The sequence below is a fragment of the Scleropages formosus genome, chromosome 24 (assembly GCF_900964775.1).
Source record: "Scleropages formosus chromosome 24, fSclFor1.1, whole genome shotgun sequence".
In the NCBI taxonomy this organism is placed as follows: Eukaryota; Metazoa; Chordata; class Actinopteri; order Osteoglossiformes; family Osteoglossidae; genus Scleropages; species Scleropages formosus.
The window spans coordinates 8,810,290-8,954,468 of NC_041829.1; the positions used below are offsets into that span (position 1 = coordinate 8,810,290).

At 44.2% G+C, this 144,179-nt stretch overlaps 1 long non-coding RNA gene across 1 annotated transcript; it reads right to left on the reverse strand.

Moving 5' to 3' along the window:
• Positions 1–50,519: 50,519 nt before the first annotated feature.
• LOC108936469 (uncharacterized) lies at positions 50,520–108,092 on the reverse strand. The gene is made up of 4 exons (XR_001966268.2): positions 108,016–108,092; positions 100,328–100,484; positions 51,053–51,127; positions 50,520–50,793 (listed from the first exon to the last, which is right to left on the reverse strand). It is a non-coding gene; the product is annotated as an uncharacterized LOC108936469 (long non-coding RNA).
• Between the last annotated feature and the right edge of the window lie 36,087 nt (positions 108,093–144,179).

The following is a 144,179-nucleotide window of genomic DNA, read 5'->3' on the forward strand; positions in this document are numbered from 1 at the left end:
TAAGACTTGGACAAAACCGTATGTAGCTATGACACTGGGCCAGCAGGTGGCATAGTGGTTAGGGTTGCTTCTCCTTCCCGCTGTGATTCAGCTGATCAAAGCATTTATCCTGCTGTATAAATGACACATCATTGCGAAGTTTGTTTCTCTAAAACTGTGAGTTGCTGTCAGCTAAATAAACATTAACCATTTATACATTTCTTAGCAATTGTACAGCCAGAACTCCCTTCCTAGACACCCAGCAGTGAAAAGCCGAACTTTTACCAAGCAGTCATCAACTCACATCTTGAGTACAGCAGTGGGTACAGTGATTTTTTTTTATTATTATTATTATTTTTATCAACGTAATATTTTTAAGGCCCACTGGGCTTGGAAGTGCATCGATTTTATACTTTTATCGCAATTTTGCCAGCTTTTGACACAACGAAATACTATTCTGATCTAAAGCACAATTTATATGTTTGTCGGCTGTGCGGTTCTGAAGTTCTGCAGATGCGCCGTTGGGAGGCTTATTGTTACCACACACCAGACGCTCTTCCTAAATCTGCTTTTGTGTCAGTAAACACAGGACCCTACAGTGATGGAGAAATTGTTCAAAAATTAAGTTAAGAAAGAAATAAATCGTCTGAACTCTTTTTTTTTTTTTTTCATACGAGAATGCAAAAACAGCAACGTTTTAACCGAACTTGGCAGGCTCGATAGCGGCGACACCTGTAACGAAACGTCTTTCTTACAGCTTTGCTTTGCGGGCCTCCGGGCCCGAAATTTATGGTACTTATTGAAAAAAGTGTAAATCCAGTGAAACAGGAGCAAAGCAACAGCAATATCCACTGTCTGTGACGTACAGCGAGCCTGCAGTTTACCCTAAAAACGGTGTCTGGTGTTTGACATAACTGGCTTGGGTAAGTATAACCTTTCCCTCCAAATCGATGACATTCCAAAAACAACGCGATATGCGTGTTTCTCACAAGGCAGCCTCTCCAAAACCGAACACGTGGTTCACGTGAGTATCCGTGGTCCAATTACAAATCGGTTCGACAACTTTTGATTCGACTTCGAAAAATAATGAAGCATTTCTGAAGCAGGCTACGGCGTGTCCATTTAGTCATACATTTGCTGGATAACGGATCTAACCGGCCGGAAACGAAGGCTTTCCCGATTTCCCGAGAGTGACGGCACGCCTTTATTTGGGCTCAGCTCGCTCCCGGAAGCTTGTGGTTCGCTTTGTCGGGTCGCGACCTTTATAAATCTGGAATTGCCTCGATTTGTTCAGAGCTCGATGTGAAGCGCCGCCCGCGTCGAGACGCAGCTTCCGAACGAGATTATAAAAATCTCCTCGCTCTCTCCTCCTCACACTAATGGGATGAAGCCAGGTTCCTCTTGCTCTCAGCAGCCCGCACCGCAGGGGAGGCAGAGCGACCGATATCTCTATCATCGGCGGATGACAAAGCCGGGCTGTGGGCCGTTTCTAAACACGGGACATCAGCTAAAGCAGGGCATCACCGCTTATTAATCGCGTATACCTAAATACGCTGCGCCCGTACTCATTTACTCGTTTAATACCGGTACCGTGCCGTCAGCTTGTAAAATTATGAAAAAAACATGAGGTATGCTGGCAAAGTCAAATTTTGTTGGCTGAAAATTACCGGGAGAAAACAAACACGCATCTCAAGTTGTGTTGTGACTGGGAATTTTTCTTTATATTCCATAAGAAGAGAAAAGATTCACTTTGCTTTTATTATTATTATTATTATTATTATTATTATTATTATTATTAAGCAATATATAATGTTTGTTTTGCATAATGAGCTAATTACAATGATTCCTCGACTTCATGGGTAATCCATCTGTGTAAATCAGGGAATCCAGAAAGAAAGCGAGGATTCAAAAACACTGCTGCGTTAATATGATCATTATTAGGTAAAAAAAAAAAAAAACATCAATAAACTTATTGTCACGCCCACGGCCTCCACACCCGCCACCGATCAGAGAGGACGGGTATAAAGGGGCCTTGTCGGCACACCTGCTCACGGAACCTGGACCAGAGCAACTGTGTCTCCGGTGTGTCTACGGACAAGCGATCTCCCCTCTCCCCTCTCCCTCCTTCCTTTCTCCTCAATCCTGACCCTCGCTATTCTTCTTCAACCAAGTATGAATACAATGGCGGACAAATGGGAAAATAATTTTAAAGTTGACCGCTGTAAGACGCATTTGTCAGTCAAAGGAGACAGTTGAAGAGGTTAACAATAATAACTGATATCATCGTTAATAATAACAGTTAATAAAAGCCTTTCATACGGACTTTTTTATTGAGAGTTGCCGCATTCTCTAGCTAGAGCTCTCCAAAGCTACGCGACCGCCTGCGTCGCCGTCGACGCGTTGGGCCGCCATCGTTCCGAGCAGAGGATTTCGGCACGGCGCACACGCGAAAGAAGCGCCCTCGGGGGGCTCCTGACGGCTGACAGGTTTCCGGATGCCCCCCCACCCGACGCCAGGGGGCTCGCCTCGGCGCCGCGTCGATTCGCAAACGCGTTTCACGTACCCTTTGAAACTTGGCTCAAAGCATTAACAGAAACGGCAGCGCGACGGACCGCGTTCGCTCCGACACGGGGCCCTTTTCATCAGAATAAACGGGCCCTGTCCGCAACGAGGCAGGCAGGCAGGCAGGCAGGCAGGCAGGCAGGCAGGCAGCCCTTCCATGTTTAATGACTTCCCCGCTAAGGGAGCGATCAATTTATTCTGCTCTCGCTGCGTTCGTTGCGCTCGGGGAGCCGGATGAATTTCCCTCCTCCTTCTAAAATAAGGGCATTTAGTTAATTGTGAGGCACAGGAATCAGGGTGGCATTTGTTTGAAAGCGGCGGGGGCATAATCAGGCGAATCCGAGACGGCAGAAGCGCAGACAAGAGCCATTACGACACGCTAATGCGGACCCTTCAGAGGAAATGACACAGGGCGTTTCGAGGGAATAAGGAGCAATCAGGCTCTCGGAGGCAACGCGACGGATACTATCGACAAGCCGGATCCGCTGAGAGGGAATTCCAACTTCTTCTTTAGGCCTTGGACCCGCATGCCGTCATATTGGATGTCGATCGTCGGCTTTTCGTTGAAGACGCTCTGCTGATACTCTGCTTTTTCTCCCGAATTAGACTTTACATGAGTGAGACGGTCGATGAGAGCAAACGTACTCCTGTTTACGGCGGCCTCCAGGGAACAATTTAGTGCAGCTGTACACCGTGTGGAGGCTGTAACTCTTAACCTGATGCGTGCTGTCACGTGTGCCTTTTTTAATTGCGTAACCACTCGCGCTCAAGGAGGGCTGGGTGACCCCCGTACGACCGAACGCGGTACAGCACCGTGGTGCAAACCGAGCAGCGACGCGAGATGAAGGGTGTTGGCGGAAGAGCGCGTTGGGGGCGCATTTGTGAGGTCGGCACCGGGAGCGAGCGGGTGCGTGGAGAGACGGGAGAAGGCCGGCGACTCACGAATAAGGGCCAGCGCTTGCTGCGTCTCATACCTGATGGAGGGTACATCATTTATAGATTTTTACTTTTCATGTGCTCCGTATTTATTTATTTTTGACACGTTAATGGCTGGGTATTTACGGCTCTCCCTGCGGTGGAGGCCTTTTCAAGCAAAACACAGGCTACTTGATTCAACTAAAGGATTCCTTTCTTACTTAGGGAATAAAAACAGTATCATGAGGCACTTACATTGAAGTGATATAGTAAAAATTAGATGCATAAATGGGTGCACCACTGTATGTTGCTCAGTGTAAAAACCTAACGGCATAAATTGCCTTGGAGAAAAGTGTCCGGCGAATCAAGGAAAAAAACTAACTTAATTATTAACCTTATTATTATAAGTCCTATTTATTACATTTATCATAACCTTTTTCAGGCTATTAGAGGCATTTTTTTGTATTATATAAAGATGCAAATCTGGTGCACAAAAGACTTCAACCACAAACATTTCATGCAGTCAACGAAAAAAATACATTTAAAGTAGAAATACACACACACGTATGCGACAACATATTGACGCCTTAAATGCGTTTCTTAACTTAGTTTGTTGACCAATAGCCGAGAGGTCTGGAAGCGCCTAAGAGAGCTCAGACACGGCCGACGTTTGCCGCGTGAACCTTTGCTCCGGCGTTCCTTAACCTATGGGAGCATCCATCAAGTCAAGGTTCATCGGTTATTCCGACCACAAATCGGCAGGCGATTTGTAACACATGACCGCTCAGCCGTGCGGGAGATCGATTTTGAAGTTCTGGTCATGCTCACACGGCGTGTTCAGCAGGCGGCTGCTTTCACTTTCTTCTTTACTAGTGAGAAGTTATTTCTTACTGACCTACTTCAGCTCTGAAAAGTAACGTGCCATATAATATGTAAGATGTGATATCAGAACAATCTTTGAGGTCTGAACTTGTCTTTAAGGCCTTGGAGACATTTACACAGAGGAGAATATGTGGGAAAGTCTCCACAAATGGAGTGGATGTTGTTCTTTGACCTTCCTTTCAGCATTTCGCTGCCAGGACAACTTGGCCTGGTTAGGAGAGCCAGTGGCTCTGGAATCAAGGTAAGCCACTATTGGTCTGACACCAATAAAAAAGAGTCGTCAACATCTCTGTGTGTTTGATGCCACTCGATACCAGTTCTGGGAAACAAAGAAGCAGTGTATCTAATTCATATGAATAAGAAGTGCGATTATAAACAATGAAATAGTTTGCTTCCAGCTGTTATTATGATATCTGCATGTTAAATTGGAGCTTGGCAAAGTTTCTGGCAATGCCCCAATATTATGCTTATTTTAAGTAATATTTTAATATGAACATGTTTTATTATACTTTGCATTAAACATTTTATTAGTTAAAATCAGTTTGCTGTACTATGATTATGAAATTCTGTAATGATGTCTAAAAAAAAAAAAAACCATGTCATCATCTCTGGAATGTCTTTCATCTCTTATGAAAAATAAGTTAATAAAAATCATGTCTCTTGTTTTTTTATCAGTATTTTTATTTACTTTTAAGAACAACAACAAAAACTATGCACAAAATGCCCAGAAATATTCTCATTATTTGCAATGAGGCCTTAGAAAGTAATGTGCAACATTTAATTTCCATTAATCTTGCCTTACTATTCTTTTCTGTTGAGCCCTACAAAAAAAACAATATTCTTCAAGTGTCTTTTGAATTCCCTACTTAGAATACAATAACAAAATTTAATGTATTGCTTTAATATAATTAAAATGAACAATATTAACAGTCATAATAAACGTATAATGTTTTTAGAGTTAGAAGTAATAAAGCACATTAAAGTGCCTTCTTGCAAATATCTCAATGACTAAACTTTTTCACAATGAACAGAGGATGAAGCTTTTAGGTCATCCTTAAACACGTAAATCAAGAGCATTAAAAAAAACTCCAGAAAGTACCCACGTCTGTTTACCAAACTCCATCCCTGTTATCGTTCTACGGCGTCATAATCAGGGCTGCGATTCCCCAAGTGTTCTCAGAACTTCAGAAGGTGACCATCTTCTCACCTATCAGTCCTCCATAATCACTTCACCGGGCTCAAGTACCTCCATCCACTGCAACGTACTTTGAAGAAGTGGTCCTCGTGCGTATTTCTCAGCCGGCTCCGAACCACGAAGAACATTACCTGATTAAATAATTAGCTAACTCCCTCCCTTTGAGAGTTAAGGTAATTATTTAAATAAGACCGTGGTGCTTGGCTGGTGCGAAAAGCCCCAGGCAACGTGGTTATATGGACTGCAGACATCAAGGACGTTAACTTCCTTTCATACAAACTGAAGACGACACACGTGCACCGCTGGACTCGTAACGTGGCCTAGTTCGGGAATAACCGGGCATTAAACTCATCGCGCCGAAGTTCGCGAAGAAGTGGCACTTCCTCGTAAAAGATGCGTGACGCCCAACTTGTAGTGAGGAAAAAAACCTCTCCAGTTTTCGAGCATTAAGCACCCGGAGGGAGCTTTGAACACGGGTATTACCCTAAGCCTCGTCGCATGCGGTTACACACTCGGTGGCAGTTTTCCAAGGCTAGAACCCCCTGACAGCAGCGAAATCGTGAAGAATCTTACGTCTTCGCAACAAAGACCAAAAAGCGAAGCCTTTTTAAAAATTCCTCACTTCTGGCGCCGAGCTCACAGATGGTTGCGCGTACTGCTGGGGTGCTACTTTCTCGTTTCATCGAGCGGCTGCAGTTGTCGTGGTGACAACAAACATTAACATATCCGTTAAGAAAAAAAAAAAAAAAGAGAGATGGATGGAACCATCCCGTCAACCCCCGGCCCAAGAAAAAGACTCGAATGACCTGTTAATAATTCCTAACTCTCATGGCGTATTCACACAGGACGACAAATCCAGCCAAAAACAGCGAAGGCGAGGAAAAAAGGAAAGAGTTTCGGAAATAAATAATTTATCGCTTCGAAAGTTTTTTTTGGTTACTAAAAAATAAATCAATGGGAAAAGTAGGTTCGGAGCAGCCGGTCGGTTACGAGCACTAAGTCGCGATGCCTTGAGGATCGATTCACGCGAGCACAAAATTACATCTGCTCGGGAAAATAAATAAAGGGATTAAAGGGTGTATAATGTGATTAAGAGAGTGTGGACGCTTTTCTTCTGCACACAGTGCATGGCCTGCTGGAGTCTGACTGCACTGACCGCTACCAGAGTAACAAAACCCTCTTTCCATTGCGCAAACAAAGCAGGACGCACAGTCAGAAACTTCCGGGGAAAGCAGCGCTGGTATGTTGCGAATGCTGTGGCATTGTGAAAAATTGCTTCTCGATATCGTCGAACCGGTGACTGTCCCGGACTGTGGACGTCGTCACATTCCCCGGGGATTTTTGTCCCAGCCCAGCGCATGGTGGCCTTTTTCGTTAATTACCTTAATAGCGGTGTTTTAATTAATATTTCATACGAAAAGAAAATGATTTAAAAAATACTTATAAAATATTTAATATTCATTTATTTCCCTTTTTGGGGGGTGCGGTGGTGCAGTGGGTTGGACCAGGTCCTGCTCTCCAGTGGGTCTGGGGTTCCAGTCCCGCTTGGGGTGCCTTGTGATGGACTGGTGTCCCGTCCTGGGTGTGTCCTCTCCCCCTCCGGCCTTACGTCCTGTGTTGCCGGGTAGGCTCCGGTTCCCCGCGACCCCGTATGGGACGAGCGGTTCCGAAAATGTGTGTGTGTGTATTTCCCTTTTTTTGCTCTCACGTTCTATTAAAATGTATTTTATTTAAAATGCAGCGCAATCTTTATTCTTTACGAATGCAAATATTCACCGGAAAGAATTACGGCCTATTGACAACACGCGTTCTGTAAAACATTTAGAATTTCAAACAAATCTACATTGAATTTTACTTTACTGATGCACCCTGCTGTGGCGTTGCTGCTACTAATAGGTTCTGCAGACAGGGAACAGACTTTTTACAGCATCGTGCCCTGTCTGTATGACTATTCTCACTTTTTTTTGAGGTTTATACATGAACATATTACGCTTAGCGCATGCTTTTCTCCAAAGTGACTTACAGTAATAATTAACTGGTTTGTAGCTGACAACCAGGTGTGGTCCTTCAAGGTGACTTACAGTGTTAGATACGCTAGACTGAACTCCATCACCGATCCATCTCGAGCAGATCAGCGAAACACGCGCTCCGCACGCAATTTATTTACCGTCTCCAATTCGGTGTGACGCGCGCGCGCGGGTCGAAGCGCTTCGAATATATCCTTTCGACGATATGGGAGGCGGCAAATGGAGCACAAATCCATGCGATGGTAGCGAAGCAATCAATGAACTCATAAGAGCAAAGAAGAAGACGCTCGCAGCATGTGCACACGTATTGCGCAGCAAAGAGTAAAAACTCGAACGCGAGCGCCTTGCGGGAAGGCACTCGGCGCTCCGGGACTTTCTCAAAGCAGGTTCCCCCGACGGGCCACGTGCGGAGAGCGCTGAGAGCCCCCTGTGCGGTGTTTTCGATGCGCTGGCTGCGTGCAAGACGTTTTGACTCACCGGCAATAAAGGACTCTAATATGAGTTGAGGAAGCCTATCAACATTAACATTTACTCTCTTTTTTTTCTAGATTAATTATTAAAGTGCTTTTTCTATAATTCATGCCTCGTTGTAGTACGAACTGCAACAACAACAACGGAAAATGTATTTTTCATAGCAGGAAAAAAGGACAGTGCCCGGGTTTTGTTTCCTTCCTCAGTTTAGTTCTTTGAATCACAAGGTCTGATCTCCATTTCCGTTGGACACCATCACGGCAAGCGGAAAAAGCAACGGAATGAAATAAAAAAAAAAAAAAAAAAAGAAAATTCTATGGAATTTTAAACTGTGGCTGTGGATCCTTCCAGCAAATTTCAGTTCCACTGACAAAACCTCCCTCCCTTCCCCTGACGAGAGGATCTGAGCGAGAGCGCTCATTTCTTTTTTTTTTTCCCCGCTTGCTCCCAGGTCCTTTCGTTACCTGCAGCTACATGTTTGTTTCACTTCCCAGTCGCGGATCGTGCGCACAGCTGCGAAAGAAGAAAGGAAAAAGGAGAAAAACAAAACCACTTAATAACGGGCATAACTTCATAATCATCAAATATCTGCTAATTTTCTAATTCGCTCCTCCATTCGGCTACTCCTCGATACACAGGTTTGAATGCAAAACCCCCAGAAGTTTCTAAGTAGCAAACAGTGGTTTCCTGGCCAAAACTCCTGGCTAAGCAACATCCCCATAGCTTCTCAGGTGTTTCTGCTGAAACCCTCTGAAAGCTTTTTTGCTCTCGGACAGTGCTTGGACTGCGTTTCAGCTGCTCTTGGACCGCTAGGCCTCCGCTGTGGTCCCTCGGATAGAATTTGTGCCGCGAGTTGTCAGATTTTCCCTCCGAGGATTTGGATCTTAAGACAGGAACAAATGGATCTGGAGTAGTCAGCACTGCAGTGAGAGTGTTTCTCAAGTTTGTGGCGTTAACCATGATGCCTCCTCCCGTTCTTAAAGAGCAGCCGTCCACCCCACCACAAGACGCATCTCACATGCCTGGCAAAGTGCGTTCGGCAAGATTTACCAGATTTACTTACTTAGGATTCTTTTCCTATTTTGGATTTTTTCCCCTCTTTTTTATTTTATCAAGTAAATGGTGAAATAAAAGCCTCGGCGTTTTTTGCCTTCTATTATTTGAGATAAACAAGCTGCAAATGATGTTCCGCTACATACGGTGAATGTCGTTCAGGCCGATAAATGTGTCCCCGACTGTCCGCTTTTCCAATATTTCTCTTTGTACTGTTGCCCTGGGAAGCGCGCTCATCTGAAACTGCAGGGGTTGTTGTGAACATGAATACATCTTTTATATGTTGAAATAGGGGAGCATGGTGGAGTGGAGGGCTTGGCCTCTGCCTGCTCTCTGGTGGGTCGGGGGTTCGAGTCCTGCTTGGGGTGCCTTGCATTGGACTGGCGTCCCATCCTGGGTGTGTCCCCTCCCCCTCCGGCCTCATGCCCTGTGTTGCCAGGTTAGGCTCCGATTTGCCACGCCCCTACTTGGGACAAGCTATTTCGGCCTCTGTGTGTGTATTGAAGTACTCAATAAATGCTTCATTTTCATTGAAGAGTCCTTCGAGACTTTGCAAGTAATTAAGATGCATATATTCCGCTAAAATCCTGAAAGGACAATCTGGTAGCTTGTATTTTTGAGATATTTCAGATAAATTACTAGGTCCACGATGCATCGAAAGTAAATGCCACATCTTCTAGGCTGCTCCATACCTCATGTCATATTTGGATACACATAACTTTCTAGCAATTTCAAATCAAAATTTTATCCCATCTTATTTAAAATCCCTCAGACATATCATTTAAGCAGACAACTGATCTATTTGCTACATTTAAATGGTATTACTAAATATGTCAGTCTTGCTTTTTAATCTTGATTTTGGTCTTCCCAGCTACCCAGATATATTCAAAAGAGCACACTTCATATCTCCTCCTTCCAATTTACATTTACATTACATTTACCTTTATTCATTTGGCTGACGCTTCCCCCCAAAGCGACGTACATCTCATAGAAAATACAGTGTGTGCATTACATGAGGAGAAAGAGAGGCATGGATGCAGACGTGTGATTCTTAAGTGCAGTTAGTTTCTTTCTTTCCACCATATCAATCGATGTACATCATACGAGTAGCTGCATAAAACTTTGTCTGAATAGCAACGATTTCTATATATATAATATTTTTTTTTTTTTAAAGAAAAAAACATCGACATCACGTTACGCGAGTATCTGCAATTTTACCTCCAGTTCATTCTTGAAAAATGCCAAATTGGTCTACCGCATCATTCTTTATTCTTTCAGTTCTATTTTATGTGGTGTTAAGCAAACAGACCAAACAACAATAAATCCCCTTTTTACCTAAGTTGCTGGTTTCTTCATATCTCTACATGTCCCAGAATTTTCTGCATCTTAAAATGAGACATTGAAATATGAAAATATGCACTGAAAAATCACTTCCACTATGCATGCATATATATATATATATATATATATATATATATTTATATAGACATGCACAGACATGCACATAGTACATATATATGTATATAAGATTGTTTCCTAGCGCATTGTAAGCAAACTTTCCTACAAACATAGCCATCTGTTCCGTTTCTCCCTTTTTTCACGTTGCACTAGGTGTCGCGTTAGATAAACGCGGGAATTCCACCTCGCAGCGCGTCGAAATCCTACTCTGTCCGACTCCGAACATCGTGTCACGCTGCTCTGATGCGGACAGGTTTGATCGTACAGGACGTCGCGTTACGGGACGAGCGCTCCTGACCTTGAAAGGCCGCCGCTCTTGCTCAATGCGCCGTACATAAATTGTCAAGCGCGGGGAGGTGTACGTTGACTGTGTCCAACGCAGCTCTTTGCAAGGTCTGTCTCAGCGATCCAATTATTGCCTTTGACCTTGTCACACGTAATATAAAAGATTGATCAATACGTGTGTTTTTGCCGTTGTTACCAGCCACACTTCAGTACCCAGTGTAATGGCTTGGCAGCCCCTCTATACCGCAGGTCTCGGTACTGGAAAAAAGTGCACGAAATCTCTGTTAGAACAGCTGCCGAAACGCACGGTGCGCATGTTTGCGGCGCATCTACGAGGGCCAGTTAGCGACTCGGCAAATAAAGAGGCACTCAGCAGATGCCTAAATCCAAATGTCCCCTCGCACATCTTTGCATCGTCCCCTTTTGCGCCAGGGGTTACTGTACTGAGTCTACTTCCTTAAGCAATAAGCTTCTGGCACCTGCTCATAGACATTGTTCTAAATGGATAATGACCCCCACCGCCACCACCAGCGTCACTCAGTCGACAGGCTTCCGCATGAACACGTTACAGGTGCAGATCCAGGCAGGACGGGCGACCGTCACTGTCGACGGTGCGCTCGCTCCAAAGCTGTGCGTGCGCCTCTGTGTGCTTTTGTATTCCTCTTCTGTATATGCAGCCATGTGCCTTTGCATGACCCTACATGCCACCGAGTGCCTTAGCACGCTTCACACTGCCTTCACGCGCCATTGATGCCGCTTCACTTTGTACAGCACTGCCTGGGCACGTGGGTTCTACGGGACCGAGGAACTCGAGGTAGCTTTATCGGGCCAGGGAAGGGGGTCTGGCATAGTTTAGGGAAACTCGCAGTCTGCTGGCTCCTGGGTCTCGGTCCAACGGGTCACTAAGGAAAACTGAGCATTAATGACATAACGTTGAAGCTGTGGGGCTTTTACTTGCGCCGAAGGGTATGAAGCTGGAATGAAGTGGTATGGCAGCAGGTAGTGCACAAGATAGAGCCATTGGTTTGCATTCGAAGAACCTGGGTTTTAACGCCGGGTCCTGCTGTAATACCCTTGATCACGGTACATGAAGTGCGACGGTAAAAAAACGACTCTTCTGTATAAACGAATCAATATTTGTAAGCAGCTATCTGTAGTAAATTACATTACATTATAGTGCATTATACGTTGTAAACTGGTGTTCGTGAAATGAATAAATTTAAATGCTTTGAGTATGCAAAATTTCAACCGTCAACATTCAATGGTAAAAATAAATAGTAGGTATGATGAATGTTTATTTCATCCGAGTGACAAATATTTCAAAACGGAATAAAACTGAAGAAAAATCTAATTTAAAATTAATAACAGGAGATAAGTAAATTCCTCTGCTGACAAAAAAAAAAGAAAAAAAGAGTTTTCAGGGTGGATTTTAACATTAAACTGTCATTTATATGCAAAGTAACTTAAACGAGGAAAGACCTCTGTGGAGTTTTTGACCAAACCTGGGAGTAACCTGCCTCTTTTGACTTTAATATCAATTAAAATGGCCTTTAACTGAATTTTATTAGCGTTAATTAACATCTAATACTTAACATGCGTGATGGGCAGTTGTAAAACAGTCTTAGTTACCAACACTGCCTTGTTCTCTGCGTACCTGTAGGCAGAACACGTAGATGACATCGTCGATTTTAACGGCACTAATTGGCGAAATGCCATTGCTCGGTTCAGTAGGCAGAGTCGTGACAGCAAAATAACCGGAGGCATAAATTGCTTAAGAGAAAAGTACCGATGCTTGTATTTAATGAAATGTTACGCACTTGACATCCAGCCCTCCTCGCGTTCGCACGTCGCAGAAGGCAGGAGCTCCGGCCGTATCCCGACCTCCCATAGCAATGGCCTATGTGCAGCAGCTCTTTGTGAGGAAACAAACACCAGGTGTGGCCACTAAAATCCATATGAAGGGAAAAATTAAAGACCTACTTTGACTTCGGTGAAGGAGGGCCTTTTGAGCTGATTAACATGTAATGTTTATGAATGTTGGTAAATGGTAAAAAATAGGAAAAAACAAGCGGTTGTAGAGGGAATTAAATTTCAATACTAGAATTTGATGTTAACAGAACTGAGTTATGAGACTGATTTTAGACTGGTCTAATTTTTTCCTGACACCTTGAGTTTGACCATCATTGGGTTTTACTTTTTAGGTATATTATTTCTAGGTAGTTTTTTTTTTTTTTTCTTCAGAGCAAAAAGGCCATTTCAAATCCAAGTCCAACCACTCCTCTCTCATATCTGTTCTCCACTTGGACCAAACAGGCTGCTGCATCTCATATGTACATGTTGAATTTTGGGTAAGTATTTCTGTATTTACCCAGTGTCTTTGCCATTTGTGTTCAGGTTTCAGCACACCCTAGAAAAAATTCTTTAATATTGTTTCCTTCTATATGGAGTAATTGAAATTATGAAAAAGTAATTTTATAAATTTTAAAAATGCAGTGGTTTCAATACAGTACTTTTTTCAAATACTAAAGTCAGGCTCTCGAAGTCAAGGGTTCTTCCTTCGGTGTATAATTTTCTTTTCTCAAATTATTGTCAAGCCCTGGGTTGATTTTGGGTTACACCACAGCCATAGAACATATAACACGATATTTCACTGTGGACTGCTATAATCTGATTCTATTATGACCATGCAAGTGTTAATTTTGAATTAACCTAACACTGTCTGTCACCTTTCACAAAGATGTCAGCTGCATAATAATAATAATAATTCTGAAACCCCTAGTCTGTTGAAATTAAGTCTGGGGTTTAAAATATTAGGGGCAGCACAATAATTTAGGGGTGGCACAGCAAGCAGCCCTTCTGTCTCACAGCACCTAGGTGGTGCGAGTGGACATGGGTTTAATCCCCACTCAGTCTGTGTGGAGTTTGCATGTCCTGCCCATGTCTCCATTGGTTTCTTCTGGGTGCTCTGGTTTCCTCCCACAGTCCAAAGACATGTTCTTTATGTTCACCCATAGTGTGTGAGTGACACAGAGAGAGAGTGTGTGTGTGTGTGTGTGTGTGTGTGTGTTCCACTGATTTATGGATGAGTGACCCAGTGTAAGTGGTGTATCTAGCAGTGTAAGTCACCACAGTGAATAAGTTGATGACACTACACAGAGTTCATTGGAAGTCGCTTTGGAGAAAAGTGTCTGCTAAATAAATAAATGTAAAATAGGTTTCACTGCATTATTAATAAATGACTTTTAAAGAGGGTGAGCAACCTAAATTTTTTTCCTTCATACTGCAAGCAAAGGCACTGCAAAAAACACCTAGAAGGTGTTCATGTTTGAAAAAGTGATTTTGAAAACCCATACAGTGATATTCATCAAAGAACAAGCAAACAGTTTCTCTGGCATCAACTAGCTAATTATATATTAATATGGACACTGCCATCAAGTGGAGAAAAAAGACAAAAATTCATTATTGCTCCTTTTTTGTTCTTCTTTATGGATGAATAATTTAAAATGTATCCAGGTTCACTTGTGCACGAATTGGCCATGAACTGCTGGAAATAAACCGTTGGGAAACACGCTCGTTGCGGAGGAAATGCGTCAGAACAGTGAAGCAAAAGTGTCAAAACAAAACTCTGTAGGCATGAAGCAGCTGCTGCAGAAAACAAAAGCGGAAGATGCGAACATGACTTGCGAACGCAGCGGCAAGAGGAAAAAAAAACACGGCGTCAGAAATACTTGAAAATATGTATCATCAACTTCAATGGAAGCCGCGAAGGAGAGGAAAGCGAAAAATGGGAAGAAGTATTATTTTTTTATTTATTATCTGAAGTGGAAGAGCGAATAGGGAGAGAAAGGTCAGGCTCCGAAAGTGTACCTGAGCAGCACTTCAGAAGACAAAGGAGGTTCGCAGAGGGAGCGTGTTTCCTTGGCAAACACCAGACAGCCGAGCGAAGAAAAATCGTGATAAATTTCCAGCGGGGGGACAAGCCTTATGTAGAATGACACGGGAAAGAGCTTGCTAACATCAGTGTTTAAACATGTACAAGACTTGATTTCATGGCCGGTGAAGATACCGTTCGTGCGCTGACCTTTGCCACCGCAAAATCTGCATGACCGAGAACCTGTTGTCTTGACTGCGTGGTGTTTGCGAAGCGCTTCCCGGACTCGTATGCGCTGCACGGTCCTGTTGGTGTTTGTGTTGATTTTTTAGAAAAACGTTCTTTTTTTCCCCGCCCCAGCGATGATCCCTCGGTACATCTGAGCTCAAGCTGGAGGCATTGTTTTTAGTCACCTCGTAGCCAAAGGCATCATCCAGGTGTTCCCACAGAACCCTGCCGTCTCTCTATCTAACTGTTAGCCCAGCCCCAAGACGACCCGCGGTCAACCCAACGGCTCAGTTACCGTCCACGCTCAGCCGGCAAGTCCCTGCAGTCAGAGAAGGTTAAAGACAAACCCCTGTGGTCAATGACGGTTAAAGACAGGCAGCCACACTGTTCAGGGCTCCAGGCTGGACAGCTGCTGAGAGCTTTAAGGACCAAGAGCGGGATGTGGCAAAGGGGGCGGGGGGGGGCTGGTGCTGATGTGGATCTACTGCTTTCCTACTAACGGCCAAGCTGACAGTCAAAAGAACGGATCCCGAAGGGCGTTTCATCTTCGTCGGCCTCCCACGTGGCTTCAGGCCTCGGCCTCCAGCTCTCCAGCTGTCTGCAAATTAAGTGAGAATCCAGGGGCAACGGGGAAAGAGATTCAAAAATATCCCCGAAAAAGTAAACAGCGCTCAGCGCGCTCAGATGTCGTATTAGTGACGTGCAAACTGTGGAAAAACACTGAAGGTGACGGTCGGGGGGTGCGTGACGTGCGGACGGAGGTGCGTAACAGATGCCACGTGGACCGTGCCACGTGTTCAAAGATGGAGGAGCAAAGTCACGTGACCTGTGTCGAGCGGTCAAGAGGCGCTCGTGACCGAGGCCCCCCGGGGCTTACGGCTCGCCGGGCACCGTTCGGATCGACTTATTTAACACAAGCCTCTTTAGCCGCTTCACCTGACCGCCGACTCGAGGGAACGCGCCGCTCCCTCGAAGGAAACAAAGACGGAAATATGAAAAGGTGGTTTAGAACAGGAATTAGGTAAGTAATGAGGACTTATATTGTTGACTTTCACAGCTTTACCCTTTTAACCTCTCGCACCCCCTTCCCCCGTCCACCGCGCACCATGTGGCTCAACGCACCAAAATAGGCCCGCGTCAACGCTCCTCTTCTCTCCATAAACAGTCGTTCCAAACCTAATCTCCCCACGCCGGCCCATTCTTTTTCTGCGCAAATTCTTCTGCAGAAAACGTCACATTTGATCTGCCTCAACCACCAGGTTTCGGAGCTTCAAAGAGCGCAATTCCTCCGCACAGCAGCTTTCAATAAAACAATCGCGGAGCGATTTCAAAAGGGCTTTCACCGAGAGCGAGACTCTCCTCAAAAGCAATTCCAAAATGGTAATGATGGAAAACACAGACCCGGCAATACCACAATGGTTACTGTACCGTACTGTACTGCACTGTACATATGTCACCTTCAATGATTTTTAAGTGTAAAGCCTTGTAACGCTGAGAAACCTCATTTAATTCATACAGAATGACTAAGAAAAGAATGTCATAATCAACCGCAGTTCTATGTTTCCATGAATTTTGTGGGAAACGCATTTCGCATGACATGACAACGGAGGGAGTTAAATATGGATGTTGCTTTATTAATGCCCTATTAATTATTTATTAGAGAAGCGGAGGAGGGTGTATTCCTGATATCACGTCTGATTTATTCTCTGAGCTGTTCATCTCGGTGTTCGTTGTCACTTTTTCCTAAATCCATCACTTGTCTTCCTGTCGAACCGACCGTAGGCTTCAACCAAGGTCCCACTCACCCTACTTCGGGCCATGCGCTCACCCCCACCCTGTTAACACTCTCTGCTAACCCTCCATTATCGCTTCTCGTTACCCCCTTCTCCACCCATGCTTGGTTGCCTCCTTATTGTTTATAAGTATTCATCTTTCCGGGTCTTTCCAAACCTTCACCTTACTTCCATCATCTCCCTGTGAAATATTCCGCTTGTCTTCTTGTCTTTTAAAGCACATCATTCAACCTTTGAACCACTTGTCTCAGTTTATCAGAAAAATAATGTTCCGGAATATTCTTGGTTCCTCAGTGCTTACTTGCAACACTTCATCTTTTCCCCCTATCCCAGTCCATTAGCTCCACTGAGGAGTTTGAAGCACCCCGCCACTCCCACCGCTGCTCCTCTGTAACCTCTACAAACATTGAGCACTTTCATCAGCGCCTTCGCTTCGACGGAATGAGCCCCCGGAAGCACGCAGGTCCAGACTCGCCAGCGGCCTTCTGAACTTCATATGGTCTGGAAGACACAGAATCCTAAATTCGGTGAGTAATGGATGCCAGCCCCTCTGAAGGCCTGCTATAGGGAGAGCTCATCTGAATGTGCTTCAGTGGAATGCTTGGGAAGACTATTTAGGGTCCGGCAGGTGGCACAGAGTTTAGAAGTGTTGCCTTGTAATCCTAAGGTCCCTGGTTTGAATCCCTGCTCCTACTGTAGACCCCTGCCACACTACGGTCCTTAATGTGATTTGCTCATGTATGCAGCTGGGTAATTTTTACTGTATCAGTTCAGGGTAAGTACCTTGATTAAGGGTATTGCAGCAAGAAGGGGATTCAAACCCAGGTCCTCTGATGGGAATGTACTGCTAGAACCACCGTGCACTACCAGTACTGCAGGCACACAGCTGTGACATTTTTGTATTTTTTGCAACCAATGTCCACTAAAATATTTTTTTTTATGTTAATTTAACATCAAAGAAAAGGACTAGCCTGAGATGCCCCATAGCGATGTGTTATCAGGATCTACATTGTTCAGTTTTTTTCTGTGTGTGTGTGTGTGTGTGTGTGTGTGTGTGTGTGTCAACTAAAGTTTGTGGAAGAATGTCTGGAGGTGAGTGTAGGACGAGTGGATAGGAAGGCCAAAAAGCTTAATTAACTGTATTAGATACCATTAATTTGACGTTTTTCCTGTAATAACTTGGCCGTAGGAAGAAAGTCTCTTTTTCCAGACTGATGAAAAACAGAGCAAAACAAAATATTTAATATTGATGAAATGGCTCCAGTGGATGAAGTGGATGCTGAGGTCGAAGCACTGCTGCTGGGCAAGAAAGCTAAGAGCAAAAACAAATAATTAAAATGAAAACAAGCAAGACGGGCCATTTTCTGGGATAACACTTCCATCAGTGTTCTTCATATATCTCTTCTGCATATTCACATCACTAGAATATTGGAAGGCAAAGAAAGCCTAATGGGAAACTCGTTTATTAAATAGTGTAAATGGGTGCTTTAGGCTCTAAAAGGGCACATCGCACTTATTAATGTGCTTCCGGTCGTTCTACCTGGGTTACTGAAGGCTCTAAATATGAGTCACCAGTCCTTTATGCTGAATATGAGATGTTTTTCTCTGTATGGCACCTATGATAAGGAGCGCTGCTGAGAATCTTGCACATTATTCATTCTTATTTTATTCTACAGGAGTTACTTCATTATTATTGACCGCTATTTGGCTGACATGTTCTTTTCACGGTGACTTACATTGCTAGATGATCAGATTCATACTGATTCACCCATTTATACAGTAGGGTAATTTTTACAGTGTCAATTTACGATATCAAGTACCTTGATCAAGTGTGCCGCAGCAGGATGGGGATTTGATCTGGCAGCCTTTGGATTGCAAGGCAAATGCCCCGTCTACCATTGCACACTGCCCCGGTGTTTCTACGGGTACAGTGTAAATGGATTAATGGTACATCATTAAAACGTTTAGTAGAAAAGCACCAACAGAAGCTGGTTGTTTGTGCATTTAAATGAAGGTTTAGAATTAACATAGCAAAACTGTGGTGCTGGAAGGGACTCTTAAGGACAGCCAGGAAACCAAACACTTGTTGCATGTTGGATCAAATGAACCCGGTACTTGAATGATGACACTGAGGTTATTGTACTTTGGACACATTGTGAGAAGATCGGTATAGTGGGACAAGTTGAAGAGCAGCAACCCGATTAATGGACTCAGTAACGGGGACAGTGGACACTCTCCTTTCAACACTAAGGACACAAGTGGAGGGCAGAACATTCTGGAGGGACACCGAGAGCGAACGCCGACTCTATGCCACTTACCGAAAATATCAACGAGAGTACCAATGACATTGATGTCATTGGTGCTCTTGCTGATACAATGTCATAAATTTTGACACAGTAAGAACTTAGAGGGGAGGTCCCCAGACACGTTTACACCTTAACACATCCCAAATTATACAACACGGGGACATATTGTGGGCTGGAATTACGAAATACATTTGGAGCAATGAAGATCAAGCGATAAAAGTGAATACTCCTTAAATGTTTCGTTTTTAAATGTTTACAACTTAATGTGACTATGGAGGAATAGGCTGTACTTCAAGGCTAACTTTCTCAATTTTTCTCTCGCTGTGTAATATCTCACTCGAATATACACCAAATGGATTATGTGCATTATGATCCTCATTGACTGCTTTAATAGCACGCTCTGTTCTCAAGGTTTCACCGAAATGAGCCCTCGATGTAAAATTTATGAAGGAGGGCATCATGCATCTTGAAAGACAACCGGCTTCCCTTTTCACGGCAACGTGTCCATTTTTCAGAGGGGAGACAGGAACGGTTACTTAAGCCATTGAGTAATGGTGCTCTATTTACACTCTTGCGGGAAAACAAAGCTATTAAGCATTTTGTGCTTGCGCTTGGAACGAGCCTACGTGCTCCTGTCAGAACGTCCACCGGACAGGAAACGGGGTCTCGGTTTTTCACCTTAAGGGGTCTACGGTCTACAGCCCCCCGCCCAGCTACGTCACTTCATAAGGCACGCTACAGGCAGCGAAACAGAATGCCCAGCTCCCATTAAGCACACTCATGTGGTAATACAGTGGTATTATTTATTAATTTGTTTGCTGAGCAAATAGCAGAAATAGAAATGGATGTTTTGGCGTCGTGCCCAATGAATAATTCACCGCTCCAAAACACGCGCCAAGCAAATTAAATGGATTCAAAAGCCGTTGTGCCTGGTCCCCCCCGCATCTTCCTCAAAGAAACCCCACCTGCAAATGCCAGGGATACAAAAGTGGCTTTACTTAGCGAGTGAAAAATGCCTAAATGTGGATGACTCACAGAGACCTCTGCTTCGGTGTTCACTGCAAGGCCGTCATTTCGCACTGTGTTAAACATACCGGGTTTGAAGGAGAAGATGAGTATCAACATTTTTTGATTATTCAACAAGATTGTCATGAAGTGTGATGCCAGATCATTCTTGGTTCTAAACCAAGCGTGACACAGGCTTTCATTGTGTACAGCAATGCAACTCTATCTTTCACTGCTCATGACCCACTCAAAGATATAGTCCTTTGACAGCAGTACTGTTAAACTGGTTAAATCGCTTTCTGCTGTACACTGCAACTCCATATCAGACACCTGGTTCATTATAATTGATGGGTGGATGGATTTTCTGCTGTGCCTAATTTCTTATGTGGTGGAATAAGCCCCTGTGTCCCTCAGGGCTGCTGAATCCCTCCCATATTGCAGAAGGATCTGGAAAGCTCTCTTTCAGAGGCACTTCTCTCTTGATCTCCTCCACAAATGAGTCCAACACCATCTGCGATGATTATCTCTGTATTTGCTATCTGAATGCTACCTCTATAGGAGCTATGGGAGGGATGTGAACCAGCAACACGGTGGTGTCAGACACACAAGCTGTGCTGTGCAATCATAATCCAGGGTCTGTGTCTAAGTCTTTTGTTTACTTTGAACTGTTACTTGCTCCGGAGTATAAGGACCTTAAATGTAAAAGCAATATTTCGATTGGCCTGTGGTAATAGTGAGAACGAACCTCGCCCTGGGTTTGGACAAGTATTGTCTTGACTTCAAAGTGTTTCCCCCCCCCCCCCCCCGGAGGATTTACCCCATCAGTGGCAAAACCTCTAATGTCAACTCAAACCAGAAGCACCTTCGCCAAACTGGATCAGAAGGAGCAAAGTAGGGTCAAAATAATTTCTGGCTCATGTCACAATGAATTGTCCTCCAGTATGCAACGTAAATGACCTGTGCATGCACAAGTGGGGTAAAGCGGGTTTGACTGGCCCTGGGAGGCCAGACTCCAGCAGGTTTCATAATACATTTTAATCAGCACCCGATTTACACCTGGAACACCAGATAAGGTGAATTACTGTCAAAATTACCACTTTGATTAGTCATTTACGAGTCGAGTTTGTGCAAAAATCGGCATAGATCACAGAACGCTTTTTCCCAGCCTGGAATTTAAAGACGAAACCCACGAAACTCTAGCGAAGCTTTTGCCCCTAATTTTTTTTTAATGCGCGAAGATGTTTTCTGAATGACTCGAGTCAAGGCTTAAGTAATCGCACATCATTGTCTTCAGGAAGGCTTTAGTGCTAAGCCTTGTGATCTGTTTTTCCGCTGCGGAGATTTGTTTGTTCAGAGACCCACAGTGTTGTCCTCTACGCTGCGTATTTACTCCGGAAGCTTGCCTTAGTGCTCGGGCGAAGTCCTTAATATCTCCCCTTAATCCCTACTGCTGCTGACAGAAGCCCCGTGAATTGAGGGGGTTAAAAAAGATCTTCCTCTAAGGAGATTTCCCTGGAGCGTGTTGTTCGACAAACGATTCAGATGGAGGTTTTTGTTCGACGTTGCTGGTGTCAGCCTCCAAATCACGTTTTACGAGCCCAAAGGCACTAAGTCTGTTTACTGTCAAGTGTTCGCTGCAGAAATGTTCCCACTTTGGCCACTTCCACCGAGGGTCGCGTGACATTCTGAGGTTATGACAAACTCAACTATGGAAATTAGCTTTTTTTTTCCCCCCGTTACATCTGGTTTGACCAGTCGGAAATAACAGAAATGACCAGATGGACAGAAATGCTCCTTCAAGATCATCTTACATGGAATAACTTTCGGTTTTCCACACCGGCATTAAATTTTCTGTATTTTTATTCTTCATGGGGAAAAAACTATCAAGATATTTTTGACAACTTTCTTGCAGAAATGCAGCGCTGTGTCCTAAATAACCTTACACCGAGCCCAGGAATCATGTTACTAACCGCTAAAGAGTGCAGTAGTTCACATCTCTGAGACGAACACAGCTTGACCCTTTAAAGACACGAAAATGAATCGCCCTGATTTACCTGCCGGACAGCTTCTGAGCAACCAAGCAGCAGAATTCAGAAACGGGCTATGAAACAAAAAAGCAACAGGTTGTGCTTTATTATTTTTCGATTCAGTACAGGGTCAGCAAATAGTGCGATCTGAAGGCCTTGAGTCTGAATCCCTACTCCTGCCATAGTAGCCATGTTCAAGGTACTTACCCTGAAGTGAAGAAGTACACACACACACACACACACACACACACACACACACACATTTTCAGAACCGCTTGTCCCGTACGGGGTCACGGGGAACCGGAGCCTACCCGGCAACACAGGGCGTAAGGCCTGAGGGGGAAGGGGACACACCCAGGACGGGACGCCAGTCCGTCGCAAGGTACCCCAAGCGGGACTCGAACCCCAGACCCACCGGACAGCAGGACTGCAGTCCAACCCACTGCGCCACCGCACCCCCTATACACATCTTCAGAACCGCTTGTCCCATACGGGGTCACGGGGAACCGGAGCCTACCCGGCAACACAGGGCGTAAGGCCGGAGGGGGAGGGGACACACCCAGGACGGGACGCCAGTCCGTCGCAAGGCACCCCAAGTGGGACTCGAACCCCAGACCCACTGGACAGCAGGACTGTGGTCCAACCCACTGCGCCACTGCACCCCCAGTGAAGAAGTAAAAATCAGCAAATAATAACAGTGACAGGGTTGGGGTCGTGGCTGTCTCTCGCTCTCCGCTCCTCTGTCTCTCTCTTGCAATTAGCCCCAGCTGCGGCCGGCTTACCCCGGACTCCGCCCCCCTTCCTGCCCTCCTTGGCGTGTTACAATAACTAAAAAATACACACACACACACACACACACACACACACACACACACACACACACACACACACACACACACACACACACACACACACACACACACTTTCTGAACCGCTGGTCCCATTTGGGGTAATGGGGAGCCAGAGCCTAACTTGGCAACACAGGGCATAAGGCCAAAGGGGGAGGGGACACACCTAGGACGGGACGCCAGTCCGTCGCAAGGCACCCCAAGCGGGACTCGAACCCCAGACCCACCGGAGAGCAGGACCCGGTCCAACCCGCTGCGCCACCGCGCCCCCCACTAAAAAATATTATTTTAAAATAAATAATTGGAAGTAGTTTAACATGCAAACCCAACATTGTCTGTCATCTTCAAGTTGAATAAAAATCAATTAAGCAAAGATCAATATCTTTGATGTCAATGTTCATATCAATTATGTCAATGTTTTTAAATGATGAATTTTAAGATCCATATGCAAGTACGGAAGCAAGTATCCGGGGTGAGAGGGTTATCGAGGTTTTGTTACTTTTCCTTAGGAGTAGGGTTAGGGTTAGGCAGCAAGGGACCCAGGGGTTAACCCTACCTTAACCGCTACACCATCCCTGCTCTATCCATCCCTGTGTGACCTTAAGGAATGTGCATAGTGTCTTCACTAATGGGTGGGTGTGGGTAAGGTTATTCATTTCTAATCATTCCTGTCCCACGTACGCTAATTACTGGGGTCTTCTTGTCTCTTTTTCACTGAGGTCTAGTTTCCAGTCGTCCATCAACGATTCCGATAGCTGCGGTACAATTTATTTTAAAACATGCTCCGCTAGAGTAATTGAATGGCACGGCCGATCTGCACGGGAGTGGCTGTGCAGGAGATTGTTCAAACAATCAGCAATCGAGAGTCATCTGGCACCTTGAAAGGACCTCCTTTAGATGTGACAGCCATTCTTTAAAATGCTTTGACTTCGTGCATGAGGGCAGCATGGAGAGATGGACATTTGGTGTCGCCTGGTTAATAATCCTATTCAAAAATGACGGCGCATCGGGAAACTGCCTGTTCCGTGAGACGGGTTCTCCCCTTAGCTCCGAAATGAAAAACATATCATTTTATGCTCTAATTCAGAGTGTAGAATGTCACCAAAGACAGTTCTTTTCATTCGGAATTAGGGGAAAAAAATATGACATCTTTAAGTCATGATCCATATTTAATAAGTGAGAAATAAAATAACAACCAAGTGCTTCTTCTGAACAGTGAGTGGAAACAAAGCTGGGAGCGCTAAAGAATATTTGTACTGATCATTTGTGAAATATTTAAAGGGACTTTTGAGGATTTCAAATTCGAGACAAAGAAATGTAAATTAAAATATCTCAGCGGAACCGCGAGTGGGGACATACACTTCATCCGGCCGATGGGATTGGGGTAATATTTTATTCACATTAACGGTTTCGGTAAGGCCTTTATCAACCGCCAATTAAATATGACAGTAACAAGTTGCCCTTTATGCTTCAAGTTGACACCAGACGTGCAGGGGCGAACATCTGTTTTTGGTCCAGCCATTCTTAGCTGTTTGGCTAAATTGGCGAATATTGTTTCTGAAGTAGCAGAGGGCAGAATTAATGGCCCTTCCCCTCTTTCAACTAAGCGGTTACTACAAATCTGTCACAGACAATAGCCCTCTGCACTAGAAGTGCACATGGCAGCTAAAGTGCTCATCCCGTCTCCAGCATGACATGAAGATCAACGTCGCAGCAAGAGATCGCTCAGCCAGCAGCTTTTTCCTCCCCGTTTCACTTCCTCCACGTACAGTTATTAATTTGTGCAGTTTTACTCAGCCATATCAGACAAGTTCAACAAAAGGTAACACACACACACTCACACAGGGTTGCAGGGAGCCAGAGCCTAACCAGGCAACACAGGACATAAGGCCGGAGGGGGGACACACCGAGGACAGGACACCAGTCCATCACAAAGCACCCCAAGTGAGACTTAAACCCCAGACCCACTAGAGAGCAGGACCCAGTCCAACCCACTGCATCACCACGCCACCACACCCCCCTAGGTAACATACAGTCAACATAAAAGGTAAATTATAGTTACACAATATGCAGACGGTCTCACCATCCGGTAATGATAACGCTACATGTTTTATGTGCAATAAACAAGCAAATCAAATCATAATCAATCAACATTTGCAACCATGTAAGCTGTAAGTAAGCGGCCAATAAATTAGAGAGGCCCTAAATCATGGCACTCCAGCTAATGTTAATATCCCTTAGGTTATGGCATGGTTAATATTATTATTATTAGCCATTATTTATCTGATATCTTTGTTTAAAGTAACTTGGAAAGTTAGCGCTGTATACTGTGCTACTTACAATGATTTACACAGCCGGCTCACTTTTACTGTATCACACAGGATACGTGCCATGCTTAGGGATAGGGATTTGAACCCAGGTCCGTTGACTGGAAGGCAGTGGCTCTAGTAACTATTATGCCAAATATTATTCCAAGCTTCCCTGCAGGACTAAAATTCCGACCTGAAGCCTATTGCATGACTCCAATGAAGTCAGATGAAGTTGGTGCTGCTGCTGTCCGTGGTGCTTTCAGATTCTAACTGTTATTGCAACCATCATTCATTAAACTCCTTATTCCACCACGCCCCAGCTGGGGTTCATCTAGGTTCAGACCTAACCTGGCTGAACGGTTATGCCTTCTTGACCAATCTTGGCCAACCCGACTGCCTCACAGCTTCTGTTACATGATCTACTGAGGACCTCAAGCTGACCTCAATCAGGATGTCCAGAGGATGAGCAGACCCCTTGTGAAATTCCTCACAAAAGCCAGTACCTTTGGCCACATGTGCAATGTTGCCCAACAGGAATTTAAGCAGCCAGGGGTGTTTTTCTCCTCAGCCTGTCTGAGAAGTATCTGTATCTTTACTCTGCCGTACTTCTGCTTCATTGACGCCTCAAAACTGGTACATGAAAAGGTAGAAGGTCATCCAGATCTTGTTTACCATCTTTTTGCTGGTTCTCCACCCTTTTCAAAAACTCAAGACGGCCCTTACTATTCACGATCGCTATCTATCTGAGCATCAAGGTGACTCTTCCATGCATGATTTGACTTGGTGTGCCAGCCTACTAAATATTTCTTTAAAAAGTTTGCAAAAAATTGGATACTCAAAAGATCATCAGTTAGGAAGCAACTGTACAAAGGAAAAAGAAATGCATGCTGTGAAATGAGGTTTGTGTCTTATGACCTTGCAGAATGCTCTGGACTGTCTCTCTCTTCTGAAGATGAACAGCTAACAGTGATCTTTAAGGGTCCTGAAGAATTAGTTGCAACCCCATCCAGAAGTTACCTTTATGGTCTTGTTCATCTGTAACACAAGGCAGCGTAGTTGGAACGACCTGAAATGTGCCAAACTGTTAAACCAAGAATGTATCAATGTCGTCCATCTCGGTCATATTTCAAATGTCCTAACAAGTGGGTTAAACCAAGCAATCATAACAGTTCAAAAACGCAAGTTTAAAAAAAAAAAGTGAAAATCAGTACTAGTGTGATGATTTTTATTTTCTTTAAGATTCTAGTTTTCATTAAAGTTTTTAGGTTTTTTTTTTTTCGATGCCCTGCTCTAATCAGGCACCACTAGGAAAGAACAAGAAGTTATGAAGTGAAGATTCATAAAGTTCAAGTCTGAGCAGGATAATAAACAGTAGTGAGAGCTGCACTAGAGTGGCTTAAGAGTGAGGAATTGAATGTCCTTGAATAGCACAGTATAAAATGCCTGACTTTAATCCAACTGAGAACGCGTGGAGGCTTGAGAACTGCTGTTCATAACTGATCCCTAAGCAACTCGAGAGGGCTCGACCAAATCTGCCAAGAAAAGTGGGAGAGATGTACAAAGTTTCCAAAGACTTATGTAAAAAGTTTTCTGCTGTCACAATATTAAGTTTTAAAAGTCTCAAGATCCATACAATGGACATTTTTTTTCCTATAATACAGTAAATAATGTGGAAATTCTAGCCTTTAAACATGTTCTGTCATGTCGAGCATGTCCTTTCAGTAAAATAGTACAATAAACACACACACATTTAATTTTGCAATTTTACCAAATGGGGACATTAAAACATTTTTGCAAGAAATTGCTTGGATGTTTCAGGGATGTACTTAATAAAAGTATATATTATTATTATTATTATTATTATTATTATTATTATTATTACACATGTACTCACAAAAATATAAGCACAAAATGTTAAATAATGTGTATTAATTTCTTTCGATGTTAAATAGTTTCTTACAAGTACAACAAAATTTCCCACACCTGCTATATGGCTCCACTGTTGCCTCGACAACCCAATCGCGATACTCTCTTGATAGCTATAATGATCAATTGATAGAGAAATATCATAACAAAAGACATATAAATAAAAATATATTGTTGTTAGAAGTCCCTTGCTGAAAGTGTTGTCCAACTTGTTCTTCATTTTTACATATTTCCTGTTCTTTATTTTTTTATATGGTATGCACTGGAAATATTTTAAAAACATACTCCTATTTTGATCTGTTTTACCGAAATTCCTCGCAACCAGACAATTCTTTCACGTCAGATCTAAAATTACTGCACCTTGAATGTGCAAGGAAAACTTTTACACACATTGACAAACGCAAAAACACCTGGCCGCTGTTCTGTCTTCGGAGGCCTGAAAACACACCTCATTGTTTAACGCCATAGCTATCGGGAAAGTATCTTAATCGGGTTGTCAAGGCGACAGTGGGGGGGCAGCGATTGCCAAGGAGCAAGCTAATGATTTCAAACTATTTTCCATGGAATGCATTCTTCCATTCATCTCCATTCTATTAGCAAGTTTAATAGAAATTTTACAATAACAGGGCACAACGCTGGAAAGTCAATGCTGATATATTTCATGGTAATCAGCCTTCCGATGTTATTGTGCTATCAGCCCCCACTTCGCTCCCCCATCTATTTTCCATTGTGGATTGTAAATTCCTTATTTCAATATGATTTATGTAAGTCAATTTCATATAAACAACGCTTATTCAGGTATCGTGCGCAATGACAAGTGTGTGTCTGTGTCATTTAATTTTGTGTATATACCTGACATTTTATATAAAGATCATCAGCATACACACACACACATGCAAAGACATGATATGATGTTGTTTGTGTACGTGCTGCAGCAGTGCGATGTGAGATTTTCTAAAATATGAGTGGGAAAGCCACGCAGAGTTGAGGTTCGACAATGAGCCAGATACAGCATCCTGCTTCTGCTGTGAGAAATCACGAACATCAAGTCCACGTTTCTGTACAGTTAGTCAAGAGGCCTTTGGACTGCAGATTTATTCGACCGATGGGGTATGAACAGTTACTGAATCCATTATCTTTAACCAAGACTTAGCCAGTCATTTTGTCCACTCTAGAGGCACACCCTGTGCTTTTAAACGAACGCGACATATTTGAGGTGGGTCTTGGACATCTTCTTAGAAATCCTGGAAATAGATCAGATCCTGAAGGTTTTTTTGTCTTCTGGGACTCATGTAATTAAGGAACCTGGACATAAAACCTACTGGAAAATTGTTGCTGTTGTTCACAGTCCTTAATCCTACAGACAGCAGTAAACGAATGAGTAAAAGGTAACCCCACAGCAGGATACTGGGAACATCTGTAGGATGTGCTAATTTGTGTTAGGGAGGTGCTGTTTTACCCTTCTTCATTTTTCGGGTTTTATTTAACCATTCTTCATGGCCGACTAACTCTTACATTAATTCCCATCTGGGTAATAGAGTTTTCAGTGATTAATTTCAGACCAATTTTTCTACACATCCAGCAGTCCAGACACCCACTTATTTAATTTGACTAACGATGCCGAGAAGAAAAATCCAGGAAAATAAATGTTCCACCCATGAGAACATTTTCAACACACCACATTACTCATTACAACAGCAGAGCTTGCAAACAGACCTGGTAAATTAGTGTGAGCGTGAGCGTGAGCGTGAGCGTGTGTGTGTGTGTGTGTGTGTGTGTGTGTGTTAGTCTATGGCTGCGTTCAGTGTATAGAAACGGCGGACAACTTAGCTGTTAAGAACACAACTTTGCAATTTGAAGACCAAGAAAGACACTTCTGTTGAACCTTTCAGAAAGACACTCATGAAAACCCAATATTGAGAGATGTGTCACCAAATATGGATTTACTGATTGATGTAGATGTTTTTTTAAGGAATGGATGGGGTGTATATTTGTGGTCTATATTTACAACAGGAAATGGGCTCGAACCATCATCTTTTGGCTATAAGACAACAGCATTAAGCACTATGCCACCTGATACTGTGTAATAATGTTGCATTTTTATAGGAAAGGTCTTGATGATAGCATGGTATAGTACCATGAATGCAACACAAGAGTCAGTAAAATGTCAGATTACTAAAATCAGATCAAATTTTCCAAACTGTCAAACTTACTAAAGGTTTAACGCTGAGATGTCTGGGAAAAGTTCTCTAAATGAGCCACAAGTTCCTGTCATTTAGCGCCGGGTACAAGAGGCTTCTGGCTCGGGCCCAGAGCAGCTACCCAGATAACTATCACCATAAATTGGCATGTACTCTTATAATGGAGCATAATTAAATGCTAGATGCAGTAATTCCACTCTGATATTTCCCAGCTGTAAGATGGTGCCTCTGCTTTATGAGTATAAAAAATGGATTTCCACCCATTTAATTTGAACAGTTTTTACTTATGGTGTAGCAAAGCAAAATAGAGTGTAAAATGTTCTAATTAGTTTCAGCGTGTTGCCTTACTTCGCTCGGAGACACCCATTAACTCTTCGTGGAATGAGAAGCAAACCCAATTATTTTCGGACAATAAGGGATTACGTGCTGAAAAGCGAACTGTAATCCGAAAACAGAAATAGAATAGCTCTGACCTATTGTGTGACTCCTTTTCAGGACCCTAATTCCACATTTTTGTATTATAGAAATTAAATCCAGCAGGGCCCTCTATTGAGTTCAATATCCGTAAAGAGTGTCAGCATTGGACCGTCTGTGTTGAGGCCAAGGGTGTAATCACTGATGTCCAGTACCTTCCAGAAAAACTCGTTTCCCTGTCTCTATTTATGATCAGTGGAAGGGAAGTCATGTCCTTATGTAAAGTTTGCTTGAGTGTGATGATTCTACGCCCAGCGTGCGTAGTGGCTGGGTGGGCGTTGTTATTCTTGCTTTTCCTCCTTGCAACTGAAGGGCCCAGGTTCAAATCCCGTGCTAGCACTACATATGAAGATATTGCCCTGAAAGGATACAGTAAATATTACACAACTGTTGAAGTTTGAAATCACCATATGGTGCTTAATATACAAACTTAATTTTAAATTACCTTGGAAAAGTCAGATAAGCGCAGTGATTTGTGTATTAATATAAAGTTCCTATTTTTCTGCTGTGGCTAGCCAATGAAAGAGCTCGGGCTTAAATCAGCTCATTCATATGAACAAAATTCACTTTGATGCCATTACTTGGTTCAGTTATGTATTTCAGTTGAACGTTTTTTTATCTTTCGAAAATTTGCACAGGGATATTATGTTGGACAGTTTTTGTGTTTCAAACGGCCTGTTTTGATTAGTGGGTCTTGGTTAGAGTTTTGTAATAGTACAGTAGTATAATATCATTCAATATTTGTGACAGGTAATATACTTGGGGGAGGAATTCACAGTGTTAGATGACATGCTCATTAGAAGAATTCAGATTGTTAATGTACTCTTTGCAATTGAATTCAGCTGAATTCAGATTGTGACTGTTATACTTATTACTGGAATTTAGATGTTAGTTATTATACTTACTGGAGGAGTTCGGACTCATCGTTAATATACTCAGAAGGAGTTGAGATTGTTCATTTGTTAAAGTTATTATAGGAGTTGAGATTTTTACAATAAACACTGAAAGTCAAAACCGTAACAGCTAATTTGTTAGAGTCAATACGCAAAGAACTGATATTGTTTTCCAGTTAATATAAAATGACTGGAACTTATAACAGTTAATTTGTTACAGTTAATACAAGAGTTGATATTGTTACAGTTAATATATTTGTTGCTGGAATTTGTTAAAGATAACACTCCTGAGGGAATCCAGGCTGTTGCTGGTAATTTTCATCATGGAGTTCTCCGCACTAGTTTGGATTCAGCGAAAGGAGCAGCCCTGAGCGATCCTCCACGGGGGGTCCGCAGTAATGGTGTGTGAAGGGATAGACTGCGGGGGTGCTGCCGAGGTGACCGAGGCACCCAGGGGCTGCTGGGATATATTAGCGCCATCAGATTGGCCAGGTGTCTAAGCAGGTGTCATTGAAGATGGGTACATGAGCTTCCCTCGCTGAAGCCAATCTGGGCCCCCTGTTAGTGCGGGACACTGAGACGGCCGCAGTTAAATTACTCGTGAAAAGAGTGAGTTTAAAGGTGTCGGTCAGCGTTACTAATGCTGCAGTGTTAAAAGAGCTTCTCAGGATTCATTCCACTGCACACTTTGATAAACATATGCTATTCCGCCCATACTGTCTTTTAACTTCCTTTAAATTATTCTTAAACGTGTTTTATATGACGTCCTTGATCAGGGTGACTTCCGGTATGAGGTTTGTGCACTATGTTACTTACCATCGTTTGCATATTCATACAGCAGGGTAATTTCTACTATGTTAGTTAAGGGTAAGTACTTCGATCAAATGTTTTACAGCAGTGCTGGACTCAGGATTCAAAACAAAATCATTCTTTTTGAAAGCGCTATCCAGTTTGCTATATGCTGCTATCTTAAACTGATAAATTACCAGAAATAGACATACACATTATCTGAAACCGCTTGTCCCGCACAGGGTCGCGGGGAGCCGGAGCTTAACCTGGCAACACAGGGCAAAAGGAACACACCCAGGACAGGACGCCAGTCTATCACAAGGCACCCCAAGTGGGACTCGAAACCCAGACCCACCAGAGAGCAGGACCCGGTCCAACCCACTGCACCACTGCACCCTCCTACTACCCCAAAATAATTACACTTAAAATTATAACACATTTTTGAGTCACTTCTACTGAAAGCTTGATACATTTCAAGTTTTTAGATTCTTGTTTTAGCTTTTCCTCCCATCTCTGTCTACAAAAGTTTAATTTGCTCATGAATAACATGACATCGCAGTAGCTGGAACCACCACCTTGCAATCAGAAGAGTTTGGGTTCAAATCCCACTCGTGCTGGAGTACCTTTCATTAAGGTACTTACCCTAAATTGATGGGAGTAAGAATGACCCTACTGTATAAATGGGTAAATCAGTAGAAGTACAGTCTAAATGGCCTGGGAGAAAGGTGTCAAATAATTTAACAGACAACAATAACAGCCAAAGAACTAACCTAAAAACCTCTGAAATGTTAAAGATTATAAATGAGTAAGACAGCGTTCAGAAACATTACTAACGGCTCTATTACAAGACACGTACGCGTAAGAACAGGACAAAGCAATAATAGATGAGATTTGGGCTGGAGTGTGTGCTCACTGGTGCTCTTCCGAAGGAGCCCCGGTCTCCATCTGGTCACAGTTGGTCACCGTGGAAAGCAATCTCATGTGCAGCGGGCAGCTCCTCAGCACCGGGGCGCCCCAGGGAGACTTGTCTGGGCTTTTCATTCAACACCCTGTCACCGGCCCCTCGATCGTGGCCCGCTCCGGTTTGTTTTAGCGGGGGAAACAGGAAGGATGGCTCAGCCACCTGCGGTTATTGTTGGGGGCCAGGAGGCAGGCGCTCAATATCAGCGGTGCGGACGTCATGCGGGAGGTCAAAGGAGCGGCAGAGTCTCTCCCCGGTGGCTCTTAACAAAGCGATGTTTTATTTTAATTTTTTTTTTAGACTGAACCGGTGTGCGTCCATCACGCACCAAATCAGAACCAATAAACGAAGTGACTGATGTGGGTTAAAAGCCAGATCTGTAAGCTGATCGTCTGTCTCAAGGTAAAGCCGTGCAGGGAAGTAACCTAATACGTCACTGTCGCACATGAATGAATGAATGCAATCCTATCTGGGCTCTCAACATGTTTGCTGTACATTTTGAGTTATTAACTGACACCTTTGTCGGAGGAAAGATAAAACGTTAGAAAATTTGCTTTATAATTATTTACCTATTGAGACACCTATTGGAGGGTGCACTGGAGGGATTTTTGCTGTACCAATTCAGGGTTAGTACCCAAAGTACTACAGCTGGAGCTTGGATTTGGACCAGAGTCCTTCAAATGCAAGGGAACAGCTATAACCGCTGCACCACCTGCTGTCCCTATGAATAATAACAACCTTAATACAATGACCTGAGTACAATAACATACAAGTTGTTACAACGGATTACAAGTTAACAGCTGAAAGCTGTTTGCTCACATTACACCACATCAAATAACAATAAAAAACACTTTTTTAATATTCCCACTGTCATGGCAGAGGAAATGCCCCTTTTGCACAAGGTGCTCCTTTCCTAATTGTCTGTGCTTGTGCATAGATGTGTCAGATAAGCTCTTTGGAATCTGGCATCCCACAGACTGGGGAGGAGGCTGAGCTCTCCTTCCTGCTGCGGGATACGTGCAGACCTCACGGACAACCGGGGAATACAAAAATCTTTTTTAAGAACGGTGAAAGAAGCGAGAAAGAAGGTCGCCAGGTGACCTGATGGAGAATTCCTCTTCCACGCAGCGCCCGATCTAAATGAAGCCGTTTCCAAAATCCGTCCCGCGACGTTCCCGGTGCGAGGGACGTGTTTTCGGTCAAAAACGGCACAAAAACTTACAACCTGAAGGTTCCAACACCCTGGCATAAATGAGGGTGGGGGGACCCTGAAAAAAAACCAGTGAAATCAATAGCGCCCCTTGCTGGGTGACCACAGTACAGCCCACAGAGTTCACTGGGGGGGGAGGCCGCTTGGATGAGGGCATATTGGTATCCAAAGCCCCGATGGTTCAAAAGCAGTTTAATAATGCATCGGTGGTACCAATTACATCGCAGATAAGTCGTCTTTGCTTGGAAATCCTATATAAAAGAGGGAAGGAAAAAAGAAAACCGGTACTGAAGCAAGATTCCTCCTTGTCTTTCTGGAAGGATCCTGCACTTGTGTATCTGCTAATCAATAGCCCGGGGACCACAGGCTGGGCCTTTTGAAATGCTTATCTCCTGCCAATATTGAAGAGGCAAGAGACGGCGAGGCGCAGCCCCGGCTTTCGAAGAGCACGGATATAACGAACGCTGCTTTGACTGCTGCCGGTCCCCGTCCTCGATGCCGCAGATAACTCGTTCCCCAGTTGACTCTGCATCCCAGGCGTAGACCACATTCGTCATAGTTCGCAAAAGTAGAAATTAAGTAGAGTTACTGCATCGAAACGTGTGTTTTCCCAAAGATTCTTCGCCTGTTACTTCAACTTGGAAATGAAAATGCACCAAAAAATGGAAATGGTTCATACTAGGAACTCGTTAATTATTGTACACTCAGCCATAAATAAATACATACTGATATTTACCATAACTTCCGAAATTCACATTAAGAAAGACCACAGGCAACCTGTGGATTATAACTCCTCTACCCTTCCTGCTGCTCTAATTAGGTGAATTAATCTTTAATTCGCGTTGCTAGAGGCGACTGCAGTCCTTCCTTCACGAATCCTCAAACTGCCTGCCAGTTCATGACAAAACGCAATTATTCTTTATTATTTCTCTTCAAAGAAACTGGTCACATAAGGTTTGTAAACTCAGTTATTTACACTGATTTACTCATGTATAGTTAGGCTACATCTTCATATGTCAAGTCAGAGTAAGTACCTCAATCAGAGGTATTACAGGAGGGAGTTTGAACCCAGGTCATCTAAAAGCAAGATGATGACTCTAACTGCTGTGCCACCTGCTGCCGGTTGAAAAGGGCTCAGCATTTTCCCTCATATTTGCCATTACTTATGACAAGCTGCACTAGAACCACACAATTTCAGCCTGTTAGAGGATTAATGTGTTGGATCTCAATAAATATTGTCCATATTGGTCACCGATATAGAGCTGGGCTATATGACTCACACTTGCACTGGATGGAATCACAAACACATACATTTATAGTGTCTGCGTGATTCATAATTTTATATTTTTACCTGAAGCCCACTGTAAACGAGCTGGGCTCGCTTCATATTCCTGAAACAGTCACCAGGACGGCTCATTCGGAATTAATAACGTCCGATTAAAAGCCACTATTCGAGAAGCACAAAAAACGTATACGCGATAGGCCAAGGAAATTAGCGTCCCGAAAAATGAAGCGAGCGACAAAGAAATCCATTTCTCTGAAATGAAATGAGACACGTGCTGAAAACAAAATGAATGATTTTGATGTCTTAAGCCTGACTTAATCATGACTCAGACCAGTGAAATAGTTTCTATTAACCGAGGTTACAGGGATCGTCTGATCATTGCGGGGCAATAACAGCCTCCAGGGAAGATGTCACCACTTCTCCACAGTGAGAAAAAAAATAATCTAAAAGGCAGAGAGTTTTGCATTTTCAATTTATCGGCAGCGGACGTGGCTGGTTACACCGAGGAGCCGTCGACAAAGACGCGTTTTGAGTCCTTATCTTTCCCGAGTTTGACGTCCCCTCGTCGTAATTGGATAAATTACTTTTGCCTCCTCGTGCTGACAATTTACAAGCAGAGTGCAATCCTTACCACCGCTTATGTCACCTCCGCCTTTGCTAAATTATTCAAAAGCGAGGAAAGCATTTAATCAAGTGCTGCGGAGAAACGACCACACAGAAGGGATCTCAAAAACATTTCTTCATATCGGTGAGAAAGCGGTGCTGCCAAGTGATGCTGGAGTCTGGCGGGGGGGGGGGGGGGGGGGGGGGTGTTCCAGCAGGATCCTGTATCAATGAAGTGTCTCGGAATCTCTGGGACCAGCGATGTGAAAAGTCTTGCAAAGTCTTGCAAATAGAGTGGGATGATTCACCTCGACACAGACCCAGCAGCCCTGTCTCATACACATTTCATCCAAGTTGGGCCTTGTCTGACTCCCAGCACGGCTCCCGTCTATTTCTCTTAGCTTCCGGGACATTCACAGTGTCGGATTCAAGTGTCGGTCGCGGCGAATCCCGGTCCCTTGGAGACGATGACAGGACGAGGACTCGAGAGATATTTATTGGACAGCACTCCTTACCAGACGTACCCCTTCAACTCTGGATCTGCAAGTCCCAAAACCGCCTGAGTGATACCAGTCATTTACACCCTCTTTTTGTCAGGGGCCTCCTCTAACCTAAACGCCCCCCTTTTACAACCTTTTACAATCTACCCTCAAGATCAACACTTTCTGGAATGTCTTAGAGAAATGCAAACTAATGGAGAGTGAGGTCGTGTGGAAAACAGTCAGTTCTCCCACGACACTCGGAAGGAAGCCAGCACAACACGGAGCACCTCTGTTCCTCTCCGCGTGATGCAGGCGCCTGTCAGTTAAAGTCTGAAATCCCAGCACATCCGCAGAGCGAGAAATTTAGCGCTCTATACATATCACAAGGCGTGGGATTACTTTTTGATGATACTGTGGTTACTGCACAGAGAGTACGATCAGTGTTGCCTTCACCCAGTTCTATCGGCTTCTTTTGTTGGGTGTTTGAGGGGACTTAATATTAACGGTGATACAATATAATGTGATTTTTTTTTGTTGTTGTTGTTGTTTTTATGGTGATTTATGGTGAATGTTCTAAATTGCAGCCCTGGAGTGGATATTCCTCCCCCAACCTGTCCAAAACTGGAAGGTTATGTTGGGCACTGGAGGTTAACTGGAGAGAAATGGAGAAATATTCATCCCATATCCATTAGTGACACAGGACTTGGAGGGGTGGGAGTGGGTAAATAGTTCCTCTGACAGGGCAGGGCAGGACAGGTTTTGATTATGACAGGGCCTGGGGGGTGCTGCTCCCTGTTGGTCTAGCTTCATTCAGTTCGTCATATCCTATTCAGGTATTAGATTACCCAGAGCCAATGTGAGCTGTCAGACTCAGAATGACTACTAGAACATCAGGCAACAGGGGTGCCCCTGGATCTCCTGCAGGCATTCTAGCATTTTGAGTCCATCACGAAAACAGGAGATCCCCCCGCCCCCCGGGTTTACAACTGACATCTTGCACATTGTTGCTCATCTGCTCGGCCTATCCTGTTAAGATCCGGGTCTTATCGCTCCTTCAGCCCCCACCCTTCAACCTAACCGTAATGCAACGATGGCATCAAGGATACCTGCCAAGGGTTTGTGCTTTTCAGGTGATCTGGGCTTGACAGGGATGCGTGAAGACAAAACCGCAGCACTCCCCATTTTCGATATCAAGGCCCAGACGAGAATACTCGGAGGGCTCCGGGATTTTCTAACAAGGAACCCGCCAACTGCTGTGATCAAGCTATCACATCCAGCATTATCTTGACAAGCGGACGTTACTGTAATACTGTCTGTCAGTGCCGTCTCACTTATCTTTTATGTACAGTTCCGCAGACACCGGCGGGGGGATTCTCCGTGACGATTCCCATCAAGCCCTATCTCAGCACCTGCAGGGAGAGTGCTGGCAGGAGCGTCCGCAGCGGCGCGGTTAACCAGAGGCAGGTGGTTCAAGGAAGTCCGTGCTCAGGTGGGGACCGACAGGAAGAGTGCGCCTGCCTCCTTGGATGCTATGAAATTTTTTTGCCCCCCGTTTTTGTCAAAAAAAGTTAATTCTGTGCATTTGTGAGTATATCAGCCCTGAGGTGCCATTTACATGAAGCCCAATACTGAGGTTTTTTTTTTTAATAAAGCACTTTATCATTTACATAACAGCAACTGACCCTTTGGTGCAACAAAAGCCTGGGGAGGGAGAGAGAGAGGGATGGACAAATGGATAGATGTTAAGGTGGGTGCTGATTAGAACAGCATCCTTCCAAAACCTCAAGTCACCACATGCTGAGGGTCCACCAGTACTGTGAGGACAGAGCTACAGAACTCAACCAGATTGCAGCCCTCTGCCAATAAATACCCGGCGTTCCTTTTCTCGTTACTAAGTTCCCAACTATTTCTTTGGGCCCACCTGCACCGCCAGCAGCAGTTAATGACGCTGTCGGGTCCTTTTGGCACCTGCTCGTCAGGCCCGAGTGGAGACTTGGCCCCAGGGCCAATTCCCTTCAAATCAGTGTTTCTACCTCCTCCCTGTGTTTGGACTTTGACGAGTGTAGCTCTGCTGCTCAGGTCGAGTTTCCAACCCAACGGTTCAGTCTCTGCAAGCTTTACCACCCCCTCCCCCCCGCTCTTGTAACGTGCTCACTGCAGCTTGTCCTGAGCACAGAGAGCTTCTGAACAACCTTATTGCTTCTTTGAACTTTCCCAATATCTCCAGTCTCTCCCATCGCCATGTCTTTCCTTCTGCTGAGCGCTGCTGTAAGGTGCCATTACATGATTCTTACCCTTTTCATACTAAGACGGGGACAATGAGGCTGCGGCAAAGCTATTTACATTTATCCATTTAGCAGACATTTTTCTCCAAAGTGACATATGTACAAGTCAGAGTAAAGATAAGTGCATCAGCAATGAAGATCTGGGGAGATGTGGGTCCGAAAGAGATTTACATTTACATGTATTCATTTAGCAGAGGTACATCTCACAGAAAAATACATGCAGATGAGTGCATTACATCAACAGAAAGTGAAAATAAAATGGTGGGAAATAAAATTGTGATTAGGAATTGTCGATTATTTGGATAAACCTTTATGGAGCATAAAGGTTTATCCAAATAATCGACAATTCCTAATCATATTTTTATCAGGACAAACATTTACATCATATGAATAGTTGCATGAAAGTATATCCAATATACAAAAGTTATGATCTCAAAGTTATAGTGTGAACATTCACACAGTAATATGTACTGAAGAGATCATGGGAGAAGTGAGCTCAGAAGAGGTGAGTTTTAAGACCTTCCTTAAATATAGACAGAGATTCAGCAGTTCTGAAAAAGAGGGGGAGGTCATTCCATCACATTGGAGCCAGAACCAAAAACCTTCTTGCTTTTGATTTTGGACCTTTTGTGCATGGGACCACCAAGTGGGTAGAGGTAGAAAAGCGTAGTAGTCTGGTTGGGGTGCAGCAGATGATCAGGTTTTGTAGATATCTGGGAGCAGTTCCATGGATGCTTTTGTAGGTCATTACCAGAGTCTTGAATTGGACCCGGGCAGCTACAGGAAGCCAATGAAGAGAGACAAGGAGCGCCAGATATGTGGGAATGCTTTGGCAGCTCAAACACAACTAGTATGCACCATTCTACATTAGCTGTAGAGGTTTGATGGCGGTAGCTTCAAGGTCAGACAGGAGAGAGATCACTATCTCCTTGGCTAAACTCTTAGCCAAGAAGGTAGGTAAAATCGGTGAGTTGTCCAGTTTTATAGAGAGCTCACAACAGGAAGACAGGTCAGCTAGGAGGTGAAGGATTGGAGAGGCTGAGTTGTAGGCGGTGATTAGACATCCAGGCAGAGATGTCCAATAGACAGGCAGCGATGTGCTAGGAAATGTCTGATGCTCCAGGTGGAAATGAGAGAAAGAGCTGGGTATCATCGGCATAGCAGTGGTAGTTGAATCCATGACAGGAAATGACAGGCCCAAGAAGAGGTATAGACTGAGAAGAGTAGGGGGCCCAGTACTGAGCCCTGCGGGACACCAGATGAGAGAGACTGAAGGGATGATCGGAAGCCTCACCAGACTACTTGGTAGGATATGTCTGATAGGTAGAACTCAGTGTTCATTTCAGTGCTGTTCCTTTGATGCCAAGCTGTCCAAGAGAGGAGAGCAGAATCTGGTGATTGACAGTGTAAATTGATGCAGACAGGTTGAGGAGCAAGGAGAGAGAGGCCACTCCAGCTGACAGGAGAGCATCTGACACTGCCAGGAGAGCTATCTCAGTGGAATGTTCAGCTTTGAATCCAGACTGATATCCAATGAGGAGATCATTCTGGGTGAGCAATGCAGATATTTGAACACAGATTGCCCATTCCAGAGTTCATGACAGAAAAGGGAGGCCTGTAGTTCTGAACTGAGTCAGGATCCAGAGAGCGTTTCTTCAACCTAGGTGAAATGAGAGGAGTTTTGAAAACAGATGGGAAGATAACGGAGGAGAGTGAGGAGCTGATGATCTTGGAGATGAAGGTGGAGAGTTGATGGAAGATGGTCTGCAGGAGTGTCAATGGGACTGAATCGAGGGAATAGCTGGTACCTCTATGTGACAGCAAGAGGTTGGAAATTTTAGTTTTTGACAGGGGTTTGAATTCGGAGAGCATGACTTCACAGGGAGGTCCAGCGCGATCAGGGCAGGGAGATGCCAAGAACTTGTCCGTGATTGCGTTGACTTTGTCTCTGAAAATTAAGGGAAAATCATCAGCAGTAAGTGAAAATGGAAGAGGAGGTGGATGAGGGCAGGGTAGGGATGAGAAGGTGGCAAAGAGTCTCTGTGGTTTGTTAATTGCAGACTGTATTTTGTTGTGAAGAAAGGTGGTTTTAGCTGAAGAGACAGCAGAGTAGAAGCTGCTACGAGATCAGGTCCATGCAAGTCTTGGATTTCTTCCATCGTCGCTTTGCAGTCCGGAGTTTGGTCCTGTTGGCACATAGTATATCAGACTGGAAGGAGATGAAGAAATGATCAGAGAGATGCAGCAGAATAACAGTGAGGACATGACAGCCACAGTTATGGCAGAAGATAGGGTTGAGGTGATTGCCAGCTTTGTGAGTAACACTGGGACAAAGAGAGGTCAAAGGACTGCCGGAGAGACAGAAGGCCGCTTGTATGAATGTTCTCAACATACGGATTGAAGTCACCCGGGAGAATCAACAGAGTGTCGTCCCCTGAGAGACAGCTCAACAAGATATCAAGGTCATCCAAGAAGGGGCCCGGAGGCCCAAGACGGTGATAGAAAACTAACACAATGGGTGTAATTGGGGCAGTAATAGAGACACCATGAAGTTCAAAAGAAGACAGATCAGACAGGTGAAGAGGGAGAAGAGAATATTCCCACTGGGGAGAGATGAGCAAGCCTGTGCCTCCACCTCTGCCAGAGAGTCGAGGGTGTGGGAGAATGAGAAGGCTGCGGGTGTGGCTGTAGGGTAGTCCAGGTTTCTGTCAGGGCCAGGAGGTCTAATAAGAGGTGGGAGGCATAGGACGGGATGAAGTCAGCCTTCCTCACAGCAGACTGGCGGTTCCACAGTCCCATGGAGAGGTTGAAACAGGATGGAGGTCTTACTGTCAACTGACTGACTTACAGTAAACCAGGTTACTGTAGCAGCAGGACAGTCTGGGTTTCTGATGACAGTGATGTAACACAGTTCAGTTGCCGTATCGCTGTTGAACATGTTCGACACATGATCTCTCACAGAACGTGATGCTGACAATGTTGATGGCAAAATTCATAGTGGCGGAGACCTTGCTCTCAGCACTTCGAGGCTGCCGCTGAGCGTCACCTGCTGCAATTTGAACCTGGAAAATTCACGTCAGCTGAGAGCCAGAATCTAAACTATTTTGTGATTATAATCTAAACGAACATAACGAAAAGGGTGCCACGATGAATCTAAACAACTGAGTGACACTTAGCCTACAGTACAGGACACGGTTTAGATTTCCATGCATTCTGACTAACCAGAATTAATGAATAAATAAATATAATCGATGACTGCACAAACATAGAAAAGATTACTTTTATTTATGAGCAGAACTACACATTAAGAATGCGGGTCGGGATATAGCAGTAGCAAAACAAACGTACACGAGCCACAGTGTACTGCAGCCGCGATCCTCCAACACAAATATAATGCACACCGAGATGGATCTGAGACCCTTCATGAATAGTGAGAGGGATACAGCAGCTCTGAGGGACAGAGGTAAAAAGGTAATCATTCCACCGCAAGAGAGGTAAAACTGAGAACCATCAAGCTTTTCATTTTGGACCTCTTGCTGGTGGGAGTCTGGCTGGAGCCTAAAGAGAAATCATGTTCTGTGGGTATCAGGGAGCAGAACCATTAATTGTAGGCATTTTAGTGTATTTTAGCGTACTTAACATTCTGTTATAACAAAACCTAATTTAATTTTTTTTTAAATTTTATTTTTATTTTTATTTAATTTGGGGTGTACTCTTTTGTGACTGTAGCGTTGCTATTAGCAACGAGACAACGACACGAAGGAAATGCCGAGCTACTCTTGACAACGCACTAATACCACTAAGCAGCACATGGTGAAGGGCTAAACCAGCCTCATCTGGAGCCCTGAAGCACCTGGCTGAAGACATGAACCATTAGAAGAGCTAGTTGTTACCAGAAATGTTGCGCACAAGGAGAGAAAGCAGAGCCTGGAATGAGGCAGCAGTTTTATTTATCTGGAACCATCTCTCGGCAGGTGTCAGAAGAGGTAGCGTTACCGAGCTGAAGGAAAACAGCATCCTACACGCCGACATTGTGCTTCTTTGTGATGTGAAAAGCCCTGCTGTCAAGATGCTGCGGAAAACTGATCTGACGCAGTCGTCTCATTTTGCTCACTTTCTCTTTTCAGTTTGGAAAGATAGGGGGAGAAAGGAACAGGACACATAAGATGCTTAGTAATGAACTGACTACTGCAAATAGTGACTGTAGTGTCACAAATGACTGGCATGGTCCATTTATATACTGGCTCTTTGTCTTACGAGCTGTCAAATTACACATTTTCAAAAAAAAATAAATACTATATCGCAACTGTGACCTGTCTGCAAAAATAATAATCTGGAGAGATGCGACCGTAACCAGCGGGTGCCCTCTGAGCTGACAGGTGCACCTAAAGAGCACTAAAACAGAACAGCAGCATCGGACCACCTTAATTCAACACGCCTCCACGGTGTTCATTGCTCAAGTCTGGTGTTCCCGAGCATTGGCGACAAAATGAGGAAAACTGAAAATGTCAAGGGTTTTCAAATATATATATATATTTTTAATAAAATGCAGAGTAAATGTAAATAATTAATAGATGGGTGAAGAAATAAACAAAGTATTTTTAGTTACTGTATCGGTACCTGGGACCTTCACAGACTCAAAATAAATCAAGTGACGTACAGTATGTATTATAATATTGTGACTTTGGGGCAACGACAGCCTTGTTATTTGCGGATCAAATCCAGTTACGAACAGACTTCTGAGCCCAACTGCATTCATAAGGTACCGTACTGGAAGACACTGTAATTCCTCTCCCAAGACATAAACCTAAAATTTCTTCATCGCAGGTCAAGTCCTCAATGACAACTGGGTGGTGCCTAATGCTGACCATTGACCCGCTCTGCAGTGCTTAAGCTCATTTAAACACCACATTTAGTATGCCATTGTGAGCCCCGACTTATTGTTGAGGAGTTCAGTTTGCTCATGAATAAGGAATGCATGTCAGCAGAAGATAAGGATTAATGTGTTTCCTCCCCATTAGCTGCTTCAGAGGAGAACAATGCGGCAATGTGTCTTTTGAATGCACAGCCGCATGCAAACATGGCATCATCGTCGAGCATGGCGCCGCATGAATCATTTTAAACTAGTTCATTATATGTATCCACGCAAAGGCTAATTATGGAAGTCAACCGAAGTGAAACTTTCAGCCCTCTGATACTTTGTGAATCACTCGTCCTCGAAAATAGATAAGAACCAGAATGTAAACCTGACTGTAATCTGAACCGATGGTAACTTCTAGAAGCACATTAAAAAGTCCTATTGATCATTACAATTTATGGGCTATTCTATTTAAGGCCATAGCAGGTGTACAAATGGGAAAGTAAATGCAGTTGGGTTCTCTGATTTCCGCCTTCACTGGTTGTCACTGCTGATGGGCCGGTTTTTGTAATCCCCCCCACAGGAGAACCTGCTCCGAAACTGCAAATTTCACTGCTGAAATTGCGCGTTCCACTAAAATGCATGTTTCTAGAGACACCGCAAATAAACAAATCAACAGACACACTAGTTCAAGCACTTTTCATCATAATGTAGCTGGACATTTCTAGATATCTTTCTGAGGTTATTTCTTCTTGGCTGTTTTTCATACAGTTTTGTAAATCACGATTGTGGGTTCAATGTGAATCGGCATCGCTGCGTTGCACTGATTGGCATTTTATTCAGTAAAGTAAATTTTTTAAAAAAGTTCAAAAAGTAAAAAGTTTTTTCTTTTTTATTAATTAAATTCAACGATTCTTTGGAAATACCACTTATGGCTAAAATCAACTGTAATGGATTTGAAAAGCGGAATAAAAAGCTACTGTATGCTCTTGTGTGATCAATCTGAAAGCCACTGAGGAGGGGAAAAGAGACATGATGGACTGCATACAGTTCCCTCAGCATGCGCAACACAAGAATAGGTACAAGGCAAAATACGCACAGCATCTTACGGTACTATAATACGTAGAAAAGGAAAAAAAAAATAATGTAGAGCAGTAAAACAGTGAAGGTTAGTGAACTGCACCAGAACACTGGGTTTTGAAGCAGATCTACAGTTGATCCATCTGATGACACCTTGGACTTGGGCTTATTTGGGGTTTTGAATTTTTTACTTAAATATCTATCTTATTTTTTGGGAGTACCCACCCATTGTCCATTAGTGAGTGGGAACGATGTTCTTGCACGCTGTAGGTAAGCAGAGAGTTTAGAAACTGGTCTTGTTAGGAAGAAAAAAGCTGTACATGAATTTTGGAAAAATATCTGGACTGAAAGAAGTCAGGTTGAGAGGATAAAACAGCAGAGCCTGTTCAGGGACTGAGCTGGCAAACACCAACTTTATATGCACTGGTTTCTTCAAGTTAGGAACACAGCTGGGGCCGTAAGTCTGTTCATAATTTAATTTGTTTGTAACTCCAAAGTCTCTTTTATCACTAGGTCACAATCGACAAGTGCATAATACAGACATCCCTGGATTTATTCCCAGAATAACTTCTACAAAAATCTCAGATACAGCTACAAAAAAATACTATTTATAATTATTCTTTCTATTAACTTCAGAGTACATTAAAATGAAAAATAATCTAAAAAAGACCAAAAATAATAAATGCATTATATCCACAAACTAAAATTCACTGCCAATTGTTGACTCGTTCGTCCCATGTCATGACAATAAAGGTGTAATGTTCTTTATTTCGTTACGGATGACCAACCCCCAAGAACACCAGACACGAGCTGTAAACACTGTAGAAATTAGCTGAATTAAAGTGGTCCTACACTCGTACTCTGTGAGGAATGCAGTGTCCATTAACCAGAACAACTTGTCCAGTTCAACATGCGAAACAAATGCAGCACATATTTCGCCCAATATCTGCAAATGTCCAAGTGCATCGGAAGGTTCAGATTGCAATGTTTGCTTAAAAAAAAATGCTCCAGTGTTCACCCTGAAAAATTGAGTGTTCTGCATGGTTACAGGAGGTGTGATGGTGAGTAAGAAAATAGACAAGGGGCCAAAAAGATGCAGGCAACAGTCTTAGATGGGAAAGCGCATTAACCCCCTGCTGTGAAATCCTGAGCCCAGATTTCCACAGACATTACCCAGCTTTGGAAACTGATGAATGTCTAAAATATTAATCTGTATATTGCAAGCTGCTGTGGACAAAAAAATGTCTAGTAAGCAAAGAAATAGTAGGAAATACGTTCTTAAAGATTTGGATTAGCTTATTAATAACTGCAGAGAAATGACACAAACGTATTAGATTAAAAAAAGTAATACATCTGTGACATTCCTGTGCAGATCTTTTTTTTAAAGGGGGTCATTTCAACCAGACAAACATGAAAACTTACAGGAGCAATATATCCCAACTTACTATAGTAAAAAGAGAAAATACCGGAGCCTAACCTGGCAACTCAGGGCATAAGGAAATAACTAAGTAGCTTAATATTACAAGTTGCTTTGGAGAACAGCTGGCGGATATATGGCTAAATAAATACATGAGAATAAAAACTAGGCTTGCTAAATAAAAATTAAAAGCAAAGCGACGCGATGACGATTTCAGAAGAACAGTGAAAGAATGGAAGAGCATGAAACCTACACACTTTCTGAATAGCTATTGTACATCTGCAAATAAATGAGGTTGTTGACAACACTGAAAAAAAATGGTCCATCAACTAAACCACATTTCCACACGATTAACTAAAACTGTGTCAGAGGAGAATGTCTTATCACTGGGTGTGTGTGTATGTATATATATATATATATATATATATATATATATTTTTTCTAAACAGTGTCACTTATTCCATTTAAACTGAGTCAGTAAAACATCATGTGCTACGGGTAATTTTAATGCACAATTATCAAAGGTAAACTTTTGAAAAAAATCCAACAGCGCCTTCCTAATTAGAATTAAGTCAATTAAAACTACTGTGAAACTTAAATTCATTTGAAACCATATTCAAAAAATCTACAAAATGGAAAATTTTTCATAAGACGTGCGCAACGATTTATATCTAGTGTGTTACAGGTTTAATGTCAGCTACCAGTCACCATCCTGGTTTCCTTATGCAAAAAAAAATGAGAGCTGACAGTGAAAAGTCCCTTACAGTATGATTCTGCTAAATATTTCTATTTAATATTTGTGTGCTTTTGAAGGCTGAATGGCGGGAATGAGGGCTCCCACTGGTCACAGAGAAACGCTGGTTTGTGTGAAACGGTGAAACACAGAAGAGCCCCTCGACGAGACTCGTGGAGCCAACTTACATGTTGCATGTTAAATTCCTGTGCAAAAAAAAAATAATGGAACAAGCACTTGTCCAATGCAAAGGTAAACACTAAACTCAAATTCCAGTCCTTAAACTTCTCTCAGAGGGCAATAGGTGGCGTAGCGGTTAGAGTTACCACTTTGTCCTCGAAGAACCCCACCTCCCGCAGCAGCACCCTTGATGAACATCCTTATAGCAGTAAAAATTACCCAGCTGCATAAATAGGTAAATCAATGTGTCGTTCGGAGAGCGGATCAGGCAAATTTTTAAAACTGTAATCGTTCAAATGCAAGTCTGTCTCAGCCGAAGCAACGGTACATTGTAAGTAAAGGCAAATGCTGCAGAAGGACACTGTTCACGGGTGGGATTTCGTTAGATGTTCCCATCAGTTTCCAATTAGTAACCAATTTACACCCTGGAGGGTAGGTCAAAAGACCTCCGACTTAAATAATGATTTCAATTAAGCTATTTGGGGGTAGGGTTGAATAAACCCAATGACCCCTTCCACCCTCAAGAGCAATAATTACCCACCCTTGGTTAAATTCAAATTATGAAAAATTAGTTTGTGTCTCCAACACAAACTTTTGACACGCTGAGTTAAATACAGCACAGTGTGTATCTTGAAAAGAGTTGGCCGAGCTGTGCGAAACTTCACGCAGAACGTCAACGACAAGGAAGGGCCAGCAGGTGCCGGAGTGGTTAAAGCCATCACCTTCCAATCAGAGGACCCAGGTTCCAGTCTTTGCTCCCACTGTATTACCCTTGATCAAGGTACTTTCTCTGAACTCCTGCATAAATGGGAAAATCAGCATAAGTATCTTAATACTGAAAGTCACTTCGGAGAAACGCGTCAGATAAATCAATATAAATGTTAGGAGCTATAAGGCGCATCATGTAAACATGAGCTGACTTTGCAGTGATTCCTGTCTTCCCGCGATGAGGAGTCACTGCGGTGAACACTGACAAAACGAAGTTTGGAAAACCGTACAAGCCCTCTTACCGATAAACTCACTCACTTCGGAAATCGGTTCTCGAAATATCGGGAGCATCTGCCCAATAATTAAGTTGAGCGGAGTGTTAGTGGGCTCAAGGGCGCATTTGTGAGAAGGCTCCCTGCTTCATACACCTAAACTGATTTGCACCAAACTACAAATCACCATAATCATAAGTCAGCCGGAAATAATCAATGTTTTCCTCTGCGCTAATCTAATTCCGCAAACGCTCAATTTAATTTCAGCTCCCTCGCACTGCTTCTGTCACTGAAGGAAAGCGTGCTCGTTTCATCTGGCTCCTTTGTTTATTTCCTCTGTCCTTGTGCATCGGCCATCCTTGTGCCGGCATTTTATGACACGTTGCGGATGCTCGTGGCACCTGACCTCCAGCCCCCTCCGACTCGATGACCTCATGATAATGCACTTTATAAGATCGGCACCCAAACACGACCCAACACCTGCATTTGTGGAGGCGCAGCAGGACCTTAATACCTGGAACACAGCACACATCTGTTACCATCATGTACTGGGCAGCAGGACTTAAAGTTATAAGTGTCTGCATGTGGGGGGTGCAGTGGGTTGGACCGGGTGCTGCTCTCCGGTGGGTCTGGGGTTCGAGTCCCGCTTGGGGTGCCTTGCGATGGACTCAGTTGACACTCATTACCTTGACTAAATTGCATGCTGCAAAAAGAGGTGGGATTCAAACCTGCAACCTCCCCATCTAGAGGCAGCAGCACTAACTATAGCACCACCCGCTGTCCATTTACACACAGAATACATTCAAGTGCACATGTACTTTATTGTCAGTCTTATTAATTTGTAAGTCTTTTATTATCTGTCCCACTGCCTTACTGGTCTACTGTATTATCAGTTTAAATTGTTTAATTTTCTATTTTTATACATAGGTGTTTGTGCGAGGGGGGCGCAGTGGGTTGGACCGGCTCCTGCTCTCTGGTGGGTCTGGGGTTCGAGTCCTGCTCGGAGTGCCTTGCGACGGACTGGCGTCCTGTCCTGGGTGTGTCCCCTCCCCCTCCGGCCTTATGCCCTGTGTTGCCGGGTTAGGCTCTGGTTCCCCGCGACCCCGTATGGGACGAGCGGTTCTGAAAACGTGTGCATGCGTGTGTGCGCACGCGGTGGCACAGTGGGTTGGACCGGGTCCTGCTCTCCAGTGGGTCTGGGGTTCGAGTCCCGCTTGGGGTGCCTTGCGATGGACTCAGTTGACACTCATTACCTTGACTAAATTGCATGCTGCAAAAAGAGGTGGGATTCAAACCTGCAACCTCCCCATCTAGAGGCAGCAGCACTAACTATAGCACCACCCGCTGTCCGTTTACACACACATAATACATTCAAGTGCACATGTACTTTATTGTCTGTCTTATTAATTTGTAAGTCTTTTATTATCTGTCCCACTGCCTTACTGGTCTACTGTATTATCAGTTTAAATTGTTTAATTTTCTATTTTTATACATAGGTGTTTGTGCGAGGGGGGGCGCAGTGGCGCAGTGGGTTGGACCGGCTCCTGCTCTCTGGTGGGTCTGGGGTTCGAGTCCCGCTTGGGGTGCCTTGCGACGGACTGGTGTCCCATCCTGGGTGTGTCCCCTCCCCCTCCTGTGTTGCCAGGTTAGGCTCCCCGCGACCCTGTCTGGGACAAGCGGTTCAGATGATGTGCTTGCATTTTATATTTTTGTCTGAAGAACTCAGGAAATACCACCCACTATAATTCTGTTCTATTGTGCAGTAGTACAATGACAACAAAGAGTTCAGTTCTGCTGAATTTAGGGTAGCACACATTTAGGGCAAGTGGTGCAACACAATGGTGCAACAGCAGTAGGTGGCGATCAAACCTGGGCCTTTAGGTCCAAAGGCAGAAGTTCTGGCCGTTACACCATCCGCTTCCCACAATGGTGTGACAGTACGGCCACGAAATAAGTTACGACAGTTGTCACAGCTGTAATTCGAGTTATGACTATGTTGACGAGTTATGCTTATGACAGTGCTATGCTGGTGGAGGCCGTGGTGATATCCCACCTGGACCACTGCTACTGATTCCTCTTTGCTCTTCTGGCAAGCAGTTTCCCGCAGCAGTTCAACACAGTGGTTGTGGTCTACAAGACAGTCAAGGGATCTGTACCCTGATACCAACAGCATCTGAACACTCTCTGCACCCCAGAAAAAGTGCTGTGCTCCTTCACGTCTGGTGGTTCCACTCATAAGGGGTCTAAAACAGAAAGTGTGAAGGTATACAGTTCTGGCCTCCATTGTGGTGGAATGAGCTCCCTGTGTCCTTCAGAACTGCTGAATCCTACCATTAAGAAGGGTCTCAAACCATCTCTTTGAGAGCCACTCCTCTCCTGATCTCCTGACAGCTCCATAACTTTGTCCAGCATCATCTCCTATGATTATCTATGTATTTCCTTGAATGTCACTTCTATAGGAGCTACCGGAGGGATGTGAACCAGCAACATGGTGGTGTCAGACACACAAGCTGGGTGTTTATAATCCTTTGTTTGTGTCTAAAGCTTTGTTGTCGAGGCACTTTTGTTTATTCTCAGTGGTATCCTGCCTTTAAAAGAAGTACTGATAAACAAAAGAATAAATAATAACTGTCATGAAGGTATAATATGGGCTCATTTCACTGTGTATATGACAGCAGTCCCACAAACAGTATGTGATACAGAATACATACAGTAAGTATAATTCAGTTGCAGACCATCATTTTCCTTTTTGTTAACTATTACTGTACATCAGGAACAGCATTCAAAATTACTTCCTCTTCAAACATCCACTTCAGTGAAGAGGTGCAGCAGAACACAATCACTGTAACTGCTCAAAATGTATTTTCCTCAGTTGAACATCTGAAAATGCATGACTAATGCCATCTGGCAAAATATTTATTTTATTCAAAACTTGATCCAAAATAACATTTGCCAACATTAAATCTGTTAAAAAAAAATAACAAGAACGCTGGTATAATTCACAACATAGCACAAAATTTGTTCTGCAGACATTTTTAAAGATCGTGAAGCTCTCTTCGTTGTCATCTTTGCGTCTGAATGGATTTTTTCAGAAGCTCCGGAGACAGATTGTCCATATTTCGTGTGCGCAAATTTCGGCAGAATTGACAGGTGGGACAACAATATTGCGAGCATGGCGTTCCACGTCTTGAACTGCGTAATTCATAATTGTCACTTATGCCTCTATAAATAAATCAGCCAAATATTGAACATTACCAGATGTTTGCCAGCTTCTGGCTGTTTGTTCTTCTTCAGCAGATGCCTCACACACACACACACACACACACACACACAAACAACACACCACTTGAATTGTGTTTATACAGCGAGTCATTCCACATTTAGCACTGCAGCAGTAAGGGAGCTGGCAGGCCCTGAAAATGAGGCTGTCTATACAGTCATCATCTGATAAGCTATTGATCGGGGGCTTGAGAGCTCTCACCTGTGGGGGATTCATGCGAGACGTTGTCCGGGTGGGGGGTCAGCAGTGACGGCGGGACAATTCTTCTAAAGTGCCCTGCAAATAGAAAACAAGTGTTAAGTGTGTGTCTGCGTGTGTCGGGGGGGGGAGCGGTATTTGGGAAGTGTTGGGGGATTGGCCTTGTAATGAAACAACCTGTTGCATATTTAAAACGGGAAAAAAACCTGGTATTCATTTAACTACTCAAAGACCTTTAATATGAGCCTTAATTTCTCCCTCTCAGTATCAACATAAGATGCTCTAAAAAATAGGTGGGTTTGATTACCTATTTGTGTGTGTAATAATAATACTAATAATAATAAGCAATTAGGGTGCGGGTCCACATGACCCTGACTTGGACAAGCGGACAATAAGAGTGAACGAGTGACAATCATCACGTCTCCCAGTTCTCTCCCACAGTGACCCAGTTCTGCCCTGTTGTTTAAAAAACAAAAAGGTTATGAATACCCAGTCGATACGACAACCAATAACAGCTGTTGCCATGAAGAGGTCCCGTCTAAGAAATGAGCACGTCACGTCCATGCCCGCATCATCTTCGACGGCAACTGACACATAGAAGCACCGGACGCCAATCAGTAGACGCACCCTTGAAAGACCCTCCTCCGCTCCCGTTCCCTTGCGGAATTTCACCGAGACAACCGTCCCTCCTACGCTATGTCTAGTTCTTCCTCGCCCCTTGCTTCCCGTCTCCATTTCCCGGCTTTCAACCCTTCGCTTCGTCCCCCGACCACGTCTTTGGGTCTTCGCTCTCGCTCTGACCGCCGATCGACCGACTTTTTTGCCCGGCCCAGACAACGAGAACTTGCCCGATCCTTTGGTTCCTGGCGACCGATCCTGCACCCGGGTCCGGCCGCCCCCGCGTCCTCGGTTCCGCGTGACAGAGCAGAGCACATCCTAAGCATTGCGACGCCTTTTCCCACGCACCCGTCACGCACGCTTCTTGCGCATTTCGCAGGGAGCGGACGGGTTCGAATGCCGGCGTCCCAGCTGCCTTTGATTGCGGAAACACTCAGAACAAACAAAGGCGACATCAAAAGGCCCTGCGAGCGCTCCTAAGGAGAGGGCGCTAATGCGGCCCCCATTGTCAGGCAGGCAGGTGACCACCCCGGGAACACGCTCGCCTCCCCGCCCCGCTCCCCCCCGCTCCCCCCGCACCGCACCGCTGAGAAAACATTTACATTTGACTTGTAATTAAAGAGCAAATACGATGGGAAACTGTCCATTTCCGTGTTTTGCCTTAATTAGAAAGCTGGGCGAAAGATCAAAAACAGGCCTGTTATTTTTACAGCTCATTATTGGTGAATCGTGCCAGGAGTTAGCACTTTTTTTCATAATCCCCTGGCTAACAAGCGCAAATGGGTACAACTGGGCCGGGGTGGGGGGCCTGGATTTCGGAGCCGTGAGCTTGTGACAAATCAACAGATCTTGATTAAACCATCGATTACTATGTTGCCTAGACAACCTTTTTATCCAAAGTGAGGATCGGAAGGCTGCCAGGCGGCTGGAAAAGTTTTAGACTCGGAATTTAAAGGCCAATTTATTTACTACAGAGGTTCTAGCACCCCCACCCCCCCCCCAGGTAACTGTTTTACTGTGTGGAATATAAATATCAGCCAATAATGTTTCTCAGGAACAGACCACGTCATGTGACACTGCTGGGAAGGTGGTGGTGTGACACGTGTACCCCACTGGGGTTTCATTTAAAAAAGAACAAATAAAATGAAAAAATGTCAGTGTAAGTGCATACACAGAATATACAGTACTTGAGTACAATGGGGAGCAGGTGGCATAGTGGTTAAAGCCATCACCTTGCAATCAAAGGACCCACACTGATGCTGTACAACCCTGGATCAATGCCTTTACCCTGAATGATTGTGGAAAAATTACCCAGCCATATAACCTTCCAACGGGGTGGCATGGTGACACAGTGGCACAGTGAGTAACGCTGCTTCCTCACTGTACCTGGGTGGTGTGGGAGAATGTGGGTTTAATCCCCACTCAGTCTCTGTGGAGTTTGCATGTTCTCCCTTTGTCTGTGTGGGTTTCCTCCGGGTGCTCTGGTTTCCTCCCACAGTTCAAAGACATGCTGTTCAGGTTTCCCCATAGTGTGTGAGTGAGACAGAGAGAGTGTGTTCCACTGAGGTATGGATGAGTGACCCAGTATAAGTAGTGTATCTAGGAGTGTAAGTCACCTTGGTGAATAAGGTGTGTGGGTGGTAACACTACATAGAGTTCACTGGAAGTTGCTTTGGAGAACAGAATCTGCTAAGCGAATAACTGTAATTTTTGTAAGGAGCTTATTGGGTGGGACTCGATTACTCTGGACAAAGAGACATCAGCTACATAAAATTATATCAGTGTGTTATACTTCAGTTGTCATACTGTTTCAGGGATACTTTTACGTATTACAAAAGCGACCTCCAAGAAGACGGTAACACTGTCCATCAGCAGCCGTTTGCTGGGGTATTAAAGTCGGCGGTGCCTCGGACGACCAGTCTGCACTATGGACACACAGCAAATATTTGACTGTGTGATTTTTGGTGATTGAAGAAGGGCCCTCTGACGACATTTAACATGCAAGCACGCGCACACACGCACACACACACGCACACACACACACACACACACACGCACACACACAACATCCTGAATGCAGAATTGCCTTTTTGACCTCACACACACCCATCGCTATGGAAATTGAAGTGTGAGGGAGAATAAATTTTTCTCACCGGGTTCCTATATTGACGTTGTTAAAGCCATCTGTGCATGATGTACATTCATAAGTGAGAAGCCCTCACTGTTATTGTTAATAATGACCAATTTCTCACATGTGGTTAAATTGAGAAAGGAAATATTAATGCCTTGACCGCCACAGACCCTGTTAAAAGTTTTGGCTAATCAACAGGCTGTTGATCAGTAGATGGTCAATTAACTCTTTTACATAATTACTCTACTATGATAACTCCGTGTTATGAAATATTACATTATTCAACAAATACAAGGCTTTTCCGTAAAGAAAAGAAGTGATAACCAAGAGGTGACACAAATAGTCACCTGTCTAAAAACGCTCGTTTAAAAAACGTTATTCAAGTATGTTGAATAACAGCCGCGTTTTAACGCATCCTTTTCACCACTTAAATTCGAAAATATGAAGTGTGCTCATATTTCTCCGGTAAAAGGTGAATAAACGCCCCAGCTACCACTCCAGTTTGAGTAGATGACCCATAAGGGCCTCAACAATTCAGCGGAGACTGAAGGCGAAGCAATAATTCATCAAATACGAGCTGCACATTAGGTCATTTTGATCAAAAGAAAGTTAATTAAATGCTGGCAATCGCTGGGTTTGGTATGTTCACTGGAAATTATTGTTACTAAACTGAAATGTGATAACAAGAGTCACTGCAGTGAAATCCTAACACGCACAATCAGGGCTCATTCCATGTCCTCCAGGTTCTCGCAGCGAGAGTTACCGCACCAGTTATGATAAAATATATCTAAACCCATATGTCGACACATGCGTGACTCGGAGGGTGTCCAAACCGGGTGTCGGGTGGAAAAAGGTGGGTGTTGGGGTTTTATTATTTCTGCCCATATTAACCAAACCAAACATAAGTCAAATCTCTTCGCGAGGATAAATTAACTGAAAAAAAAATGACCTTTCAGCTCTGAAATGGGGCACCAGGTGAATTTAGATAAAAGTTCTTTTCTATCCAAAAGTTTTGACCGGAACACCCATCTTACGTTCTGAACGTGTGAACGACAGCGGCGGCGGCAGTCGCTTCGTACGGCAGAGCGCAGAGCACCTGTACGGGTTCCCTGCCGGTTGTCCTGTGCGAGTCTCTTCTAATTTAACAGTCCTCTTTTCGGATAAATCATACGTTCGTTGCCGTTCCATCGAATTCTCCCAGATTATACAAAATTAATTCCCCTCTCCCGAGCAATACCCAAAAAACACACGGTGCTCTCAATTTGGGGAAATCAAATTATACTCTCCGCCATACACTTTCATGGACTGAAAGATTTATTGCTTTAACCTCACTCCACTGACAGCCACACTCGGTAATTATATACTGTGTTTTTTAACAAAAATCCTCAAAAGAGTCTTTTTGACCCATAGAGAGCAGAGCCCAACTATTCACTTTGATCATTCCTGCTGCCAAATGCAAATTACCACGATGAAAAAATAAAATCTTCTGTCTTAAATGTACCTCGGAAAACCGGGATGAGACTTATTTATTCTCTGAAAAAAAGGAAACTTTAACAAGTACATTGTTCGTGGAGCTCTTTATTTTGCAGAGACCCGAAACAGCAAGCTGGTGGGAATTCAAAACAAACGTAATGCGGATGGGCCGCGGCGAGATGACCCCATTATTCTTAACCTTTTCATTATGTGCGCTAAGAGCTAAGTGCCGCCGCTCACTCAGCTCCAAGTCCGTAGACAACTCCTGTTTAAAGTGCTTCTTGCTTTTTTGCGCGTTATCCTTTTTCATTAAGTATTCTTTCAAAGCACGGCACAGAATGCGATCAAAAATTAATGCCTTTTCACCCATAACACTCGTTCAGCTATAATGCACATGGTAGCACATGAATATTTATGATTTATATATAGATATGCAGGGGGAAGGTGCCGATGTCCAGAACGCACCTATTTAGCCATCGGGTCCCAACTGTAAGTTGGATTCTTAGCGCGGTGATGTTTTTGACCCGTGTAGTCGATACTGTCATTTCCCCCATATGCGTCACTCTGAACCGTGTTCTTCTTGAGCGTCGGCGTGTTTACGTGTTTCTTCAGCTGCGCATCGTTTCTATCGCGTTATTATAGCAGAAGGGTTACCACTGCATTGCGCTATAGGCTCTCTGTGCTGCAGTCTTACACGTACTAATTATGAATGAGAACATGAGCAACGTTCCCACTCGGGCCATCTGGTCCAGGGTCCAAAGATGACCTCCAGAACCCAGGTGCCGGCCTGAGACGGGATCCAGAGAGGGCCCGGATTCACCGTCATGCAGCCAGTTCACAGGAGGAGAGTCATCATGTGGACCACACTTATAATCAGTCACGAGTTCGGGTTCTCGTCAGCTTAACCTCACATTAGACCATTTCCCAGGAGTTTTACACAATCACCTTATTTTAGGGATCAGGGAATTTTTTTTTTTTTTTTTTAGTTTTTTCGTGCTGGGAAGAGCTTAGCAAAAAATGCTCCATATGAAATAAAATTTGTTTGATTATTTATGAGGGGGGTGTGGTGGTGCAGTGGGTTGGACTGGGTCCTGCTCTCTAGTGGGTCTGAGGTTCGAGTCCCGCTTGGGGTACCTTGCGACGGACTGGCGTCCCATCCTGGGTGTGTCCCCTCCCCCTCCAGCCTTACGCCCTGTGTTGTCGGGTTAGGCTCCGGCTCCCCGCGACCCCGTATGAGACAAGTGGTTCAGATGGTGTGTGTGTGTGTGTGTGTGTGTGTGTGTGTGTGTGTGTGTGTGATTATCTGTGATGATGTTAACTTTGTGTTTCAGGTTACTGAAAATGTAATTTTGGTTATTAATTTAGCTGACACCTTTCTCCAAGGTAGCTGACCGTGTTAGGTCTATGCACCAAGTGAAAGCTGCCCGGCGGTATAAATGGGTAAATCAGTGTAAGTAGCTTAACCTTGAAAGTCACTCCGGAGAAAATAAGTACATGTAGAAATTCAAGTGCCAAGGCAGAGCTGAGCTACAGGTACAATGGTGACAAATAAACTGAACTCCTGAGCAGAAGTCACATCTTTGCAAGCGTTCATCAGCGCAGGAACATTTGTACTATTTATTTCTAGTAAGATATCCAGCTGCATACAAAGTCCACATTATGAAATTCTGAAATTTATAAATACTGCTGTTTAAAGGAAAACGTGTGTTAATCAGCTATGAATAAATAAATAAATAACAGTCACGTGTTCCATATCACATAGCTTCCACCTGTAAAAGATCCTTCAGGATAAAAAGAGTGCCTGCTTTGCTGCATCCGCGCATTATCTTTCGCCTACCTCACACATTGCTGCAGTTTACATTTCCATTCACAATTTACTTTCCATATCTATTTCTGCCGAACGTGTGTGACAGCGCTACTGAATCGAGTAGGAAAATTAAACAAAACTAACCATTAGTCACCGTACCTAAGACGTGAATTGCGTTGGGCATTGTTTCAGGAGCGTTGTCAAATGACAGCAGGTGACCAGCCAAAGAATATAATTACAAATGCCAGAGAAGAGGGGCAAGATTCAGGTAAGTGAAGCAACCTACTTAATACAAGGGAAATATTTTGGTTCCCCGGCCCTCTTCAGCACAGAGGGCTACCGCGGCTCAGCGGGGTCCGGAATTTGAGTCCCAGATGCAGGCCGCACAATTTAATTCCTCCTCATAAGAGTTGATGAAAGTTGAATAATGAGATTTGAAGGGCAAAAAAAAGTGTTCTGCCTGTCTGTCATATCACAGCTGGCTGGCAATCCCGTCATGCGTATTACATAAAGAAAAATAATTGAGTTAAATATGAGGGCTGGAGCTCCGGAAACCCTTTTGGACACTATGAAGGTTAATAGACTTGAAATAAGAAATTCATTTGGCTAATGCAGAATTACGACGTTAAAGACGTAGCTCCTGCCAGCCCGTAAGGAATCCTGCTTAGCCTGCGAAGACCGATATCACCGTTAGATTGATATCCCCTTCGGACTAGTGGAACTCTGCAGGACTCAATAGCGGTGTCACTCAGCTTTGCGCTTCAACCCGCTGTTGTAGTGACACTCGAGCCTCTACCACTTGCAAGATGTGACCTTAGGACTGACATTAAAATGAAAGAAATATGGCACCATTATTAGCTTCTTTCTTTTACAGTGAACAAAGATAAATCCTATCCGAGAAAAAGATTAATCCTTTTATGAGCTCCGAAAAAAGTCAAGCACGTTATTATCAGTGATTCACGTACCGATGAATGGCCTGAACGAAAGGCTTGGAAAATGTTTCCGAAAATTATCAATCTTGGGGAATGTGCTAAATATAAATCCAAAGTTAGGAATATAAGAAAAAGTAGAACACATGGCCTTACAAACAACATTGGCATTTGACTGACAGGCCCGAGACCTTGGAGATGACACTTCTCCATGGCTGAACGAATGGAGTCTCAGTTCTTTATAACAGTCAGCACCACCGAACTACATTACCCTATAGATGAGCTTTGCAAAAAAAAAAAAGACAACTGCGCTTAAAATATTGATTTTGGCAGTTTTCGAGATTCTTTTGAAAGGAAAACACTCTAGAGAATCTTCACTGAGCTGCCTTTAATACCTTAACTGTTTGCTGAGAGTGAAAAGAGGGTCAGGGCACTCGTAAATCTGAAGCACCTACTTTATCACACCTGCTTAATGGCCGATTTTCATATCACACGAAGGCTGCGTTGTAAAAAAAATCCCACTGACACAAATGACGGTCTCCATATACTGAACATTTCCATTTCCGTCTCCAACTTCCCTGGGCTGAACTTGACATTTGCAAGGACTCACCATTTACCCTCCCTGATCCAGTGAATATCCCCTTTTGACCAGACAGCAGGAGTCCCGAAGACCTCCCGAGTGTTACAGAAGGTGCTCGCAGAGTACACTGCACCTTCACCTTCCCAACACAACTGGGATCGAGAATTTGTCAAGTCGCAATTTACAAACATTCAACCACTGCAATCAATAAAAATTTAGCTCCCCAATTTAGTCCTGGACAAATTCTGACTGCAAACCAATTTGTTACATAAGCCACTTGTGGCAAACCAGAGTGCAGCAACACAGGGCACAAGGCTGGAGAGGGAGGGGACACACCCAGGACAGGATACTAGTGACCCACCAAAGAGCCAGATCTGGCCAAGCCTGCTGCACCACTGTGCCCCCTCCCCTGCACACTTCAGTCTGCTTTATTATCAATACAATTACACGCACACTGGCTGAAGCTGCTTGTCCCGAGTGGGGTCACGGCGAGCCGGAGCCTAACCCGGCAGCGCAGGGCGTGGGGCTGGAGGGGGAGGGGACATACCCAGGATGGGACACCAGTCCGTCACATGGCACCTCAAGCGGGAATCGAACCCCAGACCCACCGGAGAGCAGGACCCGGCCAAACCTACACCACCACGCCACCGCACCGCACCCCCCCCCCCCCAATACAATTAAAAAAAGCATAATAAAAGACGTCTTGATTTACAGAGGGCTGAGAAGGAATTAAATTGTATGGCCTGCAACTGGAATTTAAAGTCACCTAGGACAGCAGGTAGCATAATGGTCAGAGCTGCTTTCTTTGGACCCAAAGATCAGTGGTTTGAATTTCACTACCAGCTGTAGTATGATGCTGTCTAAAGGGGTAAATAATTGTAAGTTCTTTTAGAGAAAAGTGTCAGCTACACGGATAAACAAATTCAAGACCCTGTAGAGCCTTGACTTTGTAACAAACAAAATTTTAAAAGCAGGCAAGCTGGAGTTTGTGTGTTCTCCCCGTGTCTACGTGGGTTTCCTTCGGGTGCTCCGGTTTCCTGCCACCGTCCAAAGACATGCTGTTGAGGTTCACCCGTAGTCCGTGAGTGACAGAATGTGTTCCACTGATGTATGGATGAGTGACCCAGTGTAAGTAGTGTATCTAGCAGTGTAAGTCACCACAGTGAATAAGGTGTGTGGGCTGATAACACTACATAGAATTCATTGGAAGTCACTTTGGAGAAAAGCGTCTGCTAAGCGAATAAATGTAAATGTAAGTTAAAAAGATACAATTCAAAATGAACAAACTGAAAAATAATACCTTAGAACAGTTTTTTACAAGGTCCCATTGCACAATACCTTTTCTTTTAAACTGTGCCATGTCGACCAATTGGCTTTGGAACCCCCGAGGTTTTTTATTTCCCTCTACCAGTTTTCATTCCACTCCTTTATTCCCCTGTGATACTTATACACTTTTAACACCACATTATTAGTTATTATTAACTAATTATTGCTTTATTATTGTTATGTTATTATATATTGGAAGTTTCTTTATAATTTCATACGCTGCCTTGTGTGTGGGGTGTGGTGGCACAGTGTGTTTGGCCTGTGCCTGTTCTGTAGTGGGTCTGGGGTTTGAGTCCTGCTTGGGGTACCTTACAGCAGACTGATGTCCTCTCCTGGGTGCGTCTCCTCACGCTCTGCGTTGCCAGGTTCAGCTCCAACTTACCATGATCCCACTCAGGATAAGCGGTTTCAGTCAATGTGTGTGCCTTGTGCTAAACACCCTAAGGTCACTTATCAATATGAGTGATATGGAAAGATTATCTAAAGATGAAAAGTGACAAAGATGTACAGTTGTGAAAGTGACCATTTTACCAGAGACCCATAATCGCCAACCATCACATCTGATTCAGATTTCTGTGAACTACTGTTGTCTGGTCAGCTGTGATACTGCATTATTGTTGTTTTGTTGCTACGTGGTTATTCAAGATGCCAGCAACTATATTCACGGAACAAATTATACTTTTTAAATTTACAAGCAGTCTCAATGTTTGTTCTAGTTTCAAAGAGTATTGCATGAAAAGATTTTTCCAAACCCTGCTTTCAATGCAACCCAGCAATATTCAAAAGAAAAATGGAGAGCAATGCCATTGTAAAAACACAGGGGCTTTAAGGCAGGGGTGAAAGATGTCAAGTCAAATATTTCACTGTTTCAGTGACAATTACAAAACAAACCGGTTACAGAGTTTCGCTGAGCATTTCTGTAAGCCTGTCAGCAAAAGGCTGCTAGGGAATTATCTAGAACTTTTACTGGTGAGTCTTCCTCAAGGACAAGTCTAGTAGGAAGGTCAGCGATAGAGAGGGGATCATTTCTGCCCCTGTGAAGGCATATGACACTGTCAGAGAAGGACTGCAGCAAGCATTATCCATCATCATCTGCCTAGACAAGTGCATTAACATTGTGCAGAAATTTCATTATGGCATAATGGCTCGAATTATTGAATACTGTGAGCGTTTCGAAGCGTTTCATCACGAAGGGTGTCATGCTGCCGCATGTTCCTCGGGACTGCTTGGTCCCATTTCAGTCTTTTTGTATTATGTTGAACGCTGTTCAGAGACCACAGTTTTGGAGGCCTCACATAGTGAATCGTAAGAATATCTGACAAACCAAACGATTAGGTGTGCTTAATAAATGCTGCAGGTGGAGTAGTGGCTAGAGTCATTGTCTCTCAAGCAAAGGTCCTAGGTTTGAATCCCTGTAGTCACCCTTAAGTATCATACCTACCCTGGAGAAAGTGGGATAGAGCAGCTCAGCCAACTCACTGTGGTCTCTAGACTCTCTTTTCAGCAGTCAATATGTCCAGTTGAGCTGCCAGTGCTGCTTTTCATTTGACTGCACAGTTTACACACTCTTGTACCTGCCTGGGTCTGATTTTCACCTGTCCCTATGCAGTTCCAGTGTCTTCTCTCAATGCTGTGTTGTACGTGTGCTACACTTGCCTTGGGCAATATCCTTTGGGATCCATGAAGTCTTTACAATCTAAAAATTACCCAGCTGTATAAATGTTTAATTAATTGTAACTTAGGGTCTCAATTCCCACGTCTCTCAGAACAACTTCTCTCCAGAATTCTTAAGAGACACATATGCCTTCTGCCATGATCATTTTTTGCTTCTACAATTTGAGTCACCACATAGGCAGCTACTTGAATAATGTGACCAGCAAAAACGTGGTATGAGACAAACAAGATGTGCTTTTATAGTCTTATGCTCTTTACCTGCTGTTGACTTTACCTGTTTGTTTAACTTTTACTCGAATGTTGCATTGGAAAAGAGGGTCTGCTGAGTGAATAAAAGTAAATGTAGTGTATAAACCAACGAGTTTAAGTCAATGTGGAGATAAGAATATAGCTATGAAGTCTTACGAGAACAGTTCCGGCAAGGCAAAAGAATTATTCACATGTCAGTAACAATAAAAGAGAGTGACACCACAGATTTGTTCTGCTAAACTCATTGTAAGTCACCTTGGTGAATGAGGTGTGTGGGCTGATAACACTACACAGAGTTCATTGTAAGTTGCTTTGGAGAAAAGCGTCTGCTAAATGAATAAATGTAAAATGTAAACTCAGCATAGATCAAAAGCAAAGTTGAAGACTTTCATTCACCGAAGTCTAAATTCTAGACTGAAAAGTGTGAATAAAAGGTTCAGAGACATGGTATACTGTGTAATTTCAAAGGAAATTTCAAAAAGAAGAGTAAAACTTCTGATAATGACCAGGAATGAAGTTAGTTGAAAGGTGTAACTCCACATGAGGTGATGGGTCGCCCAACTGTAGACGTAAAAATAGAAAGCAGCCCTGAACACACCCCAAGGGTTAAACAGAGATAAAATGCAGGCAGGGGAATACATAATATACGATGGTGAACTCTCTGCAGTGTTGGGATGGTCAGAAATGCATAAACAGAGAACCCCCTGGAAGGTCTTTGATCTATAGTTCAGCTAAGGCCACCAGTTTATACATAGCCCAAAAATGAGCTTGGTCAGACCATCACGAGGTAAAGCCAACCAACCTGAACATCAAAACTAACACCTGGCACCCCAAAACTATAACCACGCTGGGGAGAAGTATTATAGCGTACAGCATGAAAGAGCAATTTGATCCTACTCTTCATGGATGCCACCGATGAGAACACTTCAGCTGAGTCTGCAGCTTCATCCAGTCCGGCCATTCTGGTGAACTGCAACATCCAGAACATTGGAAATACTTCTCAGCAAAAACTGAAAGTGTCAGCAAGGAAGATGAGCAGGTGTGAACACTGATAAAAAATGTATAACTAGAACGGCTCTGCCTGCGGTGTGTACGGCGGAAGGTCCGGGTTTGAAACCTGCTCATGCTACAACCAAGCCCTCCGTGGTGAGGAGGTCCAGGGAGCACAAACTGCCCTCTGTTCTACTGGATCTGAGAAACAAGTGAGGTTCTCTTGCCCTCATGATTTATAGTGATATCTGCAGCCATCCAGGTGCTCTCCACCCAGGGTGTTAAGATTGGCTCACATCAAATATATTGGTAGATATCTAAGTAGCATCTGTGTCTCTCTGAATTCAGTCCTTCTGTACTGGCGGGATGTCATGCTTTGAGAAGGAGACAAAGATGTATAAATAATAAATAATAAATGAGTAATTAAAAATATAACAACTCCTAATTTATTCATAATGAATCCTAAATACATCACAAATCTTCCACCTTATCATGAACATCAGTTGAAGGACTCATATCATTGCCAGTGGAATAAATGGATTTCTAACAACTTCCTGTTGTGTGAATTTATATTGTCAGTTCTCAGAATTTCTTTTTTTACATCTATTTTGCACATATTTATTCATATCTGAGCTTTTCTCCAAAGTGGTGTACATCTCAGAGTAAACAAAAGTGCATCCAGAACAGATGAAGAGCTTTAGACACAGTCATAGGATAATGGATGCACAGCTTGTCTGCGTGAGACCACCCTGTTGTGGGTTCACATCTCTCAAGTAGCTGACTATGTAGCTGCCTTTTTCTATTAATTTTACTGAGATATGAGTAACGGACGGCAAAAATGCATCTCTCAGTTAAGGGTTAATGCTAAGAATTCAGGTGGATGTCATGGAAACAGCGAGGAGAGTCAGAAACAGTCTCTACAAAAGAAGGCGTGCAGACAAAAACACACACACACACACGCACAAATTCGAGCCTAACAAAGACGACGAAAAAAAGGGCTCCAGGGCAAAAAACAGGGGATTGAAACACTCGCATAAACAGGTAAAATGATAGATTCGATGTCAACGATGAAACGTTCTGCGTGAAAGATTGCAGATCATGCAAAGACACCCAGACACCTGCCAAGAGGAAAAGATTAACAAGTAACAAATGACACAAGAGTTGTATAAGATCTATTTTACATACAAAGAAAAAAAGGAAAACAGGTTGGAATCAAATTTCGGAAAGCTTTAAAACAGAAATTGTTGTCCAGAGTGAGTGTGAATGTATCCCGTTGATGTGAAGGCACTACCACTGAAAGTGTGCAACCACAGGGTAAGTGTCTTGTGCAAAGGCTTCTTTTCAAAAGATGGACACTTTTCCCCAGCAGAACGGTAAAAATGCAACCACAAATCTGATATAGCAGTATAGAAATAAGTACCTTCTGGACCACATAATGGGGCTTTGGCTCAGTGTATTGGGAGTTTTGCCCATTAAATACACCATTTTTACCTCCATACCAAATTTAACTCACGGAGCAGCCGAAAGGTACTGTACATTAGCTGTTTGTTTTGAAATGCAAAGTGGATATTGTGCTCTCTGAAACATCATAAACGATATCAGTGGTGCATCAGCGAAGTCTCAGTTACACATTATTAACACTACTGGTACCAAATGCTATTACAAGTATTGTAAAGTATAAAGGAATTTTTCACGTTTCATTTAAATCATAGTATTCATAATTAATATTTGTTTTTACTAATAAATAAGCTGTTACGGATATTTTGGTAATAATAGTAGTAATAATATTAAATATGGGAATGAGTGACATTTTCTAAGCTGTCATATGGATGGTGATCTAGGAAGACTCCTGGAATAAGTCATAAATTTGTTAAAATCATAGAGAGCCTTTGTAATATGCTTTTATGTTCAGATGTTAGTAATTAACTGTGGATTAGAGAAAGCTAGCCTAATTTAACTAAAAGCTTGAAAGTGTTCCTCTAAGTGAGCAATGCCTCTTCAAAATAACCATTCCTTATGCGAAAACTGAACCTGAACATTGAACCCAGCTTAATTTTTATTGTATTGTATTGTATTATACTGTAGTATCTATTTATGTGTTTATTTACTGTATTTTCTGTTTAAACAGTTTAATTTTTCTTTATTATTTATTTTATGGGGGTGCAGTGGCGCAGCAGGTTTGACCAGGTCCTGCTCTCTGGTGAGTCTAGGGTTCGAGTCCCACTTAGGGTGCCTTGCGATGGACTGGCATCCCCTCCAGCCTTGCGCCCTGTGTTGCCGGGTTAGGCTCTGGTTCGCCGCATCCCTCATTGGGACAAGTGGCTTCAGAGTGTGTGTGTGTAAAATAAATTTTATAAAAATAAAATTTATTTTATTTTTATACTTAAGTGTTGTGTTTTATATTGTTGTCTATTGTTGTATAAAGAACTCAGGGAGTATCACACAGCAGTACAATGACAATAAAGTCTTCAGTTCAATTCAATTCAATTCAATCCAATTCAATCCAATTCAATTCAATTATAAACCTTATAAATGTCAAACCCACCCAGGTCATACAAATACACATATCTGGGGTTTCTGTACTTATGTGCCGGTGAGGTTCTCATTACCGCAGGCAATTTGTATGGACACTTTTTTTTTATCGATTTCAGTATTTTATAATGCAGATTACATATCGATTTCAACAACAGAGAGTATATTGCACTTAATAAGCAAAAGATACGACAGTTTTCGTTATTTCTTGGCCTCAAATTCAAATCTCCAGTTGCTGATTTCATTGCTCTGTAACTTTGCCGCCGACATCAAAGAACTCTGCAAAACCACGTCAAAAATGCCTTTTTCTGCTGCCACTATAATACAGCCCTGTGAGATCTTACAAATCTATCTGTCTGCATATTTTTCAGCAGGGCTGTGTTGACCCGGTGCCAGTCCCACAAAATATCAGCCAGTAATGAATATTTTTCAAGATTTCTCAAGGTGACTTCTAAAGGAATGTTTTTAAAAGTTTGAATATGTAAGGAGAACATTATCTTGCATACAAATCCTAGCCTTCTAATAGCCGCGTGTGACCTGAGCGGTGTGTTACTCGCAATCCTGTGTCCTTTCTTCTTTCCCCAACACTGATCCGAATTATGTTGCTAAACACTGGCCTTGAAAGTCAAATAAACATTGAAGGGAAACAAATACATACAGTGTATATTGTAGCAGGTTTTCATGAACACTGGCATTCGGTACAACAGAGCTAATGAAGGGGAGTCTAATTAATTAAGATATAATTTCCCGCTATCAGACACATTAGGCTTCCCTTTGTGTTGGATTCAATGGCATCAGTTTGCCCCATTAGGTGTCTGATCCGCTGTGTAAATGTGAAATGGGCTCATCCGTGTGCTCAGGGTCCCAGGTCACCAAACTCTTTTCCTCGCATAAAAAGCTACCTTATCACTTCCACGGTCATCGGGGCACGACTGAAGCCATAGAGTTCTGTCAATAACTACTTCTGACCGCACGTATGTTTGCCATTCATATAAATTCTTAGCGCGCTCTGAAAAACATGCGTAAAACCGCGTGAGAAATTCTAATATAAAACACCCAGAGGAATTAATAAACGCACCTAGAAAAGACATAAAATTCTGTAAAATGTAAAAAAACTGAAAAACATAGTTTTAAAAGAGTGGGCTAACAATGTATTGTATTTACTTGGATGTTTCATTTACATTTCCAAAGTGACTTGCAATATTTTTTTTTGTGCGCTAAGCTACTTCTCGTGATTTATCCATTATACAGCAGGGTTATTTTTGCTGTATCAATTCAAAACACCTTGATCAAGGGCTGTATAGCAGGTGCGGGATTCAAACCAATGTCCTTCAACCGCAATGCAACAGCGCAAAGAACTACACCACTAACTGCCCCACAAGCATCGTGCTCCCACCCCCTTCCGATTAATCTGGTCGCCAACGTTAACAAGCCAGAAGTTATGGAATATTGAAGTACATGTACATCTGCTCACCAGCTTATATATGAGATTTTTGATTGCCATGGAGAACTATTAGTAGTGTAAATGATTTAGTGTGTACATGTACTGGTTGCCATGCACGGGATTTTATTCTAACGTCCTACTGCACAAGGCCTCCACTTTATGCTTCTTATACCACTGCCTTTTTTCACTAAAGCTCTCTAGATGAAGTACCCAGCTCAACGGTGCAATAGCAGCTGATAAAAAAATTCACGTCATTATTTTCATGCTACCTGCCTCACTTTGTTGAGGGGGGTAATTTAAAGAAATCTTTATTAGACTTAGTGGAACAGTGTGTTTCCAAGATGGCTGCGAGTAGCCAGATCTAAAATGAGAGCCAAAGTCAGAGAGAAACTCTATGGATTATGTGTACATATATAATTGCTTGCTCAGAATCATATCAATCCTTCTTCTACTTGTGCAATGCAGGGTCTCAGTGGTTCGGAGTCTATCCCAGAAGTCTAGAGCATGAGGTAGTGTATACCATCCGCCCATCACAAAACAATCACATACACACTAACGGTAGTTTGGCATCACCAGTCCACCTGAAACATATGTCTTCTGAGTATGGGAAGAAACCAGAGCACCTGGAGGAAGTCTATCCAGACTGAGCTGATTCAGACGCATTCCCAGGTGCTCTAAGAGACAAGAAGTACACACTACGCTACCCTACTCTTAATCATAACAGGATGTACAGCTGATATGTTTTTTAAATACCAAATTCAGAATGGTCATGACCCCTGTGACATCTGTGGCTACTAAATTTGCGCTTGTGATCACATCCCTCATAAGGAGGAGCACTCTGAAGACCTCAGCCCCACTTTCTGAGCTGCCCCAGTCTTTTGGAAGTCATGAGCCAGTTGTGTAAACTTGGTAATGTGTCATGGTTCACGAACTGCGGCTCCATCTGGTAAAGGGGCACCTTAACTCCGCGCTTTCAGTACAAGGGGATCAGCAGACAGCCTTTATTTATTATGCAAGAACACAACAGCCCTTCAGTAGCTATGAGAAGGTAACTGCTAATGGTTTTGACTCCAGGTTTAAACCTAGAAACAGCCAAAGGTTCAGGTGCTGGCCACTCAAAGTGGGCTGTCACCGTACACCTTGCAAAAAACACAGTAAAACACAGGAATAAAAAAAGGAGAGCTGACGTTCAGAAGCACATTTGGCGCTATAATACACCTGACAGCTCCCGTTGCCCGAAACAACAGGAGATAAATGCCACAAATGCCAACATCCTTTGTCATGTCTCTCAGCAGTAATGGGACTTGTTTTCTGTGTCCTCGGCAAACATGCCATAATGCAATTTCCTGCCATTACAGACTAAACGTTCCATACGAAATAAAGCCCAGGATCTAATTTACATGTTAACAGCGCTCATATATTATGTGGGGTATCAATGCGTTGTGGCAGATGTTCAATTAATAGACCTGAAACAGTGGCAGTGGGTGTGTCAGGAAAAGGCTGGATTCACAAACTGTTTTGATAAAACAAAACAAGATTAGCTAACGACTTTTTTTTTTGTTGGTTATTTGTGCTGGCAGACATGAGAAACTTAGCTCAGTCAATGTCACAGTGTGCCCCTGGAGATTTCAAAAAACAATGTGATTTTTCGGAATTCAGCTGTGATAGATAGATAGATAGATAGATCCAACAGACCCTTATTTAATTTATTATTTTGTCCTTTATAAAAAAGGGCATTTTCTTTGGTTTTGGTTTTTACAGAGTAAAAAAACTGTTTTTACATAACCAACAACTAAAGGATTCCTGTTTTCAGACCTTCCATTATTTTGCCCATTGCTGGTCACACACGTCTTGTTAACTATTAGTAAGTCCATTCTTCTTATGGCATGGTTGCATTTCTTTTCTTTATGCTCTACATCACCTTTTCTTTGGCTTCTGTCTCCTTTTTGCACACGGCAGCCTTCCTCCGGTCCCCGCCAGCATGCGCAATGGCGTCTCCTGCCGGCCCTCCTGTATGTCGACCCACTCCTGGATGAGTATCTCCTTCGGGATGTGGAGGGGAACTTCCATCATGGATTAATTCACTTTAAACCTTGTGGGTCATTTCAACTAAATCCTGTATAAATGATCATATTCATAATGCTATAATCATTTAAATAAAGTAATCCTTCAGAACTGATAGTTTTAATCCCGTCATGCAGATTCTGGAGGGCAGTGCAAGCGTCACTTAGCCCCTTAATGGAAATGTATGGCAGCAATCTGCTCAAAGAAAGTTCCAGATCCTCCTAGACCTCCATGTAATACCTGTTCTAATAAATTAAGATGATTTCATCAAGGTGCAAATCCATTCTTAACAATTTGTATGCATATTAACTCGAATTTTCATTTATAATAGTAAAAATGAGGGAAATGATGATCTTGTTACTACACTTACGTAAAAGGTTTTCTTGAATGATCGCATCGTAATGCATCCTTCGTAACTGGTTTTTTGCTTCACCTATAAGTGTTTATACACACACACACACACACACACACACACAGCCTGAAACCGCTTGTCCCAAGTGGGGTTGCAGCAAACCAGAGCCTAACCTGGCAACACAGGGCGGAAGGCTGGAGAGGGAGAGGACACACCCAGGATGGGACGCCAGTCCATTGCAAGGCACCCCAAGTGGGACTTGAACCCCAGACCCACCAGGGAGCATGACCCAGTCAAACCCGCTGCCCCACCGCACCCCCTCATCTTGTAAGTGTATGTAAGTTTAAATAAGTGGTTGTTCAAAACTTCATTATATCTTTGCATAAACTTTTTGTCACTGAAGCACGGCGATGTGGAACTGACTCTTACTTCTGCAAATCGCATCAGTTAGAACCATTAAGCGGTGGAAGTAGGTGGGGCCTTCAAAGGTACAAGGGAGGGTTTAATAAACTGCTGGAATTTGGCAATGGGGGGCTGAAAAGAAAAAAAAAATATGAAACATAACAGCCCATCTGGGTCCAACTTTATGTTCATTACTTACAAACTGATGGCAATGACAAAAATTGTCAAAACAAATTCTCGTCAAACAGATTTCATTAAAGTCCCACTTCCAACATACTTTTCCGCCTAGATTCCTGCCACCACCGCCTCCAGAAATGACCTTTACTCAAACAAGTTCCTTTCAGAATTCCTGCACATTACTAATTTTATTTCTATGAGAATAATTTCAGATTAAATATTTCACACAAGGGGGGGTGCGGTGGCGCAGCGGGTTCGGCCGGGTCCTGCTCTCTGGTGGGTCTTGGGTTCGAGTCCCGCTTGGGGTGCCTTGCAACGGACTGGTGTCCCGTCCTGGGTGCGTCCCCTCCCCCTCCAGCCTTGTGCCCTGTGCTGCCAGGTTAGGCTCCGGCTCACTGCGACCCCACTTGGGACGAGCGGTTTCAGACTCTGTGTGTGTGCGCGTGTGTATTTGACACAACTTCAAGTGACCACTAATAAGTGTTTTAAGGAGCCTTTGTCCAAGTGTCCAAACAGCTATTGTAATTGAAATCGGTTGTTTGGAGACGAGGCCGTCTCGACGGGACGTGGCGCTAAAGGAGGAACGCAGAACGCGGAGCAGGAAACGCTCATTTTAAAAGTTCATTACAGTCAATTCAAGGGTGTATTGGAATTGATTAAAGCCTCCTTTCACTTTCAAATGTTTCGAAGCCCTCCAGACACACGGAAGTAATGACATGAATCAAGTGCGGGGACAAACAGGGAAGAATATGCGCGAGTCAGATTAATTGAAAATGTTCCCAGGAGTGTGTAATTGTTCTTTGATGTCAGAAAGGGCGTTCTTGTTGAAACATGCTAATGTGCACCGGAATGATTTGGGAAATGTACAATTATGAAGATGGGTGAGAATAGGGAGGGGTCGCTGAGGGACCCCGGTGATCCGTGTTGCGAGACCCTCTTGGTTTAACTAAGCCGTCGAGGGTCCGGCGGAGATGCGTAGATACGTAGTCCCTTTCGACTGTCGACTCTTCAAGGGCGTCGGGCACAGCGACAGGGTACAGCTGAACCGGCACTAAGTTTGTGCCGTTCCGGAAACTATTATTACAACTTCTCTAATTAATTAGCCCATATTCCAAAGAGGCTTTAAAACTGGAGCGTTTTAATTCACACACACATAATCAGGTGTGTTATGTGACACTGGTCCCAAATGCAGAAAACCAAACATTTACGTTGAGCTATTTATGTGGCACGTCTCTCAAAGCGGCACATTGTTTTTTTCCCACTTATACAGCTGGGTAATTTTTACTGTACCTTGATTAAGTGTACTACAGCAGGAGGTTTGAACTCAGATCCTTCAAGCGGAAGGCAGTAGCTCCTGCACCACCTGCTGGCCCTATAGTCACCACAGAAGCACCCACATGGGTTTTACACAGCTACACGAATGGTCATCTTTCACTATGTTAGTGAATATGAATCCTGGTAAATGATTAATAACTGGAAATAGGCTTCAAAGTAATGCGACAGAGGGAAAAAAAAATGTGCCTGGTGTCTGACAAGACTCGTAATATTATGATATTGGAGCTCAGCAAACGAAAAGCATAGTGTCGACTGTGGGGCTGGAGAGCATGAACTCGGGAGCCACCAGCAGGACATTAGGTTGCGAAGTGGTCAAAGTTGGTACCTTGCCTCTAGAAGGACATGGGTGCAAATCCGCTCTCCTGCTGTTTTAGCCTGGAACTGATACAGTAAAAATCACCTTTCCAGACAAATGGGAGAATAGTGTCAAGCAATTTAAAGATATTATTGATTTTTATTTACCCATTTTTTTTTTCTGCCCTTCTTTCATTCAATGGGAAACTGCTCTGTGAATAAGTCCATCTATCCATCTATCTATCTAGCTCTACGTACAAACCTAACATAATACTTTGTCATGAACAAAGACATCAAGTTTTCAATTGGTAAGGTTTTAGAGAATGCAATTTATTGGCCAGGTGCCTGATTGACTCCTAAAACCTCAGATGAGGTGACTTGCTATTCCAAGTCCCATCGTGGGTCGATGAACACGTAATGGCACTAGTAATAGTTTTCTTGGTATAATTTCACTTTATTTTTGATGTCACACCAAAAACACAGCCAAGCAGGTGAAGATTAAAAAAAAAAAGATGAAATAAAAAAGAAAAAAAGAACCCCTGACATTAGGTTTTGCACTCAAGCCTCTCACTGACGTTCAGCCCTGACGTGATGTAAATGAACGCTTGGTGACATTTTCACCGGTCCCTCGTGTCCCCCGTGTCGTTCGGACTGTCACCTGATGCCATTTCTCCAGGATGGCATCCAAACATCGCTCCCGTCGAGCATCAGTCTGCCTGCCCCGCGGTGCCCCTCGCACCCGGGAACTGTCAGTCACCTGTCTGTGTGTGAGCTGCAGGTGCTGTGATGTGACTTCGGCTGCCAGTCGGAGCACCCGATTTTACCCAGAGCAACCAAATGGCCCGTGTGTTAAAGTATGGAAGATACGACTGTCTTAAGCTGGGACAACAGCAAAGGGTTTACAGCAACATGCCAAGAGAGCACTATTAACTTAAGAAGAAATGTCCAGCTCATGTAAAATGCTATTGCTATTCTTATTGATTCCTTTTATCCAAAGTTATATACTATGAATTAGCAACTTAAAACAGGGTTTTATAACTGTGTCAGTTTAGGGTAGGTATTGTACCTTATTCAAAGGTGTTACAGGAGAAGTAAGATTTGAACCAGACACCTCCAGCTTGCTAACCGCTATCCCACCTGCTGGCCCAGTTGTGTAACTGTTGTTGGTGTGTTCAGTAAAATGCAGTGGTTGATCAAGAGCATGAATCAGGTTTCTCCTTTGCTTTAAGCCTGTAAACTGGAAACTCCAGAATTTTGTCTGAATTGCTAGAAACATTACAGTTATTGTAAATATTTGGCTGATGCCTTCTTTCTGTGATTTATCCATTAATATTCTTACTGAATTAACTCGTGGCAAATCCCTTGACTGGGGGTTCTACAGGAGGAGAGGGATTTGAATTGGTATGCTTCAAATTACAAGGCAATATCCCTGACCGCTACACCACCCAGTGCCCGGGACCTGGAATTGCAGCACCCTACCCTGACCCCCACTCCCCGCCACCACCGCCATCCTCAGGCTCCACCAAATCTCTCATCTGCAAAGTTTACCACCTTTCCACGACTGACCCTCACAACAAGATAATTCCCTTCTCCTTCTGAGCAAGAGGCACAATGAAGGGAGGCTGCCAGTTGCCATGACAGCAGACGCTCATGTGGGGAAGCTGTACAAACGTATGGGACTGTGGCTCCCTGTAATTATCCATATTTGCTTTCCACTACATCACATTTGCATAATTCATAAAATCTTCATGCAATAAACAGTGTATGAAGTGTGATTTATGGGTAAAACAGCAAGGAAGATGCCTGGTGAAGGATGTTTCAAAAGTCTGTGATACACATTTTCACTGAAGAACCTGCAGAGAAACAGAAGTCAGACGTATGTTACAGTACAGTGCGGTACAATAACTTTTCCGGGTGATCCCTTAACTCTCTTTTTCCAAGTCTTGTCTCCAGAAAAGTTTCATAATATAACATTGTACAGTATGTGAGAATAACTGTGAATTGCAATTTTGAAAGTACAACTGGCAGAATGTTGTTGAAGTGAAGCTGGTAAGTCAGCAGCGAGCTGGGTTTAGCTAAACATACAAAAATTAAATTTAATGTGTGGCATCTTCACATGATGATTTATTGATTTAGTGTAATTTATGTTAGCCAAAATCAAAATATGGAAATACAGAAAGGGAATATTTTTTCTTCTTTTTCAGTAAAGACGTTTAAAGATTCCTAATTTGTCTCCATAAGTAACAATAAAAAACTATTTTCACGCAGGAATCCATGAAACGGTGTACCTCTCATCCACAAAACCACACCCAGAGACCTTGGACCTCCTGCAGTATAAAATTAGGGAAAAGTCGTGACAATGGCTACGCTCGCAAACAATTAAACTTCATTCTCCCGAAACGAAAGGCACCGCAGACACGATACCGCTATACTCTGGTTGCCTAGCAACCAACAAACACTGCGCTTCGTCTCCTCCATCTGCCCGGCCGTCGAAATGAGCCCCATATTGTAATTACTTAGGTTTTCACATCAATTAACAATATCATTAAGCCCTGATGTGATTAATTGCGCGGCAAAGGAACGCGAAAGTAGGTGATCTCCACACTTGCCGCAAAATAAGTGTCACATTCCAGCTGGGCGTCGGAGCACACGGTTTCTTCTGTATACGCATTAAAAGCTCCTCGCGGTGAGCTCTTCTCAGCTACTGAGGAACTGAGAAACATTAGCAATAATCCTCAGAGGAACAGGAGGGTGTGCTGGTGCAGGGGTTTGACTGGGTCCTGCTCTACAGTGGATGCGGGGGTAAAAGTCCTGCTTGGGGTGCCTTGTGACAGACTGGAGTCTTGTCCTGGGAGTGTCCTCTCTCTCTCTCTAGCCTTATGCCCTGTGTTGCTGGGTTAGGCTCTGGCTCCCTGCAACCCTGCATGGGACAAGTGGTTTCAGAAAATGTGTGTGTGTGTGTGTGTGTGTGTGTGTGTGTGTGTGTGTGTGTGTGTGTGTGTGTGTGTGTGTGTGTGTGTGTGTGTGTGTGTGTGTGTGTGTGTGTGTGTGTGTGTGTGAAATCCTCAGAGGAGCTGCACACAGGCACACACCTGGGGTGTGTCTTCAAGCCCCACTCCCAGACACACCTGTTCATTTCTGTGCATTTAACAAACTCGGGCATGGAGGTGTTCCACAGTCAGCAAACACTCCCTCTGCTCTGTCCAAGTCAAGGCCACAGTGGTGCAGAACCTATCCGGGAATTACAGGACACAATATATTGTAAAAAATATTTTGTGATGTTTAATATATATTGGGGGGTGCGGTGGCGCAGTGGGTTGGACCGCAGTCCTACTCTCCGGTGGGTCTGGGGTTCGAGTCCCGCTTGGGGTGCCTTGTGACGGACTGGCGTCCCGTTCTGGGTGTGTCCCCTTCCCTCTCCGGCCTTCCGCCCTGTGTTGCCGGGTAGGCTCCGGTTCCCCGTGACCCCGTAAGGGACAAGCGGTTCTGAAAATGTGTGTGTGTGTGTGTGTAATATATATTGGAAAACATCCCAATATTTGCATGTCACATGTTTCAGATTTCATATTTCAGCATCTGCTTCCACACTGGTGCTACTGTTATTACATTAAAATTTTTTATCCTCTTCTAATTCCTAAAAATGTAATTTTATATATCAAGATATAGGGTTTATTTATTATACTGTTATATTTTTACAAACAATACATAACTTTACATATGTGTGTATATATGTACTATATTACAGTCTAACATATAGTTATCTAATATAGGGTATCATGTGACTTTTCATATTTGATATTTTGCTGCCATTTCCAGTAGCTCTCATTTGAAGTCCAAAGTGGTGAACAAAGACACAAACTGAGTGACCTTGACTCGCCGGAGCTGCGCTATAATATACAGTATATCTTAACACAGGTGACGGCTGGTGGCAGGAGAATTTATTATCATTTCAGTGTGTGACACCTCATTCTAAGATATGTTGACTTGAAGAGCTGGGAGTTTTGAGACTTTATTCAACCTACTTTTAAGAGCGACATCCATTAAAGGACGGCACTATACGTGCAGCACTTTGACATGTGAAAAATGAGTGCCGTTGTACCCAAGCGGAGACTTGTTCACAGCTGTAAAAATAAATATTTAAAACTTGTAATTAGCGTTTACCCCCTCTCCGCTTCGCATCCGGTCGGGCTCGGCCCAGATGTAATCATTGTTTTACGTATTTATGAGAGTGCCGCGCTGCTTTAAAATAAAAGCATGGTAATCAAGGGCTCGTTTTCGTGATTACACCCAACATTTCTGTGGACACACAGACCATATTAAATCTCTTATACAAGACACGATGCGCTATTTCAGCAGTCAGACGGGCCGGTTAAAAAAAACAAAAAAAGTCTTGAACGCACATCTGCAGGATGAGGGGGTCTTGGAAAAGCGCAGCCACCTTTAAAGTTTAAATAATGTCTGGACAACGCTCCACTACCAATAGATCCACACATGCCGTGGGTTTGTACAGGGAGCCGGGAAACCACCTGTCAAATGCTGCCGGATCTTATTCTTACAAAACAATAAAAATAAAAATAAAAATGCACGCAAATGATAACAATGTCTTGGAATGGAAGTGTCGGGGATGCATTCATCATGCGATGATATGCAGGAAGAGGAACAAGTGTTTAGCAGACACAAAGGACGCTGTCAGTTGTAATATAAACAACAAGAATTCGGTGAGCTGAAGCTTTTCTTGAATGTGTTTCCTAATGTCGACTGCAATTAATGGTGCCGGGTGTCAAGAATTAAAAAGGAGGAAGATGAAGCACCTTTTGATGCTGGGGAGAGGATGTTCCGCAAGGCAAACTGCCTCCTCTGTGTCTCTGTCTCTGTGTGTGTGTGTGTGTGTGTGTGTGTGTGTGTGTGAAGTTTCTTCTGGGCTGTCAAAGGGACTCGAAGGGTGATGAACTAGTGAGCTTGAGGCTCTTACAAGTCACGTGTCTCGGTGAATACGCCTGTCCCCTGCCTGTTCTCATCCTTTTTTTAAACATATGGAGAAAAAGTAAGGCGGTTCTCAACTAAGACCTGCTCATCGTTTTGTTTCCTTGTTTTCTGGAAGAACGAATAAACAAATAAGATTCGGTCATATGTTTCTCAGCAGATCTTCTTATCTTATGTAGAGGTGTAGCGGTCCAGAGTCTAACCCAGAAGCATAGGGCATGGAGGACGGGAAGACCCAGGACAGGACACCACCCTGTAACAGTGCAATCGCACATAATCGTTTACACGCACAGACACACTAAGGGCAATTTAGAGTCACCAATCCACCGGGAATACGTTTTTGGACAGTGGGGGGAAACCAATGCAAACCCATACAAACAGCAGAGAGCATGCAATACACTGCCTGATACTGGATCCATTAAGGTTCATTTTCCAACTATCGCACTCCTTTGTTTTTGACATCATTAATCTGTATTTAGTAAATATTTTTAAAAAACATGAACGCTTTTAGGAAAAACACATTTCCGTCACTCCATATTTTCAGCATCTCCCCATCCTAGTCGACGCCCCTGTCGCTTCCACGTTGACCCTTTATATCCCTTCGCCCTCCTTATCTACCTGAGCCACAAAAAAGACCATCCACAGAGGAGCTGGCTATTCCAGAAATTTCCATGGTAGACAAAGAAAAGGTAAGTCAGACAAGTACAAACATAATGGAGTAAAAATCACTGCATCACCTACTGCTCCGTGCAGGGAGCATGTGGCGGAGAATGTGATGAACCCAAGAAAAACAAGAAGTGAACTAAAAAACACTCATTGTGCCATAATTCTATTCTTAGGTACCATCAGCAGTGTAAATTATGGCTGATTGTTTTGGAGACGGTTTGGATTCACTGTCTGCACCTCTGTCACTTTCATGTGAGTCTATTAAGGAAGCTATCTCCTCTGCGCGATATTCCGGAAGGTTCTTGGAGTCATTTAAGCAAACCAATAAATGATGCTGAAACTCAGACAGGAATCACAGCTTTAATAACTATAGTAATGGATATTAGTGTGGTCGCATCCCAGATGCACAGCCACAGTTCAACAGGGAAAACCTGCGTTGATTACCAAAAATCTCATAGACTGGTAACACAATTAAAATGGGATTTTATGCAGCATTTCTACACTTGTGAGAGCAAAAGGTGCTGTTTGGGTCACTCCAGACTTCAAAGGAAGGCAAACCTCTCTCACTCACACATTGGCTGAAACAGCTCGTCCCAAGCAAGGTCGCGGCAAGCTGGAGCCTAACCCGGCAACACAGGGTGCAAGGCTGGAGGGGAGGGGAGGGGACACACCCAGGATGGGATGCCAGTCCATCACAAGGCACCCCAAGCGGGACTTGAACCCTTGACACACCAGAGAGCAGGGCTGGGCCAAGCCCACCGCACCACTGCACCCCCCTTCACCAGTTTTGCTTATTTAGCCAATGTGAGTCTCCAAAGCAGCTTACAGTGATTTGCCCATTTATAAAGCAGAGGTAATTTTTACTGTCACTTTAGGGTAAGTACTTTGTTTAAGGGTACTATGGAAAGGGATGGGATTCAATCCTGGGACCATTGTGTGGAGGGCATCAGCTCTAACCACTGCACCAATTTCTTAAAGGTGTTTGTTGGGTTTGAAATTTACTTAGTTGTCTGGCTGGCAACAGAAGGGGGAAATAAATTTCCATTATAGCACTGTGGCGAACTTATTAAAGATTCACGTCCCCCACAGGGGGCACTGGCAAATCTTTTGCTTAAAGCCTATTTTATTTTTGCTTTTTTGGAATTTTAAAAAAATAACTAAAAGCATCCTTAAATTGATCCCAAAGAGAAAACGATGATCATCTTCAGACATCGTGTTCTTGTGTCAGCACTAAAAAAATGCTAAATAGCCCCTCAGACCTTTTTTTGGTTTTTATTGTTTTCAGAAACTTGCAGCTCAGTACATTTGGATTTTCAGACAAATCATACACCGATCAGCCACAACATTAAAACCACTGGCAGGTGAAGTGAATAACACTGATTATCTCGTTACAATGGCATCTGACAAGAGGTGGGATACATTAGGCAGCAAGTGAACAGTCAGTTCTTGAATTTCACATGTTGGAAGCAGGAAAAATGGGTTAGCGTAAGGATCTGAGCGACTTTGACAAGGGCCGACTTGTGATGGCTAGACAACTGGGTCAGAGCATCTCCAAAACGGAAGCTCTTGTGGGGTGTGCAATGGTTAGTACCTACCAAAAGTGGTCCAAGGAAAGACAACCGGTGAACAGGCGACAGGGTCATGGGCGCCCAAGGCTCATCGATGCACATGGCTAGCGAAGGCTAGCCCGTCTGGTTCGATCCCACAGAAGAGCTACTGTAGCACAAATTGCTGAAGACCTTAATGATGGCCATGATAGAAAGATTTACCTGGGGAAGAGATGGCAGCAGGATGCACTATGGGAAGAAGGCAAGCCAGCAGAGGCAGCATGATGCTCTGGCCAATGTTCTGCTGGGAAACCTTGGGTCCTGACATTCATGTGGATGTTACTTACCTAAATAAGTCACCTACCTAATAGATTGTTGCAGACCACGTACACTCCTTCATAGCAACTGTATTCCCTAATGGCAGTGGCCCTGCCACACTGCAAAAACTGTTCAGGAATGGTTTGAGGAACGTGACAAAGAGTTCAAGGTGTTAACTTGGCCTCCGAATTCCCTAAATCTCAAAGTCCAGTCCCACTTCTCAGGACGGATTTTGAAAGAGCATAAAAAATTTGGGTTGACACCCCAAGTCCACTGTCGAGACGTGGATGCAGAGGTTCCAAGCGTGCAGGTCACAGGGTTGTTGAACATCTTGAGATGTCTGGGAATCATTTCTGTGAAATCGAACCTATCACTGGGATTCCAGTGCAGATTTCTTATTTATAATCTTCACATAATTGTGTCCATTCTCCCCTGTGTGTGCGCATGCACATAAGTGTGTTTTTCACCTACGACTTGAGCGGAGCAGCAGGTCCCAGGATGGTTCACAGACTGACATGCCCATTCATCATGCCTTTGTTTTCTCTCTTAACAAAACATTTTGCTTTGCGAACACACAGATCTTCCTCGGCCTTTTGCCTCCTGATTCCATTTCTCCATCATCTATTCCAGCTCATGCCCACCTATCACTGCGAGTAGCTGCATGGAAAAACTGCTCAGGGTTCATATTATTACTACTATTATTATTATACATTTAAATGTATAAGACAAGGACTAAAAATTGCAATTTTTCAAAACTGTGCTCAAGTACCATTGTCCGAGAAGCCCTCTATCCAAAAAGGTGTCTGGAGTTCACATGAGTTTTCGTACAGATCAAATATTGGTTTTTAAATTTGTTTCTGCAGCAAGAGTTCGTCACTTGTGTCCATATACTGTTTTTTACAGAACCGGTTTTAGCTAACAAGTATCAGTACGTAAGTAAATTATACTTGCTTGATTACTGGCATGAAAAAGCAAACTGATACAGTCAAAAGCATCAGACAAACTTACTTAAATTTTTTAAGGTCACTGCTTTAAAACAAATATTACAAAATTAAACTGGCAAAGGCAAAATATACAAAACTTCTCCACGGCAGTTCCTTCTGTTACTCAGAGTGTGCAAGGTCACATGAGACAACCTTTTAGGCTATACTACATTCATAAGTATACCTTGCCGAGATGAATGCAGAACCCTAGACCCCCCAAAAAAATTAGCTGCTTTTGTAAAGTCTCTTGAATATACTCTGAAATTATTTTAGCCATACTGTCATCCCATTGCCCAGCCCCCCCCCCTTAATGGTATCACGCTCGGCTGAACCCAGTCAAAATATCAATATCGTCTTGGAGCTTTGAGCAACCAAACACAACTGCTACCAATTTCTTTTTAATATATGAAACGAAGCAAAAAGGATCTTCTGCCTTTTCCGTCCGAGATGCAGAGACCAACACAAAACACAAAACACTTTCCACAAAGGCTTTTAACATAATTATTTTCCAGCGAAGGAAAAAAAAAATAATGAGATGCAATTTTTTCTCTCGGTATTCATATTCTCAAAAAGACTTTGATTTTTTTTTTTTTTTTTTGCATAATAATAGCAGCAGAGGATTAAATTAATTGCTCTTAGATCGTTATCTTCGGAGCTCTGTGATGAGTGATAAAGGGAGATGGATTAGATGTTCGATCAGAGAAAATAAATGGTGTTTCTCTTCCCCCTTTACGCATGTCCCCCGGACTGCAATTTGAGTGTGGAGATGCCCATTAAATGTGGGTTAAGAAGCAGCCCCTAAACTTGCTGTCCTTGGGGTGCACGGGGCAACAAACAACACAGCAAAACATATTGACTCCAAACAGACGTACAAATCAGAGCAAACAACAGACAAAGAGCTTTAGACACAAACATTGGACAGTTGACACATAGTTTGTATGACTGACACCACTATGTTGCTAGTTCACAGAATGACAAAGCGCTGAGCAAAGTTATTGTAAAGGGTCCAACAGTGCAGTTATAACAGTAATACGAGATAATAGGGGACTACAGATTGAGACAGATGGCAGCTGAAGAGAGGAAAACAAAATTCAACCTAAGAGAAAGTGAAGAAAAAAAGAAAAGAAAATAAACCGATCCCCCCCCCCCCGGGGCAATATATCGGAAGGAAAGATGTGGAGTGAGCCCATAAAAAGACAGATTGTCAGCAAGTTGGACCGCAGGTATACTTTAGACATCTTAAAAATAAGTGCCACGCGCTGTTGATTTTTAGTCAACTTTATCTTCAGCCTTTCAGACGCCTTGCAGATCTCCTGCAGGATTCAAACACTCTGCACTAAGATGCGCTCAGAAACGCGGTGCTCCCGTCAGGGTGCGAGGATCAGAGCGCCGGCTTGCTGGCGCTGTTTATCATGCGAGGAAGGGAGGCTGTGATTCTTGAGTTCACAGCATGCAACAGCGACCCGTGGGAGCCAAGCGCTCCATTCATTCAGTTTCACTTGTTTAAGCAGGAAACCGTCCCGACGCACCTCGCGGCCTCATTCTGCGCTGCGCTCCTTCCTGCTTTATTTTTTCCTCGTTAATTTGTTTCCCTTTTTCTTCACCCCGGTTACTAAATGCCAAACGCTGTCAGCACATTTCATTTACACTGGAAATACGTCCGTTTGCTTTGTTCGTATTCTGTATTGGGACGCACAGTGGCAGTATACGAGTAGCAGAATGCAAGTTTGATTTCTGAATGTCATATTTGCATGTAAGTGCTCCCTTTTTCACTTCTTCATCCCTTGCTTTACTGTTACTTTATCTTCTTATTATTTAATCTCATTGTTTTTATGTTTGTTTTCATAGCATGTTTTATTTCTGTATTTTAATGACAACTATACATACTGTATATATATATATATATTTATATATATATTTTAAAGTAATGTACATAGAAAAGCTGCTGTTAAAAGGCACTACATGAAATAAAGCTTATTATTAGTCCAGATACCTTCCAGAAAAATCTCATAGTGATATAATGCTTTAAGAGATCTTTTTTCAGAATTTTGTTGAAGGGGTATCAGGTGGTATGGTGGTTAGAGAACTAACTTTCCAGTCCAAAGACCCACCCTGCTGTAGGAACCTTGATCAATGAACTAACCTTGAAACTAACCAGGGACAATAATTTCAGTATCTTAGTATCCATCACACTGTAAATTGGTTAGGGTCTGAAAACTCACCTTTTCCAGACTTACTTGGCCCAAGATCTCTCCAGCTCAGGTATGGTGTAAAGTTCACGCACCGTAACCTTATGATCATCCCCAGATTAGCCTTTATACAGCTGCTACTCCGGCATTGTATGTGATCTTGTGTATCTTATTATAAAAAAAAGATTGGGTAGGAGGTTATCAGGATTCATCTATCCTGCGCTTTATGCACCTACTCAAGGGATGAACATCGGTGCATCAAGTGGAAAGTAATAAACTAGGTTTACTTAAGAGTCACATGTCTGCAGCTATGTCTCATTCTCCTAATGTAAAGCACAAATTGTATTTTGGCTGAGATGTATGTCGCATTGGAGAAAAGCATCTTCTAAATGAATAAATGTAAATGTTAGGAGAAAAGATCCAAAATAGCTCATAATAAAAATGATGTAATTGTCTAACTGTCATCGCCGGTAAACTGATCAACATTACCTTCATGCAGCCATTACTTTAAGCTGCTAACAAACTTTAAAGGAATTCTCTGAAAATTTTCTTTTAAACTATTCCTAAGATGTGGGTAGGTTGCTATAATATTTTGAAGACCTCTGTCTTGGCAATTGCTTAAAAATTCAGCAATAAAAGTTCAAAGGGAAAGGAGGACTTTGAGTTAATGTGCAGGGTTTGAAATTAAACTTTGCATTAATTATATATGGGTTAAAATATTTGTTTACATTGTTTTTATATGAAAAAAAATTCCCCATGTGAAAACTGTCTTACGGTGGTGAACACTACACATTTTACAATATGTTCTTAAAACACTGCAAAATGTAGAACTAAAAACTGGGAAGTGTATAAAATTGTAGCTTGTTGGATGAATTTTTCCATTTTTTTATTAATTAATTAATATTGTTAATAATGTTAATATTAATATAATTGTTAATATTGTTAATGTTTTTCTGTAGTCCACATTCCTTCCTGAGTCATTTCATCACAACATGTCAGAGGCCTGCTGAGAATTTCTTACCATATACACCAAATTATTTGTAACAAAACCCCTGCTGCCTTGGTAAGAAGCACATTGCACAAGTTCATTGTAAGGAAAAAAAATCTCCCTTCGGCAATTTCTGCACATTTCACTGTTATTTACCGTGTGAGGAACAACCCTCTTTTACTTTATCATGTCAGTCAAAAACATGGGTCGAACTCGGTTCATTTAAACATAACCAGTCACGCCTCCATCTTCATTTGACAACGAGAATGGAAATGTTTCCTATCTGTACCCACCATTGCTAAGAATAAGAAAAAGAAGGGGAATAAAAACTATTGTTAAAATGTTTGGACTCTGCTGCTATGGACATTTCAATGTGGTGAAGTACAATAGTAAGGTCAGTACTCTATGGATCTCACCGTTGACTCGGTATGTAGCTCAGCACATGACCCTGACCTGCACCACTGATCCAGATCTGCCCCTTTCTCCAGCCTCGCATCATACATGTCTCCTTGCTGCTGACAAACGGCTCGGGCTCTCTCCTTGGAGCACATGGTCAGCTTTGTAGGAGCATCTCAAGCGGCCACATGTTCTTTCAGATGAGGTGCCTGGTGAAGCCATTCCTTAAAGTTTGGTCCCCTGAGCCTGCTGTCCCTACATGGTGGATGGACTGAGCCCTGAATGCTGATGAGAACTCCAGAACCTTCTACCATAGCCGTACCACTGCTGGCTGAAGAGCCGGCAGCGCGGCGGCTAGAGCCGTCACCTTATAATCGATGGATCTGGTCTGAGTCCCCACTCTGGCTGCAGTACCTTCGATCAAGGTACTTATCCTGATCTGATACAGTTAAAATTACCCTGCTGTAAATCACTGTATATAGTGTAACACTGTCACTTTGTCCATACTACCCCTTAACAGCTGCTCTAATATTCAGATTTTTACTGTCGATCTATAATAAGGGTCACGAACCATGTTGAGACATTGATGTTGATTTTAATGCGATATGCCAATTACACCATCCATGTACAGTCATCTGGCTAGGAGTGTCCATGAGATAAGTAAAAGGGAAAGAGAAGTGTACTTATCCTCATGTTAGGTACAAATTGTAATCCCAGGAGGTGTTTTGGTGTTTGCACCCTTCAGCGAGGAACCAAGCCTACGTCTTCCCAGTCTCTCCGTGCAGGTGCTCCGGAAACCCGAATCTCGACAGGATGTCAGAAGCTTGCTTTCATATCAGAGCGTGCCGCGAGTGCATTGTCGCGCATAAACCCGCAGGAACCGCTTCCTCCAGTAGTTTTACAGCCGAGGTGGTGTAAGATACACAGACAGCAGCACGCTCAACGTCAACCGCTTCCAACTGCTCCCAGCCCTGAGCTGCCCAAACACGGTATTTCAGCCTGCGCTTCCCAAACAGAACGTGCACATGTTGCCATCCTTACAAGCTGCTACGTGTCACGCTGTTGCCACACATCCCACAACGCATCCACTCATCTCCTCCCTGCTGTTGTACCTGGACTTCTATCTACATTGTTACCTGTAACAATGTCTGCAGAGTCAGAACCCCAAGCGGGAGGACAAACAGGGAAAGTGAGGTTATTGTACTTCACGAACGAGCAGCAATCGGACGGACGGACGCAATCACAGCGACACTGGACACACCCCTTTCGACACCGACAACACAAGTGGAGGACAGAACTTTCTGGAAGCAATTTATATTTGTTGTCAACAGCAGGTCACCCTTAAACTAATTTAACCTATTTGACCCAACAGGGCCCCTAACCCTCACAGAACCCACCCCCTCCATTTAGATTTGGCACTCCGAGCTTAGAATAAAAGGAAAGGCCAGGGAAAGGGTGGGGGATACATATTGTTACATTTGTATAAACTTAGATCAATATAAATATCGAAATTGTTTTGTTTTTAATATGGAAATCATAGTGGCACAGTGGATTTGATCGGGTCCTGCTCTCTGGTGAGTCTGGGGTTCAAGTCCTGCTTGGGGTGCCTTGTGATGGACTGGTGTCCCGTCCTGGGTGTGTGCCCTCCCCCTCCAGCCTTGTGCCCTCTGTTGCCAGGTTAGGCTCCTGTTTGCCGTAACCCCGCTTGGGATAAGGTGTGTGTTTTTAATACAATGTAATAGCTGAAGGTCAGTGGTTTGAATCCCAGCTCATGCTGTAATACCCCTGACTGAAGTTGTTACCCTAAACTGATACAGTAACAATCACCCTGCTGTATAAATGGCTGAATCGCTGTGAGTAAATCAGTGTACAAACCGAACGCTGTAAGTTAGCCTGGACCAAGGTGTCAAACAACAAGCGTTCATTGACATCACTGTTAACAAACACACTGACAGCTTCACCGAAAAACAATTTATTTCATGGGGGGGAAAAAAGTCAGAAAAAAGGCAAGCAAAAGCAGTAATGAAGAAAGCAACCGCTGGTCCCACAGTCATTTAGAGAGGAATATTTGAAATCCTTCTGACAAAATATGAGCAGAACAAAGGAGAGAAAATGATGGTTGCGGCCAGGCGTCGCGCAGTTTGTACTCTGCGAATTGGAACAATTTATCATTTGCCCAAACCATTAAGGAGAGAGAAAAATAATCTCCAGCAATCGATACAAAGAGTTTTACGTTTTTCGCCCACGCCTGAACATTACGGATATTACCTTTGCATCTGTGAAGCTGGCACGAGCTAATCTGGGTTTATTTAACTTTGCAGACGATCAAGGAACGGTTCAGAAAATGAAATTACATCACAATTATGTTAGCTGCTTTGGATACACCCGCTCGTAATTTGAATAATAACTAACAGCAGAATGACAGGGCAGCAATAAAAATGACGAAATTGGCCTGTTGTTTATGCTTCAGAAAAATCAAGTCTCGAGTCTGGAGGTGTTTGAAATGAGTGGCAGATTAAATGCGTATTGAATCATTACCGGCTTCTCCTCCATCTGTGGAGAATCATTTTTCAGCCGTACTCAAACTGTCTCTTATCTCTCCCATATTACGGTTAGCGATGCCAATTTTCTTCTTTTCTTTGTATGAAATTAGAGGGAAAGATGCAGCCTTTGCACTGTTTTTACCCAACTTTTTTTTTTTAGACAAAAAAAAACACGTGTCCGTTGTGCAGCGAGATAAAGAGAAGTCTTTCCGATAAAAACCCCTTGAAAGACACTCGAGAGACCCGGACCCCCTTCATTCACTTTGATATTTTAAAAGCCTCTCTCGCTGATTCGGGGACCGCAGCTGCCATGCAGAAGGCCAGGCCAGGTTCAGCCTTTCGCTCGTCCCTCTTGTAAAGAGCTTATGCGGACTCAATTATTCAAAACCGCGCTGAATTATTGAAATGTAGTCACTTTTCTCCCTCCTTCGCTATATCTTGAGATGTGGGCCTTTGGAGGTGGATCTGCGTTCCCGTAAGGCTGGAGACGAGTCGCAAAGGGAAGTCCGCGTTCCCGTCACCACAATTGAATCGCGAAAGCGCACGTTAAGTGATAAACCGCTGATTTTAGGTCATTTTTATGTGTTCTGTGGAGGACTTCAGTGGATGAACAACAAAAGGGAACATTACCAACTGTGGAGGGATAAAAATGACACATTATATACTGAATGCGTCGCACGCTCTGAAATATTTCCCCGCATTTTCGCAAAATGTCACATTGAACTGGGTATTGATTCAAAACACTGCTTCAAAACTGGCTGTAAGTGAATAAAAAAATCTGGAAAAAACAAAACATTTGGGCTGAAATGGAATGGCATGCCTTGCCCTTCCAGGATAGGCTCTGGGTCACTATGACCCTGAACTGGACAAGAACCAAATCACTTTTGTGTGCATCCATATTTCATTTATGTAATCTTATATATTTATTGTTATTGTTTATTGTAATTTATATTCACGAAAGGACAGCTGGTAGTGTGGTGGTAAGAGCTGCTGCCTTTTGTCCCAAAGGTCACCAGTCGTATCCCCACCTCTGGCTGTAGTACCCTTGAGCAAGGTACTTACCCTCAATTGCTCCAGTAAAACCACCCAGCTGTATAAATGGGTAAATAACTGTAATAGCTTGTAATAACTGTAACTTTGACATTGTAAGTCGCTTTGGAGAAAAGTGTCAGCTAAAGGAATCAGCAATGACCCTGCTTTACGATCAGCACGGTAACCCAGATACTCCTGAGGCTCATGATTCAGGCTTCTTCTACCACAAATCTGTTGTAGGCCAATATAGACTTAGAGTTAATTGTTCTTCACTTTCTCCTCTTGCTCACTCTGTTCTCCCTCCGCCATCAGTCCAACACAGTCTAACTCCTCTTGTCCCTCTGATGATCTTGTGCCCACCCCCCCATCTACCCCTGACTGATTATTACCCACACCCCACAGCTGTCATGACTCCTCTGAGGAAGAGCGGGACCTTCGTCGGTTTGAGTCTCAGGTAGCAGGAACACCTGCACCGTCATTAGCCTGTCCGTTGTGGGAATTATAATTTTCCTCCAATCAGGGTTAAGCATGCTGCACAGCACCATGGGACCGGCTGTGCCTCCAAAAAACACCAGCGCACGCGCACGCACGCACACACACACACACACACACACACCTACGTTAATACATTTAGCTGACGCACTTCTCCAAAGCAATTTAAAACATGAGCTGCTTAGTGATTCATCCATTTACTGTATCAGTTCAGGGAAAGTACCTTGATCAAAGACACTACAGCAGGAGATTGGATTCCAACCTGCTGTGAGTACAAGGTGGCAGTTCTAACCACTGCACCACCTGCCGTGTAAAAATTCAAAGCAGTTTACTGGTCCAGTGGCCAGAACAGACAATATACATCGCAACGGCTTTAATAGTGGCACGGTGGCACAGCGAGTAATGCTGCTGTCTCAGCACCTGGGTGGTGTGAGAAAATGCAGGTTTGATCCCTGCTCAGTCTGTGTGGAGTTTGCATGTTCTCCCTGTGTCTGTGTGGGTTTCCTCTGGGTGCTCTGGTTTCCTCCCACACTCCAAAGACTGATAGTGTGTGAGTGACAGAGAGAGTGTGTTCCACTGATGTATGGAGGAGTGACTCAGTGTAAGTAGTGTGTCTAACAGTGTAAGTCACCACGGTGAATAAGGTGTGTGGGCTCATAACACTACATAGAGTTCATTGGAAGTTGCTTTGGACAAAAGTGTCTGCTAAGCAAACAAATGTAAAAGGTCGCTCAAGTTCTTTTAAAAAAAAATGGTTTGCATTGACACCCAAACAAATTTACCGCCTGACTTTTGACCGTCCACTTTTTTATTCTTTAATAACAACATGACCCATGAGAGTGCCAGCAAATCTAATGAAAACACGTTACTTCTTTATTATTTGTTAATTATATGCCTCAACCCTTTCATTAACTTTCTGTCTCTCACTCTAAATAATTTACACTGGATCTTCACAGAGGCTGACGACTGTATATTTCCACCGCCCCCGCCGTCGTCGCCCACCAGACCCCAGTCCATGTCCTCTGTCATGACATCATTTGTCCCAGTTGGAGCGACGAGGTCTTTCTCCTTGTTAAAACACACATATTACTCTGAGGCAGCCCCCGTGTCAGCAGGCGTGGGTCCGACGGTACACCACCATCCACGGCTGTGCCCAGGGAAGAGCCACGCATGTGGCACTGGGACCCTGACGATGCCCACAGACCACCAGACTAGGGATCTATTTAACGCTTTTGGGAGGTTTGGTGCTCCTATCTGTGTAGGTCGTGATTCAAACTTTTTGGCCGGCACTTTGACTTTGGCGAAATCCCCTTAACAGATCCTGGGAGAAGTGACATAGAAGATGAACAGCATCTTTAACTGTGACATTAGTAATACAATTTTTGTTAAATCATGTTACATATGACAAGATAACAGTTTAAAATTACTTCTGAGAACCTTGGACCGGGTGTTATTTTAATATGCAAAACCATATTTGCATGCTGAATTATTCAAAACGCAGCTCAAGTTTAGATGGCGCCAGTACGAAACAATCCTGCCACCAGTATAGAAATCACAGAAATAAGGCACGCAGGCCAGGTCAAGGTGGCGAGTTCAGATATGTCCACAATAATTGGCTTTTTTTAGTGAAAGACACATATTTCATTTCAACGATTTCCATATTTAGTAGGGACTGTTCATATTGATGAATTACGAAAAGAGCATCACCTTACTGGGGAGGTGCGGAGGTGCAGTGGGTTTGAGCGGGTCCTGCTTTGCAGTGGGTCTGGGGTTCGAGTCCCGCTTGAGATGCCCTGTGATGGACTGGCATCCCGTCCTGGGTGTGTCCCCTCCAGCCCCATGCCCTGTGTTGCTGGGTTAGGCTCCGGCTCCCCGCGACCTCATATGGGACAAGCGGTTTCAGACAATGTGTGTATGCATCACCTTACTGAAAAAATTACATTTATTATTTAGAGGATGGTTTACCCCAAATACAAATTGCAGTTACGAATAAGGTAAAGTAAAGGAATTTTTCTCAAAATATTGCCCAGGACGTATCCCATTCAAATTACATGTATGTTTTAATTTTTGAAAAATCCTTATGGCCACGGCAGTCTTGTGCATTGCCAGAATACTTCAGAGAAGTGGGAATTCGATTTTTTTTTGGCCTGTTAGTAAAAATAATTTGCATGGATATAAAGCAGGCCACTGCGTGGGCGAACGCGCGACGCCAAGCAATTCGCGGCAAAGCCCGTCAAATAAAAAATCACGCTCGTCACGTCGTTCTTCTCATTCAAATTCTCCTCTGTCACAAGTTATCATTTCAGCAGTGGACACCGTGGCTTTGCACACGCACCGCAAAGCTGTAAATAATGAGCCTTTGAAGAAAAGACAGGGGCCTCAATTATCGCCACGCTGTCAGGCCTCTGCAGAAAGGATCTGATAGAACCCCACGCGCAATATTGTAACATCAATACACAACGTGAGGCAATGACGGAGGGGAGGGGCGCTCTCGGGTGCGAACTCCGTTCCCTGTGCCGCACGCAGTTACCAGCGGTTACGGATGGAGGATTTAAATGACGCGGAACGTGATTAGAGGTGCCCTGCGATCCCAGGGCGTTGTGAGTGCACGCTGTCGACGCTCCGCAACCCGCGACTGACAAATTGTAAATGTTTCTGAGGTTCGCTTCGGGAAAGAGCTGGTCTGTGCTCCAGGGCCCCGCGCACAGGGGGGGAGGATGAGGGATGCTTTCTGGGTGGGCACGTGTTGCTCATCCACACCTGTTTCATTTGCGGCACTGCGATAAGTGGCTGTTGCCAGAAGTAAGTAATTTAATTAGCTGGAATGCGGAATGATAATTATTCGAGTCTAAACGACAAGGTCGGCCGAGGGATCTGGCTTCAGAGGGCGCTATGGTCGCACGGAGGAGACTGCGGGATGTGGGAAGCTGGTCTTTGCATGCAGCTGGAGCTCCTCTTCTGTCCCTGACACTCTGCCTCCACCAAGTGGTCTGTTGGACAACAGTGAAAGCTTGCAGGAGAGGAGAACCATGCGGGGGCGCTGCTTCAAGGGGCCGGCCTTAGGCTGACTGAACCTATGTAACCTAGGGGGGCCCCCCCATTAGGGTTACCATCTCTCACACACACACACACACACACACACACACACACACACACACACACACACACACACACACTGGTCGAAGCCGCTTGTCCTGAGGGGGGTTGCAGCGAACCGAAGCCTAACCCGGCAACACAGGGCGCAAGGCAGGAGGAGGAGGGGACACACTCCGGACGGGACGCCAGTCCATCACAAGGCACCCCAAGCGGGACTCGAACCCCAGACCCACCACAGAGCAGGACCCCCTGCGCCCGCCCCCCCCCGTTACCATGTCAAGCTTTGAAAATCTCGAATTTCCTAAAGAAGAGGTTGAGGGTGGGGAGGGTGGCAAGGAATGTTGTTTTGTTTAAATAAACATAAACATGAATACAGAGATGGATTTGTTTCGAATGCAGCATAATAACATACATTCCTGAAATCTCATTTTAAATTATCGCATCTCCAGGAAGAGCCCCACCATCGCAGGTGGTTCAGCATTATTACTAACCATCGTTTATCTCTTCTCTCGCTGAGGTGACTTGCCAGGTTGGAAAGCCAGCTTCACCATGATGTGCCCATGTATACTGCAGGGTTTGTTATTCTATCAGTTCAGAATAAGTTGCCCAGTCAAGGGTGCTACACGAGAAGGAGGGATTAGAACCCAGGACCTTTGCTTGCAAGGCAACAGCATCACTGCCACGCCACCTGCTGTTCCAGGAAGAGCGATCTCAATGATTCAGTCACCTTTCACTCGAGAGAAGCGGAGGCGTTCGCAAATCTGAAACGACCCTGAAGCTGCCTTCCACCATAACGCGAGCTAAATTTAATCTCCTCCATCTTTACGTTTCCTTTTTCTTTGTCCTCTCCTTGTTTTTTAATTTCCTTTCTGCAGACAACTTAATTAAGATTTTCAGGACCCACGTGCCCGTTTGGGTCGCACCACTGGGTCATTCTAATTTTATCATGTTGTACTTCTAATTTACCTGCAAAGATTCTGTGCAAAATGTCATATTAATATTTTTAATATTTAATATGTAGTAAAATAAAAATTAAATTATTTTTAATTAAGTCCTATGTCTTGGTGGCAAGCACTAACTGACTGGAGACACAGGTATGCTTTATGAATATTTTAGTAATAAATGTTGCTGGACTAATCTACTTAGACTGCTTGCTGAGATCGTATACAATTTCACAGCATACCTGGTGCCTTCAGTCTGCAACTTAAGGAAAATCCATGCTCCTCACACCGGGGCACGGATCCAATAACAGCATGTACCCGATCCCAAAGAGGGCAAACGCGTCCACGGGGGATGGCAGCCTGTCCGACATCGCCCAGGAAGTACGGTGCAAAAAAATTAAATGAATAAACATGTCACTGAATGTCATATGAACGATCCAGTCATGTAACGGGTGCAGAAGGTGGTGTTTGAATCCCAGCACCATACTACAATTTGGACACTTACCCTGAATTGATAGAGTAAGAATTATAAATTGAACATATTATAAATGCTATAAAAAGAAATGGACAGAGTATATTTCCTCACTTAATTTAATTCCTTTTATGCCCTGTGTTTTACTGTCCTGAAGTAAAGGGCTTTGTGGATTAACACGCTGTGTGACACTTTCGTTCAGATCCACACAGCAGAGAATGTGTCCCACTTGTCGTACTACCGCAGAGCGTGTGAAGAACTCACGCACAAATACGCTTGAAGCGGCACACGACCGCTGGCGACCTCAAGGTTAACACCGCATTACCCTGTTTGTAGGGGAAACGTGGTCGCACGCCTCTTAGTGAGGTTACATTTACGAACAAACTGATTTACCAACAGCCCTGTAGCCCCAAGTGTCCGTGGAAATTGAGGATCCTCTGTATTAACAAAATCAAACTGTTCACAAATTTGAAATAAACGGTACTAAACACGCAGCTGCGAGCTCGGATGGGAAAAAAATTGCACGAATATAGATGGCAAAATGGAAAGACGTCGCGGCCGTGACACGATTGCACGCATACGTGTACGGGGGACCGCGAGAACCACTCTATGTACCTGAACATCAGAGGACCGTCAACTGAAATGTGAGCTGCTGGGAAAGGCGAGCGTGTTACCGCGTCCCTCCTGTGTTCTCATAGGTGCCCCGCAGAAGTATTACTCATTCATCACCTGCTGATGAAATGGCTTGATGGGAGGATGGGGCCCATGAGCCCGGCTGTCGAACAAGACCGCTCACGACTCCTGGATTCATCTCAAAGTTGCATCCTGATGTGGCTGTTCAAAGAAACGGAAGACTCGGCCAAGCACAGGGCAAAGCGATGAGCAGGTCGTCGCCACCCGTTGTCAGCCCTCATCCTGCAGTTTCCCTTTACATTTACATTTATTCATTTAGCAGATGCTTTTGTCCAAAGCGACGCACATCTCAGCAAAAGTACAATTTATGCATTACATTGAGAGAAGGAGACATAGCTGCAGACATGAAAGTCTCAAGCAAACCTAGTTTGTTACCTACCACTTGCTGCACCAAGGTTCATCGTTCAAGTAGGTGCATAAGACACAGACAAATCCCGATACCCACGCCAATTTTTTTTTTTCTTACTAAATTTTATAAGATACACAAATGAGCAGTACAATACCAGAGTAATGGCTGAATAAAGGCTGTATCTGGGGATGCTTATGGAGTTACGATGTGTGAACAGTTACACCATAGATGATCTGAAGAGATCTTGGGCAAAGTTGATCTGGAAAAGGTGGGTTTTCAGAGCCTTCTTGAAAGCAGACAGAGTTTCCGCAGTTCTGAGTCACAGGGGAAGGTCATTCCACCACAACGGACCCAGAACTGAGAACCTCTGAGATTTCAGTGCAAAAGTGAACCCTCTGTCAGTCTCATATTCCCCCTGTAAATGGGAGTGATGTTGCAGTTAGAGTACCACCTGAAGAATCTGGGTTCAAATCCCACTTCCTGCTATAAGATCCTCGATCAGAGTACTTACCCTGGGTAAAGGAAAAATTATGCAGTTGTATAAATGGGCAAATAATTATAAGTACAAACTTGACATTTCGGGTCTCCTGCAGGCAACAGCAAGATAGAAATATCAAGGTAAATATATAGGATATTTAAGCCATTTCTCTCTATCTAGCTCTATGTATACACACACACACTGTCAGAAACTGCTTGTGCCGAGCGGGGTCGTGGCAAGCCGGAGCCTAACCTGGCAACATACGGCGAAGGAGACACAGCCAGGACGGGACTCCAGTCCGCCATAAGGCAACCCAAGCAAGATTCGAACCCCAGACCCTCCAGAGAGCAGGATCCGGCCAAACCTGCTGCACCATCGTGCCCCCCCTACATAAACACACATACAGAACACCTTGAGCAGGTGTTCAAAGACTGGAGTCCATGGGCCCCTTGGGGGTCTGTGAAGAGCAAGTTTGCTTTGAAAATGACAAGTTCAAAATAAAAATATAACCATGCTGTTACTACCTGTGACACAATTTTCTGTAGCTATCAGTTTTCAGTGCAATAAATGAATTGTAATATTATCTAAAAAGGTACAGATGGGTCCTGAGCGTTCCTCATGTGTGGAACATGACACATCCAGGATGATTTTGGGAAGCTCAGGGGACACACACTTTTCTTCGAAGTAACTTCCAATGAACTCTGTGCAGTGTTATCAGCCCACACACCTTATTCACCAAGGTGACTCACACTGCTAGATACACTACTTACAATGGGTCACTCATCCATACATCAGTGGAACACACACACATCTTTGGACTGTAGGAGGAAACCCACACAGACAAAGGCAGAAGAGGGAAACTCCACATAGACTGAGTAAGGATTGAACCCACAGCCTCTCACACCACCAAGGTGCTGTAAGACAGCAGCATTACTCACTGTGCCACCATGAACTCCTCAATTCAACCTTTTCTACAAAGTTTTCTCATCCATTATTTCAATTTTGCTCAAGCAGCTCAGCCAGCGACTTTTGGGCGATTTCACTGGTTAATTCCAATTCCAGTGACTATTTCGGGTCTCATTTTCAAATTGGTATTTTGCCGTTTCAGCATCTTCAGACAATGTGTGTGTGTGTGTTTCAGTTTGCGGTTGCATTAGGATGCAGTGTCACCTCATTGCCACAGGATGGTGCACAAAACTTTTTAAACTGGTATTTTTGTTTATGACTAAATATTTATTTGTATCACAGCTTTCCTAATGTGTTTCTGTCAAATAAATCAGGTTGTGCCCTTGACACGCAATTACCACAGAATTAATAACTTGATCATACTGTATTTCATAAGAAGCATTATTTACCGGTCTTTTGAGCAATTATTTGCATATGTGCTTTGAAATGGAAAAAAATTTGAATTATTTTCTCTTTGTTGCACACATTTTTATATTGTGCAATGTGCTTTCAGTTGCATGTCAAGTGTGACACGTAAAGAGCAGCAGGGGGCGTAGCGGCGAAAGCTGTTGCCTTGCATTTAAAAAAAAAAAAAACCCAGGTTCAAATCCCATCCCCAGCTTTGATAAAGGTACTTGCCCTTAACTAGTACAGTAAAATTACCGAGCTGAATAAGTGGGTAAATCAGTGTCCTCAGCTTAACACTGAGTTGCTTTGGAGAAATCCGTCACATAAACAAATAACTGTAAATGATGATCTGCACCGTGTGCGGGAAAAGCCATCTGAAAACAGACGCCTGCCTGGTCTGGTGTAGTAAGAAGCTAAGAGCGCTGTCCTTCCGCCGCTGCCCCACCCCCACCCTCTAACCCACAGCAGGGACAGATAATGTCGGCCTAATGTCTCGAATTAAAAACTCCCGGTGGTTTTTGTTTAGTCTCCTAAGAGGCCCTGGAGCTCGGAGTCGTGTGGGGTCACGGTGGTTTACAGGCCTACAGGCTTCCGCCGCGGGGCCCCGGCACTCCCCCCACAGACGGAGTCCGGCCCATCTGAAAGGCATTTACAGTGGGTCCCTGTGCCGCGCCCCCCCGTTGCTCCTGGCCCTCCCTCTCTGTATCACTGCAGGGCCAGCTCAGGTCTCGATCCTACAACCCAACTCGCTCCTTCACTGAACAAGCCAGGACGTCTTCTTGTTGCGTTAATTATATTTGGCGGCATCCTCCACTGCCAGTCGTACTCTCTCATCTTTATCATCTCTGTGCACACAGCTCCATTGGAGGGATGGGCTCCAGGCCCACCTAGTCTCCTGTTCCAGAAAGAACCTTTTACTGTATCAATTCAGGGTAAGTGCCTTGACCAAGGGTACTGCAGTAGGAAGTGGGATTCGAACCCCCCTGGGTCTTGTAACAGCAAGGTAACTCCTCCAACAACTGCGCCATGTGGCTGCAAGCGTTGCGTTTTCCCTCTGCAAAGCAAGCGCTGCGCTGTGTTTTATTACCGAGCAAGAGCGAAGAACGTTCTGGAAATACAAGCGCGCTTCGGCCCATCTTTCCGCGGCTCTCACGTGGGTGGCCCTGCTGGATCCCCTCCATAACCTTACATTGCCCCCCAGGGCTCTGTGGGTCATTTCACATTTCATATGGTTGCACGCCACCTTATTCTCCAAAAAAATGATTTAGCAAATGAAGCACCTTTTTTTCAGCATCTCAGGAGTCCAAGAGCGGTCATCAATTTTTTCCCCCCATAATTCCGAGCTAAACCGTATGAGATCAATGTACCCTGTGACGTGTTTGTGGGGGTAGCGGAACCCAGCATGTCTGCTGGTTATCTGTTATCCTGTTTACATGCTGTGATGCGTCTGTGCCAAATCCAGTTGGGGGGGTAATGTGGCCCCCATATGGTGGTTCTGCTTCTTATTGTCTTGTTTGTTTACCGCGGAGACTCACAAAGGGACACTGCAATCATATCGACTGCATGTTTCCATCAACAGTCCTGAGCAAAACTAAACGCGGGTTTAAGGAGTAAAAAAGAGCCACGACTTTCACGTTTTAAATACCACGTTTAACTCTTAAGAGCAGCTTCTAGGGGACTGTAGTGCAGGCTGATACAGACAGATATACACAGATGTGGTAAACATAGATATAACACTGGCAAAGGGTTCCTCACAGTGCTATATTTGAACACCAGCACACGCCCATTAACACACCAGGGTATTTTTGCCACAGTAATTCAGGGCAAGTAGCTTGATCAAGGGTGCTACAGTAGGAGTGGAGATTTGGGACAAGAGCCCTCACTGTTATCCTACCTACTGCACTAGGGAGCCACTTGATCTCAGGTTGTTTTTCGTTTTCTTACTGAATCTGAAAAACAGATCATAAGGAATGCAAATTAAGCGGTCATAGGTGATCTTTAAGCTGGTCTAGGACAGTGCTGACAGTCACCGACGTTGGCAGATGCTGTATTGCACATACAGCGGATCTAGGGGGGTGTCTGACACGGAGGACCAGCGCCATCCAAACAGGGCCCTCGGCCCCACTGACCACCAGGAAAGGTGACCAGGTCACATAACCCCATCCCTAAGCAAGACAGCTAGAGGTCCCGGTTTCGCTTCTTTGACTCTCCACACAGCGTACATCATTTGTTCTGTACAATGAGCAGGACTTTAAAAATAAGCGGAACACCTTCATTTAAAACCTGAATGGCTGCATGTGTGGAAATTATTGCGAACTAGTATCAGATTTACAGCGCAGAAAATGCACACTTATGTATATGTGTGCTGTGAATCATAAAGCCATATAATAGTTTAATATGTCATTTAGAGACTCTATGACTTAATCTGCAGGCAGTGCCACCACAGCTAAAAAAAACATGAACAGAATGATATATTCACAGATATAGTCATAGATACAATATATGGCATGTATTTGACTCATTGTTCCCTATGTCCGAGGTAAAGTAATGCTTGAAAATTAAATGAGATTTTACTGCGATAATGTTGTTCAGGTATATCTCTACATTTCAACACAGCAATTTAATGTCCGCTATTCCTAGAGTCTATTACAGCGTATATGTGGGAATCCCAGTTTCTAGTGGGGATGTACAAGGCTGTTACCATATGTGAAATAAATAAGTGGAATGCTCAAGGAGAAGAAATGAGATTGATGTAATTTGGTTTGAATGTGGTTTTCATTCTGAATCTAGAGAGGCTCTGGCCTCGGCTGAACATAGCAAAGCTTTTAAATAATATTAGAACTGAAAACATATAGAAAAGATCCCAGTAGTGATTTAGTGTCTGGTTAGCTGAGTACACACAGATGAACCTATTATGTGGGAGGATCAGCACTGATGGGACTGATGGAGCTCCAGGTCTTTGGTGGAGAAGGGTCCACTCTGGTAGGAACCCAACATGCAGGCAAACCCCGAAATGTAGGACTCATGCAAATGCATGATGGGATTAGTCCTGATGTGTCGCGCTGCATACGTCCTGCCCAGGACTCCGAGAAAAGCAACAATCGACGCGACTAAACAGACCGTGGTGTGCGATATTTCCGCCGTGCAGGGATGCATTTTTGAGCCGTGACAAGAAAACATCCTGAGTCGTCCTTCCCGTGAATGTGTGTCGCACATGTGGCTCCAGGCCGAACAAAGCCGTACGCCGCGATGGGCGTCTGCGCCAGCGCGGAATGCGCAGGAACAAAAGAGCACTTGTTTTTCTATGCTTTTTTTTTTTGTGCAAGTTGTATGAATGACACCAGATCTTCAAGTTTAGCTGAGCATTAGGTCCCACGGTGACCTCTTCCCTGTTCTCTGAGCTCCACCTTCTCACAAACAGGAAGGAGTAAAAATTTTGTCATCGAGCATGAAAATCGACATTTCTTAAAATTACTCCCATCAGTTACGGGTTCTTTTCCCTGCTCTGGTGTCTGAGAGGAATAAAATGTGGCATCTGGTGATTCGGCCATCCCCATTTGGTGGACAGATGTTTAAAAGATCATCACGTTAAAATAAACTGCAGCCTTGCACTTGAAGTTGCTGTTAGCTAATCGCTAAAGTAGCTATTTAAGAGTTTTGACGTAAAATTCAGACTACATACAGAGTAAGGAGCTTTCTGTACGAGGACACTTAAATGTGAAATAAGGACTTCTCATCCGTGCTTCAGGGAAAAAAATTTATTAAACTAATTTTAAATTAAACTAATATTACAGTTATTTATTTGACAGCTGTTTCTACGTCTAATGCTCTTCATCCGTTGTTGAACTTCACTGTGATTTGTACGTCGCTTTGGGGAAAAGCGCCTGTAAATAACTGTGAAAGTAGTTCACAGGAATATATTTCAGCGCACACAGCCAAATACTTGTAAACAAATACAATAAAACCAGCAGGCAATGTTTGCAGATGCTACTTGTGAATCTTACTCAGAAAAGCTAATTGCTAAACTGGCAATTAACAATTCCTGATACAACAGACTAGATATTTAGATTTATTTACTAAAAATTTGATCATTTACTTCCAGGTTCAAGAAAATACCTTCCAGATCTCATAGCCAAGCTCTTTAAAATAAAAACAGTAAAATCCAGTATGGTTACAATCGCTATACGCCGGCCTGCAGTTCATTTCAAAGATGGGCCTAATAAATGGCGACCCAGCAGCCTAGTTAAAGGCTACCAAAGCCCCCAGAACATCTTAAAATTGCCAGGATGGGTCTTTTTAAAATGCTGGGGACAGGTCCCAAGTGTCCCCATCAAAAATGGTGCCTATTTTTTAACAGTGGAACCACTAACCGCTCCGGGACATACTACTTCATCTTATTTTTAGATGTTGCTACTCCATTAATTTTTCACAATGGTTTACACAGAAACTGTCCCATCAGGGACAAACACAAGCATACAGTCACTGCACTAGGACATGTTAAGTAATAGAAGTCAGCAATTTTCTGTACGGCGTTTTTTCTGCATTGTTTATTGGTGACACGTGTATTATTGCAGGAGAATGTGGCAACTGTGTCTATCCACCAGCCCTGGATGGCATGTCTTTTCCATTTATTGTGATCATCTATGGATGTGCCTCACTCTGCGAGATGTATTTCTGCAAAACCGAATTCGGCTCTTTTTTTCCATGATGCAACTTGTTATTCGATTTTTTGGTGCATGCTGGACTTTGTCAAGGTTTTGTCCTCTGTTTTGTGGGTTTTCACATACCCCTTCCTGACAGACCGAAGAGATTTTTCCCCCCTTTGAAAACCGCTGGGAAAAAGTATACTGGAGGGAAAAAAAGAAAAGAAAATCAGGGCATTTGTGAGAGCTTGTGGACTGAGGGAGTTTGACGGATGGGATTTTGGCTTTGATGCGTTCTGCATAAGAACTTTTTTGTGTGACCAACCTGGGGATGATATTCATAAACAGCCTTCCTCATTGCCATTTCTGAGGGCTGTACTCTGAAAAGTGTGTTTAGAGGGAGACGCAAGGGGAAACAAATATAATTTCCCACTTTAAACACAAATGTGATTGTCAGAATCAAGCTGTTTATCATAGTTTTTACCAGACCTAGGAGGTACATGTTAGAATTCTGGAAATGCTCCCTGACTGCGATGACACTACGCAGCACAGCAATACGCAGTAATGACGGGTTTCGAGCAGCCCTCCCGATTTCCTTGTGTAAGCCTCTGTAATTTGTACATGGTATGAAAAGACTCTCCATGAAATTGCTACGTAGGACTGTTCTTGAAAAAGAAAAAACAAAAAAAAAAGAAAGCGATCAAATAACAGTGACCGGGGAATAAAACTGGCACCTCACCCTGTTCTGCCGTGATTCCCGATGCACATCCATCCATGATGGGCAACAGCACTGGAATGGCTCCATCCCTGTTATTTGTCATTGGGAGTCTCTCTAACCATTGTGGGAAAAACGGCCACATCGCCCTCGGGGATTCCTGTAGTTAGGCCTGTCATCTCTGGCAGACATCAAGGAAAAAAAATATAAAAATAAATTAAATAACATTCAGCAGCAAAACAAGAAAAAAAAATACTTCAGTGGAAACATATTTTGTACAAATGAGGCCAACGTACTAGAGAAAGGGCCGTGATTGAGAAAAGAGTGTACAAGGAAGACAATTAATTAGGTGTAAATAAGTCGGACCTTTGTGTAAGGCTGGGCTGCTTAAATAAATTAACCAAAAATATTTTTTAAGCTTTTCTGTTTTTTTTTTTAAAGAGGATTCCTCTTCACGTGGCGGAAAATCAAATGTTTTGAACTTGCACATTAACAATGTCTCCTCAGTGCACATAACAAGGTTTTGTATTTGTGGATGTTACATTGGAATATGGTTTGGCACTTGAGCATTAGGTGGTTTCCAGGCCGGCCATGCAGTTATACATAGCAGAGAACTGTGAAGAATAGAATTACTACAGAAAGAAAAAGTACAACTTCTGATGGGCTTTTTTAAGGCCTTTATCTACTAAACATCCACTGTTTATCATCCCATAGTTAAACATATTTATTTAGTTGTTAATGGGTGGGTGGTTTGATGGGGCAGGTAGGTAAGTAGGTAGAAACATTATTGTTCTAGTAACACATTTTTTGTGCCATTTTTCGTCGTGTTTTTTGAGTGAAATTTTGTACCGTGTTGTGTTCTTCCGGTTTAATTTCCAAGGAATCCAGTCGGGCTAACCTCTAACCACACCAGCTCTGAGGATTTGCGCATTAAGCCTCTTAATTCCTCCATCCGTCCCTCCTCACTTGCGACCACAGAGGCCGCCTGTCAAGAGTTCGGCTTGGGAAGTCTGAATAACACCGAACAAGGTCTTACGAGGCTACGCGGGTGCTTCATCGCGAGCGCCTTCTTTAATGGCTTCCAAATGGGCCTGGCTCATCTGAGTACCATTTTCGCAGCAGTTTATCACATGTAAACAAGCCATTGAATCGACGAAGCATGAAACTGAGCCGTAAACGTTTCCTGTTCCCTTTGTGTGCAAACGCACGTGAGGCCAGGCCCAGCCCGGCCCGGCGCTCGCCATGTGGGGCTCCGTGGGGACAGTGCCGAGTCGGGAAGAGGTTAAGCGAAGGAAACCTGCTCGCTGCCATGGAAAGTGGCATGTTCTCGTCTAGGATGAGACATCATTTGTCCCGTCCACATTACATGTGTCACATCTGGGAACGGAACGCCTCGGCGTTTCGCGGAGGCCTTTGCAGTGGCACGCCTCGCGCTGTCTAATTTACTGACATGTGGTCACGGGTTCGGTAAATCTGAAACAGGAAAGTCGAGAGCTGTTACTGGGGAGATGCATGCCCACAACTGACTGTAAATTAAAAGTTAAAAGGAAAATTACGTGACCATGAGAAAAAATGAGCAGATGTCTGCTAAAGGATGTTCTCAACTGCTAATGCCAATTTCGTTTCAGGACCCGTTCTTACACAGATTTTCAGTTTGACAACAAAATTATGACCCGAATTAAATTAAACCGAATGCACAGAAGGACTGTCACTCAGAACATATATCAGGTGTGGGAAAAGGGAGAACTCACAAGAGTGGCTTTGGGAACATGGCACTTAACTTCCATTTAGTACCTGTTAAAAGTACTCACTCCACTTAGACTTTTTACATTTTTTACATATTATTTTACTTTGACACTGATCAACAGAAAAATCCTTTTTAATGTCAAAGTGGAAAAAAAATTCTATAAATCAATTCTGACTTCATCACCAATGGAAAACGTAGTGCACAAGTATTCATCCCCTGTACTATGACACACCTAAATGAACTGTGGTGCAACTGAAGTCACTTAAGTTGAATAGAGATCACCTGTGCATAGTTCAGGTAATTTACATAATTTTACAATAAATATGTTGGGGACCGTAGTGAAGAAGCGAAATGTAGTCCTGGAACTTCAGTTGCAGAAGATGACAAATTTATTTAGGTCGCCAACCATTGTTCACATTGTTACGTCAATAACGATATATCGGAGAACAGGCCCCCAAGACCATGAACAGTTAAACACGCAATCAGCTACGCAGCATATCTTTTCTGCTACATACTGTTTTCAACCCTTTCGAAATACATTTACATTTAATCGTTTAGCGGACACTTTTCTCCAAAGCAACTGACAATGTTAAGCTACCAACAACTAGTTTGGAACTTTAGGATAAATAAGACAGCTGGTAGCATAGTGGTTAGAGCTACTACCTTTGGATCCAAAGCTCATGGGTTTGACTGGCTATAGGAAGGAAGGTACTAACCTCAACTTGCTCCAGTAAAAGTCCTCAGCTGTATAAATGGGTAAAAAAATCATAAGCACCTTAACATTGTAAGATGTTCTGGAGAAAAGCATCAGCTGAATGAATAACTGTAAGTACCTTGCTCAAGAGTAGTACTGCAGTAGGTGAGATTGGGAGTTGGGATCTAAAGACAGAAGCTCTGACAATTGTAAATTATTGTAAATAGTTTAACATTGTAAGTCGCTTTGGAGAAAAGTATCAGCTAAATGGGTATAATGTAAATGTGATTACTATTAGCTGCCCTAATCCACTTACATCCCATAGTTGGTTAGTCAATGTCCTATTGGAAAAGTCCCAATCTGGCAAAGGAAGTATCTAAGACCATTTCCAGAGTACTGAATATCCAAGAAACCGATACCGCAAAGCTATGAGCAAGTGTGATGTAAGCATAGTGCTCATTTGCATTTTTTCACCCCAACGTTACATGTCACAGATGAATAAGAAACCTCAAACCTGCTTTTCCAGCTTTTTTTCCTTTCGCCTTTTTTCTTTGTGATTAAATACCCACTTTCACACATCCTCAAGGCAGAGCTCGGAAAAGCTAGTATTTTTTTCCTCTCCAATGGGTTTCTGCTTGAGGACCTTGCTCAAGGGGATAATGCCAGCACCACCCTCCACCTCCCACCGTGGGATGTGAATCTGGAACCATTTCATCACAAACTCATTTCCTTACCCTCCAGGTCGCCTCCTGCCCCTGATTACTTTAAGTACAGTCCTCCGGTGCATATGGAAGGGCTGTGGTCAGTGCCGGACTGGCCGTGCATAGCCCAGTGCCGTTTGATCTCACAAGAAAAAGATTATGTTCTGCTGTGCAATTTTTAGGTATGATAAAAGGGGATGCCACCTGTTTCTGGTGAGAATTTAGGGACGGTCCCTCGCCTACTAATTGAGGGTGGATTCACCTTTACCTTTGTTCCCACTGTTAAAAGAAAACAATGGAAATAAGCAGGTGGGTTGTTACAGTGAGGCCTGAATGATGAGGACAGAGCCCCGTTGAAGAAGGAAGACTGAATTAGTAAGAAAACTTGTCTGGGGAATTATTTAAATTAGTGGTTGCGGAGGGTACAAGTATTCTGACTTTCTCAGCCCAGGAGCTCTGCCTTGTCATAATAAGAGATGTCACATCCATGTGTCCTCACCTTACCTTGAACAAATGATATATGCAAATTTGCAATAAATACTGGAAACTAGACAACAGCTTCTAAGATACTAAATCCGTTCGCAACACTTTTTTTCTTTTTAATGGAGGTGTATTCACAGAAGGGCGTGTGACATCAGCTCTTTTGGATATGTGATGGCACCACTTTGTTCACAAGTTGCACCATACAGGGTTTTCCATCATTCTACTGAAAGTATGTGGAAAGCTGAGAATAAAAATATCAAGTAAATCCTCTGGAAAACAGTACTTGCCGGTAACGATAGTCCATACGCTTCCAGAAAAGCATGACGCACAACTCAAGTGTTCACATTTTTGCTGCCAAACATTTACACACTTAAAATCTGTCTCACACTGCCTGAGTGGTGCGAGAGGACATGGGTTCGACCCCCACTCAGTCTGTGTGGAGTTTTCATGTTCTCCCCGTGTCTGTGTGGGTTTCCTCTGGGTGCTCTGGTTTCCTCCCACAGTCCAAAGACATGCTGTTCAGGTTCCCCTTTGTGTGTGTGTGTTCCACTGATGTATGGATGAGTGACCCAGTGTAAGTAGTGTATCTAGCAGTGTAAGTCACCACGGTAAATAAGATGTGTGGGCTGATAACATAACATACAGTTCATTGGAAGATACTTTGGAGAAAAGCATCTTCTGAGTAAATAAATGCAAATGTAAAATTCTGTATAAAAATTACATATTTTTCAAGGTGAAAAAGACTGTAGCCTCCATCTGCAACCTCAGTTCCCAGGAGGATGAGACAGAATGCTGCACTGCTGTAGTTGTCATGGGAGCATCTCATCTCAGACGGTTCCCTTCTTTCCACATATCCATATTTATCATATCTGCTTAGCCCCAGGTATTGCCTAGATAATGCTACACTCAAAGCAAGTGTTGCATCATTGTTCACGCACTTAAATCTACAACTCTGTAGCCTTTTTCTTAATTCATGTATTTATTATTTAAAATTTTTCTGTTCTCTTATCACTTGAAGAGTTTTGCCCAGGTTTCTGATGACTTCTGGATACAGCAGTAGCATTAATGCTACTGGTGGCTCCCATGTGTCATTCAGCATGTCAGTATTACAGTGTGTACCACAAAAACACTTCTTGTTCCTAGTTATGACCAGATGCTAAAAGCGTAACCTGCGCATCGACACACAAAGCAGCTGTACACTCGGCATCACCACCGCTGCTGCTCTGTGGGCCTCGCGTTGACGGCCAGCCACTTGAAAGGCCATCAAGTGATGACACTCCAGGAGTCTGGGCTGTTTTAGGCCGTCCTCTCATCTCTGCGTCGCCTAAGGAGGAATGCGGCAGCACTTTCGTTTGATTCCCAGCCGACAAGTCACACCAGCAATTTGACTTGTCAGTGCAGCTATGAATCAGCCTGAAAGGGACTCATTACAGTCGCTGAGATTTATTGGTCAAACACTCCCCACCCCCACCTTCAAGCTCGAGTGGCCCTGCGGGAAGACTGAACATGGGGGTGGGTCCAGAGTGTCTCTTTTTACCTGGATGTGCACTCTGCAGGAAAGGTGCTTTGGTAAAAAATGCACAACTTATGCATGCCGCCCAAAGCGGCATGCATAAGTTGTGCATTCTTTACGAAAGCACCTTTAGCCTTTCTTTATCCTACCGAGTTTTGATTGGATGAAATGCAAACCAATCAGGTTCTTGAAAACGAAAACAAAATCCTGATCCTGTGTTATGTGAATGCTTAATTGTCTGCGGTGCAAAAATGTTTATGAACTGCTTTTTTTGCATATTTTTAATATTTTTTCAAACAGTAAAGTTTTTTTGAATATTTATGAGGATCCCCACTTCTGATTTTAAATGTCAGTCTTTCGGTTTTACACCATAGGTTGTTGCTGTAATTATTATTGTGTTAAAATCACTGTTTTCATGACCTTGCCGGATTGGGAAAAACAGGAAGACTAAAAAAAAAATTTCTAGAAAAAAATGTTTTAAAAAAAACCCAACCTGCATGGGTTTGTATTTGAATATTAACTGATGACTACTACTATTATCATCATCATCTTCAAGCTCATTACAAGCTTAATAGGCATCGCATCATGTGTTTCCAACATAAGTTCAATACCAGTGCAACCTGACCTGTACAAACGGTTAATGATAACAGATGAATGGATGTTCTAAACATGGCAGCTTATCAGTACATTTCTTCACTACTTCTCAATTTTCTTTTTTAGTACGCTACATATCTTTATGTTAAGGCTGAAGACAGTAAAAAAGTCTGGCATCCAGCATTCTTCCAGCTCTTCAGCTCATTAGGACGAGATGCTGATAAAGACAGTTTTTGACTCCCCCAGCTCCATCTCCAGCACGACACCCTAATATCAGTGCCGCACTTCTCAAGAAAGGTACACTTCCAACGGGACAGGGGTTGAGGCCTCCTGCGGCAACCGGATTTGCATTGAAACACCCACACCTCGGACAAGGCAGGGACAGCAGGCCCAGCACTTGTTGTTTTGACACAATCGAATTTCAAATTCACCCCATCCGCCCCGCCCCTCCAGCAGTTAATACTGTTCCCTTACCTTCCCTTTTTCATTGGGACAGTAGGTGGTGTAGTGGTTACAGCTTTCCACACGAAGGACTTTGGTTCAAATCCCACCTCCTACTGTAGCACCCATGATCAAGGTACTTGCCCTGAATTGATACAGTAAAAATTACCCAGCTGTATAAATGTGTACAACACTGTACGTAGCTTAGTGTACAAATATCACTGTAAAAGACACCTTGTCCAAAGGTGTCAGATAAATGTAGTATCAGCAATTCTCAGGTCTGTATTTTTGGGTCCCAAAGGTCATTTGTCACCACTATTCTGCCATTCCCTCAATCTCTACCCGCATTCAGTGTAAACAGAGCAAAACTCTTTGTTCCGTCGCTCCAAAACTGTACCATGATTCACTGTGTATTTGAACAAGCCTGTACTTGGGTCTTATGACACTTGTGCTGTACGGGTGCTGCCATAAACCTGCGCAATTTAAATTTCTGCAATTTTTTTCTTTTTAAGTTTCCTTGCAGTTGACAGTTCAACAATGGAGGCGTTCTGTTTTCGCCAAGAGTGCATGACTGAGCAAGACTGCATTAAAAATTCATATGTTGGTATTGTTACAGGCCTCAGGTGCGAGGCCCTCTATACCGATGTCACGTGAACCTGTATTCAAGTGGGAAACAGACGCTGCTTTTACTACTCAGTTTGGCTTCTCTTCACTATTAACAGCACGATATACATCTCAAAATAATCTTTCCCACAGCATTAAAAGTTACCTTTATTTATAAACATCTTCCTCCAAGTTACATAATAAAAAAAAAGTAATAAAACGAATAGAAGTATCGTCGTTAAAGTTCACAAAGCTATACACATCTTAAGAACAACAACAACAACAATAATAATAATAATAATAATAATAATAACAATAATAGGAAGGCGTGGTGGCGCAGCGGGTTCGCCCGGCGGTGTCCGCTGGGTGGCGGGTCTGGGGTTCGAGGTCTGATTGGTGCCCTGATGGACTGGCGTCCCCGTCCTGAGTGTGTGTCTCCCCCTCCCTCCGGCCCTGTGTTCCCAGATTAGGCTTCGGTTCCCCGCGACCTCGCTCGGAACAAGCGGCTGTAGACGACGGATGGATGGAATAATAATAGTAGAGAGGATGGGCAGCAGCACAGTCAAGTCAGTATTAATCTAACAACCGCTGAAAAACATTTCCACTGGTCAAACAAGGACACGTCCACGTAACAGCCGGTGACGGTGTACAACTGCTGCCGAAAACGACAGAAGTGTTTTGTACTGCAGCCAAACGGGACATTTCGAAGCTTCGTCGAACTTTTCCCTCACAAAGACTTGGGCGCCATTTTGCCCCATAGACCTCCATTAGGGGCCAATTCACAACGATCGATCGCCTCAGGATATTTTCCCGGGAAAAAAAGTCCCCTTCTAGACTACTTTTTTATATATTTTGTAGCTTTACATGCCAGGACGGTGTTCGTTATCATCCTGATTACGATGTGATGGCGAGACTTGTGTTTAGTGGGGCACTAACCTGTACTGGCCAGGAGAAAAGTGGTAAACGAGCGGTAAAGACAGCATTTCACCGCTCACTCCGGGGTTTCTAATAACGAGAAGATGGTCGCAGTGCGGGGGGTTATGGGCTCCTCCCCGCAGGCGCCCCTAGTGGCCACGACCTGGTGGAACATCCTACATTGACCCGGAAATAAACGTATTCATAATAAAAAAAAACTGTGCTCAAAACAAATTCATAGACAGAAGAAAGAGACTCCGATTACAGCAAACCATTCCATTTTGTGACCACACTTCTGTCACAGTATCATATCACAGCTCGTTGCTCTCATGACAATATCTATCTATCTATCTATCCCACATACACTTGTTTCTCTCAGATACACAGACATGAAGTGTACTGGGGACACGTCAACGTTCAGGCCCAGAACTCATCTCCATGGCACTTTTTAGAGCACAAAGAGGCCCCACTTTAATGAGCCACTCCTAGCGACGTGTCCAACCATCGCAGTAACTGTGCGCCGATGTTCTGCCAGCGCCGTCACCGCATTCGCCTTGGCGCATCTCACACGTTTAATTAAGTCGTACTTATGTAAGCCGTATATTTACCAGCCGACTTGGTCTTCCGGCGTACGGTCTCATGCGTGTGGCGGATCGATGCCGCATCGAAACACGTGTGCGTGAAGAGAAGGTCATTAAACTGATAGCTTCGTCTCTTTAACATTTTGCTTTCCTTCCAAACTTATGGGCAAAAGTAAAGTTTAGGCATTCGTTATCTGAGAACTCAGCGTGCTTGAAATGCCTCTTTTTATTGAAATTCTTTAAACATATTAGTAATAATATTAATGGCACTAGGGGCCTTATAAGGGTTTCTAACTTGAAGGGTATTGGTTCAAGCCCCATTGCCCATGTCTGGTATAGTACCACTGATCAAGGTACTTAAACAGAATTACTCCTGTAAAACAGCTTGCCTTATAAATGGGTACTGTACATCTGTACATAAGGAATTTAAAATAAAAGTGTGACAAATTTCTAACATTTATTGCATTCTATAGCAGATTGTCTTCAATGAAATAAATGTATTTCAAAGAATTCATAGGTGTGGCAAATAAGAAGAAAATCACTGCAGCACATTCCTGTTTTACTCAAGCTATGACTGTAGCACCATTACCAACTGGAGTAGTAGTAATAATAATAATAATAATAATAATAATAATAACAAGATCTGCTGTGTATTTTTTTCTCGAAATGGCATTTTCCCTAATTGCCTGCCGTAAATTCGTCAGTGTCAACACCACGAGGGCACATGAAGGCTTCCTGCCAGCAGCAGCCGGCAAATCCTGTCAACAAAGAGATACTTGATTTCTAATTAGAAATGCGTCGAGAGGGATCCTGTGACCCCTTACGTGACCCCTTGGTTTTTGACACAGGTGTTCATCGACTCGAGAGAGAAATAATTCAGGTGTTATGACAATTATGTCGCCCCGTGTATATTGTTTGAAATAAAAATGTCTACATGTGTGTGATTGCAATTAACCACAGTAATAAAATGCTGCAGAACTCTAGTCGTAAAATTATTCCATTAGTCAATGATTCCTTACAGTGAATACAGTGCAAGGCCTAGACAGTAGAAAGCTTTCATTGTCCAGATTATACATTGTTTTCAAAGTATGATATCATCAGTATAGCGTTATAATATGGATCAGTCAAGTATTACTTTCGAAGGCTAAAATCGATATAATATGCGTGTCCAGTTAAAGCATAAGTAGCTAAAATGGTTATTGGTTCATGTTCCTGGGGAGTGACTGCCATTGTGCTGTTGAGCTTCTCCCTTTTGAATATCCCATTGTGAAAAAGATAAATTTATATTTATTTCCTAACTAGCGTGAGGCATGGTGGTGCAGCGGGTTTGACCAGGTCCTGCTGCCTGGAGGGTTGGGGGGTTCGAGTCACACTTGGGGTGCCTTGCGACAGACTAGCGTCCTGTCCCGGGTGTGTTCCTTCCCCCTCCAGCCTCACGCCCTGTGTTGCCAGGTTAAGTGCCGGCTCACTGCAATCCCGGATGGGACAAGCGGTTTCAGATAATGTGTGTGTATTTCTTAAATATATATTAAATGCAGGGGGTGCGGTGGCGCAGTGGGTTGGACCGCAGTCCTGCTCTCCGGTGGGTCTGGGGTTCGAGTCCCGCTTGGGGTGCCTTGTGATGGACTGGCGTCCCGTCCTGGGTATGTCCCCTCCCCCTCCGGCCTTACGCCCTGTGTTGCCGGGTAGGCTCCGGTTCCCCGTGACCCCGTATGGGACAAGCGGTTCTGAAAATGTGTGTGTGTGTGTATATTAAATGCAAGAGTGTGTAGTATGATAAAAATAGTATGTATTGTGTAGTAATAAAATTTAGAAGTTGCATGTATCTGCATCCCCCTTGGCCACCTAGAAGCGCACGGCTGGAGACGGAGCGATTCGATTCCACAGAACATGCATGTTCTTGACAGCAGGTTGATTTACGATTAAAAGACGAAACAGGAGCGCAACAGTAACGCGTTCGCACCTGCTCTGTTTACTCTGGCAGCAGGTGAAAGTTACCGCCAACGTGTGCCTGCGGAGATGACCCCCAGGGGCCTGTCACGTTCAGGAGACAGGCGGGTGGATGACGAGCGCATCTTCACAAAGGGCCCTTCACTCTTTTTTCCACCTGGATACATAATAATACAAACTGTACGCATCACAAGAACGAGATGCTTTTTCACGGAATCGTAAACTGTCGTTTCAAAAATGCCATTGCGCAAGGTTCGAGTTCAACGATCTGTCACGGGCGAGATGCCCTGATTCCACGCGTGCTTCGCATTGGACGCGTGCCGCTTGTGACACCTGAAGGGCCGAGCGCTTCGCCGCGACTCGCTGAGCAAAGGATGTGTGTGCTGATGATGTGTGTGTTGACACCTGTTGACCCACATCATCATTCGGAGAACATTCCCATCACAGCACGGCTCACGGCAATCTCACAGGAAACAAAAATTCACATTTTATAGCTAAATAAGTAAATTTTAATCCACGGAAATCCGGAGTATAAATGCTATAATCGACAAATAGTGCAGAAGCCCTCCCAGGATTTAAAGAAGGGTCTCGAACCCATCTCTTTAAGAGCCACTTCTCTCTTGATCTCCTGACAGCTCCGTAAATGAGTCCAACACCAGGTGCTGTGATTATCTATGCATTTCCTATCTGAATGCCACTTCTATAGGAGCTACTGGAGGGATGTGAACCAGCAACATGGTGGTGTCAAGACACCCAAGCTGTGTCCATAATCCAGTGTCTGTGTCTAAAACTCTTTGTCTATTGTTGATGCACCGAACTTGCTGAATTTACAAACCCCGGAAAACGTCCATCCATCCATCCATCCATCCATCCATCCATCCAACCATCCATCGTCGTTGTGCGGAAGCGCTGTAGAGCTGAAGCCCTTAATGGTCTCATGACTTTCGCACAACAAAGGTTTTCATTACAAAGCATTTATGAAAAAAAATAAATAGGACTATCTTGTGCTCTTGATGTCTCTATATCTGCATCTCTGGGGAGAAGAGCTTTGAACAATTGTCAAGAAAATTCTCAGGAAGGAAAAATTGGTATTATTAGTACTATTACTGTAAAAAAAAAAATAATCCAAGCTTTAGTTATTTTTAAGATAGTTTTAAAGTTGATTATAAAAACATTTTTTGATGTTTCAAAGTGTTCCCCGGCTATGTTACTGTCTACATAGCATCAGTGGGCGTCCCAGGACAGTGCCTAAATATAGGGGATTGAATTCTTGATCTCATTTTATTACCATGCAGAATGCGACAAGTACATGTTTAAACCTTCGGCTTCCTTGGTATTTCGTGCCAGTGCTGCATGCGAGCGTCACACTCACACACGCTGTCCTGCAGACATATGAAAAATTTTTTAAAAAAAAATGCATTTCAACGTAGAAACTTGGCCACAGGCTCCAGAGCCATAAAAACAACCATATTAGGAACGAGAACCCACAGAAATTTGCATGTATGTCTGCATCTTGGAGACGTTTTTCTCCAAAGAGGATGCACTATGCAGAACATAATACTAATAAATAATAATCAGAACCATAAGAATGATAACCGTGGCAAATGGTTCCGTTTTGCCTTTTTGTTTGAAATGAATTTCTTCGAGGTTCTCAGGTTGGCATGATTTTGTTTGTTTGCTTTGAGATTAATGCCCTTGGTGAGTTACAGCACAGCGCTGCACACATCTGGTTCTCTTTGTGTCGCAGCCGGTCGAGTCTCCGATGTTCTTGCATGTCGACCGAAGCCCTTTGTTATTAACTGTGAGGTTTTGCTGTGGATCAAAGTTAACTCCTTATTCCCCACGAACGATGATCCAAGGTGCGGTTATGGCAGTGCCGCCAGCGGGGTATTCGGACGCCAACTGGCTCGCACCCAGGCCTCCGGGCAGGGTGGTTGCTGCGGTTTGAAGCATTACTTTTCATCCTGGATTAGACACGGCTTCTGCACATTAAGGCAAAATGCTTTAGCGCTTAAGAGAAACCGCCAAGTGGCACTTAAGCAGCGGGGGGTTGAAGTCTAAAGGCAAGGCACATCGACATCTCCCGTGTCCTCGACCGTCACCGGGAAAGGGTCCGCTGTGGGGAACCTGCAAGCAGAGCAAAATCCTTCAGACTGATCTATCGCACGTATTGGACAGCCAGCAGGTTGCACGATGCATGTTATGGGTGGAGGGTGGAAATGGTTCAGACGTTTTCCAGTTTATTTATTTCTCTTAAATATATTCACTTGACTCGGCGTGACCCCGCTCGGGACGAGTGCTTATTGAAGTTGGTTCCTCGGTCCGTTATATTCACCTTAGCAGCTTTGTTTGGGGGGAGCATGATGGCGTGGCGGGCTCATCCGGGTCTGGCTCTCTGGTAGGTCTGGGGTTCGAGTCCCGCTTGGGGTTCCTTGCGGTGGACTGGCGTCCCGTCCGGGGTGTGTCTCCTCCCCTTCCAGCCTTATGCCCTGTGTTGCCGGGTTTGGCTCCGTTTCACCGCAACCCTGCTTGGGATAAGTGGTTTCAGACTCTGTGTGTGTGTTTTGGAGCGAATGCTACCTGTACTTACCTGCTAAACCCATATGTGGCAGAAAAGAGGACCGAAACAAAAGAGGACCATCGGCCCAACTTAATTCAACTCATTCCCACAGTATTTATAGCGTGTGTCTCCATTGCCACGCTTAACACGTTCATGTGATAAATCAGTCAACAATCCGATTTGAATGGGTTTAATTTATTCATTTAAATGTAGCTTAAACTTCATAAAAAATATTCAAATAAAAAGTCTTACAGTCTTGCTTATTATTGCTAGATCTGAGACTTTTACCGAACCCAGGCTGGGAAAAAACTAGTGACGCGGCTGTATTATTAACATTTTATTAATTGCGAGCCAGTGTTCAGCGCAACTTCGGATTTACAAACAAACTGAATTACGAACAGACCTGAGGTCCCGATTCTGTTTGTAAAATGAGGAGCCAGTGAAGGCCCTTATTGTTTCAAGAGCGCAATTGCTATGAGAAGCTTTGGCTAGGCATCCATAAATAAAACCAAGCCGTCTTTATCGTATCAAAGAGGTGAAGAGCACTAAATTCCTTGGAAAAGCTGTTAAAGTTGGTCAATTACAGGTCTGTACCTGCCGTCCGGCCCACCCATCCCCACCCCCACGATGAGTACGGAAGCAGAGCGGCCCACTGTGACCCGGGGGCAGGGCTGTCAACTTGTGGGAGAAGCGCACGCTGGGGTTCGCGCGACTCCGCCCCAAAGACAGCGGCGCATGTGTCGTGCGGCTGGCCGTCAAAGCGAGGGCCGAGTTCAACCGTCAATCACCCGTCTGACACGGTAGCGGATGTTGTCACGCTACGCTGTGACCCGCCCCCTTTATGCTCAGCAGTCTCAGAAAGCTGTAGAATTGTTTTTCTCCTGTACCTCATTTCACCCTGACCAGAGGAAACCGGTGCTCAAAAGCTTCCTGTCTCGAAGAATATTCCGGAACTTAGTACGCCAACACAATGTCCAAAAGGCTCCTGTGCAGTCATATTAGAAAAAACGCAAAGTCGGAAGCTCTGTGTCTTCATTAAGTCTTATTATTACGTTTATTAACTTAGTTGATGCTTTTCTCCAAAGCAGCTTAAAGTGTTAAGCAACTTACACTGATTTATTCATTTACAGAGCTGGGCAATTTCTACTGCACCAGTTCAGGGTAAGTACCTTGATCGAGGGTATAACGGCAGGAAAGGGACTCAAACTTGTGTTCGCTGAGCCCAGAGGCAGCAGAGCGAACAACCAGGTCACCTGCTGGCCCTCGGTGTTATTATCCATTATTAATATGATCCCTTTATGCAACATAACTTACAGTGGCTGATAAGACACTGCTTCACCCATTTATACAGCTGGGTTATTTTTACTGTATCCATTCAGGGTAAGTACTGCGATCAAGGGGGCCACAGAACGAGCGAGGATTTGAACCTGTGCTCTTCCATTTGCAGGGTGACGGCTCTAACTACTGCGCCACCTGCCGTCCTGCAGCAATAAACTGTGCCGTAAAATTTCAATTTTTTTGGAAACAGTTAATATGGCCAGTTCGTTAGTCCCTAAGTTACGGTGAGCTGTCAGTGGCCCCTGCCCTCGGACTCAAAGGACCGGGGTTTGAATCCCCCTCCTGCTGCAGTACCCTTGATCTAGTTACTTACCCTGAATTGATACAGTAAAAATTACCCAGCTGTATAAACGAGTAAATCAGTGTAAGCAGTTCACTTCAAGCCACTTTGGAGAAAAGGGTATAAACAGAGTAAATGTCCAGATCTAAACACAAGCATGTTTCCTCTGAGAATACCAGTGCGCTCAACTTCTTAGCGTTATGAACTGCAGAACTACCACGCTATGCAAATACCACAACACTGCTGAACATGTAAATGTAAGTCAGCGGCGACACGGTCGAACCCAAGTCCCCGCAGTTCCAACCGGTTTCTGCTCATCCAACAGCCCTGGACGACCTACCCCCCGGGGGCCCGGCCCTCGAGATGCCTATCGGGCCGTTTGTAGTAAACAAGCCATGAAAGGGATCGCGTGCGGGTCGGGGTCACGGAACCGAAGGCACTCATCGAATTAGGAGGACGGGGAACAATTCGAAGAAGAAAGACGAGAGAAGAAAAGTCCTTTTCTCCCAGCGATCATTTCGGGGGGAAAAGATGATTAAAACAGAATGGATTAAGAAATGCCAGCTGCCACTCGCACCGCGACCCCCGCCATTGTTGGACGCACACGTCCCGGCAACGTCAACTCCGAAACGTCAAGAAGCGAGTTTGCCTCAAAGAGCCCATTGTTGTACCGCCGTTTTTTTTTTCCGTGTTTTTGAGTTCCGAAGCATTTTGTACGAAGGGTTTCAAAGCGTCTCCGCCAGATGAAAGAGAATGTTGTACAAATGCAAAGCAAATGTCTCATTTTACTGTGTTTTCCCCGCTCTGCCTCACCCTTTTGTATTAAAGTTCGTATTTACAAATATTTTCAGAACTTTCCAGATACATTTTAACCTATTTACCTTACACCTTTCTCTCAAGTGTCTTACACCGTTACATCATCTGCTTTTAGATAGCTGGGTAACATTTACTGGGTCGGCTCAGGGTACGTATCCTGATCAAGGGAACGACAGCTACAGTGGGATTCGAACCTGAGTCCTTTAAGTGTGCCAATACATAGATAACCATAGCAGATGGTGTTGGACTCATCTACGGAGCTGTCAGGAGATCAGGAGAGAAGTGGCGCTCAAAGAGATGGGTTTGGGTTCCTTCTTGAATGAGGAAAGGATTCAGCAGCTCTGAGGGACACGGGGGGTCCATTCCATCACATCAGGGACAAAGCGATTCATGGGGCCACGTGTAGTTACGCGTAGTTTTCTAGAGCGGAATTAAAAACGCTCGTTTGCCATTTATGGTGCGAGTGTAACTAGAGTCAGGCGTCACGCGGCATCTTTTTCCTTTTTCCTTCCTTTACGCCATAAAAGGTTTTCTTCCTTTTACAGAAACCAAATACACACACACACACACATTTTCAGAACCGCTTGTCCCTTACAGGGTCACGGGGAACCGGAGCCTACCCGGCAACACAGGGCGTAAGGCCAGAGGGGGAAGGGGACACACCCAGGACGGGACGCCAGTCCGTCACAAGGTACCCCAAGCGGGACTCGAACCCCAGACCCACCGGAGAGTAGGACTGCGGTCCAACCCACTGCGCCACCGCACCCCTCAGAAACCAAATAATTTTAATTAATTATTAGCAACATTAACACAGGAAGTGACTGGCATTCAATCTCTAGATCGCCACAGTATTGACCTCCAGACTGGCCTCCACGCTGTTATGCTCCTCTGTTGCCATGGTACCCGGTACGCTCAAGTAGCCCATGTGTAACTCCACGTGGCACTGAAGGATGGCAGGGGCGTGGCCAGCTGGTTAAGAGGCCATTTGTGATATGGACCCGCATTTCCTTCACACGCCTGCGTGTCACGGCCGTTTAGGGAAGGGACCCGTCATAATGACAGGTGGAGCTGATCCCCGTGACCTGCCGCACCCGGCACTTTGCGCCGCAGACTCCCCACCCCAACGCTCCGCGCATGACAAAGGGGTCCTAATGGAGCCATCGTCTAAAGGCGGCCCCGACCCCTAGCTGGGATAAGGTGTGGCCCTAACACAGCCTCCCTCCCCACAAACAATGAGGTGCAAACTCTGGAATTTTAACATTCCTCATTTATCTGAGACGTTCGTCCGAGGCGTCCAACAACATCGGGATCGTGACTTTAAATTATTTACTTTTTCTTACTGGTTCACTTCATGGTGGCTGCATTGATCTAAGGCACTGAAACAGGAGGGGGATTCAAAGCGGGATTCTTCAGGTTACAAGGCAACAGCCACCCCCAACCACTACGCCACCTGCTGGCCAGAGCACAAAAAATCAGTTAGAGGAAGAATTTTCATCCTGTTTACATTCGGCTACATCACAGCTAGAGCTTCGCACTGGGTTCTTCAACACCTCTTTCAACACACATGAACAACCATGCCATTTCTGGTACCATTATTTATGTTTAATATGCAACATGCAATATATTAATATCCCTCATGGACGCCTGTGGTGGTGTGTTGTGTGTTTTACTGTGGTATGAACACTAGAGGGCGCCCTGCCCCTCTCTTTCCCCTTCCCATTGCGCTCCCTGAGATATTTATTTCATTTACATTTATTCATTTAGCTGATGCTTTTTACTTACACTGTTAAAGTTACAGTTATTACAGACACAAGCTTACAGTTTCACCCATTTATAGAGCTGGGTAATTTTTACTTGAGCAATCTAGGGTAAGTACCTTGCTCAAGGGTACTACAGCCAGAAGTGGGGATTGAACCTGCAACCTTGGGGTCCAAAGGAAATAACACTAACCAGTACACTAGTGGCTGCTCTCAAAATTTTACAAATTTCAAAGACATTTATTTCAATATTTTAAAAATGAGCTCAGAAATGCAAGGAAAAGGCAAGAATGAAAATAATCATAATAAATATCCATAACATACAGAGAAGGGAATGGTGCCAAAGATCTGGAGAACTTTAGGAGGCCAACAGCAGCTCTGGGTGGCTTACGGGGACTGTGGAGTGTGTGGCTCTGACCTGGTCATGAAAAGGTCTCAGGTTCGAGTCACGGGTGAGACCCTGCTGTTTCACCTTCAACGCGCGACAGCAGGAGGCGTAGCGGTTAGAGAAGTCACGCTCCAACCACACGGACCTGGATGGGAGCCTCCTCCGATCACTCACCCTGAGCCGACACGGCAAGAGCACCCTGCGGTATCAATGGGTAAATCAGTGTAAATTTAATTCACCAACACTGTAAGTGACCTCAGACAAAGGTGGCAGATAAACAAAGGGTAATAAACATAATAATAACAGGGGATCCTGGTTGGAATCCCACCCCCTGCTGTAGTACCCTTGAGCAAAGTACTTACCCTGAAGTGGTACAGTAAAAATACCTAGCTGTATAAATCACTGTAAACAGCTTAGTGCACAAAGCCGGCACTGTTAGGAGAGAAGTGTCAACTGGAAGAACGAGTGGGGTCACCGTGTGTGACGCCATCTCTCCTGGGAGCGCATTTCTCCTCCACCATGGGTTTTACTTTGGGGTTCCTGCATGCAGCAGGTTTCCAGTGTAACCCAGGAGATGATGAACAGGGGGAATCCACGCACACACACACACACACACACACACACACACACACACACACACACACACACACACACACACACACACACACACACACACACACACACACACACACACACACACACACACTCCAAGCCTACCACTAATTCGCTACGACAGACCTCGAGCTTGGAGCTGAACCTGTAACCCAAGAGGTGATGAGTCAGAGTCGGGTCCAGGAACGTCAGCGAGGGCTCAGCTTATAACCTCATCCTCCTTCGTTGTTCTTAAGTTGTTGCCTAGAAGGTCCTTCTTCCCCCCCACCATACCACGTTTCTGTTTAACTCATATTTGTCCACTTCAACGTTTTGTTTCGTTGCTCAGTTTATTACTTCCGTTCCCAGGGTCTTGAACCGAGAACCTTGTGGTGAGGGAGGTGCCGCCTTCCATTCCTTTCACCTGCACCTGTGAGGTGAACCAGCTGGGACTGGATGTCTGAGCGTCACACCCTCAGGTGACTCTGTCTGATCTGTTCATCTGACTACAGGGAACTATAGTGAATCATGCCTATGAATAATGTTTATTATGAATTATGCTTATTGTGAATTATGCTTACTTTGTCCTTTTTCCCACCTATTTAAAGCTCTGCTTCACTTTTTGTGATCTGGATTCTGCTCTCGAAAGCCACCGGGACCCTAAACAGCCCGTCCCGCGACCCCTCGGTGAGCCGTGTCGACTCCTAGCCTCATTAAAATTCCAGCAAAGACCCACCCAGCACAGTGACACCCCCCCCTCCCCGAACGCCACCGAGTTCCAATTTCAGTGTAAGTTCAATCTTACCATGACTAAATTATTCACAATTTATTATTTATTATTTATAAAATACTTCCTATATTATATTAATTTATATTAACAATGTCAAATTATTATTATTATTATTATTACCATTGCAAATTGGTAGGTCATTAAGTAGTTTTTTCAAATGAAATATTTATTTTTTTACATTCATCTGTTTATTTATCAAACTTTTGTTTGTTTGCAAATCGCGTCATCGTCCACATGTTGGTTGCCGTGAGGCCCGTTTTCTCCGTTTGTTTGTCTCTACGCTGCAGTCCTGCTTAACTGGCTTTTTCGCACTTCTTACCGCAGCTCTACTGAAAAAAATCTGTCGCTGGGAAAAGGCGCCTCGATCCCGAGTCCCTTCCCGCCTCCGGGACGCGTTTCTTCCGCTCGCGTTCGTGGGGTCGGTGTGTTTCGCGGCATCATCGCTGCCGTCCGACTGGCGAATGTCGTACAAGAAGGGCCCGTCGCCGGGGGTCCCGGCCTGGGACGCGGCTCTCCCCGCTTCCCTTCCCCGTCCCAGAATTCCTCTGTCCCGCGTCCTCTTCTCATCCCGCTGGGTCTCGCTGGGGCTGTTTGTTTTAAACAGACACAGGCATCCCTGCCCCCCACCCTGTCACACTAGCATGAGTCCCCCCCGAGGTGCCATCCAGCAGCACGAGGCCACAAAGGCTAATTTCCCTAACTTTGCGCACAGTACCGCGGTACGACCCCGTCTGCCCCTCCCGAGGTCACCGACCAATCCCGGAAGGCCGTGCCACCAACTCCACCGACGCGGCGCCGCTCGCTACAGACTCCAGGTGGCGAAGCGGTTGAGCGCTTGAACGGCATGCTGTAGGTCCAAGATTCGTGAAGGTACCGTACCCCTAACCGGGGTACTCCTCCCCTAGTTTTACCACGCGGTTCCACTGTTTCGAGCAAAAGGATGAGCAGAGAATGGGAAACGTTGCCCAGAAAGCGCTTGTCGCTCGCTCGTCCCCGGGCGCCTCGCAATCTGCATAGCGGCGGCAAGCTGGAGGCAAGCGAGCGTGGCTAATGGAGACCGGGATAGCGCGTGGTCCCGTCCCCTCTCCTTTCCATCAAGGCTCCAGGCCACGGTGGGGGGGAGACAGTGTTTCACCGTGCCAGCGATACCAGGGCTCGAACCCAACCCCCACGGCTTCCACCCAGCATACAGGGTGGGGGGTCAAAGCCACGGGCCACGGGCCACTGGCTCCTCACGGAGGCAGAGCAGGTTTCTTCCGCGCACCACTTAGTCACGGGGTCACACACGTGTGGAGAAAACACACACGGCACGTCGACCTGCACTTTGTACCTTTGTGCAGCTCAGCGAGTTGCTGGGGAATAAAACCCAAGTGCGAAAACGAGCTGCGCTACATTGGGCTTCTTTTTATTTTTGTTTTTTTTTTTTTTTAAATAAGAAATATTTCAAGTCAGTAAATAATCCTGAAAAGGCTGACAGCCTCTGCACACACCCAGAGGCACCATAAACACACCGACAGGTCCAGCTGCATGTCTCGCATTATTAGGAGACAGCAGCGCTTGTGGAGGGCTCTGCAGCGCCCGTGTGTGTGTGTGTGTGTGTGTGTGTGTGTGTGTGTGTGTGTGTGTGTGTGTGTGTGTGTGTGTTTTAAAAACTAGAAATTCCAACAGGAGGCTGTAGGAGGCATAGTAGTTAGGGATGTTGGATCACGGCAATCCAAAGGTTCTGGGTTCAAGTCCCCTCATGCTGTAGTGGCCTGAACTTGTAAAGTAAAACCAGCCCTTGGAGAAAAGAGTGAATCAAATTAATAAACAAAAACATGTTAAATGTAAAACAATAAGTAATAACAACAACATCTGACTGAATGTATCGGAGGGATGTTTGGTGCTGTGGAAACAGTACAAGTAACCTACTCTCCGGTAGGTCTGGGGTTCGAGTCCCACTTGGGGTATGGGGTGCCCTCTGATGGACTGGCATCCTGCCCTGGGTGTGTCCCCTTCCCCTCCAACCAGGTTAGGTTCTGGCTCCCTGCGACCACATATGGGACAAAAAGCTGGTATTTCCATATCGCTGATACAGCAAAAGAGCAAGAATTAAGAAACAACCTTATTAGTGTTACAGTGTGTATTTGCATGCTCAGAAATTACAATCTACATGTTTCAGGCTGAAATAAAATCGTGAAATATTTGTCCGTGCAGATGTTTTATAATGCTTATTGTCCCTATGCACATCGCTGAGGTTATTTACTATGTTTTTACCAGCTGAGTAGCTGCTGACAGACCAGTGAGAATGCAGACACAAATGTGCTGTGTCTGGGGTGTTTTCATGCTGCGTGTCTGAGTTCAGTCGGTGTGTGTGTGTGTCTGTGTGTGTGTGTCTGTGTGTGTGTGTCTGTGTGTGTGTGTGTGGGGGGCAAACCACACACAGCATCGGTCTCTCAATAGCACGGAAACTCTGAAATCTGAGTTCTTCTCCATCCTGGTCCTGGAGAGGACTCAAGTGAAGAGTTATTTACATGGTTTTCAATATAATAAGAGGGAATAAAACATGCGCTTCTCATTATGTAATACTTTCATGCCTCATTTGCCTCTTAATGCTCTCATGTTTTTAAATATTAATAAAGTCTCCTGCACTGGTGCTACGAAGGGTATGTTAAGAAATGTGGAAAACTGCCGAAAGGAAATAAATCAGTTTTTCAGGAAACACAGAGGGTTATAGAAACCACTAATACAAAAGTATTTATTAGCAGATCTGGATTAGCAGGGAGTTTGATATACTGTACGCATATAGTTTGGGGAGTTTCGTGGGGTCTTTCATATCTTAGCTAGAGCGAACGCCGAAGCGACGGCGCGTGTGGGCTCATCACCACAGTTTTACTTCACATTTGTGGCCATTGGAGTAAAGTGTCTACAAAATGAATAAAGGACTCAAAGCCCTGCTGCTGAAACCTCTGTGGAACAGCAATAAATTAGATGACATTTACATTTATTTAGCAGATGCTTTTCTCCAAAGTGACTTTCAATGAACTCTATGTAGTGTTATCAACCCACACACCTTATTTACCACGGTGACTTACGCTGCTAGACACACTACTTACAATGGGTCACTCATCCATACATCAGTGGAACACACTCTCTCTGTCACTCACACACCATGGGGGATCCTGAACAGCAAGTCTTTGGACTGTGGGAGGAAACCAGAGCACCCAGAGGAAACCCACGCAGACACAGGGAGAACACGCAAACTCCACATGCTAAATTATTCGGTCTGTTTTTATGCAAAGTCCTCCATTTCAAGTTCAGTGCCAAGCATGACACCTGCAGTTGTACCTTTGAGGAAAGCCTTTAATTCGGATCCCTGCAGCCTATAGCACAGCTCTGTACAAGTCCTTAAACCGCTTGTTGTGGATATTGCGGGCTGTGAGGCAGGGTACACCCTAGAGGGGACGCCACCCCACCACAAGGCAAGCGCACACTCATTCGCTCGCAAACACCACACGTAGTGACCAACTGACTCTTTCGACCATGGGGGGTCACCCAAGTGAACATAATGCAAACACCTAGCTCAAGATAGAGCGAGCGTGGAAGCATTCGCATCCATGGCTCTAGGGCTGCACCACCCCGAAAAGTCAACTTTAACAAGAGGGACTGAAAAAGCCTTTTTGGCAGACGTCAGCATAATAATAATAATAATAATAATAATAATAATAATAATTTGTGGTCACGTTGGGGCTTTCCGATTGAGAGCAGTGGTTAGAGGCAGATCTGCCCTTCTCTACGTGGATGGAAGCAATTAGTGGAGAACAAAGCCGAAAAATTAAAGTCTAGAGGAAATGTCGAAAACACGAGTTTGGTAAATGACCTCATAAACACCGACCCCCCCCCCCCCAACCCCCTTCCCTTTTCCCGTGAACCACTGCTCCCCGCCCGACACCCCCTCCCAGTCCCTCTCCTGGTCGGCTTGGCCGCGTGTCCATTTCATCTGGTATTCATATAAACTTACACCTCCCCCCCCCCCAACCCCCATTGCCTCAGCCCCCCTCCCTTGCAGTTTGTCCCAAAACTATTTCCTTTTTCAATTTCCAGGGGAAGTTGTTAAATGGTTCCTGAACCAAACAAGCTCTCCCCCTCTCCCCCAGTCTTTCTCACAGCTTTACAGCTTCTTCCCACAAATCTGCAGAAAAAAAACTACATTATCCCCCATTAACGTTTCCCCATTTCTGAAACGTTAATGGGGGGATAATGCTGGGTAAGCTCACACTGGCTGGTATTAAGACATGACGCGTGATGTTCTGTCGGAGGTGTTGGAGGAGCGTCTGAACAGTTCTCTCAACTGACAAGGGCTCTGAGCTCTCTGTCGCCCACTAGTGGGCAATAAGGTACGAACTGGCGGCTAGATGGCGCTTTTTCAGTGCTCGCTGAGTGGTTTCGGAAGATGCGTGGGCACGGCGATTGGTCCACCCCCACGGAACTACCCCAGGGGCGGGTACGAGGAGAGTCTTTTCATCTGAAGGACAAGTGCCCGACGAGCAGACTTTCCCAGCCCCGTCCGCGTCTCCGATCCCTGCCCTGCAACCCCACTTGGGGCTCACGGGAACACCGAGAGAGAGCTTCCGCACCCTGTGCTCGTATCCCCGGCGGAGGGCAAGGCCAGGGGACGAAAATAGCAGGTCTTCATCGTAACCGGCCATGACAGGTGTCAGAGAGCCTCACGGTCTGACCTGTGATGCGTGTCCCGCTCAGTTACAATCGCCGGCTCGCCGCTCCTCGCAAGTCACGAACCGATGACCGCCAAAGAGGTGGTGCAGGGCTGCGCCCAGTCTCCCCCTCCCCGCACCCCCACCGCGTTCTCCCTCTGGCCTGGCACGACACACACGCCTGCTGCCAACCCTGCTTAGCCAACGTCGAGAAGGCTGAGCCATCCGAGGGTAGGGAACCGCAGCGCGTAGCTAGCAGGCGAACGCAGTCTTCAAACTGTATTTGCAGTTCGGAAAAAAGAGGAAGATCCAAACCTCGTTTCCTTTGCGTCTGATGCCAACGTTGCCGAAATCGCAGCTCAGACGAACACGCTCAAGTTAGACAACGACGTTAGCCGTAATTACCGAAAGAGTCTAAAGGCGCGTAACTTAGGACTTTGCGTAACGTTGGGCTCTCCGCTGCCGGTCATGTGAGGGTCTTATACAACAGCTGAGAGGCAAACGTCCGTCCGTTTTGAAGTGGATTCCAAGGTCTGTCGACGCTTCTTGGTCTTCGTCCATCTAGTAATACGAAAAGACGCAATTTAGCCTATCGTAATAAAAGGTACCCTCTGCATGGTCTCTTGGGTCTGGTCAGCGGTTTAACTCACCGTCTAAGTTCAAGATGGTACAAGGAAACTTAAACATCAAACTTTGCTCCCGGATTTTTCTTTCTCAGTCTTGCAGAGGAATTTGCAGCTTAATAACGAAGGAATCAAGTTCGAATCCCGCCTCCTGCTGTAGTACCTCTGATCGAGCGACTTGTCCTGATTGATACAGTAAAAATGACCAAGCTCTATAAACGGGTTAGTCACTGTGAGTCACTTAACCTTGGAAGATGCTTTGGAGGAAAGCATCTGCTAAATGAATAAATATAAACGTATTTCTGACTGAGGTGTTTTGGGTTGTTACCTTACTGAAACGTACTCCAACACCGAGAGCGTCCTGCAGCAAATGGCATTTTGGCCGCAAGTCCTGGCCCTTAACCACCATGCTTCCCCGCTGGCACGACGTTTACATTGTCTCAGTTTCTCAGGAGCACGTGTGCTTGTGACGAGTTAAACGGAGCGGGGAGGAAGCAGCACCTCGATTTGCATTCAGGCTGCAAGACGTAGGAGAGTCGCCCGGCCCTTTCTTGGCCGGAGAGCTCAGGAGGAGCACAGAGCCAGAGTCATAGATCTGCTCCAGCAGACCTGTCCCCAGCTCCCCCCATGGTCGTCCCTTTCCCAAGTGCCAAGCGGGGTCACCCACCAGACTGGCGTTTCCCTGAACCTTCTAATCCATCCCTCCCCCATCCTCCAAGCGGCCGCTTACTCCTCACTAGGACGAGAGCCCAGTAGGAACCCGGTCCGCTTCGGGGGGAGGGGCAGCCACCATCAGATCATGGCAATAGCGGTATTTCCATCACAGTGGGTCCACAGCGGGGAGCCGAGGGTCCGTCCAGCGGCCCTCTGCTCAGCCCACTAATGAGCAGGGTCCCCCCCATCTTTGTCATTCCAGCCTCCCATTCAAGTGACTTTCCATTAACTCCCCCATTGAAGCGGGCCAGCCCCGCCGCGCTCCTGCCAGCCCGCAGCTCCGCCCCTTTACACTGAATCCCCGCAAGAGGTGGCGTAGGGATTAAGGCAGGGTGGAGGCGAGCTGCGCAGGAACAAAAACACTGTGTTTGTTTAAGTCCCCTTTAAAAACGGGGGGCAAAAAAACTTGTTAAAAGGGGGCCGCGTCCCATTGAGGCCGTCCGCCCGGTGCCTTTTCAGATGGTATCTCTGATCCGAGACACTTTTATAATAGCGCAGAAAGGCAATATTACCTGTTTTTTTGGGGGGTACAATGCAGGGGTTCTCCATCCACCTGCCTCCCCACAGAAACGTCTCATAAGGAAAAGAGCAGATCTGGCCCCGGACTGCCACACCTCAGCTCTCCTCCTACCCTCCAACAAGCGGGCCAATTATTTTGGGGGAACTGGGGGAAAATGTGAAGAATGTGACTGGATTAATGTCCTACAGCTGCTGGGTGCGTGATTCCATGCTGTAAATGTTTGAATGTACGTAAGGAGACGAAAAGGTCAAATTTATTACCACATGGATGAACGCAGAAGCCTGCAATTCTGGCACACACTTGCACACACTTCGGGAAAATATAATAAAAATTCTATATGAATAATTCCGTAGTTTCCACTACTGAAATTATTAGGAAATCCTATCCTAAAATTTATTATTATTATTATTATTATTATTATTATAGATTTCCTACTCCATATGTCTTTTCTAGGTCAGGAAATGTGTTTTGCATGATTCATTATATGATTCATTATCTTATCAGCTATTCAGATAATTAGCATGTACACAATAATTAACAGCTACACACTCAGATGTTATAATTAATGTATTTTATGTTAATAATTAGATTTTTTTATAATTATACATTACAACCGCAGTAATATTATTTGCCATAGCCCTACCTGTGCTGTACTTTCATACAATAATGCATGGCATCTGAAAGATTAATTTATGCATCGACATTTTCACACAAATTGCAGGTTTCTGTATAGTCTTCTTAATGAAGAATTATTTTCTAAAACAGAGGTACAACAACAATAATAATAATAATAATAATAATAATCTGAACCCATAATTTAAAAATAGCGTTAGGGTTAGATTTAGTAAGTAGTTTTCTCTAGAGTTTGGCTTGCATTAATTTCTTTATGAGCAGCATTTTAGACACAAGTCAATTTAATGTAAGACCTTTAATTACATTGTTTATGCTGTTTCATTATTATTATTATTATTATTACAACTACTACTACTACTAATAATAATAATAATAATAATTATAATAATAATAACTTTTCAGTATGACTCAGCCTTTCTTCTGATTCTTTCCACTGACAGCGTTGTCTGTCAATTGTGTGTAAATAAAATACACAATTAATAATAAGATATTTAGGAATAAATATTTTCATTTTTAGGCAGTATTGTATGAGAAGTTGAGTCGCTTTTATAGCAGCACCTACTACTGATCTCCTTGTTTGTATGTTGAGAAGCAGGAGTTTAAGAATGATCTTAATTTGAGGGGACAACCATCATGTTCTCTGCCGTTGGCCTCTACTGTTAAGATACTCCTTTTTACTTTCTTTAGAACTCTGTTTTTCACCAATCATCATAAAACAGGATGGTTGTTCATACTGCATTATTTTCCATCATCATCTATATATTTAACCATCCAACCATCTGCGATAACCTCTGGACATGCACCAGTAGTGACAGTAATCATGGTAAACCGTGTAAATGAATGACATTCCAAACCGGACAGTTCTCACATCCTCATAATCAATTTTCACTTGCATCCAGTGAATTAATGCATATTTAATGAGTTAATGATGTCCATTGTCTGGGGCCTGGGTATCTGTGTGTGTGTGTTTGGTGTAGGAGTGAGGAGATCAGTGTGACTAATAAACACTGCAGTGTAGCATTTACTGCTCTGTCACTTTACACTATATCACTTAAGTCAATCAAAATACTACATTTACACCACATCACACATGTCAGCCAAAAGAGCGCTTTGGTACCGCATCTCCCTGAGACTCAGCCGTTCATTTTGGTCCACTTTAGAGGACATTTGTTGTTAAGCGTACCTCCCAATTTTGCATACTAACGCTGAGGAAGTTCTGTCGTTAAATGTTGGAGGCGGGGCTTAGGCAGCTATGCAGAAAAGGCAGGAATATATCTAAATAGCTCTACTTATGGGTCTTGCGATGATTACAGTATTACAGTACAATATACTGTATATTCCAATGAAAATATTACTTTTGTAGCATATTAAAGCATACCCATCAATACACAACATTTACATCGCATTTACATTCAGCACGCATCTTCGTTAGTATGTGTCCAACGTGCCGTGTTTCTAGAAAGTCGTCCGAAAACAAAAGAGGCAAATATGGAAATTTGTATTTAATAAGCCGCTGATGTGTGAGGGCTCTGGGGGGGGGGGTCTGAGTGTGTTCCGAGTGTGTTCGTGCCTCTGCGTGGTTCAGGAGGACGGGTTAATTAGTCAGTCACTGTTTACCATTCATAAAAGGTCAATCTGTGCCAGAGGCTCGAACGCTTTTTCTCTGATCCTGACATGCCATAAAGTGACAAGTGCAGTTTTTATTATTATAATTTTACTTATTTATTTCCCCTTCCTCTATGGAGAGCTTTGGGAGGTGCCATTTTTTGGAGTCGATTCTGATGTGTAGCAGAGATTTGTACCCACAGGTCCCTTGTTGAACCTTTGAAAAAAAAAAATCTAAGCGGATGGAAGGACTGCAGTTTAAAAACCAAAAGTAGAAGAATATATGGATTTCAGAAACACCATTCCAGAAATAATACGTGCTCTGCGCAGAGCCCCCCATGACTAATTTTAATCCAGTCTTGATGGTGTCTGATCTCAGTCAGCAAATTAAAAACACTTCTGTCAGATAGTTTGTCACTGGGGTCGCAAAACATTTTAATTTCAGCAAAAAAATACAATATTTCCTGTTATTACACACACACACACACACACACACACACACACACATTTTCGGAACCGCTCGTCCCATACGGGGTCGCGGGGAACCGGAGCCTAACCTGGCAACACAGGGCGTAAGGCCGGAGGGGGAGGGGACACACCCAGGACGGGACGCCAGTCCATCGCAAGGCACCCCAAGCGGGACTCGAACCCCAGACCCACCGGAGAGCAGGACTCGGTCCAACCCACTGCGCCCCCCTTGGTACAATTCAGTTAATGAAAATATTAAGCTACATCAACAGATACAGTGTAAAATACGGATGCAACTTAAGTGGAAAAAGTTTTTGAAAATGGAAAAAGTTTGTACAAGGGAAATCTGGACACACACACACACACACACACACACACACACGCAGACGATCTTTGCAGACAGGCCGCAAACACTGTTTACGCATTTCCTCAGCAACGTTGCCCCTCCCACGCAACTCTGGGTGATGTCATCCCTGGCGGTCGCCACGGTCACAGCATCCTCTGCGGTCCGCTCCGCGCGCCGACCTGCATCTCAGACCGAGTGGCTCAACATCTTCATGATTTCCGCAGACCACATTTGAGCGCCTGCATTCCACAATGGCGGCCTCGCAGGAAAAAGACAAATTAGTTAATTATGAAAATATGGCAAGCCGTAAGTGCGGGCGGCCAGGCGTAATGAGCTATATCAATACAAATTAAGGCTGTTTATGCTTTAAAGTGTCCAACAGACTCCATATCATACACAGCTCTGCATATGATTATGGGCCAATTTGTTAACGCAGCAGCGCAAGCATAAAGCAGACAAATTTCCTGTTTATATAACTAGTTGGACAAGGTCCCCCTGTGTATTACATGTATTTAATAAGCCCAGTTTGGCATTTCAGATGTTTCTCTGCACTTGAAGGTTATGTCAGGAGACAGACTCTCCTCGGAGTGACAGTTTGACAAAACACTGTGATGACACGACAGTTAGACGCGAGTCACCACCTCTTCTCGAGTGTCGGGGTTTGCACCCCCCCCCCCTTTTTTATTTATATATTTTGCTCGCTCTTGTCTTGCTTTCTGTTTAATTGGGACATAAATGGGATTGACAGCGTTGACAGATGAACGCGGCTGGTGGCCGGGGACGCGCCGTTGAGGGTATGGAGCGGGACGGCTCCGAAGTGACGTGTGCAGGGGGCCGGAGGAGATCCGCCGCGAAGGAGAAAAGGTTTCTGACGTGCGGCGCTTCACACTCCGGGGACAACCCTCCTCCAACACACACACACACACACACACACACACACACACCACCACCACCCTTCATCCAGGTGCCCCACGTGTCCCTCCAGTACAGTTCCTTGGTTCTTACCTTAATTCAAAGTAAATGACCTTGCCTGTCACCCTGGCTGCTCTTTTGTCGGCCGGAGACATGAGGGGGAGACGGTGAACACCCAAAATATTAAATATATAATCCAGAAATTACACGATGACATCAACGGGTAAAGCAGTCAAAAGTTGGCAATCCAACACCGTCAGTCACCTGGTGACCAATGTGGGAGCTGGACAAGTCAATCACTGATAATATTAATTTTAAGGTGTGGGGGAATAAGGCTACCAGGCGTTAGCAGAGTAAATCTCAGGTTAATACAACTTACCCAACTGTTTTACATAAGTTACCATAAAACTTGCAAGTATTACTACAACTATTTTCTAACCACTGGCCCTTGGAGCCCCCGGGGTTTATATTTCTCCCCTGCCTTTTGGTTGGGAGTTTTTTTGTTTTCCTTTCCTCCATTGCCAGCCAGTTCCCTTTATAATTTTATTAGCCAGTGTAGTTTTTATAGTCATTAAATGTATAGCTAACTTTTTGTCCATAAACTTTTTTCATCTGCTTCATCTGTTCAGCACGCTATGTCACTGTGAGAAAAGTCCTGTAGAAAAATAAATGGAACCGAACCGAATTTTTTCCCTTATAGCTGGAAATTTAAGTTGCGTTTCAGTTCATTCGTCAGGGCTACTACAACAGAGCGAGACTGTGGCCTCAAACCAGCAACCTTCTGCTGCAGCTCACTTACACACCAACAGCAGTTTGCAGAATTTAGATTGTTGGGCGCCAGGTTCACCACACGATACGCAGCGTCCTACTTGGATATATGCGGATTATCGTACCTCCACACGTCTTCGGCTTTACTTTAACCCAAGAGAAAGAATGACGGCATCCGCCTCTTCGTTTCAGCTACTGACCCCCGGCCAGGAACCCGGAGAAGATGGGTGGCGTGAGTAATGTTGGAGGGCAAAAATGCTGCTCGGGACAACAGTTAAACCCAGAGACAGTGGTGTTTCATCTCGAGACCATCTCCATCCTTTTATGTGTGATTTCATGAGAACATTTAATAGGAGAATATGTCAAACCGGACAGTTCTCTCTGAAGTCCCTTTCTGTTTATAACTAAAATAAAATTGCAGTCAAAGAGAAATATCCCAGTAGGATGCCCGGCTTGATCAAACCTTCATTCACTCATTTTATTTATGACATTCAGAATATGGTTAAAAACTTAGCGGAGAACTGTTTTTAATGAGCGACTGTTGGAAAACCATTTTTAACAGTTTAATCCCTTTTAAGTTTTCAGGAAGGAAGAAATTATGGGAGTAATAAAAATCTCTCGGAAATAAATAAGTCTCCACGCTAACTACTAAAACAAAATCTTTTCAGCCTTCTGTCACTTTACAGAAGTACCCGTGAAACCACAGCTCTGTCTGATTAGCCAGATCATTTCCTTGTCACGCTGGATGTTGATCTGCTACCATAAATCACTGTGTCCTTCTCTAGCAATCATGGAAAAACTCCATCAGATGTCACCGAGAACTCTTGGGTCCTTCAGTGCACTTTTACTCCTGTTATTCTGTTGTATCTCACAGCTGCTGGGTCTTTGGAGTTGTTTTTAAATAAATCGACACGTCAACATCAAATGGAAAAACCATCCATGTTGGAGAATAAAGACGAATTAGACATTTGGGCGGCCCCCTGATGTGGCCAGGCTGTAGGTTCGGATCGATCCGGACAGTTTCCGCGTCGTTAGTCTCGGTTACTCTCACATTCCAAAAGCACACTGCTCAGAACGGCTGCTGGTGTGCAAGTGGTCAACAATAGACAACAACGGATTGGGGACCTACTGACACTGTAATGGCGCGAAAGGAGGGAGCATCTGATGTGGGAAGGGCAAAATGACACGATGGCCGAGTGAGCACATGCAGAAGTGCGTGGAGAAAAACAGTGGCGCGTTCATGTATGCAAGCTGGAGATCTGGGTCTGTATGGACTCTCTCGGTAAAGTGCTGGATCCCCCGAAACCCTACTGTGTTGCATCTGGTCAACTTCCTTCCAAGCAACTGGAAGAATATGCTGTGGATGAACTAAGACAGAAAGCGGTGGATGAGTAGAGGTGGGCAAGAGCATTGACCTTCATGTGTCCCCACGTTTGTCACGACATCATACCCCACCTTCAAGCCTTGGGTGGATATACATTTTCCAAGTAAATGTATGCTTGTGGAAGAAGTAGAAGAGAACTGCCAGGAACTTTGTGGTGGACTCAGTAGCAGTGGCAATGGATGTACACCTTTCAACACTTAGATAGCTTACTCTGGTGAAAACTCCACGTGAAGATTTTTCTGAAAGCTGGAGAGTCCAAAGCACCCAATCTCCTCTTCCTACATCTAACAGTTTGAGCTTCAGCCAGTTTTCACCCTCAATCAGATGCAGTCTAGAGGAACCGAACCCAGCATGTAATCCACAGAGCCAGGCTGCAGGGCTCAGTTCTCCAATAGGCAGATAACCATTGGTAGACACTACCCATTGTTCCATTGACCCTTCCAAAGCAATTATGTCCTACAAGACCCTGTAAAAGAGTATAATATTTTGTCGTGGCTGTGTAAACAGAAAGATTACGAATTACTGTGCGTCAATTATCTCACTCCAAGAGACTGACGGTTACGTTGGGTGAATTGGCTATAACTGATTTTGTAACGCTTACTGCAGACTCTTAACCGAACAACGACATAAAGCAGAACCCAAAGCTATGATTATACAGTAATAATATGCATTAAGAGGTCATCGTCCGGATGCCCCATTAAAAGACTGGATTCTCTCTAAAAGACAGTTATGATTGGAAAAGGTGGCAAAAAAGAAAAGGACGACCAACAAGCATGTGAATCGAACCAAACACCGTGACAATGGACACATCCCTTTTAGAGTTAAGGATGCAAGTGAAGGACAGAGCTTTCCAGAGGTACTCTATATATTGACTCAACAGCCCTTAACAACAAGATGTAAAACAAAAGAAATTACTGTGTGTTGTATCACTAAAGGTAGCTCTGGACATCAAAGGCAAAGTTCACTCAAAAACAGCCTACGGTTCGCCCCTCCATTATATGTGGACGATGTATAAAGTGAAAAATGTCATTTCATTGTTCTCCAGTAATGCTGGCCTACTTGAGAGCCAACCCAAAAAAGTACGTTTAATCGCACACATCAAACAGTCAGTGAAGTTCAGCTCTCAACTCCACAGTCCTCTCAACTTGCCTAAAGACGAGATGAGACTATTTCAGTGTAGGCGACACGCTTCATCGCAAGGCACACGCCGGTGATTGAGGGAAGCGGATGGCTGCCACGCACCCCAACCACAGAGCCCGGAGAGCTGCCAATCCAGGTAGAACCTCAACTCTTCATCCAGCTAGTGATAAGATGTGGCAGCTACAAGCATTGTATGGATTCATAGCTCCTGAAAAGTGGTGAACAGATAAGGTCGTAGTGGCCTATCCAGCCATCCTTAGCCTTAAATGGAGGTAAAAAGAGCACAGTGGTGGACCTGGGACCTGCTGTTGTACCCCGTAGAAGGCATTCAACGCATATTGTTTTGTTCAGCATATACTACGATAAAAATAAGAAGCCTTTTTTCATTCATTTTGATTAAGGCTCCGATTGAGCAATGAATATGAATAAAACCCCTTCGTTTCCACCGAGCCCCACCGCCTCATGTGAGCCTCGGTTTTAATCCCTCTAACACATGCATGCTTCAGGGTAACCGCTGAAAACACCAACACCACACTGCTAAACAGTAATACTTGTAGATTTCACCGAGATTTACTGAGAACAATTTAGGGTTAGGGTTATTGTTCTAAAAATGACCCAGCTGAAGAAATAGGTAAATTAGTGCAAGTAGCTTAGTGTGCAAACCTCACATTGAAAGTTGCTTTGGAGAAAAGAGTCCAACAAACGCACGAACAAAGCCCATGCAAAACATATGGTCGAAAAAGCATAACAATTTAGACGAAACCCGTCAGCAAAGTCCACTGTAAATGGAGCACCACCTTTCTGGATTCTTCCCATACTTGTCTTCATCCTTAGCATCTGCACAGACACACCCCCCGCCCCTGACCCCGAACCCGTTCCATTACACTTCGTTGTCCCCGTTTTGCTGCCTCTCCCGCTGTCCTTTGATGTTCCAAACCAGCAATAAATTCCTCTGTCTTTTATCTCCTTCCCCTTTTCGATTAGGCATCTTAACAAGCTACTGCAGCCAGCGCTAATGAGACTGTGCCGAGCCGGAGCAGGTCGGCGGGGGTCGGATCGGTCCACGGGGGGGCCTTGTTCTGGGGCCCCTGCAATACGGGGTCCTAATGACGGGGCCCTAGCACTCCAGACCACCCCACCCCCGCCTCGAAGCATGTCTCCGTCGTGGTACTGTGCCACTCCACGCAGCTCTTCCCGCTGGGGAGCGATGGGAAGAGCACCAAGGGGGCCTCATTAAGACAGGATGTGCCAGGATGCAGTAAAAACCTTTTTTTACGAAGCTCGGCGCTCAAGATCATTTACAGATGTATCTTGTTGAACCTTTGACTGAGGTTCGTGGTTGGATCCACCTCTCGCGGTCCATTGCTTCGCTTTGCTTCCCCAGCGATACCTGTTACCGAGAAGGACACGCCCATTCGCACTGGTTGGCTGAGAAAAAAATGTGAGACAAAATTCAATAAATCGGATGACAGCTGGCCATCACAATTTTGACCGTGATTTAAAAAGTACTTGTGGGAAGTTCGCCAAAATCGTACAAGCTAATGAGCTTCAGCGAGATGCCAAGGGCAGGACAGCAGTTGGGACGTTATGAAGAAGGGGGCAGATCCAAGTCTAAACCGGCACAGACCCCTATGAGCTTGAACTCTCAGATGGGATGGACCTCTCCAGAACTCACTCGTCAGCCTCACGGCAGGAGACGTGCGGCTCCGCTGAGGTTAAGTGGCCCGGCATGTGGAGGTCGCACGGCAGAGACCCAGCACCGCAGATCATCGCTGGTGTGTTGAGCGGACATGTGATCTAAGGTCCAACCCCACACCCCCCTGCTGTGTAGAGCAGCATCTCCTACTGCTGCCGTCAAAGTGTCCACCACCTTGTCTCCTCGATTAGCAGTGACTTTCCACACACAGGGAAAGAAGCAACTCTTTTCCTCATTTTTTTTTTTTGAATGTTCGAACAAAAAATACTACCAAATTGTCATCGAGAGGTAGCATTTTGGATACCGCTGCCTATTCGTGCTCGAAGGTTCAAATCCCAACCCCTGCTGCAGTACCCCTGTTCCAGGTACTTACTCTGAACTGATACAGTAAAAGTTACCCCGCTGTATAAATGAGTACATCACTGTAAATTTAAGCTTAATGTTGTTAGTCACATTGGAGGGAAACGTAAACTAAATAAAGAAATAGAAATAAATAAATATACGTGGTTTGACAGAGCTGCACAATGAGGCACTTTGGCGACAAGGTCTCTGATCGAACAAGAGGAGAAAAGACACAAATGGCCAGAGACCCTTAATCCTCGGGCTGTATGGACCAGCCCCGCACGTTCACATGTCGTCTCCTCGGCGAAGATGCTTTCAAGGCCTCTGCGGAAAATGAAAAGCCAAAAAGGGATTTATAGGAGTGAGCAGGGGCAGAGAATGAATTATGCAAAACAGTGCGACTCTTCAATTTAAAAAAAAAAAAAAAAAAAGAAATTGCAGGCACTTTAAAAGATCTTTACCTTCAGAGCCACCATTGTTTGGCGCTATTACAGCGACACAAAAGGTCCCGTCTCGTGATGCCGTGGGCCGCTCAACTCATCTGCCTAATTATGCCTTAATGAAGCAACAGCCCATGATTCCTTCTCACACCTTTTTTTAAATTTCCTTACTCGGTGCTTTAATCCAAAGCAACTTCCATCACTTGCCAATTTGTACATTTGTTTTTTTTTTTTTTACTTTCATTACGGAGGCAGTTGAGGTTAATTATTTTGCTCAACGGCACAGCAACACTTCTATTTTGGTCTAAGTCCACTCTCAGAGTTACCACATCATTTTGAATGCATTATTAATTTTTTTGTTGTTATTCATGTAAAAAAAAATAATTCAAATTATAAGACAGAGCTTTTTTTTCTAAATTCAGGCCAGCAAGTAGATTAATGGTTGGACCACTTAGTTGTGCTTCAACGGTTCTTGGTTCAAGTCCCTGTTCCTGCTGTGCCCTTGATCAAGGTACTTATGCTGGACTGATACAGTAAAAATTACCCTGTTCTATAAACAGGCACATCATTGTAAATTTGGTTTATTTGACTTCTCCTCAGACAAAGGAGCCAACTAAATAATATTATTATAACGATACAAAGATAACAAGGATTTTATTTATTTATTTGTTTGTTTGTTTAATCGTGTGACAAACGAAATATAAATTGCAACATGCAACTCCATATGTGACTCAATATATTTTTGCGTTGCAATGGACCAAAGTGTATTAGTCCAGACAAACCTGGAGACGAAGCCGGTGTTACGAGGGAAGACTGTGCTTTGCATGTGGGAAGAATCGACACGCCGTGAGCAGCAGAGGCCTCCAGACGTCCTTCTCCTCGTGGCTTTTTATTAACTGTCAGGGAGCAGAGACTTTTTATATTAAAGGCACTTTGACAGAAGAGCTGAAATTAAACAGAAACGGATTTCTTTGTGTCGTAGGCTTCTAGCAGCATACCAGTGTCCATTAAAAACAGACCCTTGTACTGCATCTCCCTGGAACCCCAGACTGTTTACTGGGCCAAAGAGATCTGTTAACCAAACCCTGGATGTTTCCATTATTCCAAAACCCCTTGATGTTTTCATTACTGACGTTTATTTACTTAGCCGAAGCCTTCCCTCAGACCCACTTATTACACTGATTTACCCATTTATACAGCTGGGTAACTTTTACTGTATCAATTCACCTTGATGAAGGCTACGACAGCAGGAAGTGGGATTTGAACCTGTGTCCTTAGTGTGTGCCGTAACAGTCCGAACCGCTATGCTACCTGCTGCCTGACTCAGATTAAAGAGGATCATTTAAATATTTGTTTTTTGTCTGATAAAATCCTTGGCAGGGACCTCTTTCCCTCGACATGAACCCGGGAACATCGACGAACCTGTTTTCAGCCGCCTGGTCCAGCGGGCTTCAGCAATGCTCAGTTTCGGAAAGTTTCTGTCATCATGGACGTGCTTCCTCTCCAAAGTCATCTTGTCCAGGATATCTGGGAACAGCACTGGGGAGGGGGATTTAGCACAGTTGCCTGGAAGCCCCCCTCTCCGGGTTACAGAGACAAGGGGAGAGGCGGACGAGCCTGCCAGGACGGGTGAGCTTAGCGACTAAAGACGGGCCTCTGCCGCATTTCCTCGCCATCCTCACCGCCAGGGGCATCAGTTCGGGCTGCAGGGGGCCGTGAGGGAAAGCGGAACAATGATTATAAGATGTCGGGCTAATGATAATTTAATTAAAAGGTTGCTTGCTCCAGGAGATGTACACATTTCTTGCCCTCCCCCCCAACACACACACACTGAAACACACTCTTCGGGCACTTTAATTGAGTGGTGCCCTGGAGTGGCCAAGACTCCCTTACCGCCGCATGCCTCCCAGGGCGGGTCAATTGGTTAATTAGTTCTCGCCGGGGTTCGACTCTTTGGAAAGGCCAAGAGTGCGCACACACGCGGCTCCCGACTACCTTACAGGGCGTTGAGCGACGGTGGCCAGCGCTATCCCAGCGGCGCCTCTTATTGGACACTCGAGTCTCTAATGGCTTCGGTGTCCCATTTGCGGATTAATATTTCTCTAAAGCAATTGGTCCCATTTTTTCCGCGTTGCAGGCCTTTGTTAACTCATTCCCATTTGCGGAGCCACGCCGCTTCGGTCGGGGTGAGACGGGGCCCGCGGGAAGGGCACACACGCGATTAAACCCGCAGCGTGCGCCGCCGTGACACTCAATGAAAGAGACAGGCCCGTATTTGGCCTTTCCGACACAGCAGCCCCCCGCGCCTCCTCGCTCGCTGGAGCGCACGCCTAAATACATCCTCATACATCCGCTTCCTATTTGTGCTGCACACACATTATGTACTGACACTTGCAGGTGTTTTGCGTGGGGTAAACATTACGGATTACTATGTATTACATATATGACAATACCGCTAAATATTATAGGAATATATTGTGGAACACTGTGCAACTGGTCACGGAAGGAACCGAGTGGCTTGATTTACCCAAAAAACGCGTTCCAGCCATGTTCAGGCGTGAGGAATATTTCCTTTTTAACTCATCCCCAGCATCCCCATCCCGAATGCAAACAGGTTGTAGGCAGCCAAATTAACACTTAAATCTGTGCATTCATCAGCCAGTCAGATTTGCAGTAATTTACCAGGTTGCCGTTCCAGTCATGATAAATGCGCTGATCGCCTTTACGTCCTGTTAAATGAGTTAAAAGTTGCCATCCTGAGCTTTGCCAGACACGAAACTGAAAGCCCGCTCAATTCCGGTAGGAAACTAAATATCATTTTACAGAGGTTCACGGATCTCCAGCAAACAGAAATGAGGAATCAGTCACGACCTTTAAAGCAAATGATTTGCCCACTGCCACCTAACTGCAAAATGCTTAAGGCACGTTAAGAAAACATAAACCGACCGTCTAATTAACTGGGGGACATGCGTCCAAACGAGATAAACAAATTAGGTCAAATCCATTCAAATCAGGCTTCATAGAGATATATGCAAATCTATAGACTGGAACAGTAAGGGTCACATTTACAGCTGCACCAATCAAAAGGCTGGCAAATCCAAGTCTATATAACTCTTTCATAACAGTACGATATGACAACTGTTTGTCAATTTTTGTACTTATCAATTATTAAATGGCTGTTGTCTTAAGATGAAGAGGTAGAGAAAGGGTTTGGAAACTCAAAAAACGTGTTTTCTCTACAGAGTATAATTCTACATCACACCGGAATGGGTTCCGTTCATTACGAACAAAATTTCCAATGACGCCACGCGTTAAGTACATACAGTATTTTGCACGAATTGTGAACGGACAGCTGGTAGTGCAGTGTTCATCCTGAACTCATGCAGTAAAATAAATAAATAAGAAGAAGTACCCAGCTGAATAAATGGACCCTTACAGTAAGTCGCTTTGGAAAAAAAAAAAGAAATCGACAGCTACAGTAAATAATGTAAAGGTACTGATACACGCTGATGCTGCAAGCCGGTGACATGCGCTTCATTTGTTGCTCTTAGGAAAATCACATTTAGTCATTTGTGATGTACTTATGAAGGCCACCCTTCTTCACAGGACGTTATGGGTTTGTCAAAAATATCGGTTACCCCTTGCCTTCCCTCCCGCTTCAGTACTTCCAGGAATGCTGTCACACAAGTCCCGAGTCGCACGTAGACAGGTACTGGACCATTCTTGTAGAAGCAAAGCCTCCAGTGCGCTGATGGATGAAGGTGGCGGACACCGACTCCACGTTCCCTTAACTGCTCTCTGACGATAAGATCTGGCTCTCTGTGAAGGCATTTAAACGTGCCGTTCACGAAGACACCCGTGGGTTCGCCTCTCAGTCTGTGGGGGCGTTACCGTCTTGGATTATTGTGAGCAAACTGTGATTTTAACATTTTGAGCACCTGGTTCTCTGAAACGGCCTCACACTGTATGACCACGCAAAGCAGTCACCGCAGCCAGTGAGTCGCGCAGGATGACTGCCCACACCATCACACATCCACCCCCACGTTCAACAGCTGTCAACAGGCAACGGGAGGGTGAGGGCATCCGTTGGCCTCCTCAAAACATCAACCCATGCAGGTGTAGACGATGAGTAAAGTGTGACTCACGACGCCACATTTGTTGCTTTCTGCAGCTCAGGGGTCCGAGTCCTGCGCTCATTACTCCAGTTTTGCTATAAATACCAGCTTTGTGAAGCTCACTGTGCAGTTTTATAAATAGTTGAAGGGTTCTTCCATACTGGCTGTGTCTGAAATAATAAACAAAATGAAATACAGCATATACAGAATATGCGTAATGAAGATAAGATAAAATTAAATATATTTAAGACACATTTTAAACTATGAATATTAATATTATTAACACAGATATTTAATTAATACAGAATTTTCTGATTTCTTTTATAGCCGGCACATATCGTTATTTGGTTCTTAACGTAGTATTGCTAACCAGGTAGCTGGTGATCTAGTCTTGTCACAGTTTAGGTCCTTTTTCGTGTGTTTTCCATAGTTTTTCACCCCTCTGTGCATAGGATTAATAGAACAACCTCTTCAATATTACGAATGAGCTGACAGTTTTCGAGATTTCAGGTAATACAGTACAAAAAACCTACATAAAACATTTTTTTCTCTTAAATGCTGTAGTTTACACAGTGACATAGACATTTCTGCACGTCTGTGTATTTCAACATTTCTTTTTTCCCCAGGATTGAACATTAGTTATTCTTTTACCCACAGAAGTTTCTATTTACTCTTCCGAGCATGAAGTGTAACACCTGCATCTTCATTGTTATGAAAGGTGGCCTGAACAGGCAACCTTCTCCGCATGAATGGGTTCACTGAACAAACTTAAAAGTGCCTTAATGAAAGAAAAATTGCACATGTACAACGTCTAATCCAAGCAAAACTCCATCCAGACTTTGCGTCCAAACCGCAGAATTGTGACTCCGACCACATGGTAATCCTGAACATACATATAGGCGTGGCTGAAACTTTTTAGGGGAAAAGTCGAGCATTTCAGCCTATCTCTGATGATATTTTGTTAATACCATATCACAAAAAAAAAACAAATCAAGTGTGACAGAGAGTACCGATGCATTTTCGTTTCCTCACACCAGCATTTATGTTTGCGGCGGGAACTGGAGTATCGTTTGTTTACTTTGCTTGAAAGTGCAGTTTTATAAATATCCTCATCGGTACGATTAAAACTCCATTTTCAGCATTATATGTGACGCTTTCTGAAGCTTGTCCTGCTCAAAAAAGATTCTAAACCCAAAGTTTATTGTTTTGATCCCTCGGAGCTGCTGAATCCCTCCCACATTCAAGGAAGGTCTCAAACCATCTCCTTGAAATCCACTTCTCTCCTGATCTCCTGACAGGTTCATAAATGAGTCCAACACCATCTGCTATGTTATCTATGTATTTCCTATTTGAATGTCATTTCTATACGATCTACTGGAGGGTTGTGAATCAGCAACATGCTGGTGTCAAACATATGATAATCATGTCTCCATAGCCGAAGGTCTTTGAGTTTGAATGCACCTTTGTTTATGCAGAGTCAAATGAATATTATTAATGCACTGTCCATTTTGTAGACTGACCTAGATTGAATGCACAAACTGCAAGCTGTGTGTTGTGCAGAACATAGTCGTCTAGTTAAGAGTTCGCATTCAACATTGCAAAATCAGCCCCAACCGATTCGGCCAACATAGCTGTCAATCTCTTATAGACGGTGATGGTGTCCCATAATTATGCTGTTTACATAGCCAGAAACGTGGATATCTAATCAGGGTAAGTACCTTGATCAAGGGTACTACAGAGCAGGGATGGAAAGCTCTTAGGTGAAAGCTCTAACCACTGCACCCCCCGATGGCCACCTTGACTTGTGGATGTGGTACTAATAGGGCATGAATAGGGCACCTATTAAAATGTACTTTAAACTCTCAGCACCCTCGCACCTTAGCGCTAAACTTGAGTGGATCCTGGGAGACAGATCAGTCTCGGGGTGGGAAGGAGAGATTCCAACGTGTTTCATCAGCCGTCAATTAATCGCAATTAATTTGCAGCTCGTGTACTCTTCTGCCTGGGCGTACGTCTACAGGTACGCACACGCTCCGCCGCGCGTCGGCACCGCATTCCTGCCGTTCTGCGCTAAGCCGCCCTTCACAATGGAGCAGCCAAGGCAGGGCCTGCACCGCGGTGATGCATCCAAACACTTAGTAACATCTCCCATACACCTGAACTCGTTGCCCCTTATTTAAGAAGATCTTCTCCCTCCCGACGATGACAGGAGAAGGAAGATACGTGTCCTGGCAGGAGCTCTCGCTTCTGCAACGTTCTCCATCAGCACTGTTCAAGATCATATGCGGAAAAAAGACAAAAAAAAAAAAATCACGCTTCTCAAAAAAAAGTCAGCGTTAAACAAGCGCCCCGAGACCCCCCCCACCCACGCACTCATGTCCTCATCTTCTTCAAAGTGAAGACCCCTGCCTGGAAGGAAGGACAAGCGGAACACATAGCAGACTGTACGTGACATGACGGGGCCGCCGCCAACTCGCTGGGACACATATGGACAAGCAGATCGGCGTTTTCTCAACTGATATCACACACACGCACACGCGCACGCACCCACACGCACACACGACCCAGCCGGAGGGGGACAGCCGTGTGTACAAGCCGCGCTCTCCCATCCTCTCTGCCAGTTGACTGCTGCGTCTGCTCCGGGCATCACCGGCTCGTGTCAGAGACGCAAAAACAAAACAGAGCTCACAAGAGGGCCCAACAAATAACTAATTACAGCAGACGTGATTCATTAATGTCACCGAACGGGAACAACAAGCCCTCGGTTAATTATTTCCCGCTGTTATTTATAGCCGGCCCATCGTCTCCTTGACCACTCACTTTTTCCCGTGTTCCTCATTTTCAGCACTGCAGACAAACTTTCTTGGTCACCAGTACCCTTGAACAAAGATGTTGCCTTGTTCTGCATTCAACTCTGTGGTAACTCTCATGCCTTGTGGGTTCACATTTACCACTACAGGTATACGCAGAGATACCACCAGAAAATGCACGATAATATTTATTTGGTGCATATGTGGGCCCACCAAATTACCTGTAAATGTCTGCAAAACTTATAAAAACGGTCAAATTGTCAGTAATTTTAGCATGGTTTCTGTCTACGGGATGCAGCAAGCTGCATAGCAGTTGGGAGTCATTACCTTGCCTTCAAAGAACCAAAGTTGGATCCCAGCTCCTGCTGTACTTCCCTTGACTAAGTCACCTATAATTAATACTGTATAAATTACCCAGCCAAATAAATGGGCAAATCACTGTAGGTAACTTAACACTGTAAGTTGCTTTGGAGAAAAGCATCAGAAAAATCCTGGGGCAGCAGGTGGAATCAATCAATCAATCAAATCAATCATTCAATCAATTAATCAGCCCAAACTCCTGCTGTAATACCCTTGATTAAGGAATTTTTTACTGTACATAGCTCAATGTACCAACCCAACACTACAAGATGCTGCTGCGCAAAACATTAAGTAAATTATATTAAATTACAAATATATTATATTTACATATAATATATTGTATTATATACCAATATATATTTGTGATTCACATAATTTGTATTTTTACAATTATTATTATTATTATTATTACATTTATATAATGTTTTACATATTTCTTATTATTATTATTATTATTATTATTATTATTATTATTTTAAAAAATCTTGACTCGGAACCAGAGTATCCCTTCGTGTTCGTGTCCTTACAGTGGGCCCTGCTGTTGCAAGCGTGTGTGGGTCAATTAAAAGGAACGGGAGCAAGCGGAGACAGCCAGGTGTCGGTGAGCCAGTTACCCTGAACGGGGTGAATGGAGCTATTCCATGGGGCAGATCGCAGGTCAGGTGATAAGTGACAAGTGCTGATGCGAAGGCTGACAGGACCAAGCAGAAGGCCGGTCAGCAAACATCAGGACAGCGTCACCCCCGTCACAGGACCAGCGCTTATTTCTGAATCATGTTGAAACCCCATCCCCCTGCACTTCCCCTCACCCCTCATCTACCCCACAATGCCAAGGGGCAGTGAGCGATCTCGAGAGCCGAGCAGTCGCAGCGAATCTTGCGTGGCCTTGTCGCCGGACAGTTCGACGTGGCCATTCCCTCGGTCCAATTCGGGCGAACGAATCCACCCATGTAGCCCGAGACCATCTTGCACGACACAATGAAAAGCTGTCGGTTCGAGACATTCTCAGGTAAGGTTGCGGGGGTAATCGGCTCACTTCCCGTCTCGCACCCCATGGCATTCTAAACAAAGAGGACACACAACCAGAGACAGGATGTGCAAACTCTTTTTACGCCTCTGACAAACAAACATAACACGGACACACACGGAATAAACAACATCTGATAAATAGAGCGAGAAAATCCCAGAAATTACCAGAAACTGATGACGACCATCACAATCACATGGACGTTATGCAAGTACGGTAAGGAGCCTTCAGCAGATGTATGAAAAATGCCGATCGCAGCAGGTAACGGGTTCGTTCTGAGTCAGTTTCGTGTTGCTTTGCCAGCTTAGCGGAAAAAGAGTGCGTCTTATTTTTGTGTTTTGTCCTGCAGCGCATCGGTCCATTATTTTGCTTTGCAGTCTTTTTTTCAAATCAAGGAGATGTGTGGGTGTATTTTCATACTCAAGTAGCAAAATACTCAATTTGAGCCAAATGCTTCACTTGAGCCTTTTGAAGTATGAATATGAATCTTTGACTCATAAGCCCATATCCCTAACCATCCTGCCTGCATAGCTACAG